The 144179-nt window shown below is 35.3% G+C and overlaps 1 long non-coding RNA gene across 3 annotated transcripts; it reads right to left on the reverse strand.

The window, feature by feature from the left end:
• Positions 1 to 43250: 43250 nt before the first annotated feature.
• On the reverse strand, positions 43251 to 100974 carry LOC144291531 (uncharacterized). 3 transcript variants are annotated; one of them, XR_013358856.1, is made up of 6 exons: positions 100879 to 100974; positions 100246 to 100399; positions 98584 to 98692; positions 46843 to 46997; positions 45116 to 45217; positions 43251 to 45001 (listed from the first exon to the last, which is right to left on the reverse strand). It is a non-coding gene; the product is annotated as an uncharacterized LOC144291531 (long non-coding RNA). The 3 variants fall into 3 exon arrangements; XR_013358857.1 differs by lacking the exon at positions 100246 to 100399 and having other exon boundaries at positions 100879 to 100958; XR_013358855.1 differs by lacking the exon at positions 100879 to 100974 and having other exon boundaries at positions 100246 to 100662.
• Positions 100975 to 144179: the final 43205 nt, after the last annotated feature.

The following is a 144179-nucleotide window of genomic DNA, read 5'->3' on the forward strand; positions in this document are numbered from 1 at the left end:
AAAAGAGAAAGGGAAAAAAAGTACTCTTAGAAAATGTTCTCATCCTTCATAGGTACCCAGAGGGAAACAGTAGCTCCCTTCATCCCTAGTCCAAGTATAAAATCACCTTCTTTCAGCCAACTTTAAATTACAAGAGGTGCTTGCCTAGGCCAAATTCAAATACCAACATTTAAAAGAAGTTGCCTGCCAATCTGCCCACTTTCAACAGGTTTTTTTTTTTTTTTAATTTTTTTAAAATTTTATTTATTTGTGATAGTCATACAGAGAGAGAGAGAGAGAGAGAGGCAGAGACATAGGCAGAGGGAGAAGACCATGCACCGGGAGCCCGAGTGGGATTCGATCCCGGGTCTCCAGGATCGTGCCCTGGGCCAAAGGCAGGCGCCAAACCGCTGCGCCACCCAGGGATCCCTCAACAGGTTTATTCAAGGAAGACGTAAGTGCAACTTCCTGAAGCCTCAGGGTAGAAATAGAAAAGGCATTTCTCAGTAGTTTTATAGATATCACTTTGATGACCAACTCTTTATGTGTGCATGCAACACCAACTCTCTATGGAGAACATTCTAATTCACTTAGAGTTATTTGGTAGTTCACAAGGACTTACAAGCTGGATAATGAGGATATTTAAACATCTCTTTGCCACTGCCATTGACTTATTCTGTTATTTCACATAGTCAGAAGACCCTAATTTTAATTAGGCATTCAGTGACCAATGGTTTTTAACTCCTGCCGCACATTAGAACTTGGGGTTTCTTCAAAAAAATCTACATTAAAACACCATCTTCGGAGTTTATTTTGTCTGGGTTAGAAACCTGACACCAGTATTTTTATTTATTTATTTATTTTAATTTATGATAGTCACAGAGAGAGAGAGAGAGGCAAAGACACAGGCAGAGGGAGAAGCAGGCTCCATGCACCGGGAGCCCGACGTGGGATTCGATTCCGAGTCTCCAGGATCATGCCCTGGGCCAAAGGCAGGCGCCAAACCGCTGTGCCACCCAGGGATCCCGACACCAGTATTTTTAAAAACCTAGGGGATTCTAATTCTAATTCAGGGTCAAGAATTACAGAATTAAACAATTGTTATGATTCTCTACTATATACCATGGGGGGGGGGTGGCAAGACTCTAGAAGTAAAAAGGAAAAATAAAGTAGTATTATCTTATAAGAGTTGAGATGAAAGACAATGGGGAAATTGGAGGCAACAGTAAATATGTAGAAAGGTTCCTGAAAATACCAACTGGACAAGGTTGGGCTATTGGATGGTTTAATTTAGGACTAAGCATTTTTAGTAGTAATTTTCTCCCAGTTGTAAGAAGCAGTCCAAGCAGAGAATAGAAGCTAACTGTGAAATCAGCAAGTATCAGGTAATTTGCCAAAGTCATAAGTTTAACAGAGAAAAAATGTCTCCATATTTTTGTTTCCCTGAATATTGAGGGTCTTGTGAAAAAGATTTTTAAGATTTGTAAATGGAATTCAGTGTTGGTGAGCAAGAAGGATGGTAAAAGAGGGCTTAAAAACAGGAGAAAATGGGACGCCTGGGTGGTTCAGCAGTTGAGCATCTGCCTTCAGCTGGGAGCCTGATCCCAGGATCCAGGATCAAGTCCCACATGCGCTCCCTGCAAGGAGCCTGCTTCTCCCTCTGCCTATGTCTCTGCCCCTCTCCCTCTGTATCTCTCAAGAAGAAATAAATAAATAAATAAGGAAAAAAAAAAAACAGGAGAAAATGGAAGCATTATAAAATGGAAAGCTTAATTAGATACACAAAATAGGAATAAAAGAAAGGATGGCATTAAAATATCAGAAAGAAATATGGGAGTATTTAAATTTCAGAATTAATGTATGAGATATTTCCACATGATAAAATGTTATCAAATAGCTATGGGTACAAGTTAGTAAATTAGAAAATCCATAATATTTATTAGAGTCCTTGAAGTCCAGAAATATAAAAACCAATGGTGTATGGAAAGTCCACAAGAATACTATTTCCTGAAAAGAAAAATAAGTACTTCAGATAGTTGCAAAATTTTCAGTTACCATGGCAAAGTGATCTGGAAATTTACGAATATCCATAATGGGCAGATGCTGAGGATATAAAGGATTGTTAGAATAAATTTCAAAAGAGTTCTGGTTGTAAACAATTTTTCAATGAATGCTTTTAAATCCCCATCACTCTCCTACACCCTTAAGTTTACCCTTGAATGCTAGGATGACAGTGTAATGAGTAGAGTCTGGAAAAGCCACCAAGTAACAGAATATTCAGGACAAAGAATTGTGTCATCTATCCTAGCATAACGAGACGATAACCAAATACATTAAGAGATAAAGTTAATCTAAAAATATCTTAAAGATACTCTAACAACTATGTATATAGATCAGATGAGATTAGAAAGAATGGAACTGGGGAAAATTAGAAAGTTATTTCAGGCATCCAGGAAGAGAGGTAAAGTTTAGAATAAAATGACAATGAACAAGGTAAGAAGTACAGATGAAAAGTTCTTTATAGGTAGGGCAGCCAGGCTTTGGAGATGACATGGATGTCTATATAAAGAGAGACCAGTGACAAGGATTATTCGTAGGCTTTTGGCTTATGCACCTAGGTACACAGAGAAACCATATGCTGAGATAAGGAAAACATTGGATCAGGGATAGGTAGTATGATACAAAGTGCAGTTTTTAACATGTTAAGTGAAAGAGACAAGTGGAGATATCAAGCAGGCTATTGAATATATCAGCATGAAGCTCAGAGGAAAAGTCTTCCAGTATCTTTCCAGCTTAAGAACAAATACCTTTTTGAAAGCAAACTTTGAAGAAGTTGAAACATGTTTATATTTTCTTTGGTATTTAGGCAACAAACCTACCTATTTCTCCAGTAGTTATCAGAAACTGAGATTTAATTATCATGCGAATGTTCCAAGTTGCATCTTTGAAGAAAATCAAGCTGAATATAACTGCAGTTAGTACAGTATATTAAACAGCCATGATCTTCTAGCTAACAATAAGCCAATAACCAGTTTGGCACTTCTTCCAAATCCTTCAGTCTGCCAGATGGGAAGGTACATATTTACTCTCTTTTGTGTACTTTCTTTTGAAACTTATCCCAAGATCTGGCCACCTGGTCTGTCATATTGGATATTAATTGACTATAGCCTGCCAATTAATGATAAGATTTGTCTGTCTGTAGCAGAAGTCATTCTGACTTCCAAAATCAATCTCCATTCTTCCTAATTAAGGAAAACAAAACTATTGATCTCACCAAACATTTTTTTAAACATGCACATTACTTGCCACACAGTTCTACAAGTAGTAACATAGTAAAAAATTAGAATAAACTCAAAGAGGAATTTTTGAGGAAAAAGCGAAAATACTTTTTTCTTTCTTCATATTTAATACCTCAGCATTAAACAAAACAAAATAAAACAAGGAGGGCTAGAGATTTGTAGAACTTTATATATATCATGTAACACTTCCTTCATCATCATCTTGGCACTATCCTGTTCATTAATAAAGGCATTTCTAATACTTTCGATAACTAAATATCTTGGGACAAAAATCTGAAATCCATACTATACCAAATTCTAAGCTTAAAAAAAAAGAGGTACAGGGCAGCCCGGGTGGCTTAGCGGTTTAGCACTGCCTTCAGCCCTGGGCGTGATCCTGGAGACACAGGATCGAGTCCCACATCGGGCTCCCTGCATGGAGCCTGCTTCTCCCTCTGCTTGTGTCTCTGTCTCTGTCTCTCTCTATCTCTCTCACTCTCTCTCTCTCTCCCTCAGTCTGTGTCTCCCATGAATAAATAAAGAAATAAAATCTTAAAAAAAAAAGAGGTACATCGGTGTTTGCTGACGTTTATAGAACAGATAAAACTCTGAACACATGGAATTACTTTCTTTTCTATAAATATGCTCTCACTTAAAAAAAAAAATCTGCTCTATCCTCTAGCCTCTTGCCTTTCCTACTCAAGGTGACAAAATCTCACTCACCTTCAATGCCAAGTTTCCCTGATCTTCTGAGATAAACCTCTCCCTCTCTCATGGAATTGTGTTAAGTACCTAAACTATAATGTTAATAAATAAATAAATAAATAAATAAATAAATAAATAAATAACTATAATGTTTGTGTATTTCTCTGAGTTGGACTGAGAAATCTTAAGGTTGTAGTAATACTTCTTGAATCAGAGAATATTTGCTGATAAGGGGAAAAATTAAGTTACTCAAGGAAAAATGTATGTTGATTGTATGTTATAGAGGAATCTCATAGAAACAAGCCTAGATTATAGAATCAGGATTCATAAAAATTAGAGATTGGTTATTAGTCACTCTCTTCTTCACTCTTTCCTCATGGTATCCATGGTCTCTTGTCTTTGTCCCTTTCAATTCAGTTCTATCAGCAGTCATGATTTCTCTGCACAATTGTATTCTTGCATATTCTGTTTCCTATTCTGGGAGAAAGAATTTAATTGGTTCACTTTGTTGGACTTGTTTCAATTCTCTGTTCCTGAAAAAGTACTCTTATTTTTCTGGCAAGGTAAGCCTGATCCCCAAAAGAAAAAAAAAAAAAAAAGTTTTAAGAGGCCAGGATCAGTTAATATTTTTGGCTACCCAATCTAGGAGCTATGGATACAAATTTTCTCCTTAGAAAGAGAGGATTTAATGGAAAGAGATCCTTATAGTTTCCTTTTACCTAAGTGAAATCCGTGACATTAAACCAGAGTTTCCTGGAGCCAAACTTTTTGTGCCTTTCTATACTCCTGGTGCCTCCCTGCGTAATGCTCTTGGTTAACCTTGAGCATTTGATTTCCCCTTTCTTCATAGTAATAAAGTTGTAGCTTTGCACATGGCCACATTGCTAAAGAAAAAATTCAATCTTTCTTGTGGCTAGTAATGTGAATATACTCTGGCCAATAGGGTGTGCTCAAAAGAAATATGTACTACTTTTAGTATTGCCCTTGAAACAATCGCTTGTGTACATTGTTGTTTCTTACCCCTTTCCCAATGGCTGGAAGTTGGTGAGAACCGGTGAAGCTGCCTTTAACCTATCAATTGAAGTGCTTTGTTGAGGATGGTAGAGATGACTAGCCACCATGGATCAACTGCCTATGTATGAGCCTCTGTGTAAGAGGGAAGTAAATAATCTGTCTCCCTCCCTGCCACGTCTCTTTCACTCTCACACTTTTTAAAATGTCATTGTGTATATTGTCTAATTAAAGATTTGTGAAATGATGATTCTGAAGTAATATAGAGGTAAACAGGTACAATTGGTTTAGCAGACAAGCAGCAGGTGCTGAGAATACAAAAACTGCTGATTGGAAATTCAATTATTATATTATGGCCATTAACCAAATTTGTTAAAAGTGTTACACTGAGTAATTCAGAAAGAAAATCAAATGTTAGTAGAATCCATACTTCATTAACCAAATTTGTTAAAAGTGTTACACTGAGTAATTCAGAAAGAAAATCAAATGTTAGTAGAATCCATACTTCAGTGAATGCATCAGAAAAATTCAGAATATTGGTGTATATTGCTGATGGTTTGTAGCTTTTAGACAAGTAAGAGGAAAGAAATAGAGAAACTCTGATGAGAGTAGTTTTAAGCAAAAATGGTAGAAAATAGGTTCTTTTATAAGGGACACTTTGCAGCCTGTAATCTAAACAAACTGTGCGGGAGGCAAGCAATTTTGACCCTCACGGTGTTGGAAAGCCAAGTTCCCTAAACCCTAAACATAGTAAGATTGAGGCCTGAGTCTTTTTAGAGGGCTCTGACTCAAGTGATCCTGGCCAGACAATGGAACCCAATTGAGAATCAGATTAGATTGAAGGTGTTGCTTTCCAATCCCTATTGTTTCAGATAGCCTCAAGGTAGTTGCTATTAAATAGAGGAAAAGAGATGGGCCAGCTCCAGAGGCCAGTGACTAAAAAGGATTTAGGCAAGTTTAAGGTCTATGACTAGATAAGATCCTTGGCTATAGTTATTTCACACAAAACTGACTGCAAGCAAATAGACTAGCTTTGTGTTACTTGTATTAACAAAGATATTGCAAGTTTATATCATAAAAGTATGTAGTTGCTCTATTCCTAAAAAATATCTGAGCTTCTAAACTACAAAAGGAGATTGTGCAGCCTCCAAGCATGCATTCTCTCCAGTGCAATCTTTAGATGTGGTCAGAGACAACAAACAAGCAAGAGTCCCCAGCTCTCATGGGGAAAAATGAACAAAGGAGTTCTTCCCTGAGAGTAGAAACAAGTACTAATCAAACAAGTTTATTCTACTGGTTTGACAGAGAATCTTCACAACTGCTGCTTCTCAGGAACTCATTATTGTTATAATTATGCTTTCCTCTATTTTTTCCCCTTTTTTAAAAAATAGGAATTTGTAGCTATCTTATTTCATATCCACTGACATTATGACTGGAGCCAAAACCAAAAGTCACATACTTAACTGACTGAGCCACCCAGGTACCCCTGAAAAAAAATTCTCCAATCAGAATATTAATTAATTTCATATAAAAATAATTGCATGGAACAGACTGAATTTTTTAAAAGCATATTTAGGTCCTCAAAGTAATAAATGAAGGAATTTATTCCATCCTTAATATCTCATAAAAAATAAGACATTGTGAAAAATTAAGGCAGAAATAAAGCAAAAAAAAATCAATGTAAAATCTTAATATTGAACACAATCATTGAAATAAATGCATACACATAAAATGAGGAATATACTCTATGTAGCTCATAACAGAGGAAAAAAACTAGTAAATGTCTGAGGACAATGAGGAAACCACCCAAAACAAAACATGAAGAAATGTAAAGATATAAAAATCATTGGTCATGATCAGGGAAGGTAGATTGAGAAGATAAATTAATTGACATTTCAGAAAAAAGGAAGTAGGGAAAGACAAAGAAAGGACAATATTTTAAATGTATCCAGAATTAAAAGTATGACTACTAAAAATAAAAACATATTCTGATTACTAAGTAAAATGAAAAATACAGACACATCATAATAAATCTGAAAATCATTGAAAACAAAAGGAAATGTTTTAAAAGCTAACAGAGAGAAAAGACAGGCCACTTTTAAAGTAACTGATTAGACCAACAACAAGCAGTATTACTATAAGGGGTAATATACATGCCAGAAGAAAATGGAGAAATATATTTAAAGTGCTAAGGGAATATAACTATTGTTTAGGAATTGTAGATCAAATTACCATTAAAGAATGAAGGCAAAATTAAGACATTTTAGGGTATATAAAGACTGAAAATTTGTAACCCATAGATTACTTAAAAATATCTCCAAAAAGAAGTACTCCAACTAAGAATAGGGAACCCAGAACACAGAGTAGAATACAACAATTACAACCAAACAGTGAAAAATTTATTAGCAAACTTAATTTACCACTGACTATCAAAAATAATATTTGTGTGTGTGACTGTTAAAAAAAGTCAAATCTAACACATTAAGTAACAAAATGGGGACTAGTTAACTGATAAAGCACTGTAAGGTCTTTGTCATTTTCAAGAAAAGGATAAATATACTGAATTGTTGTAAGTTTTGTTAAATATATTTGTACTGAAATGTGTATAAATAAATTTATACTGAAATGTATACTGAAAATTAATGGTAATTATTAAAATAATACAAACATAGTCATAAGTTTCTGGTGGGAGACAAATTCTTACAAAAACAGAAAAGTTGGCAATATCCACTGAAGCTAAATCTATTCCTACCTTATGACACAGGATTTCAGCTTCTGGGTATACTCTTAATGAGTGTGGTATATCTGTCAAAAACATGAGAATTTTTATAATATAGCCACCCAAAGTTGAAAATACCATAAATGTCCATAAACAATAGAATAAATTATGATATATTCATAAAAAGGACCAACACACAGCAATAAAGAACAAGCAATTGCTACATATAACATGGATAACTTTCAAAACCATAATGATGAGCCACAGACACAAGACTCAAAAAACTATGTATAATATAGATACGGTTTAGATAAATTTCAGGAATAGTGACTTCTAGAATGTCAGAGTAAGGCATTCAAAGAGCCCACTATCATAAAAACAGTGAAAATACTGACTAAGCAATTAAACTCAAGCATTCTAGAACTCTTGAAATTCACTAAAGGAACAAAACAAACTGAAGTGTTTATTTACAAAAAATTACTGAATCTCAGTAAGAACAGAAGAGTCGGGCAGCCCGGGTGGCTGAGTGGTTTAGCACCTCCTTCAGCCCAGAATGTGATCCTGGAGACCTCGGATGGAGTCCCACATCGGGCTCCCTGTGTGGAGCCTGCTTCTCCCTCTGCCTGTGTCTCTGCCTCTCTCTCTCTCTCTCTCTCTCTCTCTCTCTGTGTCTCTCATGAATAAATAAATAAAATTAAATTAAAAAAAAAAAAAAAGAAGAAGAAGAAGAAGAACAGAATAGTCTGTAGTGTTTGAACAGGGGCTGTATCTAACCTTCTTTCCTTCTCAGTTAGGTGGCATGGTCATTGAAAAAAGCCATAGACTCATAGCCAAAAGTGAGACCTGACTTCTTTTAGTCTCTATTAATAGATGGATACCTAGAGTAGTCAATAGTTTGAACAAATTAGCAGTTTCCTGGAAATTTTCCATGCCCACAATTTTGTCACTATTTTATTTGACTCTTACTGTCAAAAACAAAACAAAACAAAACAACTTCCATCTTCAGGACATTACTGAAAAACTAAAAAGAACAACAGTATACTGGTAATATTGCAGCTACTCTGGCTGTGATTTTAGTTGAGACAAACAGGAACATGACAAAACACTTAAAAGAAAAACCTGAAGAAAGAGACAACCATACAGAACTTTAAAAAGCCATCACATATTTTGAAGATTTAAAAGTCTACATGTAGGTGAAGGATCTGTTCACCCAGGAGAGACTGGTCCAGGAAAAGACAAGGTCCTGTTACTCTGTCTAGTTGACAAGAGACCCTCTTTAGGCAGGAAGTGAAACCTAAAGCTGACTCATAAGCTGCCTGAAGTTTAAAGATATGACTTCTTCTACAGTTCTCCTTGGCAAAGAGTGGCTCATGCATTTAGGAATCTTCTCATTGATTATTGCTGACCGGTAAATTGTGCTGACCCAGGGATGACTTCTAGAAACCAGGTTTAAATATTAAATTAGAATTTAAACACACAAGAGAGCTAGCAGAGGAATGTTGACCTATAATAGAGGAAGAACTGAAATAAGACAAAAGTATTTATTAGGAGTTTCACATTGTAATTCAGGGAGCACAAATTCAGGTAGCAATCTGAACTGTGTCCTCCTGGGGAACAAGAAAGCAGAGATTTTTAGAAACAAAGGCAAGAATGCCTGTATACATTGCTTAAAAAAGAATTTTGATTGATGTTGATGGCAAAAAAATTAATCTTGGCTAAATGTAGTGGTTGCTAAGGCTATCACTAAGCAAAAGTATATTACTGTAACAAGTTGCAGATGTTGTTCCTATAGAGTCCTTGGAATATTCATCATTTGGTCCAGATCAAAGGTCCATGGTTCCACTTGGTGAAAACATGCAGAAGGCCCACCTCCTTTTTTTTTTTTTAAGATTTTATTTATTTATTCATGAGAGACACAGAGAGAGAGGCAGAGACACAGGCAGAGGGAGAACCAGGATTCCTGCAGGAAGCCCGACGTGGGACTTGATCCGGAGTCTCCAGGATCAGGCCCTGGGCTGAAGGCGGCACTAAACTGCTGAGCCACCCGGGCTGTCCAGGGCCCACCTCCTTAATGGCCTCCCATCTCCATTTTAAAAATCCTTGACACAAGTGACTCCATTTTATTTCACCTTTCACAGGGGTCATGGTAGTATACTTCAATGAGTAAATAATCTAAAGAATTAGAATAGGCAAGCCACTGAACACATAAATAACAATGAGAACAGTAACAACAAATAGCAACAAAAACAAACTCAGATACAGAGTTGTTATAATATCTTATATAAAATGTCCTGTTTTCAGTAAGAATTATGTGACATACAAAGAAATATGAAATTATAATGATATACAGAGGAAAAAGCAACCAACACAAAATATCTCTCAGGGGACCCAGATGTTGGACTTAGTAGGAAAGACATTAATTCAGTTCTTTAAAAACACATTCAGAGAACTAAAAAATTGGGCAGCCCTAGTGGCACAGTGGTTTAGCGCCACCTGAGCCCGGGGTGTGGTCCTGGAGGCCCGGGATTGAGTCCCACGTCGGGCTCCCTGCATGGAGCCTGCTTCTCCCTCTGCCTGTGTCTCTGCCTCTCTCTCTCTCTCCCTCTGAATAAATAAATAAATAAATAAATAAATAAATAAATAAATAAATCTTAAAAAAAAAGAACTAAAAAATTAAAGTATGACCATTATATCTCACTAAATAAAGAATATCAACAAAGATATAAAATTATAAAGAACAAAATAAAAATTCTGGAGTTAAAAATTACAATAACTGAAATGAAAAAATTACTGACAGGCTCAACCGCAGATTTGAATTGACAGAACAATTAACTTAAAGACAGATCAATTGAAATTATCTGGTTTTATGAAAAGAAAAAAATATAATGAAGAAAAATGAACATTGCTGCAGATGACATAATAATCTATGTATAAAATCCCGAAGAATTGACCAAAAATATTTCTGAAACTAATAAAGGTTATTATAGGTCACAGGGCAAAATTTGACATTTAAAAAACATACCATTTAAAATAACCCTATAAATTTATGCATAAATGTAACTATATATACATTATCTATATGTAAAAAACTACAAAATCTCTGACAAAAGAAACCAAAGATCAAAGCAAATGGAGAAATATGCCATGTTTGTAACTGGAAGACTTATTAAGATGTCACTTCTTATCTATTTGATCCTTAAATTCCACACAATCTCAATTAAAATCTCAGCAAGCTAGTCTTTATATGGAAAGGCAAAATACCAAAATAGTCACCATAATAATGAAGAAAAAGAACAAATTTGAAGGACTCACATTACCCGATTTCAAGACCTACTTAATGTAATCAAGGTGGTTCTTTGTAAGTGGCAAAATAATAGAAACATAAATAAATAGAACCGAGAGTTCATGAAAACACACACTCACAAATATAACAAAAAAGAGAGTTCATGAAAATACACACTCCTTTGACAAAGGAGCAAAGGCATTTCAGGAGAAATGATATTTTTCAACAAATAATAGGAAATCCCTATTCCAAAAAAAGAAAGAAAAAGAAAGAAAGAAAGAAAAAAGAACCCAAATACAGACCTTCCACAAACATTAACTCAAAATGAATTACAGACCTACATGTAAAATTTTAAAAGTTTAAAACTTCTAGAAGAAAGCAAAGGAGAAAATCTATATGGGTTTGGTGATGAGTTTTTAGATACAATCCAAAAGTGTGATCCACAAAAGAAAAATTAAATTGAATTTTATTAAAATAAAAAAGATGTCTGCTCTGCAAGACAGAATGAGACACTTCAGAGAGCAAAAAAACAAACTACCAACTGGGAAAATTTTTCAAACCACATATTTGACAAAGAACTTGGATCCAAAATATAGAAAAAGCACTTAAAATTCAATAAATAAACAAAGCAACCTGATTTAAAAATGAACAATGAATCACTAAAGATGATACACAGAGGGTATATGTGAAATGTGTAAAAAATGTGCAAATGTGTGAAATGTGTGAAAAAATGTGCAACATAATTAATCATTAAGGAATTGCAAATTAAAACTGCCATACACATATTAGAAAGGCTAATATTTTAAAAATGATTAAACCAAATACTGATTAATATATAAAACATCAGAACTTTCATTTATTGCTGGTGAATGTTTATAGCAGCTTTATCCATAATCACCAAAAAGTGTGAATAACCAAGATGGTCTTCAATAGATGAATGGATTAAAAAACCCTGATACATCCATGTGATGGAATATTAGTGATAAAAAAAATGAACTCTCAGGCCATAATTAGATATGAAGGAACCTTAAATATATATTGCTAAGTGAAAGAAGCAAGCCTGGAAAGGCTATATACTGTATCTCCAATTAAATGACATTCTTGAAAAATTAGAAACAATAGAGACAGTAAAAAGTTAGGGGTTGCCAGGAGTTTGGGAAGAGGGCTGAATAGGTGAAACACAGATGATATTTAGGGTGGTGAAATTATTCTGTATGATACCATAATAATGGATACATGACATTATACATTATCAAAGCCCGTGGATCTTTATAGTACAAAGAGTAAACCTTAGTGTATGCAAATGAAAATATCATTTAGTAGGTTTGGAGAGCCTGGGATGGAATCCAGACTGTGAAAAAATAATATAACTGTAATATAAATGAAACAATCTCACTGAAGGGAAAAGGGGGGGAGTTGATAAGTAACTCTGGATATTGATGAAGTCTATAAGGCTTAAGGCAAAAGGCCATGAACATAAACACTGTGCTCCAGTTGATAATGTTTTTTCTCATGGGGGTACAAGGTTAACAATACTGATATAAATACTGATATTGACATAAATGCATACTGTAAATGAACAATGAAGTGGCTCTTTATCTTGACCATACTATTCCTATCAGTCATTATCAGTGTCTTCAGTATTTAGTGTTCTGATACTCAAATGGAAAAATGAAGGAAGGAAGAAGAAGGGAAAAGAGAAGGACAGAGAGAAAAAGAAAAAGACAGACAAAAGAGTGAAAGAGAAGAAGGAGGGTGGGAAGAAAGGAGAAAGGAAAGAAGGAAACTCTTTGTGTATAATGTTTAAGGGGGAAAAAAGGTGCTGCATTCAACTATTTTTCATATTACTCTTTGCTATCTGGTTTTTATAAATTTGGACCATGCATGATAATGTGTTCAGCAGAGGTGAATTTTGGCTAGGTTTCATTTAAATAGAGACAAACTCTGTATTTTATTCCTGGATTCACCACTGAATCATTGAGTTTAATTGGATAGAATCACTTTAATTTTGGGGGCCTCAAATTTGACTTCAATAAAACGAGAAGGTATCTTTTTTCTAAAGTTGCTTCACCTTTTAAAGGGCTACATTGCATGCGGTTCTAACTCTATATAGATTCATGTTTCTTCTTTAGTGCATATTTATACAGCATAGAGATCAACTGATGGAAATAATTCTGGGGTTATAACTTTTTTTAACGTTCAGTCTTCATGAATTTGCAAGGAGTTACACAGTTCCTGTGGGTTCTAATTCCCCATTAATACAAGATATAGTAGTCAGCAGAGGGCAGTAGAACTCTAGCAATAAAAATAGTATTCCAGTATAAGCTATGCACAGGTTGCTTTTGTGTAATTATTACTGCATAGATTTTTTAACTTGTTTAGTTAATATTTTAATAACTCATGTATGAATAAATACATGCATGTGCATCCTCAGTGAGTAAATAGAAATGAACTATTATTATTATAACTCATTATAATTATAAATATTTTGTTACAGCATTTTTCAAAACAGCTAACTAAACACAAAATTTAAAAGAATATATAGCCATTGTGCTGTTGTAGAACTCAGTAAGAATAGAATTCCTGTCTAAAGAAGCCAAATTATTTCAATTACAGTGAGAATAATTAAATTGGTTGTTTCCATCAAATAAGCAGATGAGAATGTTCATATTAGTAAAATAGATAATAAATAACTACACAGACTTTAAAATTCAAAATAAGCATGCCTCCAGCTAGGAATTATTTTTAATAATAATTTTCCTTTCATTTCATATCATCTGTGAAGAATCAGAAATGAATGAACAAAAGAAGGAAAGCCCCATCTTGGGGCCATATCCCAGAAAACTTATTAATTCTAAAAGGTATTGTATGTAAATTTGGGGAAATAATTTATTTTTATTTCTATTTGATTATTCGTATTATAGCCTTATTGAGATATAATTTACATACAATAAAAACTATACATTTTAAAAGGATGTGGTCCAAAAAATGTATTCACCCAATTAAGGAATATATAAATAAAGTTGTAGAACATTTTATTGCCCCAAAATGTTCTTTTATGCCTCTTTAATAGATTTATAGTACTGGAATTTATATACATGAGATCATGCACTATGTACTTTTTTGCAACTGGTTTCTTTCACTATGCATAGTAGTTTTTTAGGACTTACACATGGAATAGTACGTAAAAGATTTAGATCAGGCTCCTATTTATGGCTCAGTAATATTCCTTTATATGAATATATCACAATTTGCTTATCCATCCATCTGTTGAACATTTGAGTTGGTTCACTTTTGGGCTATTATAAATCAAGCTTCCAAGATCATTTATGTACAACTCTTTGGTTGGATATATATTTTTATATCTTTTGAGTAAATACTTATAAGTATAATCTCTGGGTCCTATAGAAGGTGCTCATTAACTCTATTAGAAACTGACTGAGCAGTTGTTTTTCTAAGTATTTGTACTAGCTCTCATTCCCACAAGCGATGCATTCGAACTCCAGTTGCTCCACCTCCTCACAAACACTTAATATAATCAGTCATTTTAATTTCATTTTACATCGTGTGTAGGGGCATTTCATTGTATTTATAATTAGTTATTTCTTGATTAATGATATTAAATATCTTTAAATATTTTTTTGACCATTTTTAGCTTCTTTATGAAATGTCTAAATCATGTGGTTTCTTTTTTTTCCATTTGGGTTACTTGCCTTTGTGTTCAACTGTTAAGAGTTCTTTATATATTCTTTATACATATTCATACATAAGTATTATGCTTTTTAATGCTTTTTTATTCAATTTGTATTAAATAGGAAGTGGAATGATTTGACATTTTTGTCATTTGTAAACATCAGAAATATTTATAGCAATTTTTAAAAGCAGTTAATGTAAATCCCCCAACACTATTCATTTTCAAAATAGTTCTGGCTTTGTTAGGCTTATTATAGTCCCTTATAAATTTAAAATTGGCTTGTAAGTTTAAAAACAAAAAATCTGGAAGGATTTAAATTGAGATTTTCTAGATCACTTTCAGGGGAACTGACATCTTAATAGCTTTGGGTCTTCTAATCAATGAACGTGATGTATCTCTCTATATATAGACCTCTTTAACTCGACCAATGTATTTTAAGTTGCAATATACAAATATCACACATATAATACTAAATATTTTATTTTCTTTCATTAAAATATGCTTTTAAAGGGGCATATTTATTTTATTTTAAATTTCATTTATGAATAGTTAGATATTCATACTTAAAATACGATTGCTTTTTTGTATTGACCTTTTATCTTTGATGGTTTCAAATTCACTTCTTATTTCTAAAAGCTTTTAAATATATTTCTTAGGGTTTTCAATGTCTAAATGTCATGACAGGTTATTTTTTTCCTTTTCAATCTCTTTTTGTTTCTTATTCTTTTCTTATTCTTATTGAATCCTATTGCTTCTTATTCTTGTACACTACACTGGCTAGCACCTCTAGTTCAATAATAAATAGATGCAACAGTGAATGTCCTTGTCTTATTTTAAGAGAAAACATTCAATACTTCACAAAATATGATATCCACTGTAGAGTTTTTTTCTTAAGATTTTATTTATTTATCTGAGAAAGAGAGATAGAGATAGTAAGAGACAGCACGAGCAAGGAGGAGAGGGAGAAGCAGGCTCCTGTGAGCAGGAAGCCTAATGTGGGCCAATGCAGGGCTGGATCCCATGACTCTGGGATGCCTCATGACCTGAGGCAAAGGCAGATGCTTAAGCCACTGAGTCAGTAACCCAGGTGCCCCTCAGCCGTAGGTTTTCTGTAGATGACCCTTATTAGATCTAAGAAGCTTCCTTCAAGTTTGCTAAGAGTTTTTATTTTTGTTTTGTTTAATCATGAATGGTACTGAATGTTGGCAAATGCCTTTTTTCCATCTATTGAGATAATCATAGTTTTCTCCTCTATTTTGTTCATGTGATGAATTCTATTCATTCATTTTTGAACATTAAACCAAATATGCATCCTTAGGATAATCTTACTTCATCATGATATATTATCCTTTTTTATAGCACTTAATTAAATTTGCCAAAATGTTAAGGACTTTGTGTCATGTTCATAAGATCTTCAAAATTTTTTGTTTTCCTGTTATGTCTTGGTCTGTTTCTGGCATTGTGACAATGCTGGCCTCAAATCAGTTGGTAAGCATTTTTCCTTCTTTGTTTTTAAACAGGTTTGCATATGGATTAACACTATTTTTTCCTAAAGAATTCAACAGTGAAGCTCTTTCTTTGTAAGAAGATGCTTATTGTGAATTTGATTCCATACAAATACATGCACATACATGTATACACACAATTATTCAGAGTTTCTATTGCTTCTTTTGTTTTGATTATTTGAATCTTTCACCTATTTCAAGCTATAAAATTGCCATGAATTTGTTCATAATATTCTATAGTAAAAAGTCTGGCTCTATTTTTTGATGTTTGAGTGCTGACAGCTTTTAAACCTCAGCCCTCTGCCTTTTCCTTCTGCTTCATATCTGGGAAAGCCAGTAAGTGAGTCTGCATGTTCCTTCCTTTGATATCAATGGGAGTTTCAAACCATGCAAGTCCCTGCCAAACAAGGAAACCCTCATCTCAACCCCATCCCATCACCACAATTATTTTATTTTTTTTATTTTTTAATTTTTATTTATTTATGATAGTCACAGAGAGAGAGAGAGACAGAGGCAGAGACACAGGCAGAGGGAGAAGCAGGCTCCATGCACCGGGAGCCCGACGTGGGACTCCATCCCGGGTCTCCAGGATCGCGCCCTGGGCCAAAGGCAGGCGCCAAACCGCTGCGCCACCCAGGGATCCCCCATCACCACAATTAAAAATAAAAATAAAAACCCAAATCAATCTCTTTTCCTTGGTTTCTCAAATCATTTTCAAATAGCTTGGGTTCTTGCCCTGCTCTCCCCAAAGGCTTCATTATGCAAGTAATAAACATTTTCATATCTTGTTGGCATGCACAGGCATCATTAGTTTTGACATCTGAACCAAATTTTGTATAGTAATCTATACCGCTTCTGAAGAGTGATTTTAATATATTTGCTTACTGTTTTTTAAAGTTCTTTAGATTTGTAATGCTGTCACTTTTTCATTCCTCATAATCAGTCTACATAGAGGTAGGTATATCAATTTTGTTAATCTTTGTAAAGAACTACTTTTGGGTTTATTTTCTGTTTTTTAGTAAATTGCTACTCTTTATTACATTCTGCACTTCACTTATTCTGAGTTTAATTTACACTTCTTTTTTCGCATTATTTAAGTTCTAATCTTTAATTTTATGTTGTTTTCTTTATTCTAATAAAAGCAATTATCATAATAAAATTGTTTCATATATTTTGTTTCCTTTCTAATTATTTATGGCAGGAGGACAAGTACAGTACCTTTTACTCCATTATTAAAAAAAGAAGTATAAGTCCTTTCATTGCATTGGTTTTTTTTGCACTCATTTTTAATGAATCCAAAGAATTCTTTTCTATGCTTCATACTTCCCAAGTGGAACTTGTTTTAATTAATTCAGTGATCAAAAATACTAAGTTGTTCAATATTAAGACTATTGTGATGGATTGTCTCAAAGAAAATTTTTGCAGATGATCCTTTTAAGGTTTTCTAATGGCAGGCATTTTAGCTTTATCAGACATTTTTTTCTTATGTATTTTATATCTAATTGTTACCATTTTTTTTTTTCAGAATTGGAGACCAAGTTTGTTAACATAGGATTCTTGAATCTCCCCATGTACTTGTCTTTTTGTTTTATTAGAGAGGCTTTATATAAGGACCTTGATCACAGGAGGCTTTTTAGAGCAATGATCACTTAATCATGGATATTTCTTTCACTGTGTTTCTACCTTGATTATCAGTAATTTTGGTTAGCAAATCTCTCTTTGTCTCTGTCTCTCTGTCTCTGCCACTCTCTGTGTCACTTTTTTTCATACACTTCTAGAGTTATGAGTTAGTTCCTAAGTAAAACAACTCTTAAGTATTTATACATTTGTCCAACCTTTTGAAAGAATAAGTTATCATGCTCTAGAGAAGACTACAAATTTAGACATTTGAGACAATTTGATTTCTGATAGGATATTGGATGTTACAAGACAGTCTTGGAATAGTTATTGATTATTCTGCCTAATATTGTCCCTTTTTATTTAAAAAATAGGACCCATCAATAAACACTATTAAATCTGTTGTCATGGGATTGTCCAAAATATCCATTCTGTTCATGGATATTTCTTACACTTGAGAAACACAGTCCTGGGCTTCTCCTTTATTGGGTAAGACTAAGAGAGTTAATGTATAGAAAATGTTAATTTGATATTAAAATAAGGAGAAAATTAGGCTTCATAATAGGTAATAAGCTAATTTGGTGTTTTCATTTAGCAATAGCAAATGTACCCATGTGGAACCCTCATATTTAAAGGTAGTCTTCACTTAAAATCCGATAATGCTTTGAAGTTTAATTGAGGCTACAGATAGATATTCTGAAGCAAATGAAAATAAACTTTGGTTACTGGATCAAGATATAGTCTGCATTTAGTCTATAATAAGCATTTGTATTTAGTTTGTGCTAAGTTTTTTACTTGATAGTTCTAACTCATGCCTAACATGTTCATGTACATACAAAAAGAAAAGTTTAAGTTAATCAGGAAAGACTCATCTTAATTCCTACAGACTTGTTTCCACTTACTATATTTTGCCCTTGGATTACAGTCCCTTCTCTGGTTACTTCTTGAATTATGCATATTGATGTCCACATCAGCTATATTATGGAATTTCTAAAAATAATCCTTCTGTGGTAAATTTTTATCTGGTAGCCCTATTAGAAAATAGATTCCTATCTATTTATTAAATTGACAGGGGTCATGTAACAGAGAATGAAGTAATGTGCTTAAATTAATAATCTCAAAGTACAATTACAGGTTGGCACTAAAAAAAATTAGGATTGTAGAAATGTTCACTATTTAAATGGCTTTTATAAATAAAGGCAAAATATGTTCACTTCCCCTGAAGACTTGTACTACTGAATGTATACATTCAATGCTGCCTTCTATTATATTCTGGCTCCACTAGACATTTTTACTATAAGCAAGAATACCTTTTCCTCTCTTTCATTCTTACTACCATTCAATTTGCTTTATTTCATGATTTTTAGATAATTTGAAATTGTGCTCTGTGGGATCTGATGTTCTATGGTAGTGGGATTAATAAAATATATAATGACACAAGTATTTTTAAAAAGCTATTAGCAGCCATTTATATTCTTAGATAATTCTCCTTGCAATCTTATGGGGTATAGAGAGATTGGTTGGAATCAGTCTCTCTTGTGAGTGAAATTACAGGTCAGAATTTGGATAGCCATCCTTCTGCTTTTCTTTTTTTAAAGATTTTATTTATTTATTCATGAGAGACACAGAGAGAGAGGCAGAGACATAGGCAGAGGGAGAAGCAGGCACCATGCAGGGAGCCTGACATGGGGCTCGATCCTGGGTGTCCAGGATCAAGCCCTGGGCTGAAGGTGGCACTAAACCACTGAGCCACCTGGGCTGTTCTATCCTTCTGCTTCTTAACAAGTGTGCAAGGTTGTTTCTTCCAATGATCCTTCTGTTTGTAGTATCTGTGTCTCTCCATACGCTCTCAATTCTAAGAAACCAGAGGATTTCTTTTATTTTAAAGGCCTATAGTTTATCTGAGAGGACCATAAATGTTTTTAACTTTGGTTCATTTACTTTCTGAGGCTCACTGAAAAATGTCAGCCAAACTAAAGAGTATCTAGCAATTTCCTATTATAATTTGTGTCAGCTTAGTTATAAAATGAAAAATGTTCCATTTATTTTTTTTTGCATGTATCCATCATGGAATATTTTTTGAAAACTAATCTAATTTTAAAATCTCTTAGTGATTCACCTCTATTTTGTTTGTAAGATTGAATCTTTGTTTACCATAATAAAAAGGATTCTGAAATGGCCTTATGAAATGTGTTTCATATTTTTCCCTTGATATTTAAAGGATAATTTAAAAAGCATGCACAATTGGGTTGTTCAGATTTCCTTCTAGTTTTTCCCAAGTTTCTACTTCTAACTATGTTTCGTCATATTAAAGGCTGACAATTAAGTAAACTTGCTGTTACATATCTGGCAGTCCAGGATGATAAGTACCTAAGACAATTCTGAATTTTTCAGAAAACTTCTGCCTAAATTCCTGAGGTTAAAAAAAAAGAGAGAAAACTTTATTGATGTACCTCAAATTGGGTCTAGACCAGAGTTATCTTCTTCTGGAAATGAGCCTTCTGGTCCTGCAATTTTAAGGAAATATGGTACAACATGGAGGAAAAGGTAGCTCAACTAAGAGGTCAAAGCCAAGTGTAAAAGGATGTAAGTGGATTATGAAGGTCAAGTAGACAAAGATGCAAGAGAAGTAGGTTTCAGAAGACTTGGAAAGTTTTAACACAGTCTATTGTGAAGTAGTGTTTGGTTTTGAAGCTTCAGGTATGAATTAAAGAGGTGACTGTTGAATATTTGGTATTGGGATGTCTGGGTGGCTCATTGGTTGAGCGTCTGCCTTTGGCTCAGGGCGTGATCCCAGAGTCCTGGGATCAAGTCCCACATTGAGCTTCCTGCACAGAGCCTGCTTCTCCCTCTGCCTATGTCTTTGCCTCTCTCTGTGTGTGTCTTTCATGAATAAACAAATAAAATATTAAAAAAGAATATTTGATATTATTTTTAATTTTTGGCTTTCTTCAAAAGTATAATCATTGTGAAACATTAAAATTCCTCTTCTAGTATCCACTGCACATACTAATTCTGAAGACAGGAACTTAGGATAGAGGGATATTTATTCCTCTCCGTGTATATCTTTCTATTTGTCTATAAATTGAATGATTTCAATATTTCTGTAAATATTTATCTCTAATTATATATCATGCATGGATGTCTATACATATGTTTACATGTAGTTATATAGCTACATTTAGACAGAGAAGTTAATATTTCAAAGTTCAGATTAACTTCTATCTATAGATTCAAGCAGGTGACGTGGACCTTCTCATCAGGCATTTGCACTTACTTGTTCTACTTTTTGAAAAGTGTCTTCATCTCTGAGTTTGCTTTGTAAGTTTTCTTATCCTTTAGATGAGACTTCAAGCTATTTTTTTAACTTCTCTGACATTTCAACTCCTTTTATCTCAAGGCATTTTGTACTTCTTTTGCATTAGACTTGAACTGTGCTTATTTGATTAATATCACCCCAAAACTATGTAGCCATTATAGTGGCTTTGTAATCTGGGACATTAAGCTGGAACCACATTTCCCAGAATCCCCTTCCTTGAATGTGTCCAGATTAAAATTATGCAGAAGTCATTTTCTCTCTGAAAATTGGTATAGAGCAAAGCATAGTTGTAGCTCACTGAGGCTACATGTTGATATGGAGTAGTATTCAGGACTTCAGCTCCTTTAGTCTTTTAAGTCCTGAGTCAGGTACATGTGTATCTCCATGGTACCAGCATCTCCTTCAGGTCACCATGTAACCCAGTTTAGAAGCATGAGAAACACATAAGTATGGGGGTTTGTTAAGATTTTCATGTAAGGTCTAATCCTTAATATTAGTCTCTTATTCTATATCTCTCATAGTGGTTCTGCTTCTCTGATGGAGACATGATATGCCCATTCAAGACATGGATCCTTTCCCATTTTAATCTTGGTGATCATCCACCAGTGAACTTGCACAGTTTCCTGTAGGTCTAATAAATATTTCTGCTGGAATAAACAAATCCGTACCCACTCACTCTTAGTATTCTTAATAGGCACTAAGCAAATTAAATTTAATTGGCTCTATTTCAACCAAGATAATCTCATGCTCCTGAAACCTGATTATTCAAAGGCAATAGAACAGGATTAGAAGGGTTACTGGAGACAAGGGATGGTGTAGCCACAAGACCAATGTCTCCTTTCTTCTTGATTCAATTGCCTCCATTTCCATCTGCCTCTAATGACAGTGAAATTTTAGTTATCCTCTTAAAACTGATTTATGTTTAAATGTAAATCAACTATACTATACAATGACTATACAATGATATAATTGGGCATGCTGTTAAACAAGTTAAATTTGTTCATGAAATGTAACTTTGAAAATGAGATGTGTATTTTAATGAATGACAGAGCTGAGGATGAACTTTATACCAAATCTATAATGTGGATCTATGGTATTTTTCTTTTAGAGAAACATGGGAAGAACTTGGAAGAGTTATTTTCTTTGAAATTAATGCCATGGTGAATATTATCATTATTATCACCATAAACAGTTAAATCAAATTAGAAATGAGAAATAAACTTTACCCATTGTATTCCTAATTTAATTTAAAACACTGAAACTAGAAACATAGTTCGAAACACATAAATACAGGTATCAAGTGGAATGTCTGACCATTTCATTTTTGGTTGATATATGGATAGATTTTAGTATCTAAAAGAAGAAGAATAGCAAACATTTGCCAGATAATAATACTTTCCAGAAAAATATGGAATGAGTATTTTATGGGGCTCTTTGTGAAAATAAATTCCCTCTCAACAAATGTACTTAAAAAATTCCCTATGAAAATTAATAGCTAACCTGGTTAATCATCTACCCAGAATATTCTTGCTCATCACCTCCACAGTTTTGTTGAAGAGAATGATAGAAGGCAGATCTGATGGTATTTTAAAATTTCTTCTATGCTAACTTTTCCTTAAAAAAAAAAAAAAAAGAAGGGCTTGAGGTGCCAAGGTGACTCAGTCAGTTAAACATCTGCTTTCAAGTCAAGTCATAATCCCTGGGCTGTAGGATCCAGTCCCATATTTGGTTCAGTGGAGAGCCTGTTTCTCCCTCTCCCTCTGCCTCTACCCTCCACTCTTGCATGCACACTCTTTCATGCTCTCTCTCATTCACATACTCTCTATCTCAAATAAATAAAGTCTTAAAAATGAAAGAGAAGGGTTTGTCATTAAGCCTTCTGGGGTAGACAGAAATACAGGAGGAAAATGAATAATTCATATAAACCTTTATGTTTTGGAGGATATTAAATATTCTCTATTTTGAGGATACTCAGGCTAACATAGCAACAATAAATTGCTATAGTAACTGCAATTTTAGTGAAATATGTTTGATTCTTAATCTTAAATGACTACCCCCAAAATCCAGTTAAAATAAAATGATTTATTCATTGACATTTCAAAAGGAGTCCAGAAATGAAGAGATTATACAGATAAGAAGTGTATGAAAAGATGTTCAATATCATATGTCACTAGGGAATTACAAATAAAACAATGAGATACCAGTACACAATTAGAATGGCTAATATTTAAAATACGGACACCACCAAATTCTGGTGAGGATATGGAGCAGCAGAAACTTCCACTCTTTGTTGATAGGAATGCAAAATAGGACAAACAGTTGTTTTTTTTTTTTTTTTTTTTAAAAACTAAACATGCTTAACATATGATCCAGCAATCACACACCTCAATTTCTGCTCAAATGAATTGAAAACTTACATCTACACAAAAACCTTCATGTGTATAAACATGGATGTTTATAGCAGCTTTATTCATCACTGAAAAAATTTGGGGGCAACTAAGATGTCCTTCAGTGATGAGTGGATAAATAACCTGTGGTATATCCAGACAACAGAATATTATTCAGCACTAAAAAAGAAATGAGTTGTCAATGAAAAGGCATGGAGGAAACTTAAATGCATACTACTAAGTGAGAGAAGCCAACTTGAAAATCCTACATAGGGGCATCTGAGTGGCTCAGTGGTTGAGTATCTGCCTTGGTTCAGGTTGTGATCCCGGGGTCCTGGGATCGAGTCTTGCATCAGGCTGCCCACAGGGAGCCTGCTTCTCCCTCTGCCTATGTCTCTGCCTCCTCTCTCTGTGTGTCTCCCATGAATAAACAAATAAAATCTAAAAAAAAAGAGAAAAATCTACATATTGTATGATTAAGACTATATGACATTCTGGAAAAGGCAAAACTATGGGGATAATAAAAAGATTAATCAGTGCAGAGCACAGAGGACTTTTAGGGCAGTGAAACTATTCTGTATGATACTTCATTGATGGACACATGTCATTATACATTTGTCAAAACCCATAGAATCTACACCAAGAGTGAACCTTAATGTAGACTACAGACTTTGAGTGATAATAATGTGTCCATGTATGTTCATTGATTGTAACAAATATACCATTCCAGGGCAGGAGGTCCATAATGAGGGATGTTGTGTGTTTAGATGGGATGGAAAATAATAGGAACATTTTCTGTACTTGACTCTCATTTTTGCTGTGAACCTAAAACTTCTCTAAACAGTAGTTTTTTAATTAAAAAAGTGGTAAAGATTTGATAAGACACTAAAGTTAGCTTGTAAATCTATCTTGCTTTATTCAATATGTAAATATATTGCATTGAGGAACATTAATGAGTACATTCACAAATTACTAAAATGATCAAAACTCCATTGTAGGTATGCCAACTTCTACTAAAGAGATATTAAATGGTAGCAAATGCTACGGCTCAAAAGTCTTGAGTTCTAATGTAAATATCGTGCTTTATATTTTAAAATCAAGGATGATTTCTAAGTATTTTTCCCTAAATCTAAATTAACTTATAGTCAAAATCTAGACAAATGTTCCCATCTAGTATTTTATTTATTGGTCTTTAGTTTTTTTGGAGTTCCTCTGAAATTTTCTCAGGTCTTCAGATGTGAGAACAAGGCTTTTGACAGGGAAGATATTTCTTAACAATTGGGTTGTCTTGAATCTATTGTTCTTATAGTCATATTGCACCACATTTAAGTGAATTATTCCCTTTCATTTTTGTTATTCCTGCCTTCCTCCCTCTTAGCTACACACAATGCAAAGCATTTTCTCTTTACTTTCTGAAAATTGTTCTCTACTGTATTGGATAGTATAGTATATACAGTGCTTTCTCCTCATTCTCCCTCTTTTATGTGTCTTTCCTTCCTTGTGAGATTTCCCTCAAACTGCCTCTTAAAAGTTGTTCCTAATGGTTCTCTCACCAGATGCTAACTGTGCCAGAATTTTATTTTACTTAGTTTTATATTTTAAGATATATCTTCATTCAAATGTAGTAAAAACTTCAAAGGCAGCCAGTAAGCTCATTGGATAAATCCTGTTTCAAAAAAATATGACCGGAAAGCCCTTTGGTTACAGAAAAATACAGTAAAAATGTACTCATTGCCTTGGGGAGATATTTGACTTAAAAAGCAGTCCAAATACTCATATTTCAGTACCAATAAATAAATAGTCTTAGAGTAATATGAATGTGTGTTGGGATATGTGTTGGTATAGACCTGAGTTTTTTTTTCCTCATTTGTAAAGAAAACCAATCCTTTCTTTCCAGTATGGAAGACTACTCAGGGACATCTAAACTAGAGTTGAGTGTGGGAACAAAGTGGGCCAGAAAGACAGCTTCCAAGGGCAGCTAAATAATAAAACAGCTCAAGTGATCCTGAAGTCTAGAGTAATGTATGGCTGAAAGATGACCCATGGCCTTGGGACATTGAACTAACATGTGGAGCATGAAAACATTCACTGGGGATTCTAGAAATAATTAGGGAACAATGGGCATCAGCTGAGCTGTTATTGGGGCAGCAAATTTGGGGATAAGAGTTTCATTTTTGATTCTCTACTCCTCATATTTTTCATGTTCTTCTTGGACGATCTTATCTATTCTTATAATAATGATTACTGAATATGTATCCAAAGAAATCATTCTTCCTTGACTTCAAACTGACATATTTAACTTCCTGCTATTCTTGGATGTTCCAGAGGCACCCAGGTACTCAAGCCAGAAACACAGGATCATTCTAAACTTATCTTTTTCCTTCACCATCCTCTACATTTGATTGATTGTTCAATGCTGCATATTTTACATACTAAATATTTCTCAATCTTGTCATTTCATTTCCATAAAAACTATCTCAACTCTTATGGCACTAATTCAGGTAATGAATATGACTTTGTGCTACAAAAACGTCCTACCTAGAATGTGCTGTCAATGCCCTCCTTATATCTATAATCTACAGTATAGATGGTGAGCCCTGCTAAAATATTAATCTGACTATGTATGCTCTGCTTTAAAGGCTCAGCATTATTTAAAGAATAATATTCAGATGGCTTTACATACCATATGAGGCCCTCTAGCATCTGATCCCTAACTAGTTCTCCAGTTTTACCTTCTACTATTCCCTGTCCTATACTTCAGTATGTAATAACACCGTGCTGCTTCTAGTTTTGCTTACATACTATTGTATTTCAGCACTCTCTGTCCTTCCATGTGTGTCCATTTTCTTTTGCAATAGGATAGATTATGTGGCTAAGGGTGTGAGGCCCACCATTTCCTCAAATGTACACTGGATTTTGAAACTTGGTACTGCAAAGTTGAGTGGAGTGGTGCCTTTCCTTCCATAGACTTACTTCTGTTCATTTGCATAAGCTTGAAGAGTTCTGAAGAGAAATTCCTCACAAGCAAATAAAGACTACATCAGAGAGCCTCTGTCTTCACAGTTTTGTGGGCAATGACAGTTCTCATCAAGAGGTGGGTCTGAGGGCGGACTCCCATTCAAACATAGCACCTCACCAAAGTGGAATCAGTGCAGCTTAGGGAAAATGCTAGGCATTAGGCCAAGTAAAGCTGAAACCCTGGGGCTATGGGAGTAATAGGAACTAAGAATTAAGCTTGTTCTCTCTCTCTACCTCAGAATCATTTTTACCTTGTGGAAACCAATGTGATCTATACTGGACCAGAAGAAAGAACAAAGAACTAACTAGGAGCCAAAGAACATTACTGGCTCCACCACCAACAGTGAGTACTTGTACTTGGCATGGTGCACATAAACAAGCAAGGCTGTCAAGAGTGCTAATGGCAGGTCCTTCCTCTGTCATTGCTGGTATTCTACTTCTTATGTTAATGATCTTTGTAACCAGCACTTTCTGAATTCCAACAACAATCTTTAAAATTTACTTTTTCTTTACATTATATTCATCGGTTGTACTCTGAACTTCAACTATTTTAAAGTTTGTCATCTTCCATTAATGATTTATCTAAGGACTATTTTTTTTTCAAATGACATATTACTGCAAGTTCTAAACACACTAAACTCAGTTTTGTTTTGTTTTCCAAGTAGGTGATTATTTTCATTTAGGCTGTTTTTTCGTTTGTTTGTATTGTATCTTCTTTTTTGTATTATATCTTCTTTTGGCTTCAAAAGTGTATTAAAGATAATACACATCTAGAGATTGTATTGAAAATTCCAATAATTCTATACTCACTGAATTTCTGCCCTAAGTAAAGTTGTGAAGTATTTGCTTTGGACTCATCATTTTATTACTTCTTCACATCCAGGACTCTCAATCCGATATCTGGTTGCTCTGTCCTACCCTCCACTGCACAAATGATAGACTTCCTTGAGTCTGCCATATTTGGGCAGGTAGAAAAGAGGAAAAAAAAAATCATTCTTTTATTTTTCATATTAAACTCAAATGTGGTAAAATAAGTGGTTTTAGGTACATTTATTTATTTATTATTTTTTTGAAGATTTAATTTATTTGAGAGAGAGAAAGAACAGAGTGAGGTCGGAGGAGGAGGGGCATAAGAGAAGGAGATGCAGACTTCCCACTGAGCAGAGAGCCTGATGCAAGCCTCAATTCCAGGACCCTGGGATTATGACTTCAGCCCAAGGCAGGCGTTTAACTCGATGAGCCACCTAGGTGTTCCTATGGTACTATTTTTTATTTGCTTTTTTTGGAAAATGGAAAATATGAATAATAGAGAAATAATGTTGTTATTTTGTAGTAGTGCTGAATAATAGAGAAATAATGTTCCAAGACTTATTTAAAATGTTACTGAAGAAAAAACAACTTTGTCTACTGAAAACAGAAAACAGGAATTGCCTGAATGTTAGATCTGTTTTCTCAGGATCTCAGATGAGCCCTAGCTGCCTGCCTTTGCTGATTCTATGTTTTGAGTTCTTATACCTTGATATCCTACACTTATCTCCATGCAGCACCTAGTTTTCTGAAGTTGCTTGAAACTTAAGGTTCACATAAAGGCAGTTCTTTCCTCTAGATAGAGAGATTGGTAGTTACAATACAACAATATGGCTCAGGTGAGGAGTGCAAACCTTAGACTTATCAGCTAGTTAGACTTATCAGCTAGGTTCAAATCTCTGCTTTGCTACATATTTGCTTTGTAAATATGCATAAGTTACTAACTGCCACAGACATTTTATTGTCAACAAAATATAAAATGTAAAAAAAGTCAACTGTGAAGTTTGGAAATAGTATATATAAAACACCTGGGAAATTTATAATGGAAGAAAAGGGTTCTACTTCCCTTTACTGCTAGCCATATGCATTTTTCTTCCACATTTCTTTTGCTAGGCACAGAGTCACTTCTGGTCTCTTGGATCACTTCTCAGCTTGTCCCAAATTGAGCTATAATTCTCATTCAATGTAAGTCAGGTGTATAACCCCCTTTACCCATGTATATATTTATATGAGAATCTTGAGATATAAATATTTATTTAATGGATATCCTTAAATAAATTAATGTCATCTAAAATCTAAAACTACTGCATATAATACATATTTATATATTGATAAATTTTCCATTTCTAAAGTGATAGATTTAATCTTATACTTTAAAAGTATGATAAAAATCACTATACATAATGATCAATAGTATATGAGTTAACGTTGAATTACATAATTTTACTAGCCATGTGGCCTTGGGTAATTTACTTAAATTTTCTAGGCTTTAGAATCTTTATTTGTAAAACTGACAAACAGTAGCATCTGGCATATAAAGCTATTGTGACAATTAAATAATATAACACAAGCAAAGCACTTACCATGCTGCTTAACACAAAGCAAGCATGGTAACAAATATTAACACTGAAATCAAAGGTTCATAACATGATTAAGAGGGGACTGACATGTCAAGCTCCCTGCATGGAGCCTGCTTTTCCCTCTACCTGTGCCTGTGTCTCTGCCTCTCTCTCTCTGTGTCTCTCATGAATAAATAAATAAATAAAATATATATATTTTTAAAAGAGATGGAGAACTAGAGAAACTGTTTCTATTTTTCCCCAATAAACATATATCATGTAGTAACAATGACATACTAAAAATTAGAAATCAAAAGTAGATATTAATTTTGTTATCATTAGTTGTCTTAATTTTTCTTTGTTAATGAAGGGAATGACTATGATTCATGTTCTCCATGTGGCATCATTTTTTCCTCTAGGTCTGTGGAAGAAAGCTAATGATCTCTCTTTAATGCATTATCTAGTCATTATTCACCTTAACTAGTGAAGGGACTAAACAGATTCCACAGTGATAACCCTGATGGAAAGGCAATGCTTCTACATCTCTCTCTCTTATTATTATTTTTTGCTTTTAAGCATGAGAATTTGGATGCCAATATCTGAGAATACTGAGAGTCAATCAATTATATCAAAGATACATGTATGCTACAACTATGGCCATGAAGAAACAGCCCAGAGAACTTAGGGACATTTGTCCCAATAAACTTTGATACTGGGGGATCCCTGGGTGGCTCAGTGGTTCAGCGCCTGCCTTTGGTCAGGGGCATGATCCTGGAGTCCCGGGATCGAGTCCCATGTCGGGCTCCCGGCATGGAGCCTGCTTCTCCCTCTGCCTGTGTCTCTGCCTCTCTCTCTCTCTCTCTATCATGAATAAATAAATAAATAAAAATCTTAGAAAAAAACCCTTTGATACTGCATCTTTTAATTTATAAGAGAGCTACTAACAATTGACTGGAGCTTACATAATATATAGTCCCTGTTCATAAACCAGCAGAAATCCATGTTCAAGAAATCTTGTTTTTTTTTTTTTTTAATGGAAAGGATAAGAGGGGGAAGACCCTTGGTAAAGATCAAGTCCTTCTACAGCACATACATAAGCACACACATACACACACACACACACACAAACACACAGAGATTGCAGGCAAATTATTCTGACTCTTAATTCAACAATTCTTGTGATGGATATTTTAAAAATGTAATCCTTTTATTAATATAAACCAATAGCATTTGATGATGAAGCCAAAGAGCTGGAAAAATTTTAAAATATCTATTTATAGATAGACTCATTTCAAATTGTTTTCCAAATAGGTTCAGTTTGTAGAATACATAAAAATAATGTAGGGTTTATAGCAATGAAAGCTGTTCTATCAGTACCATGTGGACATTTTTAGCAGTTTGTAAGAAAAGTTGATAATATATTCTGTATTGTCACAGAGGATTTGTTATGCAATGCAGAATGTATATATATAAGTTTCCAGAGTTATAATTTTGCAACTTTTTAAACATCTAAGAACTCCAAATTTAAAATTGAGATGGTTTAATAAAAAGACCTTAGTATCGGAGCATGCAGTGTCTCAAGAAACCACTTTATCTCCTCCCATGAAAAAAAGACTCTGAAAATAAATTTTAAGTCACTTCTCTTTTTCTAATAAGTATATAGGATATGCAATCATGTCCTATTAGTACTAGAATATAAAAGATTCATAAGTAAAGACATTCTTTCTTTTTTTTTTTTTAAAGATTTATCTATTCATTCATGAGAGACACAAGGGAGAGAGAGGCAGAGACACAGGCAGAGGGAGAAGCAGGCCTCCCACAAGGATGCAGGACTCGATCCTGGATCCCAGGATCACACCCTGAGTTAAAGGCAGACGCTCAACTACTGAGCAACCAGGCACCCTCTTATTTTGTTTAATGCATACTTAGAACTTAGCAAAAGGATCCTAAAACTTCTGGATCTTTAGTAAATATCTATTGATCATGAGGATACTTGGCTGAGGCAATGAATCATATTACTGATAAAGAGTCAGAGATGCCAAGATGTTACACAATTTATACACACTTCAGGTCCATTTTCAACTATAATGTTAATAAACAGTTGTTTCTGATCACCAATGTTCATATATATCATCAATGTTCATCATCATCTGAAGTGAGATTATAAATGGTATTTGTCTCAAATGAAGGGGTAACATATTTGATTCTAACTATATGCCAACTATATCCATTATTTTTCAAAGAAAAGATACCATAATACACAGTACAAATTTAATTCAGATTAAAAAGGAAAAAGATAAATGTTCATTCACCTCTACAACCAAAAAAAAAAAAATACAAAGAATAAATTCTATGGGTTTGAATCACAAATGTAATCCCCAAGTTGTATTTCTAGGTGTCTTTTTAATGGGTATTTTGGGGTGGGGGTGACTGGAAGATCCAATATTTTGAACTAAAAGGCCACCAAACCAACACACACAACTATGCTCCTAGGATACTACTAGAGAATTACTCTCTAAAGAAATGGAACAAACTATTCAAAGAAGCCAGAGTGATTTCATGCATTATTCCTGTCTAGATTAAGGAGATGCTTATTCTGACATTTGTGAAGTAGGGTGACTTAGGCTGTCTGCATATTGTGTATTCACACCCAGGTGATGACTGTCAGTCTAAGTAACCTGAACATTCATGCCCATGTCATACAGTAAAATCTCAAGTCAGAGAGAAACTATAAGAAAACTATAATCAGCCTAGTCATAGGATCACTAGATATTTAAAGAACCAACAATACACACATGTACACAAAAAGGAAAGGATGAGGATTGAGAAAAAAACTGATGTTAGGGATCCCTGGGTGGCGCAGCAGTTTGGCGCCTGCCTTTGGCCCAGGGCGCGATCCTGGAGACCCGGGATCGAATCCCACGTCGGGCTCCCGGTGCATGGAGCCTGCTTCTCCCTCTGCCTGTGTCTCTGCCTCTCTCTCTCTCTCTCTCTCTCTCTCTCTCTGTGACTATCGTAAATAAATTAAAAAAAAAATTAAAAAAAAAAACTGATGTTAAGGCAAACAGGTATTTCATAAAACACAAAAATATCTTAAAATTCTATTTAGATAGAGAATGATTCTGAATACATAAAAGAGAACACTGTCTTAATAGATCTTAGTAAATATTAAAAATATGATAGCTAAAATAAAAGATTTAGTAGAATTGGCAAGAAAAGTCAAAGAAATTTTCTGAAAGAAGAGAGAAAAGAAAAAGAAAAAGTAAGGAAAAAAGATATGTATCACTGGTCAATTATTTCTTCAACTATTGTGTCTCCTTTTAGAACTCCAATTAACTACATATTGGTCAACTCATTTTTATCCTATTTATCTTAATTTGTCTTTCTCATTTTCAATTTCTATATGATGTGTTTGAGTCATCTCTTTAGACATCTATCTTCCAATTCTCTCTTCTGCTCTACTTTAATATCTATTGTGTTTTAATGACCATATTTTCCATTACTGTACATTTACTTTCTTTTGCAAACCCAACTATTCTTATTCCATAATGTCCTCCTTTGCCTTATGAAAAATCTGTAGACATTTACAAGTATTTCTTTCAGAATATCTCTATTATCTGCAATTCTCTGTGTATGAATTCTACCATTTTTGTATCTACTGTTCTCTTGGCTGTTTATAAACTGTTACTGAACTCATCTTCAGAGCATTTACAGCGGGATTTATAGATTCTCTGGAATAGGAAGGAACTCCTATGATGTGGTTTTACATCGCCTTTTTCAATTTCGAACATGTTTCACTTTGGGAAAAGTGGTATTTTTATGATTATTGATGTTAATTACTCAGTTTTAGGTTACTCTATTGAATGAATCGTCTGGGCTATGAGTCCAGTTTTTTTTCTGGATGAGTAATTCTTTCCAGATATGCCTCAAATACAAAGTAAGCTCTCTTCCTATTTCTTGTAGCATCTTGACACTATCAGGTAAAGATTTTCTGACTTCTATTTCATGGAAAATAGGCTCTTACCTTTATGTAGGGTACTTAGGTTTAGCTCCTATTCATAGATTGGGCAAAAGCCTTATATCTAGGCTGCATGTATATACATTCAATCTAAATCAGGACTATTATCTTCCACAACTCAAGAGCCAGAACTTACGTTTGTTCACACTAGGCATTACGGAAGCACTGCTCAAGACTGTACTTTGAATACCTGATTTCAATATACTGTGGGATATTTGGCTTTAAGTGTTTCTCATTGTTTGGTTTTTACTCTCCCTTTCCTTTCTGCAATCTAGGACTTTCATGTTCTTAACTTCTTTTTTTTTTTTTTAAAGATTTGATTTATTTATTCATGAGAGACACACAGAGAGACACGGGTAGAGGGAGAAGCAGGCTCCATGCAGGGAGCAGATGTGGGACTCGATCCCAGGACTCCAGGTTCACAAGCTATATGTAGCTTACATATAAATGCTGAAGGTGGCACTAAACCACTGAGCCACCCGGGCTGCCCCATGTTCTTAACTTCTAACTCAAGTGAGTACTTTTTAAAATTTGGTTATGTTTCATCTGACATTTCTTTATGTTTAGAATAGTAGGGCAGATTTCCCTAATCATGTCATAGTCTGCGGGATCATGTTACATGACACATTTTTAAATGGTAAAACAAAATACTTTCCCACATTTAATTTTTCTGTGATTTTTATCTTTGACATGCAGTAATAAAGTACTAAGGTTTCCTTCATGAATATTAAATCATTTTTCTTGTACTATAGTTTATTTTATAAGTAGAATTAAGAATAAATTTTACTTTGAATTAAGGGGGAAAGGTTAGACATGCTGTATTACACTTACCTGGCAAGGTGATAGTTTCTATTAGCTCACAGAATAGCCAAAACTACTCAGTCTCCTCATTGATCAAAATGTTTTATTCTCCCTATATCTAGTCAATATGGAATATGTAGGAAATTATAATCCTGAAGTAACTTAGAGACATATTTCAATTTTACCCTTAAAAATATTAGTCTTAAAAAAATATTAGTCTTGTCTAGAGCTGCATATAAATAAGTATAATAAACAAAAATAAAACAAAATAGCCATAGTTTTAAGTAAATAATCTTATTACTATAAAACAGTTTACTTATTAAATAGATTCTACTTCTATCAAATATGCAACCCAAGAAGATTTTCTTCAATTTTTAGTCACAATTCAATTATGTTCGGTGTCAAATTTATGCATATAAAATATAAGTGCCCATTTACTGTTATTATAATTTTGGAAAAGTTTCTATTGCTTTCTGTAAATATTTATTTGCTCCTGAAAGTGATACAAGCCTATTTATTAATTATTAACATTATTAATTCTGTTAAAATATAATAAAATGTACACTTTTAATCATGTGTTAATGTATTCGTAGTTACATAATGTTTAAAAGAGAACACATTTTATTCCTCAATATGTTAGATCTAAGTTTATTATTTCCTACCATGTTCCTAATAGTAGTAAATAATTATATGATTAGATTACAAATAGGAGCATTTATTCTTATCAAAGTACTTTGACACATTTTTGTGATTGTCATAAAACCCTGAAATGTATTTACCACTTTCCCAATTTTGCCCATGAGGACATAAAGAGCTTGGAAAGGTCAAGTTTCCTGCCCAAGATCACAATGCTAGCAAATTACAAAGTCAGGTCCCTAATGCACATCTTCTGTCTCCAATGCCCACACTCTTACAGTAGAGTGGAATTCCTCTCAAGTTCTCCAATTAAAAATATTATGGTTTGATGAAATCACATTTTATATTCTCTTGTCTTACATAAATTATAAGTCATAGTTGTAATTCAACTAATACAGTTATGCCACTGGTCACAAGAAACCAAAGTTACTTTGAGTAGTGGATGACATTTGTTAAAAGTGAGATTTTTTTTTTATTGTCATAATGTTTTCTGGCTATTGTTACAGGATGATAAATTATCAAGATTACATCTTGTATTTGGGAAAGAAAAACCAGCAATAAATTGAAAACTTGGAGTATGAGCCTACAGCTGTGCAGGGTGACTAAAGGAGATAAGGTCAAGTCAGTGGAAAACCTGCCTCATTCCCTCTAACAGATGCAAACTTATTGCAGTGATCTAGTAATAATGGGACGTTTCTCTGTGGACCAGATTTTTTTTTTTTGATAAGTGTAACCTACTGCTAAAAATTCTTCATATGCATATTTCCTTTCACTGGGAACTCAATGACACAATGAAATGCTTCAAAAATTATAAACTGAATTTTTACATTTTAGATGTATCATTATTTCTCTGTTGCCATAAGTGAATCACAAGACCTTATAGCTCACTTGGTCTTGCAGTACTAGATTCAAATGATTCTGAGGTTTTTGTTTGTTTGTTTGTTTGTTTTTAATGAGGTGCTAAACTTTTTGGGCTTTTAGAATCCTTCTCCATTATCACTCATCTTCTTAAACTCCAGACTAAAATACGATGTTCAAATTGAAATTGAACCAAAACAATCATGGTACCCAGGACTCACCTTCCTTTCCAGAATTTCATTCTAGAGGTATTTCAAGGGGAAAACACTTGCATTACATAGCACCTATATGCCAAGTGCTGACAAAAGTGTTTTACTTACTTTTATTTAATTACTCCAACAAACCAATAAGGGAGATAGACCACAGCAAAAGATACTGAGGCTCAGAAAGCTAATAAGCCATGCATGATCACAAAGGTAGTTAATGGAGGAAATGAATTCTAAAGCACAACAAAAATAATTCCATGTCTGCATTCTGCTAAGCTTCTACTATCTGTTTTCCAAATGTTAAACAGAGTTCACTACAATGTCTTGGACATCATCCAAAATAAACTCAATAGTGTGCTCTGATACTTTCCAGTGGTTATTCCCCTGAAATTTGCTTTCCTTTTGGAATAGACTTTGTCTTCTCTTTGGGAAGAGAAAGAGAGAGGCCCCTAAGTTGAAAAAATGTATTCTCCCACCCATAAGACGACCCAAGTCTACTCATGTCTCCTCGTCTCCTTGGACAACATTTCCCTTTGCCTTGTCACTCAGGCCAAGTCATCCGCTATTCTCTGGACACTTGAAGGCTTGCACTTGCTTCTACTCTATTAGTGCTTTCTCTTCATATCTCTCCTGTCATTAAAAACTAGCAAAACAAAAAAACTAAACCAATAAAACATAAAGATCTCGGAAAGGTCAAGTTTGCAAGAATAATAAAATTATTTGTTCTCATATACACCTTTAATTATTGCCTTCTCTTTTTACTTAGCTTCTTCTTTATTAAGAAATATATGTACTTCAGCTTGCTTTTCATCCATTCATCCTACTTAACGCTATTATTCCCTCTATTATTATCAGTGAAAACTATTCTCACTAAGGTTACCAATAGCCTTACTACTTACTACTATGAAGGGAAGGATTTGTCTTCCTCTTCTCATCTACAACACTTGATGTTGTCATTTAACTGTTCCTTCTTTGATTTTTTTTTTAAATTTTTATTTATTTATGATAGTCACAGAGAGAGAGAGAGAGAGAGGCAGAGACACAAGCAGAGGGAGAAGCAGGCTCCATGCACTGGGAGCCCAATGTGGGATTCGATCCCGGGTCTCCAGGATCGCGCCCTGGGCTAAAGGCAGGCGCCAAACCGCTGCACCACCCAGGGATCCCCCTTCTTTGATTTTTATTATAGTAGTACCCTCTGAACTTCCTACCAGTTATCTTGCTATTTATTCAGTCAAAAATACTTGAAACTTAATATTATAAATTAAATTACAGTAAATGAGACATAGAAAGTTTCTTGATGATATAATCTTCATGATTATAATTGAGTGCTATATTAAATGAAGTACCAGATATTATGGGAGCACAAAGAGGTATTCCTAATTCAGGCTTTCCCTGATGGCCATATGCATCTCCTTTAACTTTCACTGTTTCAAAGAATGATGATTTCCAGTCTTTTTCTTCAGCTCAGATCTATCTCTGGAGTACACACCTATATGCCCATTTGTCCACTAGACAGCTCCAGTTTTACATCCCACAGACACTTCAAATTCAACATGTCCCACCCAAATTGACTTCAACATATTCCCTGTCAAAACAAACTATTCCTTGATTAGTGGCATCTTTGATCTTCAGAATTTGCCAAATATAAAACCTACATTATCCTTGGTTCCTTTCTCTCACTTATATATCACATAAATAAATATCTCACATCAACTCATTTTGATCCAGCCACTTCTTTTGTGCCATTTCTTTTCATTCCCATGGCTACCACTATTGTTCTCTCATTTAGGTAAATTCAAGAATATCATAACTGCTGTCCCTTCCTTTAAACCAGGAGTTAACAAACTACAGCTTATGGGCAAACTGTCTATGTATTTGTGTAAACAAAGTTTTATTAAAATACAGTTACCCCCATCATTTACTTACTATACATGTCAGCTTTCATACTACAACAACAGAGTTTAGTAACTGTCAGGGACCATATGTCACATAAAACCAAAAAGATTTACCATCTGGCCCTCTATAGAAAAATTTTGTTGATCCTGATATAAATTGACCCTCTTTAATCTCTCTTCCATACTGGTGTTAAAACATTTTTCCTAAACAGCAAATATGATCATTATACTCCTCCCATTTAAGATTAGGAAAGTTCTCTCTATATCAGAGTGTTAGAAGTCTTCTTCCAATTTGGGATAATTATTGCTCTGGTTAGTCTAGGATTAACAGGAACCCTCCACTATTGCTGGATTCTTAGAAGTGGAATTTCTGGATCAAGTGGTAAAGGTATATGTAACTTTATTAAATATTTTCAAATGTTTTACCTCTTTTATTTTGTTTTATATCTTTTTATATCCTTACCTAAAATGTATGTCTTATTTTCTCACAGTCTTATCAACAGTATATGTGTTCACTATCAAGAATTTTTGCACTATCTAAGGGCACCTGGGTGACTCAGTTGGCGATAAAGCCCCATGTCAGACTCCAGATTGCTTAAGATTCTTTCTCTCTCTCTTTCCACCCTTCCCCTCTCTCTTTCTTTAAATAAATAAATAAATAAATAAATAAATAAATAAATAAATAAATAAATGATAAATAGATAAATAAATAAATAAAGTAAAATAAAATGGAATTTTTGCCCTATCTTGCCAATACTAATGCCATCAGCTCAAATAAAGTGATAAAAATGGGCCTTGGAGCCTTCTAACAGGTTGAAACTGGAGTTCTAATTTTTTTAAGTGCAATATAGGGATTTTTTATAGTAAAAGACTCATATAATACTACCTCACACAATACTTGCTCTCAAGTTGAGATATATAATGCTTTCTTCTCCAAGGAGGACATGATCCTGAAAGCAGTTTGTCTAGACCTGAAATAATAACACCATAAAATTCATCTTTTATTTAGCTTCCCTTTGTTCTTTCAGTAAGGGGATGGTGGAAGTAATAAGACACATGAAGAGCTGAAGTTTTATAAGTTTGGTCATATCATAATTTAAGATTTTGGACCCTATAGATATACATACACTAGCATAGTTGCATATCAGCTCTCACATCAAATTCATTAACTAGCATAGAATAAAATTTCAAGTCACTCTGTGGTTGATGAAGCTCCTACCTAATTTTCAGTTCAAATTTCTTATGTTTGTAATACATTTCTTCCTCTTCTTTACATGGCCAATTAATTCCTTCATATTCTTGAGAACTCTTTTGCAGCACTCCTCTATCCGTCACACCAAACCCGGGATAGAATGCATTCCCTTTGTACTATCAGAGTACTCTGCATATGCCTAGCATTTATTTCAAATCATTCTAAATGTGTGCATAATTCCTTGTAATACATTCTATATATTATATTATACACATTATAGGTTATAGACAATAAAAGGTGGGTCTACTCACCACAATTCCAGATCTGTTATTTACAGTAGTTACTCAATAAATATTAATTGAAAGAATAAATGTCTATGAAATTACTAGTATAAAAAACTGAGTCTGTGATTATGGGCACTTTAGCATCATGGCAATGTGAAAGTACTTTTGATGAAAACAGGTCACCAGTGTCAAAGTATAATCATATACTATTTATTAATTACTAATTTACTAATTCATGTGGAAAATACTTATTAAATGCCAATGATGTTCTAGATCAAAAAGATGCTGGGGATATACAGAACTAAGAAAAATCATACAAGACTACTGTTCTTCATTCATGGAGCTTATGACTGGGAGGTAGATAATTAAAAATTGGGTTTATAGTTAGAACTTGAGATGAGTTATATGAAGGGAAGGAACATTGTTTTATAAGAATGAATAAAAAAAAGGAGCCTGCTAGATCCTAGGGTCAAGGATGCTGCCTTGAAGTAGTAACTTTAAACTAAGTTCTTAATGATAAATAGCAGTTAATCAGGCAAAAGGGGGAGAGATGGAGAGCTTTCTAATCTGAACACTGGAGAGTGAAAATATGCCATTTTGAGGAACTGAAGAAGGAGTATGGTTGGAGCAGAGAATGAGCAGGCTCCTGGTGGCACCGAAGCTGGAAAATTAGTTAGGAGAAGAATGTACAACATCTTTTTTTTTTTTCATTTTAAGGATTAATTTCTTACCCCCTAGGAGTAATAGATAGATAACACTGAAGATAAGAGTTCCAGTACCAGAGGGGGCTATTCTCAGATTGGGACATATTTATCCTTTGGCCCAGAAATCTTATCTCTAAGAATCTTACTCCCAATGACACACTGGCAAGGACACAATGAGCTGAATACATAAAACTACTGATTTTTCATTATTTGAAATAGCTAAAGACTGGAAACAAATATGTCTATCAATGGGGAACTGGTTGGGTGAACTGTGGTTTTTCTACATAAGGAGTACTATGCACCTAAATAAACGAGAAGTGTATTAGACAGGGTTCTCCAGAAAACAGAACCAAAAGGAAATATATGTATATATACATATATATGAGAGGATATCTATTATAGGAATTGACCTATGGGATTATGGAGGCTGAGCAGCATCACGTTCTGCTGTCTAAAACGGAATAACCAGTGGTGCTTATCCAGTCCAACTCCAAAGGCCTGAGAACCAAGGGAAGCAGCTGTCTGAAGGCGGTCGGTCTATAGGTCTGAATGTTAAGCGCTTCCAGGAATACCCTCAAAGACAAACCCAGAAATAATGTTTTACCAGATAGCTGGGTATTCTTTAGCCTAGGCAAGTTGACATACGAAATTAAGGGATCACATCATAAGCATTATCTTCATATACTCTATTGAGTGATTTCCAATGTCTTATAGTAAGAGGAAGATTATATGTACACACACACACACTTATATACAAATACACACACATACACACACAGATACACCACTTAGTAAAGCAAGGAAAAAAACTGAGAAAATTAGAACATCACTGTTTCCAAGCCCTAATGAACTAATGGATCCAAACAGTGATTACAAATTACTGCTAACATCAATACAACAAAGACTCTCAAACATTATGTAACTCAAGTGCAAGTAAAAAGTAGTTTTGTCAAACCTGTATCTGATAAAGCCATTTAGAGCTTATTATCAATTCACAGGAAATAGTGGGAACAAAGAAATACCATGAAGAAGCAAAAAAATCCAGACTAAGGGACATCTCATCCAATTTCTTCAACAAATAATTGCAGGGCAGAGGGGGAGAGAGAAAAGGGAAAAGGTGATGGGGAGACTGAGGAAGGGAGAGAGGGAGAGAGATGGAGAAAGGAGAAACAGAGAGATGCTGAGGGGGGACCTATAGATTAAAAGATTAAAGACATATATAAACCAATAGTACAACAGTAAAATATGGAACTGATTTGGATCCAGTCTCAAACCAATCAACTTTTGAAAATAAATTATGAAACAACCAGGAGAATTTGAACACTAATAAGACACTTGGTGACATTAAGGAAATACTATTAATTTATTTAGGCTAATATCAATATTCTTGTGGTTGTGTTTTTTTAAGTCTTTGTATTTAGAGAAACAATTTGAAATATTTACGGATGAAATGATTTCTTGTTTGAGAGTACTTTTTCAAGGTAATATGGAGGAAAGATTGGCTATGAGTTGATTGTTGTGAAAGCTACATAACTGGGAATTCATTATATAATTGTTCTATTGCAGATATGGTTGAAATTTGCATAATAGACAATTACAAAACAAAAAGAATAAAATAATTTGATGTGCCTATTATAAGCCTATTTTTGGATCCAGTGTAATGAATGCATTGAAAAGAGGCTGGGTGAATGGGAAGAGTAGCAGAGGTGTGGGAGACTTAGTTGATAGACTATTGACTAATCAATACACATTATCCCCTGCTCACATTATGTCTTAGCACATGCATTTCACTTTTTCTCTAGATCTGTATAATGTAGCCATCAGGCATAAGGATTCTGGAGTTAAATAAGACTTGGGTTCACATTCTAGCTCTGAAACTTAATAGCTGTGTGGCAGCTGCCTCATGGCAGGAACTGAAGGTAATGCAGTTATGTGGTTATGTGGTTAAACCAATAAATAACTTTTACCCTAAGAGCCTAGACACAGTATATAACAGGAAACCAGAGTTTCCTTTTTAAAAAGAACCAGGTCCATTTCATTAAGATGAGTAATTTTAAATGCTGTATCCTGAACTTAAATATATACATATATAATATATACATACATACATTACTTAAACTTTTTTTCTAAAAGATACAGACTTGACATTTTAAGCTGTCAAGTGGTTTACAGAATTTTAGATATCACTAAAGACCTTCTACTTCACTTCTCATTATTTCAGAGCCAAGTGAGTACCCTAGGTGATGGTAATGGCCAAGAATATAACTTATTCCTTAGTTCTGATTACTACAGCAGCTCATTTTGCAATTCCATCTTCTGCCACTGATCCCAGATTTCTTCATTTGTTTTTAAAAAAGTAAATATCTGGAAAGTACAGGAGAGTAAGATTTTTTTCTTTATAAATTTGGCAAATAGAATATCAGGAAAGCCAAAGAAAAAAGTCTGTCAGAAATATTTTCTTCTCAATTTCATTGATGACATTTCTGTCAGGTTTTTGGAAAGGCCCTAACATGCAGATGTTAAATGCTTAGTCGGAATTGAAAACTCATGTCCATTTCTTGTGGTCAGGAGTGAATCAAGCAGTCTGTCTGCAGCTCTTGCCCCGATTTTTATGAAACTGACCATACTGAATTTTACATTAAGGAGATTGAGCTATAAATAAGGTTAGCATCACCAGTACTTTGCTGCAAAATAACTCCCAACATTGCTTTGTATAGCTCGACAAGAACCAGTTTTTAATGTCTGGTTCAGTTAGAGACTGATGTGGAAAAATAATCCATGGCTCTATAATGGGAAATAAAAATTACTGCTAATTGTATCAGACAGATTGCTGAAATCAGACAAGGACACTGTCTTAATATATTTCAAAAAGTGGCAAGTACACTGATTGCACATACGAAAACTCCTGAAAAAAGATCTAAAAAAGGAATAAATCACAGAATTCAAGGCTACACTTTAAGCAGTGCCATTCTTAATATCTACCTAGTGATTTCAACCAATATAGAGAGCAAAAAAAGTGCATGCCTCACTGTAGCGTTCTTTAGTCTGATGTAAAAGGCTCCAATGTTCTGCATGTGTTCAAACTTACTCTTATCCACTTTGAACATCCTTGGATGGAGAAGTTGATACTTTCCTTCTTTCCTGAACTTATTCACAATAAATGAATCCTTCAAGGGTAATTTTTCTATGATGATTCAGTCAGAACTCTCAACTTTTGCTTCTGTAACTATTTGTATAAAGTTAACCTCCATCAGGTCTAGTCAGAGACTGGCCATCTCAACATCTGCACTAGATATCATGGCAATTCATCCCATCTCTCTGGGCAACCTTGGGCTATGCTCTGCACCTTATCCTCACTCTTCAAGCATTCTGCTTCTTCAACACTGAGCGATCATTCTTTGGCTCTATCTGCCCTATCAGGCACCTAGGACTCTGTTAAAGGAAATTTTTTCAGAAATATCAGTTTTTTCTAGAAACTACCATGTATCAGAACTGTCCTGAATGTTCTCATTTTTCAATTTCCCACATAAAAATAAAATTTATACAAATGGTGCTACTACTAAGTTTAGTGGTGAAATAAAAAATAAATGATTAATTCTGCTTATATAGGTCAGGAAATTCTTCACTGAGAGAAAAGTGATCTTAATTTTGATGAGAAGATAATCCTGAGTCTTACATAGGAAAGAAAAAAGTCAAGAGAGAGGGAGAAAGTTGCTTTCTTTATGTATTATTATGTACCACTCCACAAAACTTCACTAACAGGTCTCAATTCATTGTCTTCTGGCATTTATCTGGACAAAATCACCTTAAGAAGAGATAACTGGAAGAAAGATCTTCCATAGATCTATGACAATGAGGGTAAAACATCATCTACCAGAAACACATTAAGTTGGCATTTCGAAAATGCAACAAGATAAACTGCGGGGTATATAATTTATTTAAATTCCAGAAAGTGTACAATCATCCAGTATTGCTGGTAGAAAGTTCTCTCCAAGAGTTGAAATATAAAAATCAGTGTGACATATATTAACTGATCATCATAAAGCTATGAGTAAAGAAGTAAAAATTTAATTCTAGACAGCCAACATTTTTATGGAGATAATAAGTACATACCTTGGATGCTTCAATAAAACATCTTTAAATTTTTTTTCAAATATGTTTTGATAAGGTAGATTTATGGACAACAATGTATAAAAGGTTTAATTCTAGAGTTGAAATGATAAGCATCGATATAATTATATTTTTTTCAATAAACATTTACAATCTAGTACTATAACTAATGAGGAATTAAAATTGATACTTGGCTCTTATGAATTTGAAATGAACATTTTAATGCAATCAATAAAAATATTTCATGGCTTGCATGTAGGAGGAGGAGAAAAAAATATATAATACATATATATATACACACAATATATACATTTCCATTAAATTCTTATAAATGGATCATTCTTCATATCTTAAAATACAGGTGAGTAGGAGACAAGAGTATAAAGATATTTCACTTGATGAATATTTCAAGTGAATTCATTTTCTTCAAGAAAATGAATGATAAAAAACCCCCAGATAATTATATAAATTCATTCAACCCACGCAACAAATATTATGGGTCAATTATCTTATATATTAGTTACGATTAAGTTTGGTTGTTAGAGAACTCCACCCTGCTCCCAGCATACAAAAGAGCAATATAACTTTTTTACTTCTCTTTATAGAAAAGTTTGTGTAGGCATTCAGGAGTTGTATAGCACTTTTATGGCATGTTCCTCCAGGCACTTCTTCTGTTCTCTATCTCACCTCATCTTGTACCAAAACATATATATTTCTTATATAAATAGGTAGCTCCCTGTCCTCCATTGTGATGCTCTTTCCTGTTAAGGGCACATCTCTGTAGTTATCACTTCACTGTGTTTTTATCCCTTTGACACAAAATAGTTCCTAGGCCACATCCAGTTGCAAGGAAGAGCGGGAAACATAGTCATTTTTTTTTTCTCATCTGCCATGTGCAGAGATACTCTTCCTCCCAGGTTAATCTGCCTCACCAGGCTATTTGTGCAAAACACAGCAATTGATACAATCTTAGTAGTCCCTTCTGTCATGGAATTTGTAGTCAGTAAGTTGGAAAACATTTATATTATTGAACTCATACGATGTATTAGCTTCCAGGGACTGCTATACAAGTCATTACAAATTAGTGGCTTGAAACAACAAAAATTTATTTTCTCAGTCTGGGGGCCAGAAGTTCAAAATCAAGGCATCAGCAGGCCCACACTCCATTTATAGACTCAGGGGAAAAATCTGATCTTTGCCTTTTTCAGCTTCTGCTAGCAGTTGGCATTCCTTGGCTTGTGGTGATGTCCCTCTGCTCTGCCTCAGTCCACATCGATTTCCCATGTCTGTGCCTTTTCTTTTTCTGTCTGTCATAAATCTCCTTCTGCTTTTCTGAGGACATTCAAGATTAAATTTAGGGCCCACCAGGATAATCTCAGCTCAAGGTGTTTAATTACACTGCAATGACACTTTTTCCTGGAATATTCAGAGGTTCCAGGGATTAGGATGTGCTCATATATTTAGGGGAAGTACTACATATGAAAACTTGGTACATATGAAAAAAAGCAATCACATTAAAAGTTTACTTACACTTCAAGCAAAAAGCTGCCCATTAAAATTCTTTTTCATGGGGAAATGTACACTTTTCCTGTGTCTCATGATATGCAGAAAGTAATTATATTGATGTTTCCCCTAAGATATATATATATATATATATATATATATGTTAATAAATGAAAAATCATGAAAAAGTACATTTAGAATTTTAAAATATTTTACCATTTAATTATATAGCTTCCTTTCAATTTTCTTCAATAACTTCAAACTATAGGGAGTTACAAAGGAAAGACCATGGTTCTACAGCTGGGTGTAGAATGTAATGTGTTTACTTCCTTGGTCTCCCTCAAATGTATTCTCTGATTTATTAAGCATTATTTTGGGGAAGCTTCTGGCTTGCTAAACCTAGATATATTAGATCCTAGCACATAACAGGAAGTAATACATAGAGTGCATTCAACCAATAATGCTGATTATTTTTAGTTGAGAAAGAAAAACCTTGAATCTACTCAGTAAAGCAAAATAAATTAAAGCTATTTGGTGTTGAGACTAGGGAAGAATGGAAGAGGGAGAAAAGAGATATATGAAGCAAAAAATCCTAATTTGTTTGGTGAGGATAAGATGAAATTAAGAAAACCATAAGAATCTAAACAAAAATTCTCATTTTATAAGCAAATGAGACAAATGATTCATATAACAGAATACTGACATGGTGTTTTATTTCAAATTGCCCTTCATGTGGTAGGTACTATTATATAATAGTATAGTAATCATATTATATGAGGGTAAAAGGGGAAAAAAAGAACAAATGCATTTTTAAATAATAATTCTATAATTTTATATAAATTACTTTGTTAGATTTAATATTATAAACTTTATATGATGTTATGTAAAGTATAAGAAATGCAGACCATTATATAAAAAATAAGAGCTATACTCAATTCAACTAATTATTAACATTTTTAAACTAAGGTTGAGAGTGAATTTCTTTAGATCTATATACCATAAATTTAACCTGCCATGACAGCAGATTCTGAAGTTAAATTATTCTTCATGGGAATGGTCAGGTTATGAGTTGGTGAACTCATCCTTGGACAGAAAAGAAATGACTGATAACATATTGGGGTAATTGTAATGGAGATTTGTAACAAATATAAGATTCTATGATTCTTAGAAAATAGATGTAAATGTATAAAGTATGCAGAATTTGCCTTGGACTAAAAATAATATATACATTTGAAATGAATTTTTTTTGAGAGAGAGCGAGAGCATGCAAGCAGGAAGGGCAAAGGGAGAGGGAACACCTTGCATTTTTTAAAGATTTATTTATTTATTTGAGAAAGAGAAAGAAAGATAGTATGCAGTAGGGAGGGACAGAGAGAAAGGAGAGACAGACCCAAGCAGACTCTGCACTGAACAGGGAGCCTGATGTGGGGCTCGGTCTTAGAACCCTGACATCATAATCTGAGTCGAAATCAAGAGTCAGAAGCTTAACAGACTGAGCCACCCAAGCACCCTTCAAAATGAGTAATTTAAACCAAAGGATAATGAAGAAAATCTTTGTGGAACACTAATACTTCTGTTATCTGCAGGTGTAGGATGCTGTAGGTTATTCCATCTGATACAACCCAAGAATTCTACACTATGTCTCCACTGTTGTATTCAGGGAATATTAGATACATTTAATGATCTAATTTAAAGTTAACTTGAAAGGTGCATATTCTGTATGAACTTATAGTAGGCTTATGAATGTTAAATACCTAGAAATATCCATTGTTTAAGAATATCAGCCACTTCATGACCTTCATAGGGTAATTAAGGTTTGACTGTAGTTTTATAACTCTTTATCTGTAAAAGGTTTTGCTTTTGACAGGTCCTTTAACAGTCATGTGGAATGCAGCTGTTGAATACATAACTGAAACAGAGATATGGGATATAAATAAAACTCAGAGTAACTTTCCAAAATGCAAATCACTGATATCCTACAGCTACCATGGAATAAAAATCCTAGCAAGAAAGTTGCACAGGAAGTTTCAGAAAGAAAATTTAAAAAACAGATTTGCTCTCTTTCTGTCTGTTTCTCTGTTAGTGATTTTCCAGATACAATGTAGAGGTTCTGGTTTGAAATAGCCTTAGGCACGACTTCAGAGAGGTTTTATTTCATAAAAAGCACACTATTTCTATTAAAATCCACACTGAAAGATAAAGAATATGTCATTCGTTCAAGGGAGCAACACTCATAAATCCTAGTAACATAAACAATTCTAAAATAAAATCAATTGAAATACAGAACCATTTGGGGGCTGCTTTTATATATATTTTTGAGAAGTCAAAGATTTCTTCTAAAATAGGACTGCATTTTCAGCCTACACAATATCTCACAGCAGTAACACCTGTTATTAATCTTTACTTTCTCAAAGTGATGTGTAAAGCATAAAGTCATCTGAATGACCCACTAAGGCACCCTCAGAAGTTTTGTGATAACATAAGTAGACCAATAAATGATTGTCCATGTGAAAGAGTAATGAACATCTCTTCATCAAGCTGCTTCATCTCTGTAATTTTTCAGACTCTGAAAATGGAATGTAATTTATAATTCTATGTATTTCATTGCTTCAGATTTTCATTTTTCTCTAATCACAGCTATGAAAGTAGAATTCTGAGGTTCCTTCTCAGTTTTTCTCTTAACCAAATAAATGAACGCATAAATAAACACTGCTAAAACTTTCGTATGTTTGGTGTCCCCAAAGAGCAAAATGGTTGGCTTGGAATTAAAGAGAAATGTAATGTTTTTTGATATGTTGAATGATAATTAAAAGATTGTATACAACAGTACACGGTGTGGTAAAACACACACACACACATACACACAAAGTAGCTATTTTCTTTCTTTCTTTCTTTCTTTCTTTCTTTCTTTCTTTCTTTCTTTTTTTTTTTGAAAGTAGTATTTTCAATATCGACATTTTCCCTTGGGTTTTGCATTTAGCAAAGAGAAATCCTTTGTGGATGTTTTGAAGGGTTTTTTAAAAGATTTTTTTAAAATTTATTTGAGAGACACAGAGTGTGAGAGAGATCACAAGCGGGATGAGGGGCAGAGGGAGAAGCAGACTCCTGCTGAGCAGGGAGCCTGATGCAGGATTCGATCCTGGAACTCCAGGATTATGGCCTGAGCCAAAGGCAGATGTTTAACTGACTGAGCCATCCAGGTGCCCTGGATGAGAGAGAAATATGTTTCTTCAGCCTCCAACTGGCATGTCTATTCATTCCTTACAAATAACACGAAGCCTAGAGATTGCTGTAGTCAATATATGAACTGGGAAACTTTCCAATGTTGGGGTTTCTTCATCAAGCAATCACCATCTTCTCCCTCTACTTTTTGCAGAATAAGTACCAACACTGCAGGAATTTAACAGAATTCCACAGCTGGAAATAAACAGAATGATTTGACAGTTGTGACTCGTATTTTTGGAAGGAAAAGATTTTATGGCTTTTCATTAGAAGGTAGACTAAAGTTTAAAGCTTAAAGAAACTGTAGTTACTTTGGTTGGGGCATTATTGACTGGACATATGACATGAGGCTTTGTTCTTCCTCACCCTGTGGCCATGCAGAGGGGTTGGGGGCTAACTGTAGGTAGCTAAATCCTTGAGTGGAAGTGGGAATTGTTTTCCTATCAGGTAGTCATTTGGCAAATATGCTGAAATTACTACAGTCCCTTACTTTAAAGGGACAATGTCACATCTTAAACTGAGTAACGAGTTTGATTTCCACTATCTAAAAAAGTATTTAAATAAATGTCTAATTTTTTGTAATATAACCATAAAATGTGGTTTATCTAATATTCATAAAATGATATTAAACACAATATCCCAAAAAATAACTTGCAAGTGTATCTTATATTTTAGTAAGAAGTGTGCACAAGTATATAACAGATAAAATGTACTTAAAAAACATAAAGGACAATAGAACATCTCTTTTTTAAAGATTTTATTGATTTATTCATGAGAGACACAGAGAGAGAGAGAGAGAGAGAGAGGCAGAGACACAGGAGGAGGGAGAAGCAGGCTCCATGCAGGAAGCCTGACGTGGGACTCGATCCCAGGACTCCAGGATCACGCCCTGGGCCGAAGGCAGTGCTAAACCGATGAGCCACCCGGGCTGCCCTAGAACATGTTTTAAAATTAAGATTTGAAGCAATATGTTACTAAGGCCCAAAATACTTGGGGAATGTACAAGTTTCTAAAATTATAAGTAGAAACTAACTTAATCTAAATATAGGAAACTCCAGTACACTTGCTTTGATCTAGCATCTCTGTCTTAGCTATGACTGAATAATCCTTTAATTGGTCCACTCTTTAGCTGACAAATATATACAATGACTGAATTATATTAAATGATCTTAAAGTTTCCTTCTATCTCTAAAATGTGAGTTTTAAGTCAATAAAAATAAAATATAATTTAAAATACAACTGTTCACTATTTGAGCAATTTATACAGCAAGCTAAATACATGAAAATTTTCACAGAGATTACAGAAACATCTCAATACCACCACAGATTGTCATCATCAGTCCAATTATTTATTTATTCTGCCCAGACACTTGGTAATATAGGAGGAATCCTATAATTCAATCAGTAGACATCTTATAAATAATTATAAGCAGTGTAGAATGGTTACACTATACAGTGATACAGTAGAGGCAGTTTAGTGATTAAGAACACAGACTCTGGATTCTTTCAGTCCCTGTATCTGTTAGCTACTGAGTATGATTTTGATCAAGTTACTGTACTTCTCCAAACCTCTGTTTCCCTAAAGAAAGACAATAATGAAGATTAACGGAGATATTGCATTATATTGTTCTTAGTAAAACTCAGTGTCTACTGAGCTCAATCACGCTCTTAGATGTGCTACTGGAACACAGAAGTAAAAAAGTTAATTCATGTCTGGTTAACTCCAGGAAGTGTAGGTCAAAGGAAATGTGATATTTGCTCCTGGTTTGAAAGAAATAGAGTTGAGGGATCCCTGGGTGGCGCAGCGGTTTAGCGCCTGCCTTTGGCCCAGGGCGTGATCCTGGAGACCCGGGATCGAATCCCACGTCGGGCTCCCGGTGCATGGAGCCTGCTTCTCCCTCTGCCTGTGTCTCTGCCTTTCTCTCTCTCTCTGTGTGACTGTAATAAATAAATTAAAAAAAAAAAAAAGAAAGAAATAGAGTTGTAAAGACTGGAGGCAAGGGAAACACATTCTAGAGAGAAGAAAAAATATGCACAGTCATTGAGTTGATAAGAAGTATGGCAAATTAAAGGAATGCAAATAGTTTCCTGGCTGAAGAAGTATGTGAGTGTATGTGTGTACTCATGCACATACAAATGCACACATGTGTACAAGTGTCCATGTATGCTGATATAAGGAGAGATTGGGAATTGAGTAGAGCTAATGCTTAAACAATACATGTGAAATGCCATGAGATGGATTGTGTGCATAGGATTTGGAGCTTAGTCCTTCAGTGAAATACCCAAGGGTTTTTTTTCCCCCCCCCCAAGGGTCTTAAGTAATAAGATAGTATAAATAGACTTACTGATGTAGAAAGGTCATGTTCAAAGAAGTATGGCAAATCAATGGATGAAATGAGACTGATAACAGTGAGGCACCAGTTAGGGTCATCCCAGGCAAGAGTTGATAAAAACAAAAAATAAGGAGAAACTGAAAATGGAAGGAAGAGATACAGATTTGAGAGAAAGATCTAGGCAGAAAGGTACATGTATTAGTGCAGGTTCTACAGAGAAACAGAACTGATAGGATGTGTGTGCATCCTAATATACCTAATATATATACCATATATATATAAAGTTATTTTAAGGGCTCTAATATACTATATATATATATATATATATATATATATATATATATATATAAGGGAATTGGTTCATGTGGTTATGGAGTCTGAAAAGTCTAAAATCTGCAGGGTGGACCAGTGGGCTGGAGAAACAAAAAGCCTACGCTGCAGTACAAGTCCAAAAGCTACCTGCCGACAAAATTATCCCTTGCTTGTGGAGGTCAGATATTTGTTCTGTTCAGGCCTTCAACTAATTGGATGAGGTTCATCCATATTATAGAAGGTAATCTGTTTAGTCAAAGTCCACCAATTTAAATATTAATCTCTTCCAAAAACACTGTCACAGAAACACCCAGAATAACATTTGACCACATACCTGGCACCATGACTTACCTAAAATTAACTACCACAGGTATGTAATGAAGAATGAGGAAAGCAAGAAGCTGAGGATAAATAAGTTTTTCCCCTTGGTGCAGAAGGTAGCATTATCAGAAGTAAGAGAAAAAAAAGAGGAGATAGACTGTGAATGGAAGAGATAGAGCTGAATAATTTTTTTAAGGATTTTATTAATCACACACACACACACACACACACAGAGGCAGAGACAGATGCAGAGGCAGAGGGAGAAGCAGGTTCCCCATGGGGAGCCTGATGTGTGACTTGATCCCGGGACCGCAGGATCACACGCTGAGCTGAAGGCAGATGCTGAGCCACCCAGGCCTTCCTGAGCTGATTAATTTTTGATAAGTAGGTAGAATTTGAAGTAACTGGGTAATTAACGTGAAGATGTTTCTTAAAAGATATGAAAAAAAAGAAAAAAAAGAAAAAAAAAAGAAGATATGAAGTATGAGTCTGAAGCTCAGGATCAGAATACTCAGAAATCACTGGCCTATCTGACTAGATAATACATGAAGGCAGGGATTTTCAAACCTAAAGTTCATGAAGAATCATCTGTGAAGTAATTTAAAAAATAGATGTTGGTCTCCACCCCAAAAATACATGGACTCAGAAGCTTCAGAACTGGATAGGGGAACCCGCAAAAATATACATCAGTAAGTCGGAAAGGAGTAAAGCTGTAAAAGCCAAAGAAAAATAATTTTAAGGAGAATTGGATCAACAGTGTCAAACGGAACAATGATGTTAGTAAAGATAAGGAATGCAAAAATAAAAGATATTCAACTTAGTTTTCCTCAATTAAAACCTATGTGATCTACTGATAGCAAAAGGAATGTTCAAGTTTTAGAAGTAGTAAGCTCCATTTGTAGTGCTCAGTCCCACTTACAGGGTTCCAGAGCCAAAAGCAGCTGTTTCATTAGATGGCAGCTTGCCAGGACATTTTTTCTTCCACTGGGCTAGGATGCAAGACAGGCACAAAACAAGATACAAATTCAAAGAAAAAGACTAAATAAAATAAATGATATCATAGACATTGGCTGGACCTTGATGTTTTGAAACCAGCAGGATGACATGCAAAAGTCACTATATATATATCTTCCAGCTGGAAAACATTTCTAACTAAAGAAGAGGCCAGAGAATTTTCAAAAAGAATTGTTGAGACTATGAATTGTAAAAGGAATATAACAAATCCTACCTCAATGTCACTACAACAAATGTCAAGTTTTATCTCAAAAAAGCCCTGTGTTCATCTTAACTCATACTGAAGTTTGCATGAGCGCCAAGTTCTAAAAGAAGATGCTATAGAACCACAGCTAGAATCAAAACGTCTTTTAAAGCTTATGTCCATGTAACTAAACCTCTCAAAACAGCTAACTCAGAAAACAGACCTTTGTTCACCCCCCCCCCCCACCGCAGACCCCATAGGGGAACAATCATTCATAACATTTTGTAATCATCCAGGTAGGCCAGTAGTGAAGTGCTTCAGTTGGGAAATGAGTGAGAATTCCCTGGAACTGAACACAAATTTGGGCCCTAATATACCAGGTTCTAACTCACTGAGGTAACCAATACATTCAAAAATTACTGACAGTAAACTATTCAAACTATAGTGTGTGTGTATGTGTGTGTGTGTGTGTGTGTGTGTAAAATACTATTATTAAAATTTAGAAAATTTTTAATTTGCTAACTTCAGTACATATATTATCACAGGTGTATATATTGAGAAATATCTTGCTTGAAAAATGAGCGAGGATAACCAATCCTATTTCCATCTTTTGTAATAATTCATTATACTCAAAACATTTGTTGGTTTGGAAGATCAACTGAAACAAAATGTAATAATTAATAATAGATTAAGGACAAAACTTAGCTGTTTTTAATACCTAAGATTACCATAACTGCCAATATTTTCCATTGTATTAGTCAAATTCAATAGTCTTGGAAAGCATTATTAGCCTACCATTTCAGTATTTCCCTCAGCCCAAAGTCTATTTTTTTTCCAATTCAATTCTTCTACTAAATGCTAGAGGTCTTACTGCTAAATTGTACACCAGGAGTTTAATCAAACAAGCAACATTCAGGTTTCCATTTGAAAACCAAAATCTTGTCTCACATCCTGAGTCTCGTCCTCCCAGTACCACAATTATGCCATTCACATTCTATATTCTCATAAAATCACTAAGAATAAGACCCATACCAATGGGTACACCCCAACACAGTCTGTCTGTATTACTCCCTGCTGATTCTCATAATTACAACCCACCAGATTGCTACTGCAGATTAAAACTGAAAGCAAAGGGGCTTGAGTGTCTAATTCAAATTTTCTTAATTCACAGAGGCAGAATTGGAGAACTGGAGAAAGAAGTAACTTAACCAACATCCTACAATCAGTGAAAGATAGAATCAGGACTTGAACTCAGATATGCTCCTTTTTTATTATGTCAGGATACTTAGAATAGTTTTCAAAGCAATTTATTTTTTTAATTATTTATTTATTCATGAGAGAGAGAGAGAGAGAGAGAGGCAGAGACACAGGCAGAGGAAGAAGCAGGATCCCTGCAAGGAGCCCTATGTGGAACTTGATCCTGGATCCTGGGATCAGGCCTTGAGCCAAAGGCAGACGCTCAACCGCGAGCCACCCAGGCATCCCTCAAAGCAATTTATAAGTTGAGAGCTCCTCCATGTCTGACAAGTCCACATTGCCGCAACTAGTCTATATTTTTTTCCTTCCTGTGCCTTTCCTTAGCATCTGCCTTTTCATTTGGTCCCTCTGGCAGATCCGTTCTCCATCTTTTCATTGTGATTTATTTGTTCCTTGGTATGTCTGAACATGTTTACATTTCTATACTGAACTTCAACCCTGAAGTTGTCAAGAAAAAGTGTTTTGGCTGGCTCTTCTCCCAAGGGCAGATCAGATCTATAAGGGTCTGAACTTAGTTATACTCTGGAGTAACCCTAGTCTCTAGGAAAAGCATATATCCTATCATAGTCTTTGGGATATGAAAATCTTAGTGGTATAATGGAAAGATCTGAGAAAATTGAGAATTTATAATAGATTTTATATATTTCACCTTATTCCAAACAGGAGAACCATGTTATATTTAAAGTGTTACTATATAAAATAGTTGTTCATTTCTTTATATTAATGTATATTACATATTAGCAGTTATTTGTGTTGCTCTGACAGATGTTCTTCTGATCCTAAAACTTTAAGAAAGTGAATATGAGATAAGCAGTTGCTCATTTCATAAATCCCAGAAAAAAATTTATGTACAGGACAGAGTTCTGTTGAGGTGCAAGAGACAACAGAAACACATACATGGGGGTGCCTGCATGGCTCAGTTGGATAAGTATCTGCCTTTGGCTTAGGTCACGACCTCAGGGGCCTGGGATTGAACCCCATGTCAGTATCCCTGCTCACTGGGGAATCTGCTTCTCCCTCTTCCTCTGCTACTCCCCCTGCCTATGTTCTCTCTCTCTCTCTCTCAAATAAATAAATAAAATCTTAAACACACACACACACACACACACATTATGATTCTTCCCGATACAAAAAATAAGAAATAACATACCTTTATGTGATTCAATCATAAAGGCCTTTGTGTTAATTTTATATCAACCAGCCAGAAATAGCCAAAGTATTTTCACTAAATTCCTAATTTTAATTATTGAATAATTAAAACTTTGTAAACTGAGGTTCATGTCTTTACACTATTTTATTCCTGTATCTATTTAGGAAATAATAAGTGACAGACTACTGAATGTCCGAGAACCCTACATTACCTACAGCTGACCAAAGATAGGAAATCTGTTAAGGTGGTCTACTAGATCAAGATTGCTGAGATTAAAATAAATATTTTTTTAAGAGGGTAGGTCTTTACATTCAATAAAATCCCACTTATAAAATTTTATTCATTCAAGATTCTCATGGGATCGTTTCATGTGTAAATCCATCACACTTTCACTAGATACCTGATGAGAGGAGAAAAACTGTACCAGCAAAAAGAGGCCATTGTACAACCTGGAAAGCTGTTTTTCACTGGCTTTGATTGATGGTGACAGTTCAAATCTACCTCAGTCTCTCTCATCACATTCTTAATGCTAAAGAACTGCTTACTATGTTCCTTCAACCCAGCTATACTGAATTTATCGGTATGGACACAGGGCAAGCAGGAAAAAGAAAAGACTAGCAGTCTTGGAAAAATGTAAAGAGTACAATTGCATACACAGCTTTAACAAGCACAGAAAAATATTTCTATTTATCTGACAGGTGGAAGCCCACACTGAGCAAGATAGACATACAGATAAAGAAGACTAACCACAACAGGGCTGTGTGGGAAATGCACTTAGGGTGGTCATCCAATGGTCTTCCATGGTCAAATATAAAAGTAAGCCCAATACATGATCAGTGGTGGCCTTGATCCCTGACTTTCTCTAGTGAGACGTTCCCTGAGACCTTAGTCTACTGGCATTCAAAACTTTGCTTTTGAAAGTAAATTACCACTTAAATGAAAACATCAAAGAAGCATTAGTATGACAGAGGGAAAAGACCCATTATGTCATCCAGTTCACTTCCTTGCCAGTAATGAATTCTGCCCTCAATTCTCTTTTCTAAGAGTTAGTCTAGCCCTATTTTTAAAGACTCAAAGATGGGCATCCATCCTCTCCCTAAGAGAATATTTGTTCCACATTTTAATAGATTTCACAATTAGGAAACTTTCCCTGAAAGTCTGTCCAATTTTTCTTTGCTTAATTTCTTTCCTTGGCATTTAGTAATGGCTAAGAGTTCTGAAAATCATTCAAAGGCAGTTGATCTGGAAAAGTGTAGCTGCAAATATTCATGATGCCTGTCAAATAGTGAGAGCTTTAGAAATTGGTGGAAGTATGCCTATCATAGACATCTGAATCACTTTGATTTCCTCTATGAATTCCATTTATATGTTTGCTTTATGACATATGATTTATATTACCATGAATTTAAGTCAGCAGAAATCATCCGAAACCTTCAATGGCATATTTTTTTAGCTTAACAGAAATCAACACAGGTCACAGAATACCACTAGAGAAAAGATCAGTTACTTGTAGAGAACTTCACCAAGGCTGTGGTCCTGATTTTTTCCAATATGGTAGGCCAAGCCTGGTTAAGAGCATCAAAGGCATAAGTTTCTCAAAGGAATAATTTCCTCCTCAAAAAAGCTCCAAATGCCCAATTCAAGGAAATCAAATTTGGTCATCCAATGAGAAAAAAATACATATATTTTGAAGAAGCAGCTAACTTATCTCTATTTTCTTAGATTTTATCTCCTCAAGCCTTTAATTTCTCATACCTTGCAACAAACTAAAGACAATAATAACAGCGAAAACTGAAAACAAATAAACAAAAAGACATAGTTTAAACAAGCATTTCTGGTAATTTCTAAAACTATACAATTCATAGAATATAAATTGCAGATCAAGTTTTATATTTTACATTGCTTTAGTTTATTTTTTGACAAATACTCATCTAGTAATAGGAAACATATCCAATACATTAAGCTATGTAGTATCTTTATCTAGAGAGCATATGCTTACTTTCCAAATTAGGATTTTTTCTAAACAGTGTGATTTGATATAAAATATGTTTTAACCAAAACTCAAGTTCTTAATTTAAATATTCCTTTGGATTCATGTACATAAAACAAGTTTTAATGCAACTTTGAGTAGTTCCCTTGTAAAACATCTAAAACATAATGGAACTTTCATTAACAGCAATATCAGGATCTGTAGTTTTCTCTTCCAAATATATGATGAAGTCTATTCATAATGACTTCAGATACCAAGAATTTTTCTTTATCCTTTGGTGGCCTTTATTATCACCTTTCTGCTGTTTGTCAATAGCTTTTTCTAGTCTCATAGAATCCCTACAAATAAGAGATTAATACCGGTGAAATATTTCATGCTCTTAAGAATGCTAATATGCAAACAGTATCGAGTTATACTGTTGTTGTTGCTAGAGATGGCAGGTCACTGTGCAAACTAGAAAGAGATTCTTTCCTGTGGCACAAATGGGAAACATTGCAAAGAGTTGCCCCCTCTGAGCATGTCAATTAGGGAAAGTATATTTTCTTTTCTTCGGACCTAAGGCAGTTTCCCAGACTGGATAGAGGCGGGACACAGAGCGTGGCAAGGAGAATGCTCCCTGGGTTTTAGCAATCATGCTTGTCTGGCTAAGTGCCCCTATGTAAAACACAGGAGAAACTACTATATTCAGTGACTCTGGATTCTGCATGTCATTACCTGGGCTACCAGTCAATATGATGATAGACAATAAGGAAATGCCTACCAAAGACCTCCAGTTCCCATATTACTTGGACCCTGTTTTCTAAAATAAGATCTAGTTTCATTCACTGTGACTTGAAAAATGTGATATTTAAACTAAAATAAGCAGAAACAACCCCTTCTTGGAGAGGCTTTCATCAGCATGAAATACTAAAGAAAAAAAATTAGAGAGTTAGGCAGATCTAGAATCATGTTTTAGTATCTACTGGTGGTATCACTAGTCAAATTATTTAAACTCTCAAACTTCCCTGATCCATATAATGGAGGTAATAATGGCTGACGGGAAGACTAAATGAAATAACCATGAAATGCTTATTAAATAGTCTATAGAAAATAGTTGCATACAGTATCTGGCTTTAATTCTACATGGAAAGAAGACAGGGATATATAATAATCTGGCACAGTAAGTTGGCTGTTCCTTTCATTAAAGCTTGATTCTGTGTATGAGTTAGTGTGTGGTTGCTATGGAAATCGCCGAATAGTAAAGGTGATTACTTTAACAAATTCTTCTGTAGCATATTCACTGCAAAATACTTCTGTTTCTGAGTAGCCTGAGGTATGTGGTTTCTTTTGGAACATTCTCTAAGAAGTTTGTCCTTAAGTATTTGAATTCTTTCTCCCTTCTCCTCAATCCCCATATGGGATATGATATTTATGAGTAAAAAAATAAATAAGATACCCTTAGAAATTTACTGAAAAGACTAAACAAACTTTGTCGTTTTATATGCATGTTTAATTCTGGACAAACTGCCTATTACCTTGATCCTGTTTCTTACATATTTTGCAACAGTTTAACATTCTATGACTTCTTAGCCAACTCTGTACAGAGAACTTTAAGTGGAGGGGGTTGAAATGGGTAAACACCCTAGGATAACTATTTTCTGGAGGAAACTGGTCTAGCTGAATACACAATACTAGATAGGCATTTCTGTCTTCCTTTTATGATTTAGTTTTATTGCTACCTTTCAAATAAGACACTTGTTCTTTAAAATGGAAATTATGATATTGTTATTGTATAAACATTTATACAATTGAACAGCATTTAAAGGGCTTCATGGGAAAATAACTATATTAACCTAATATCATATATTTAACAAATATGTCTGTTTAAATGCTTCATATATCCTTACATTAAATAGTTTAATTATTTAAAAAAATCTAATAGAGGAAAACCCTATGGTAAGGCTGGCCTTGGGGTTAGATTAGCAATAGGAGGATCCTGAGAAAGCTATAAGGAAAGAGAAGCATTTTATTACCTAAATTTCTTGTCCTGTAACAATCGGTTCTGCTATATGGCAGTCATTATGTTCTAAGCATTATAAATGATCATATCTAAAGTTAGCATTCATGAAGACTCACTTTTCCTAATGCTTTACTTTAAAATTACAAGAAAATCTAGATATTATTGTTATTCTCTAGGAGCCTTTCAAATTATGTCAATGTAATTAGACTATGGAACTTTAGTAGACAATTATAGTACATGTTTAATAGTCTCATCCAAGATCCATTATCCTCAGGATCCTAAAAGAAATTGTATAATTCCCAGATAAAAAAGAATAATGAAACTTGGGTTAATTTCATTCACTCACTCGACAATATTTATGGAGTGTCTACTCACATTGCACTGTGACATAGTGCTGGAGGTACATGTTAAGCAAAATAATCATGCTGAGTTCTTGTTCTTATGGAGCTTTTGATCAATCAGGGAGATGTTCATTAATTACATGATCACACAGAAATGTAAAATTGCAACTGTGTGAAATACTCTGAGGGAATGCTATGCTATAGAGCCCAATGAGTCTGCACAAAGGGGTTTTAGCATAGTGTGGTCAAAAAAGGGCTTGGTAAAAAAAATTAACACTGGACTAATATCTGAAGTAACCAGAAGAAGGAAAGGAAATTAGGGCTCTCCTGTCCAAAAGCCTTGAGGAGAGAAAAGTATAAGGAACTCAAAAAAACACAGTGCGACAAATCCTAGAGAGCAGAGCTTTAGAAAAAAGGTTAAGGTTTTGGTATTCAACCTGAAAGAGATAGAAAGACACTGGGATTTTTAAAGCAGCAGAAACATTATTAGATTTGTGTTTGAAAAAGTAATTCTGACTGCAAAGTGGAGAATGGATTAGAGATAGAGAAAGTAGAGGCTAATGCAGCAATGCAGAGGAGAGACAACCAAGCTTTAGTCTGCACACATCTCCATAAGAACTCTTTTTAAGGTCATGGGTGACCCCACATTGACTAATCACATACTCAAGTATCACTAACTTTATCTAACTGCCTAGCAGCATTTGATATTGATAACTCCCTTCTTTTTAAAATATTTTTCTGCCAATGCTTTATTTTCCTCCTCCTCAGTCTCCTTGACTGGTTCTTCCTAGCCCCCTAGCAAGCTGCAATACTCCTGAGCTTTTTCCATGGACTACTCTCTCTATACTTCCTTCCTAGGTGATCACATCTAATCCCATGACTTTAAATATATCTACATGGTGACAACCTGTAAACTTATACCTTCATTTCTAACCTTATGTACTGAATTTTTATTATCTGTCAACATGCCTTTAATCTGGCCTCCACTGCTGACACCCTGTTTTAGACCATCACAAATAACTTTTTTACATTGTCTCTTGGCCCTTACCCAAGCCTCCTAAAATATAAACCAAATAATGCCACTCTTGCTCAATCCCTCTGAAGTCTTTCAGTCTTAAGAGTAAAATCCAAAATTTTTCTCATGATCTACAAAGTCCTAAATGATCTGAAATCTACTGTCCTTCTACCCTTTCTTTTCTTCCACCCTTTCTATTCTCTTTCTTGCAGACTTCATTCCAGCTGGCTTCCTTGCTGGTCCTAAAAATGCACTGAAAGCTCAGGGATCAATCCTTTACTATTTGCCCTACTTAGAAAGCACTCTCTGCCCAATATTAGAAGGCCAACTCCCAGAGTTCTCTCAGGTCTTTCCTCAAATATGTTTACAGGTAAACATTTTTGTCACCCTCTATAAAATAATACCCAATTTGAATCACTCCTTTTTACTCCTACTGGCTTTGTTTTTCTTCATGAAATTTATCACATAATTTCTCTACATAGAATTTATACCTCACATTTATATGTACCTATTAGTTTATTGTAAGCCAACCTCTCCAAAGACTTTGAGTTCTGTGAGACCTGGAAGTTTGTTCTGGTTATTACTTTATGAGACAATGTACATGGTAGGGATCCAATAAACACCTGTTGAATAATAAATAAATTCATAAAATTAGATTAAAAGTAAATTAGATGCTGAGAATTTGAACTAAAGTGACTTACATACAGTGGACATTCAAAAATCACGGTTATCAATAATTATTCACATATATTATTATATTTATCCTCAGAAATCCCCAAGAGGTAAAAACTGTTAGTCGTATTAGGCAGATAAGAATATTGAGGGTCAAAAAAAAATCGGAATTTTGCCCAAGATTCCACAGTCAGTACATGTTTGAATAAGAAGTCTAATCTAAGTCTTGTAATTCCTTTTCACTGTCTCCTATAAACAACCTGGGTATTGCAAACACAGTTTATCTTTGTATATTCAGGTAGTTACTTGAAAGAAAAAAGAAAGAAGAAAGAAAAGAAAGAAAGAAAGAAAGAAAGAAAGAAAGAAAGAAAGAAAGAAAGAAAGAAAGAAAGAAAGAAAGAAAGAAAGAAAGAAAGAAAGAAAGAAAGAAAGAAAGAAAGAAAAGGAAGGAAGGAAGGAAGGAAGGAAGGAAGGAAGGAAGGAAGAAAGAAAGAAAGAAAGAAAGAAAGAAAGAAAGAAAGAAAGAAAGAAAAGGAAGGAAGGAAGGAAGGAAGGAAGGAAGGAAGAAAGAAAGAAAGAAAGAAAGAAAGAAAGAAAGAAAGAAAGAAAGAAAGAAAGAAAAAGAAAGAAAGAAAGAAAGAAAGAAGAAAGAAAGAAAGAAAGAAAGAAAGAAAGAAAGAAAGAAGAAAGAAAAAGAAGAAGAAGAAGAAAGAAAGAAAGAAAGAAAGAAAGAAAGAAAGAAAGAAAGAAAAGAAAAGAAAGAAAGAAAGAAACCTTGGCACAAAAATAAGGTAACAGCTTGTGGAATACGATAGGGAAAAAGAGTCAGAAAAAAGTACATGTCAAACTCTGGCTCAGGCAATAACCCAGGTTATGACCTTAAACACACTCTTCACCTCTCAACTTTAATATTTGCCTCCATAAACTGATAATCTTAAAACTTGCATAGTACACAGTGGGATACCAATGATTAATAGTTACTGCCTGCAAAGAATTATCTAAGTGCTAAATAATATTATCATTACTAACAGACTTGGAATTTTGGTTCAGAACATTTGGCTGCTTATTCAAACCTTATCTAAACTATCTTAAAGTCTTAAGTCTTTAAAACTGGTCTTGCTAAAGCTTTCTCACTGCTTACCGTCTAAAGTGATTTATTTAGAAAAGTTTATCCTGTGAATCTTGTGAAATTTTAAAATTTCTGCTTTTAAATTTATTCCTCAAAAGGAAGTAAAGAAATATCTATTAGGAAAGCAAAAACAACCTGCTAGAGAAGCGATTCCTTTTGAACTTGCCATTTGGTCTCAGCATCCTGCAGTGGATGCTGCTAATTTTCTGAATCTGTGAGCCAAATTTCACAATGGGAATGGAATTCTTGAACACTTCCTGCCCAAAGTGATATAAAATCCAGGTACAACAAGCAAGAGGAGAACCACTAACTGGAAAATGGGTCATTAAAAAAAAAAAATCAGTGTAGCCATTCAGTAACTTTCCTTGATAAAAATTTTAGATAATTCAGGGATGCCTGGGTGCCTCAGTGGTTGAACATCTGCCTTTGGCTCAGGGCATGATCCTGGAGTTCTGGGATCCAGTCCTGCATCGGGCTCCCTGCAGGGAGGCTACTTCTCCCTCTGCCTCTGTTTCTGCTTCTGTGTTTCTCATGAATAAATAAAATCTTAAAAAAAAAAAAAAGAATTTTAGATAATTCAAAGTAGTACCAGTTTAAGTGTTATTTTTCACAATGCGTAAGCATTATTTTGACAATCTTATATCACATTTTCCATATATGTTGTTTACTTAGATATTTATTGATTATTTAATGGATAATAAAGTTTTTATTAGAACTGGAAATGTAGAAATATAGTCACAGCCACTAACATTAGAAAAAATGCTAATGAAAATGAACACAGGAGATTTTATGAAAGGCTCTAATTTAAAGTTAGGATATATAGCACCTATGGCTTTTAAGCAACATAGTATAGTGGTTAAAGCAGTAGACTCAAGCCAAATTCCTGGTTACATTCCAACTCTGCTTCTTATTAGCTGTGTGACTTTGGGAAAGTTATTGAATTTCTATGTACCTTGTTTCTCCATTGTGAAATGGAGATATTAATGGAAGCTACCTCATAGAACTACTGTGAAGATTAAATTAGTTAATATATTTCCCGTAAGATGAACACAGTTATTGTAAGAAACAATCAATTAAAAACAAACCTTTTATCAAATCTATAGTGGAATATATATATATATATATATATATATATATATATATATATACCAGGTGACAGCTAATGAATAGTATGATCTTTTTTGGAGTGTGTTGGACAAGCTCTTTTGGGTAGACATCAGTCTTTTGAATTTATATAGCACCTACTGACTAGCCTGAAGCCCTTTACAAGCTGTGACAGGGGATGATTTAAAGCAGTAACAAGGAAAAGAAAAACAAAATAAGGAGCGGAAGGAAAGAGCATGCTACTTTGCAGAATTTCACAATCTGGACAATGGCCTACTTAAATCTTAAGAGCTATACTTGAAGCTGCTGAGTCTTGTTTAAACAGTTAACTCTAAGTCCCAAAGAAGTTAGAGAATCAATGTCTATCAATATAACTTTTTACCATAACTTATATGAATCTTTTATAATGACCAGCAAATATGTTTGGGGGAGATCATTTTGATTATGTACGTACTGGCAAGGTGTAACAAAAGCCCTTCATCTTCTCACAAATGGAGTTATTTTCATGTAAAGCTTAGGAGGTTAAAAAATCATCACTTCCGACATTGCTGTGTGTAAAAACCATGGTTCTGTCTATAGTCCCATCCACCCAACTCTCCCATTTTTTCTAAACTTTTAAATTATTCTTAACATCCTCCTCAGCCCCCAACATACACTGGCCTACCTCCCACTCATTTCTAAGAGGAAATGGTATTTCAATGTCTGTACACACTGAATATATTCAGAGAAGATTTCACCCTTGTTAAGGCCAGGATGATAGGAAATTTCCTACTGTTACAGCAGATAAACCAGCCTTTATTTACTCAGCATGCTTGATGACAGACTTCTCATGCTGGAATGGACATTCTGGGGGTGGCCTGGCTCAGAATCTAAGGCAGAATAGTTTCTGTGGGGCCGCACAAATCCTGCAAAATTGTGTGTGGTTTCCTCTTAAAAATTGTTTATTAAAAGCGTTACCAATAGTTAGGAGTATCCCAGAGATGTTGGCAAGGAAATTCCACTTGTACAAATCATGTAAATATGTGTTTTTAGGTTTTTTTTAAAATAATAAACTAAACCTGGTTTATATTTTGGTTGCATTTACACTTACTAAAAAATAAGGTAATCAAGTCCTCCTTATTTTTACACAGTCAACAAAAGTTTTGACCAAACTGGTTTTGAATCAGACAATATGGGAATTGCATATATCCCTATGTCTAAGATAAGCCTCTAAAAATTCATGAGTATAGAAGCAACTAATCCTTGATCTGCTTCTCTTGTCTCTTTGGATTGTGACTGCTTGGATGAAAACAGAACAGCAGTTATAGAGTCTGCCTCCAGTTTAAGAAAACTGTGGGAGTTAACACAAAAATAGTAATATATAGATATATAGAAACACACACACAAACATATATATATATGTGTGTGTATATAAGTATGTATATTAATATAATATATACACATATACTTTCCTGATTCTTCAGTTTCTACAAACTCCTAATTTGAAGTAAACCACCACCAAAAACAACAATAACAAAAAACAGGTAACTCTGTACTCCTGGCTAAATATTTTTGTCTACTCACAAGATCATTTTATTAGTGGTAACCCACATATTCCTGCTTGATAAAATAATATATTCCAGACAGCCCCTGGGTGACTTAATGAAATCAGTTAGAAATAACCTAGTAGATGTGTGCAAAAATATTCAAGATAATGTTTAAAGGCAAACAGTGTTTCTTAGTAATAGAAAAGTGGCTTTGAAAAAGAGATGGAACATATTACTTTGGAAAATGTAGCTTTAAAATACTAAATTCAAGCTACTCTTATGGAAGATATACAGTTTAAAAGATTAAGGCTCACATCAAGCAACGCAAAAACTGCCCTGCTAATAAACAGCTGCATATAAAGTGAACTTTCAGAATTTGAATATTTAAATGTATGGTATCTAAAGAATTGTATGGGACTCTTCTTTAAACGAAGAGCTTTCTTGCTGTCTTTGTTTTGTCATTTTCTGTGATAATTTTCTGACAATAGATTTTTTAAAGATCTTATTTGTCTGACAGAGAGAAAGCAAGCACAAGTAAGGGGAACGGCAGAGGGAGAGAGAGAGAAGCAGGCTCTGGATCTAGCAGGGAGCCTGATGCCAGGCTCCATACCAGGGTCCTGGGATCATGACCGGAGCTGCCTACCGACTAGGCCGCCCAACCACCATTTTTTTTAAGAGAAAGAGAGAATAGGCATGTGTGAGCAGGGAGGAGAGGGGCAGGGGTTGGGGGGGGGCGGTAGATAATCCCAAGCAGGCTCCACACCCAGCATGGAGCCCATGTGGGGCTTGATCTCAAGACCCTGAGATCATGACAGGAACCAAAATAAAAAATCAGACACTTAAACAACTGAGCCACCCAGGCAACCCTGACAGAATTTTTTTAAAGCAAAGCACACTTATTTTCAAACATGAAAAACAGGGAAATCCATGTTGTGACAATTGTAACCGATCAATTAAGTGATTATTAACAGAGCTATCTAAAATTGAAAATGGCTGGAAAAAATTTCTTTGAACTTCTATCTCATAGAAATCTCCATTTTATTTCACAGCCATTTTCAAGTTGATGTACTTTTGCTATCTACAGGCAGCTCCCACTTCTGATTGTCCTCAAACTGCTTTCTTCCTAATGACAGACCTAATGGAAGGGCCTCAGAAAATGATTGCTGAAACCACTAATGTTGAATCTCCCAAAATAAGGGACATAACAGTTATTCTCACCTGCTTGCAAAGAGATATTAATCTAAAGTATTAGATTAATAGTATTAATCTTGAATAAAGACCCAGTACAATTGCATTTAAAATAAACCAGTCTCATGGGGAGTATATGGAAAAACACATTTTTCAACACTGGCGATGTTATTGTTACTTAGATCTTTTTTTCAAAAAGAGACAGAATGTACCTTTCTTCCAAGAAGGGATCATAAAAGTGAAATAGGAACAAAGAAAGGAGAAACACTGCACCTTTCTCAGGGTGCAGCTTTTATAAGGTTCTGTACACTAGGTTATTTAACCACTTTGTCTAGAGCAGTACTTCCCTTCCTCCCAGCAATTTGGACCAGAAAGACTGTAGCAGCAATTGGAATATGAGTCACAGGATGCACTTTAGGTCAAGATAGCACTTAAGGAAGACCAAGTCAATACTTTTTTTAAATTGTGGAAGTTTGGGGATTTTTCTTCTCTCTTTCTCTCTCTCTCTTCATTTGTTTGCTTTCTTCCTTTTTTTTTTTTTTCTTTTTTAAAGTATTGATTTTATGTTTTGGCCTAGAAGAACTTTAGGAGCTAGAAATGGAGCTAACTTTAAAATGAAATGGAGCTAACTTTAAAAAAAAAAATCAGAATTTTTTTGATGGTATTACTGCAGTTACTTTTAAATAATTTTAGGGAATTCTGTTCTATGTGGATAGATTAGATTGCCTAGTCTTTCCTGATCAAAAGTCCCAATCTAAAGTTATCCTGATCTGAAGTTCAAGATAAAAAATATTTCCAATGAAAGCACATTTAAGTTACTGTGGCTGTAGCATATTTCATGGAATAAAACATATTCAGCAGTTTCATGTTACTTAAATTATATTTCTAGAGATTCTTTTATTGAAACCTTACTTTGAAAGTCAGAATTCCTGGGATCAGGAAGCTTTTTTTTTTTTTTAACTCACTGGACTGACTGATGAATGTGCAAGGAGCATTCATGGTAACTGTCAGGACGTGTATTAAGCTTAGAGACAAGTGTTGATAAGATATATTGTTGGCACCACAAGTGATCCGTGGGGGCGGGGAAGGAAGAAGGAGAAAACACTGCATCTGGCAACAGTCTCTTAATTTCCAAGACACCTATCACTATGATGATGAGATCTGTAAACAGACATACTAACTTAAAATCAGTACATAATGTGCTAAATTCTTTATACTCTGTTGTAGGAGGCAGGGGCAGGGAAGGAAAGAAAGGAGACTATGTCATAGATTTAGTATGATTTCAAGGAAGTATGATTAAGAGTAAACACTTTCCTCAGGCCTTGGCAGTACCATGAGGACACGTTTTCCCTAAACAACTTGGTTTTGTTTTTTGGAAGACATTGGGTCTGGGCAGTGGGATAGAGATGTAATCAGAACACATACGGACTGGGGAATTCTCCTAAGTGCACTTAGTAAATTTTATTGCTATTGGGGTAGATAGCATATTTGTTTTTCAACAGTTCACTTATGATGGAACTGGGTAAACTGGAATGCACAGAATATTAAGTAAATTTCAATAGATGACAACACAGTTGATTTAATTCTCTAAAATTTAATTTTTAGGGATCCCTGGGTGGCGCAGCGGTTTGGCGCCTGCCTTTGGCCCAGGGCGCGATCCTGGAGACCCTGGATCGAATCCCACGTCAGGCTCCCGGTGCATGGAGCCTGCTTCTCCCTCTGCCTATGTCTCTGCCTCTCTCTCTCTCTCTATGTGACTATCATAAATAAATAAAATTAAAAAAAAATTTAAAAAAAAAAAAATAAAATAAAATAAAATTTAATTTTTAGAGAAAAATGAGCCACTTCCACGTGGTGTTCAGTAGAAATCTAGGGTATGTTATAAAATCCGTATCATATAATATGGATTAGAGAGTAATAATGCATAATGGCCCCTATCTTAAAGAGCTCTGGTTAGTAGTTCATCAATGAAATTTTATGGTGGACAAAATCAAGAGTTATATTTGAATAAATAATGATCTCAGACTATTGTTTTTCTTTCTTCATAAGGAAGAAAATAAAATTGGTCTGCTATTATCTGCTAATCATAATTGATTGCTAAATTGTATCCATTTTCATTCTTCATTATGTCTCAGGACACGTGAAAGGCATTGTACCTTGAAGGTTGCACTGTAAGGAAGAAATATTCTTTCAGAAATTAATTACCTAAAGTAAACCCATTGAATTTCTCCCCATCCTGACCCATAGAGAGGTATGGCTCCATCTTAGATTTTTCCTTATTGATATGGGGAACAAAGGTAAAAGGGAAATGTAGATAAAATTAAATTTCCTACAACCTGCAGCCTGTTGACAAATACTTGAGTCAGGCAGAGTATATAACATTTCTCCAGAATCTCCCAACTGTCTTACCCTTAATGCTTTGCTAGAGGGAAAAACCACCATAGCTTGATATCTAGGCCTCCAGGATCCTGTGAGTCTTCTTTAACATGTGAAAGTCCTTTAGGAAATTTCCCTTTGTCTTTAGCCCCCTCCCCAACTCCCAAGTATTTAATAACCATTCTGCACAACCCCAGTGCAGCTCTTTCCTGCCCATGGGTCCTGTCCCCAAGCCTTAATAAAAACACCATTTTGCACCAAAGACCACTCAAGAATTCCTTCTTGGCTGTTGGCTCTGAATCTCACCACTTCAAACCATATCACTTATTATCTTATTCTCAAAAATAAACTTTCTTAATTCCCATGAATCCAAAATATAATGAATACTGACCTTTGTTTCAAGTGGAACATGAATTTAAATGCTGCTTTTGGTTTTATTCAGCATTCCCAAAAGCAGGGAAAACTTTTCTGTATTCCTTACTGTGTTCATACCTCTCATTCATAGAAAGATGGGAATTGAGGAAATTCATTATCTTCCACAAAATTTATTCTCAAGTTAATAAGACACCTACTCAGGGACTTCTAAAAGCCTTAATTCACTGACTATAAACCTTCCCTGAGCGTCCCTCAGTTTCTTCGGTTCCACTTAAAACAAAAAGAACCTGCTCATAATATTGGCCTAACTAGAGTAATACTGGGAATTTACTCATTATTATGGAATATGCTGGGAATATTGCTCATTGTATTTCTATTTAATCTGCCTTTAAAAATTCTTCTCTAAAAAAAATCGTTTCCCTTATAAGACATAATGCAAACTTTCTATTTTAAAATTAATACAAATTCAAAATAAAAAATTGAGGAAAGAATAGTGGGAAAAAATGTGTAAACCAAACTACTCTACCTAGAGGCAAAGTTTCAATTTGTATATTTGGTGCATTTTTTTAAAGAGGAAAATAAAAATATTGGATTGATACAAAATGTGTGACAATTTTGCATCTTTCATCTTTTCAATTTTTTCTATGTTGTTAAATATTGTTAGAAAATATCATTTTTAAATGAAAATAAGACAACGTTGCTTAGATGCAGCACACTTTTAATAAAAGCTTGGATGATTCTATTTTTCCATTTTATTGTTAAATATATTTGAGATGTATTTTGTTTTATAGTGATGTGAGAATCTAACATGATCTTTAAAAAAAATAATTTCCTATCAGTTTTTCTTTTGAATAATATAGTCTTTCTCGCCAGTTTCATGTTTTCCTTAGTTTTGTGACTGATATCCTCAAGTCTGCTGTCATTCTCTTTTAATACATGATATAAACAGAGAGATCTTTTTTAAAACCTAAATCTGATTACTACATTGTCTGAACAACTCATGGGATGTTGGAAGACTGCAGGAGAGGTAGATTTTGAGTGAAAGTAAACCAGTATATCAGTTTCTAAAATTTGAGTTTACTCATTAGATATATGTATAAGATGTTGAGCTTGGAGTTTAGGGATGGACAACATGAATTTTTAGGGCATACTATTGGATTGAAATTAGTACAAAGAATTTCAAAGTTTGAGCTCTGAATCACTCCATTGTTTAGAGGTAAAGTAGTTCTTAGAAGTAAAGTAAGCCAGGAACTAAAATTCTCAAGAATTGAGGGAATAGTGTCAATCATCTGAACTGTGTCTTTTAAGAGGTTGTTGAAACTTCTTCTTTAGGTATGTTTGCAATTTTTTATTGGTTCCTGTCTCTTTCCTTAATTTCCATAAACTACCTTATCATTTCACATCTTTGTCACTTTTCAATTAATTCCATTAATTCCTAAGTTTCTTAGGTTTGTTCTCCATCCTGCCAAATTTCTGTAATGTCATGTAAGTTTTTTATGACCTCAAATGGAGATCTTCATTTTCTTCACATTGTCACTTCAATGGGTTCTCAAATTATACTTTCCTGTTCTTATTTTAAAGTCCAGGCCTTCTCATATCATATTGAAAATGCAGAACATCTTCCAAAATGTTATACTGGTTTTGTAGTAAATCTTTTCTTTTCTTTTCCCCAAGAGATATGCTTTGCCTTGGATCTTTGGATGATGATGTTTCTTTTCCTTTCTTCTCTAGGATTTCTTCAAAGGCTCTAAGTTTGTTTTTCGTTTTTGTTTTTCACCAGCCTGTCCTCACATAAAGACTTCAAGTCCAGTTTTGACAACAGGATAGTGAAAATTATCCTTGACTGTACTTGGTGGCTAAATGAATCTGTCTCATTGAATGTTATTTGAATCATCTTCTTATTAGCTTGATCAAAAGCTGTTATGTGTTGCTCCAACTGGCACTTTAAGGAAGTTTTCTTAGTAAGTACATGAAAAGGGATCCCTGGGTGGCGCAGCGGTTTGGCGCCTGCCTTTGGCCCAGGGCGCTATCCTGGAGACCCGGGATCGAATCCCACATCGGGCTCCCGGTGCATGGAGCCTGCTTCTCCCTCTGCCTGTGTCTCTGCCTCTCTCTCTCTGTAACTATCATAAATAAAAAAATATAAAATAAAATAAAAAAGTACATGAAAAAATGTTCAATGTCAATTAAGGAATGCAATTTTAAAAATGAGATATCACTTTACACTCAGCTGTATGCTATAATAAAATAGAGGGCCAATTAACAAGTGATGAGGATGTAGAGATCACACATCGATGGTGGGAAAGTAAAATGATGTAATCTCTCTGGCTTTTGATAATTTGACTATAATGTGTCTTAGTATGGATCTCTTTAAATGTATCCCACCTGGAGTTTTTTGTGCTTCTTGTATGTGTAGATTTACATATTTCTTCAAATAAATAATGTTTTGATCATTATTTTTTCAAACATTCATTCTGCTCCTTTCTTTCCTCTAGCACTGGGATTCCCATATGCACATGTTGATCCAACTGATAGTGTCCCATAGATCTCTTAGACTGTTCATTTTTCTTCAGCCTTTTCTGTTTTGGCTTCTCAGACTGGATAATCTAAATTTCTTTTTTCTGCTCAAATCTGCTGTTGCAATCCTCTACTGACTAACCTTTCATTTCAGTTATTGTATGTTTAGGCTCCAGTTGTTTATTTGGCTCTTTAAAAAGAAAAAATTCTACCTCTTTGTAGAGAACAAAATGGAGCTCTCAAGTCAAGCAGGAGACTATGTCACACAGGGGCCTGTGTCAAGCAGTGATGCAAGTAGTGAATGTACTGAAGCTAGGAGATATTGCTGGGACCAACAGCAGCTGACACCCCAGAACTGATAACAAGCAGAACCACAGGAGGTCTGCAAGGACCCAAAACCAATTAAATTCGTTTAAAAAGGGAAGGATGTTGGCAGCAAAGTATCAGACTCTTCAGACATGACCCCTCTATGTCAGACCACTTAAAAAAGGCAACTGTTTTCAAAGGCTCTGTCTGATTGATCTCCAAACAGAACTGAGATCCTTCACTGCTTGATCATAAGAAGCAGTAAGTGTTGAGAGCTGACCCACACCAGACCAAGGCCTTATCTCAACTGCGTGCCCACAAACTGACTGCGTTTGGTTTGTTCACTTCCTGCAACTGTTATCTTGTATATTGTGTGGTTTGTCTTCTGTCCTGCTTGGCATGCTAGCAAGACAAGGGCAACAGGGCAAGATTTTTTTTTTAAGATCTTATTTATTCATGAGAGACAGACAGAGAGAGAGAGAAAGAGAGAGAGAGAGAGGCAGAGACACAGGCAGAGGGAGAAGTAGGCTCCATGTAGCGAGCCCGACATGGGACTCAATCCCAGGTCTCCATGATCATACCCTGGGTTGAAGGTGGTGTTAAACCACTGAGCCACCTGGGCTGCCCCAAGGACAAGTTTAATCACATGGTGAAATACCATTGAGTTTAGAATCCTGCACCTGTTTTGTACTTGTGATTTAACTTTCCTGTATAATTGAATAAAGTTGACACTGTGGAAAGACACAACTCGTGTGTGTGCCTTCATAGTGTGGTCATGACACTCGATTAACATTTTCTGTTTGGTGAGACATTATTCTGGTTTCCTTTCATTCTATGTCCATAGTTTCACAGGACTCCTTGAGTATATTTAAAATGGTAAAAAAAAAAATAAATAAAAATAAAAAAAAAAATAAAATGGTGACTTAAAATTTTTGTCTAGTTAGTCCAATACCCAGGATATTCCAGGGACATTTTCTTTTAATGTCTCCTCCCACCTATGAATAGGTCATACTTTCTTTTTTCTTTGCATGTCTTCTAATTTTTTGTTGAAAACTGGGCATTTTGAATATTATTATGTAATAGCTCTAGAAATCAGATTCTCACTCCCCAGTGTTGTTGCTGTTTATTGTGAGTTGTTTTTTTTATTTGTTTAGTGACTTTTCTAAACTATTTTTGTAAAGTCTATATTCTTTGTTATGTATGAGCACTGAAATCTGTGTTCTGCTAACTTTGTGGTCAGCTAGTGTTTAATAGAGTTCCCTTCAACCTTTGGAACCAAAAAAAAAAAAAAGAGGGGAGGCGAGGAAGATGCCCTCTGTCTTTACACATTGTCTCTGTTTTGGGGCACTGTTCAACAACTTAACCAGACTATTTACAACTCTGCCTTGGCCCTTACTTGTGCTTGGTGTAAAGCCTGAAGATGAGCCAAAGATAACAGCTTAAGGTTCTCTTAGGCCTTTTCTGAGCATGTGTCCAGCCCTGAGCATGTACAAGGCCTCTTTGATTATTTGACACAAGCAGGAGCTTTTAAAAGCTCTCATTCCCTCACATATCTCCTTTCCCAGACTTTTTGATCTGTCCTTTGTCTTGACTATAAACCCTTGCCCCAGGCTGCTGTGGCCGGTACTTTTGCCTTTGTATATTTTCTACAAACACCTTCCCGGAAGCCACCCTAGCCCTGGGAATATTCCAAAGCAGGCAGAACAATGGCAAACCCTTGTGCTGGTCCTACAAGCAGCAGCCAAACAGGTTGAAATCCACAGCCACAATTATTTGAAAATAAGGTCTATATTGCTTTGGCACCAGCAACCTTTGGCACCAGCAACCATTTCAGGCTGCCATCCCCACAGCCACCACTGATGTAGGAGTGAGGACAATGAGCAAGAACTTAAAATGCTGGAGCACTCCTGCTGCAGTGCAGCAAGTTGCTTCTTCATTAAACTTTCCCGTTGGAGAAGTTTCCAGAGTTTTGAAAAAGTTAATTATGACCATTTTTGCTAGTTCATTAGTTGCTTTTGCAGAATTACAAAGTTTTGGAATTCTCTAATCTGCTTAATCAGTGATGTCACCATATTAGTATAGTCACTTTTTAAAAACAGTTTGAGTCGCCTCAAAAAACTTAACATGTTACTATATGACCCAGTAATTTCTATTCCAGGTATATACCTGAGAGAAATGAAAGCACAAGACCACAAAAACTTATACGTGAATGTTCACAGTAGCATTATCCAAAATAGTACCCTCTCTCAAATGGAAACAATCCAAATGTCCATCACTAATGAAATGGATAAGCAAAATGTGATATATCTACACAATAAATACTATTCAACCATAAAAAAGAATGCAGTACTGATACATGCTAAAGCATAAGTGAATACTGAAAACATGCTAAATGAAAGAAATCAGACAAAAAAAAGGACACATATTGCATGATTCCATTTCTATGAAATGTCTAGAAAAGTCAAATCCATAGAGACACAAAGCAGATTAGTGGGTGCCAGGGGTTTGGGAGAAGGAAGTATGGGGAGTGACTGCTAATATGTATGGAGTTCCATTTATGGGAGATGTAATGTTCTGGAAATGGGTAATAGCAATGTTTGTACAAGTTTGTGAATATACTAAAAGTCTCTGAATTGTATACTTTAAAATATTGAATTTTATGGTATATGAATTATATACCAATTTTTTTCTTATAAGTAGTAGTGTCTTATCCAAATTATTTCTTCTGGATATATTATAGAGCTCTTAGATACCATAAGTGGGATGGAGATAGATGATGATAGATAGATAGATAGATAGATAGATAGATAGATAGATAGATAATCTCCCAAGGTATTTCCTGAGTGATAGTGTTATTTATAAGGAATATATTCCAAGGATGTATTTTCAAGGTGAGACTAGTTCGTGTGCATTTTGTTTTCTTTTTCAGGAACCAACAATTTTTCTTATGCCCAAGTTAATATCCTAAAATATATTGCACCATTCAAACATATGGAATTAGATAATTTATAAATACAAAAAAATTGAATCTAATAACTAATCATCATATTTATATAAAACAAGCCAAAGAAGCTGTTCCTATGATAATAACATTGTATTTTTATACCTATGAGGTATTTTATTTGTTGATGGACTTGCTATAATATATTTTAACATTGGATTTTTTTATACCACATATTAACAAATCATCTTTATGTTTAACACTAAGAACATTGGAAACTTTCCCTCTCACATAAAATTAAATTATTTACCTTATGGTAAATAATATGGTAAATAGAAGTACTCAGTCCCAATATTTTTTCACATGCTAATTACACTGTGTACCAAACAGAGTGTGGACTTTACACCAGAATGTCTACCAAAAGTTTCAGCACCTTTTGTAACCTCTTTCATAAGAACTAAATAAATAGAAAATGAAGATAGGTCATTCTTGACTAACACCACATGGATTTTTTTGAGTCTAGAAATGAAACAAGGACTAAATTATAGAAAAGTATACTTTTTAGAGTGAAATCTTTGATTCTAGTACTACAGTAAGTGAATCATTTGCCCTAAAACACTACTAACAAATACTACTATGAGTATTTGTAACAAAGATTTAGAGAGAAAACAAACAACATTTACTGTAAAGAAAAATAATGGCTCTTATACAAGAAATATGAAAGAAATAAGAAAAATGCTCTAACATTATGACTTTTTATTAAGCACCCTGAAGATTAGTATATTTTGGAAGCCTATTCTCATTGATAAATTATTTCTAATCTTTACATTCCTATCAAATATACATATATGTGCTGTCATGAATTGAATGTTTCTGCCCCCAAGATCTTATGTTGACAATTTAATGCCCAATGTGATGGAATTAAGAGATGGGGCCTTTGGGAGGTAATTAGAATTAGATAAGGTCATAGGCTGGAGCCATCATCATGGGATTAGTGCCCTTTTAAGAAGAGATAAAGAGAGAGTTTGCCTGATGTATTCCATGTAGACAGACAACTCTAGCAGGCATAAGCAGGTGGTATTTGTGACATCTAGTAGGATTAATTAAAGGAAAGATCAATTTACACATGAACTGAATAAAGCTTCTTACTAAACCTGCAAAATGCCTTATAACAATTTGACTAATATTTCTTTACAAGGCACCTATACCTAATGATGTACTTGTTACTGTGTCCATAGTTACTGTAGAAGACTCTGAATTCCTCTTAAAAGATGTCTTAGGAGACTCTTATTAGAGCAATTAATACTACTTATTGTATATCTCACAGTGTTTAAAATCATGTTGTAGTTACTTAGTGGTTTGAAATTGGTAAATTCAGGGTTAATTTTTAAACAAATACTCAGTGACAAAAAGAAAGCAGGTTTATTTTAGAGCAAGCATTCAAGTTTTTGATAATACAGTCTTTTGGTTCTGTCAGAGTTTGCCTGATGCATTCATTCCATGTAGACAGACAACTCTAGCAGGCATAAGCAGGTGGTATTTGTGACATCTAGTAGGATTAATTCTTTGTAGTTTAACAAGCACAAGCCATATTATGCATTAAATCCACTCAATGTCAGGCTCCTAAAGAATTATTTAGCTTATATAAGACATAATCTGTTGCTAACAGAGATAAAATAATAATTATTATTAGGCAGGAAAGTGTTGTAACCTTCTGACCAAGACCTTGTTGACATTTTAGCTTCTTACATGAATTGAACTTGTCAAGTTTATATAGTCAGTGTTTACACTGATTTCATTTCACATGTGTTATTGCAAAGCTTAGGTTGTATTTTTCCAACAAAGTGTAAAAAAGCCTGTCAAATAATATGGAAAATCCTGGAAGGACATGTTCTGGATACTCATGACAGACAGGTCAAAATAATAGTTTGTCTTGGTCTCATCTTAGTACTGCAAAATTTAGGACCAAAGGAAAGGCTTTTTATAATAGTATTTAAAACTACCTTTTGTCTAGCTTTGACTGATATTAAGGATTCAACATATTTGAGAAAGAAGCCACACAGTACATTCTGTAGCTTTACTGAGCCAGCAGTATACTCAGAATATTTCTCTTGTGTAAAAACATAGCAAATATAGATACTGATTGTGATTGAATTAAAGTCTGACAGACCTGCAGTCTTCAAGAACATGTGATTGACCACTACTTACCTTTGGTATATTACATACAGAATATGCTTCAAGTACTGTTTAAATGAAGAGAAATCTCCCAGTGTACAACGGTGTTATATTTAATACAAATCCTCTAGGGTAGAGGCTAAGCAATTGGATCACTATCAAGAACAGAATGTTTTTAGTTTTGATGAATGTTCTGACCAAGTGTAGGATCTCAAATGAAACCCAAGATATTGGATAGGACTGACCAGCAAAAAAAAATGAATTCTCTATCAAAACCAGGAATTAATTAAGTGAATGAATAAGAAATAGCTTTAAAGATTAAGGATTTCATTTAAAAAGACTTCTTACTAATAGGCACAATGCAATTGATAGTTTCCATACATTAATTATCCTTCTATGTAGTTATGCCAAATAACTAAATGGTCTTGTGATTTTGAAAATGCTACTGGTTATACTCTTGTCATAATCAGAAGCTATACTATTTTCCTATTAAATTCTATACACATTGTTTGTAACCATAATACTAAGTGTGTTTTCCAATTATTTAAGGATTTGTTCTTCACTTTGATTTACCATTGTGTCTCATCTTTTCTGTTGATTTACAGTTGTCAGAGTTGAACTACAAAGCAGCTAGGACATCATGATAAATGAGAATATGCATGCAATAAATAGCAGACTAAAATGATGCATCTGTTTTAGAGATCTACTCTACCACTTGGCTAGTTTCATTTCCTGAGTAAATAACTATAATTTTCTTATTATAAACCTTACTGAACTCATGTTCAGGCAGCTGTGAATTTCTAGAGTTGCTCCACTGAGGGATGGTTTATTAACCATTTAATATGCCTTCTGTACTAAATTTCTATGGCCATAGAAAAAGTTCTAACGACACAACTATTACTATAATGTTCAAGTTTTAAAACTCAATTCTGAAGGCAGTCACGTGAGTTTGCTGTTCTAAAATTGTTAACATTTGTCCTTAGCTTGATTTTGAATTATATAGGTTATCTTTAAATATTCACTAATTTTTCTGAATAATAAAATTTAAGGTTAATCTAGTTTGTATACAGTATTCTTATATACTCCCATCTGTAATGTGGAATTGATAGGTAAATGAAAACAGGATAGCATTTAAAAATGGTACATATGTGTTATACTCCTACTTATGAATGCTGCCCAAAAGATTGGAGTGGGTCTTCTTTTTTTTCTAACTTGTAATTTTTTTTCATGTAAGAAAATGTGTATGCAGATATTCATGTATGTGTTATATCTCAGGTGCTTGCATCCTATTAGAAAACTGAATTTGAATAAAATTATTAAGTACTTATTAAATATGTTTGCAATTATGACAAATTTCATGTACCATGCAGATAGTATGCAAGCCAAGAGCATCTTTATTATGAACACCAGAGGATTTTAGAAATAATTTATGCCTTCAATTAGTGACTTATGTGTGTTAATAGTTCAATTTCCTCTTCATACTAATTTCCATCAATTGTCACACTTATTCAAAGATTTAATCAGGAAGAGTCCAGTCATCCTAGTACTCTGCTTTTCCTCATGATGTATTTTAGTCATTCTCACAGATCAACACTAATGAACAATTATCGTTCTCTACAATCTGAAATACAGCAAAGTTGGCTGAAAATGAAACATCTGATATAGAACTATACATACCCATTTCAAAAGACCAAAATAGGTAGATGGCCTCATATTGCTTGAGCTACTAATTAAGTCAACTTACTTCAGAAACAATGTGGGATATCATACCAAAATTCAAAGTAACATGTTGTATGCGGATTACAAATGTTTAACTAGCAATCAAATTGATTTCAAAAGCTTTTAAATGTAATTTTATTTTATTAGAAATATATGCCTTCTAAAATTTTTACCTAATTTTTTATATCCTTTATTATTCTAGGAAAATAGGTATGTCATATTAAGTGATTGGTTTCACTGAAAATTAAAGATTATTTTAATCAACTTGAAATTCTTCTTTCTAAGGAGAGATCATTACCAACACCAAGGAAATACAAACAATTTTAAAAACATATTATGAACAGCTATATGCCAATAAATTAGGCAATCTAGAAGAAATGGATGCATTTCTAGAAAACCACAAACTGCCAAAACTGGAACTGGAAGATATAGAAAAACTGAACAGGCCAATAACCAGGAAGGAAATTGAAGCAGTCATCAAAAACCTTCCAAGACACAAAAGTCCAGGGCCAGATGGCTTCCCTGGGGAATTCTATCAAACATTTAAAGAAGAAACCATACCTATACTACTAAAGCTGTTTGGAAAGATAGAAAGAGATGGAGTACTTCCAAACTCGTTCTATGAGGCCAGCATCACCTTAATTCCAAAACCAGACAAAGACCCCACCAAAAAGGAGAATTATGCACCAATATCCCTGATGAACATGGATGCAAAAATTTTCAACAAGATACTAGCCAATAGGATACAACAGTACATTAAGAAGATTATTCACCATAATCAAGTAGGATTTATCCCCAGGATGCAAGGCTGGTTCAACACTTGTAAAACAATCAATGTGATTCATCATATCAGCAAGTGAAAAAACAAGAACCATATGATCCTTTCAATAGATGCAGAGAAAGCATTTGACAAAATACAGCATCCATTCCTGTTCAAAACTCTTCAGAGTGTAGGGATAGAGGGAACATTCCTCAGCATCTTAAAAGCCATCTACGAAAAGCCCACAGCAAATATCATTCTCAATGGGGAAGCACTGGGAACCTTTCCCCTAAGATCAGGAACAAAACAGGGATGTCCACTCTCACCACTGCTATTCAACATTGTACTAGAAGTCCTAGCCTCAGCAATCAGACAACAAAAAGATATAAAAGGTATTCAAATTGGCAAAGAAGAAGTCAAACTCTCCCTCTTTGCCGATGACATGATACTCTACATAGTAAACCCAAAAGACTCCACCCCATGATTGCTAGAACTCATACAGCAATTTGGCAGTGTGGCAGGATACAAAATCAATGCCCAGAAATCAGTGGCATTTCTATACACTAACAATGAGACTGGAGAAAGAGAAATTAAGGAGTCAATGCCATTTACGTTTGCACCCAGAAGCATAAGATACCTAGGAATAAACCTCACCAAAGAGGTAAAGGATCTATACCCTAAAAACTACAGAACGCTTCTGAAAGAAATTGAGGAAGACACAAAGAGATGGAAAAATATCCCATGCTCATGGATTGGAAGAATTAATATTGTGAAAATGTCAATGTTACCCAGGGCAATTTACACATTTAATGCAATCCCTATCAAAATACCATGGACTTTCTTCAGAGAGTTGAAACAAATTTTATTTTAAGATTTGTGTGGAATCAGAAAAGACCCCGAATAGCCAGGGGAATTTTAAAAAAGAAAACCATAGTTGGGGGCATCACAATGCTAGATTTCAGGTTGTACTACAAAGCTGTGATCATCAAGACAGTGTGGTACTGGCATAAAAACAGACACATAGATCAATGGAACAGAATAGAGAAACCAGAAGTGGACCCTCAAATTTATGGTTAACTAATATTCGACAAAGGAGGAAAGACTATCCACTGGAAGAAAGACAGTCTCTTCAATAAATGGTGCTGGGAAAATTGGAGAGCCACATGCAGAAGAATGAAACTAGACCACTCTCTTGCACCATACACAAAGAGAAACTCAAAATGGATGAAAGATCTAAATGTGAGACAGGAATCCATCAAAATCCTAGAGGAGAACACAGGCAACACCCTTTTTGAACTCGGCCACAGTAACTTCTTGCAAGATACATCCACGAAGGCAAAAGAAACAAAAGCAAAAATGAACTATTGGGACTTCATCAAGATAAGAAGCTTTTGCCCAGCAAAGGATACAGTCAACAAAACTCAAAGACAACCTACAGAATGGGAGAAGATATTTGCAAATGACGTATCAGATAAAGGGCTAGTTTCCAAGATCTATAAAGAACTTATTAAAGTCCACAGCAAAGAAACAAACAATCCAATCATGAAATGGGCAAAAGACATGAACAGAAATCTCACTGAGGAAGACATAGACATGGCCAACACGCACATGAGAAAATGCTCTGCATCACTCTCTGCAAATCAAAACCACAATGAGATACCACCTCACTCCAGTGAGAACGGGGAAAATTAACAAGGCAGGAAACCACAAATGTTGGAGAGGATGTGGAGAAAAGGGAACCCTCTTGCACTGTTGGTGGGAATGTGAACTGGTGCAGCCACTCTGGAAAACTGTGTGGAGGTTCCTCAAAGAGTTAAAAATAGACCTGCCCTACGACCCAGCAATTACACTGCTGGGGATTTACCCCAAAGATACAGATGCAGTGAAACGCTGGGACACCTGCACCCCAATGTTTATAGCAGCAATGGCCACGATAGCCAAACTGTGGAAGGAGCCTCGGTGTCCATAGAAAGATGAATGGATAAAGAAGATGTGGTTTATGTATACAATGGAATATCACTCAGCCATTAGAAACAACAAATACCCGCCATTTGCTTCGACATGGATGGAACTGGAGGGTATTATGCTGAGTGAAATAAATCAATCGGAGAAGGAAAAACATATGGTCTCATTCCTTTGGGGGAATATAAAAAATAGTGAAAGGGAGTAAAGGGGAAAGGAGAAAAAATAAGTAGGAAATATCAGAAAGGAAGACAGAACATGAAAGACTCCTAACTCTGGGAAACGAACTAGGGGTGGTGGAAGGGGAGGTGGGCGGGGGGTCGGGGTGACAGGGTGGCGGGCACTTGACGGGATGAGCACTGGGTGTTATTCTGTATGTTGACAAACTGAACACCAATAAAAATAAATTTATTTAAAAAAAGGAAATTCTTCTTTCTAAAAGCAATATACATATCGAAGCAACCTTCAGGGACATAATACACTATAAACAAATCCTATTCCACAGTTTACTGTGGAAAATTATTTCTTCTAGGCTAATTTTGTACACTAAATTTAGTTATTGTAAAAGTGCACAATTACATATTTATTGTACAATATATTGATAGATTTAAGTGAAAATAAGTATACATGTATACTTTAGAAACAATTGCATATCATAGCTAAATTAATTACTTATTTGATCTTTTGAATCATTTTAAAATAAACATCTCAAAACTCATTTACATAACATATCACAGTTCCTTATTTATTTTATTCTAAGTAATTAAAAAACATTTTATCTTTGAGGTTTTGAAAAATATGTTAGATTAATAGGTTAGAAAACATCTGAGATTTTTTTTTAAATAAAAGTAATTCAACTTGTTGGAATTCAGTTTTTCAAAAACACTTTTAAACATCTTTTAAAAAAAAAAAAAAAATCTTTTTTCCCCAGGGTCCCTGCACTTCAGTTTTCTATTTACGTAACTGGGCTGTTTACATCAATTGCACGAAATAAAAATAAATATGTTGTATCCTTTTTTTTAAATTTTTATTTATTTATGATAGTCACAGAGAGAGAGAGAGAGAGGCAGAGACACAGGCAGAGGGAGAAGCAGGCTCCTTGCACCGGGAGCCCGATGTGGGATTTGATCCCAGGTCTCCAGGATCGCGCCCTGGGCCAAAGGCAGGCGCCAAACCGCTGCGCCACCCAGGGATCCCAATATGTTGTATCCTAAAAACGAAACTAAACAATATGGAAGCCCCTTAACGTTTATCATAAGTTGAAAATATAAGAATAAATATACTCATAATCTGAATAATAACCTCTGGATGACTATGACTTCTAAGTGGTTTTCCTCCTATTTTTACCAATCATATTGAGGAACAATCATATCCTCCTAAGAAAGGGCTGATTGTCCTTTGCCATAGCAACAAGTGACTACCAGAACCAAGTTTTTAAATATTCCATCAAATAAATAAAAACTCATTCTGTCACCAAACCTCTGAAAAGCCAGCCAATCAGTGACAAGCAGCTGTTTCTAAAGTCAGCGAACTAGCAGCAGCCTCACCGAAGTGCATGTATTTACACAAGTCATTAGTGATAGTCTTATGCAAATAACCATTTTTGTAGCTTAAAAAAAAAAAAAGATCAACCAATCCCTAAATTCTACTCCTACTTCTGAAAGTCCATCAATCCTTGAACACCCAATTCCCAAACCCCTAGGCAAAATTAGGTCTCTGCTTTCTCAGAAAAACTGTGCCTTAAGAGTATTAACTCTGCCTGGGACAGTTGGGTGGCTCAGTCAGTTAAACAATCAACACTTGATTTTGTCTTAGGTCATGATCTCAGGGTTATGAGATCAAGTCCCATGTCAGACTCCTTGCTGGCTATGGAGACTATTTAGGATTTTCTCTCTGCCCCTCCCACCTTAAAAAAAAAAAAAAAAAAAGAGTTCAACTTTGCTTGATTTAGCAAGCAGTGAGTACATTTAGATTTTGTTAGATATTGAATGATTGTCTTTCTTACACCATAATTAAGATAGGTCAATGTGAAAAGCAGTAGCATTATCCTCTTTAGAGATGAATAAAAGCTTAAATAAGTAAAGGCATTTCTTTTTCTCAATTAACAAGGAGGAGGAACCAGTAGGGATCAACAAAGTAATCAAAGGCTCAGGTATCATTGCTCACATCTTAGGGGGAAAAACAAAAAGGAAAACAGATTTGGGTCAGGTGGCTAACAGTGACTACAACGATAGTATAGCAGTTAAGAGTTCCGTTTCTGTAATTACTTCCTCTGGGTTAGATTTTTTGTTCTGCAACTTATTAGTGGCATGATATTGGATAAATTATTTAACCTCCCCCTAAACCTTAGTTTTGTCTGTCTTTTCTCTGTCTCTACAGAGTACTGCAGTAGGAATAAAATTATATAATACCCACAAGGTAAAATAGTAACTGAGTAAAATATCAGTAACATTATTACTATATAAATGTACATATATGTTCACTGCAATTGGTTTTTCATGAAAAGTAGCATCACAGGTAATATTAACTTTGGTGAGTTTTCTACACAGAAAAGATAGAAGAGCAAACTAGGTATATTGTTGCCCTGCCAAAATTGACTTAACAATTTTTAAAAAGCAGAAAAAAATTGCACCAGATGATGTTGATAAAAAGTAAGAATAAGATTGTTTGCATTTTAATTTTAGCTGTCTTTGACTTTAAGCTGCATGTTTTCATTTTTAAAGAAATCTAGTCTAAACATGGTGAAAATTATTGACTAGTCTAACTTCCAACACACACACACACACACACACACACACACACACACACATTTGATGAAAGTTCATGAACCTTGGCAAAACTTTTGTTGAACCTCCCTGAGTTTCAGGTTTATTTGAAACTGGAACCAGGTGAGTCTCAGATTTTGTTATGAATGTTTCACAAAGTTCTAAAAAAACATGATTTACGCAACAAGTAGGATTTGATCCCTACCTATTGCTGTCTCCTTCAAAATTTCTCAGAGCTTAAAAAAAAAATTTCTCAGAGCTTATGTCTGACTTTTTATGCTTTATACAGTAATTTTCAGGCTAAATTCTCCTTTATATTTTTAAAGTTTATTGTCAGGAACAGAGATAATACATTCTTATTCAGTAAGAAAAATACCTTTCCATGGTAAGATTTTTCATTGATAACTCCCAGAAATTCACTCTTTCTTGGAGAAGGGTATAATTGCACAGGGATTTCTTCCTCATAAATAAACTTAGATGCAAGTATAGTTTTGCTTACTGCTTTTTCAGTTTTCCAATGTACACATATTAATCTCAAATTGGTGAGCTTCAGTTGAATAGTTACTTCTTACATATGTTCTATACATAATGATCTCAATGTTCTATACTGACGTGTCATTTCTTGTTTTAATACATACCAAAAAAATAGTAACAAAAATGACATGATATATATTCTAATTTGTTCAGTACTATTGTTATATATGACCCAAGCCAAAACATTTATTTATTTTTATACTAATTCGTCTTTTTATATCAGTGAAAACAAATCAGTGACAAAATTCCTGTGAATACAGATTTCATAATTATATCAAGTGGGCACTGAAATGTTAATGGGTTATAAAATTCCCCTTTTCTAGGTAATAGGGCATAGAGAAGACAGCATGCTAAGTAATTTGTCATTGATTCAATGGGTACTTCTACCATTGTAAAATGCATGGTGAATAAGACAGATCATGTAAAGGCCCTTGAAAGGCCTGCAGTGTAACATATATGTAAGAAAATAGATCAGTGAGGGCAAAATTGTATAATATAAATTCAATTAAATACTAAGAAAAAATCATCCAAAAGCAAGAAGAAACTTTTTTACTTGTTCTCTGTCTTATTACAAGTGTGTGCCTGTATTCATTTATTTATTTCTTAAATGATACTTTCTATAGCTTTGTACTGAAAGAAATAATGATAGAAAAATTATCAAAAACATGAAGCTCAATGAAGTCCCAGATGGTGAACATTCCCATGTAACAAGAAGTAAGATACAAATAGAATCCTATCAGTATGTTAAAATGTCTTGAGCTCCCTTCTAATCACTACCCATCCCACGTTTGAAGGGTAACAACTGATCTAATGAAACAGATTTGTTTTATGTGGTTTTTGAAATGTACATATGTAAAAATCATACAGCACAGACTCTTCTTGCATCTTACTTCTTTCACTTAACCATTACATTTTTAAAGTTCATTGATCTTTGAAATAGAAGTTATTTTCTTACTTTCACTGGTGTATAAAATTCCACAATTTCTTTATCTATCCTATTGTTCATACACATTTTGGCTATCTCTAATACAAATTCTTATGAATTTCTATTGTGTATGTATAGAGAGTAGAACTGCTGTGTCATAAGATATGCATATATTCAGCTTAGAGAATACTGCTGTACAATGGATTGATTAAAGTAGTTTTTACCAATTTACACTTCCACAATTTACACTAAGTGTAAATTTACCAATTTACACTTCCACTAACCTATTATTCTATGTTCTTTCTTTTCATCTAAGCTTGTCTTATAGGTACCTAGTAATAGCTTACCATTTTTAATTCGAGCCCCCTTTCATGTTTGTTGGGCAAAGACTGTGCCTTGTTTTATTAGATTGGTTGTCCTTTAAAATTATTTTAGGAGAACTTCACATATTCTGAATATGAGTCCTTTGCCAGAAATATGAATTGCCAATATCTCCTTATTCTATGTGATTTGCCACTTCACTCTCTTAATGTCATTTTCTGATAATTGAAAGTATTTGATTTTATTTTAAGGTAGTCTAAGTAATTATTTCCTTTTTTAGAAAACAGTATTTTTGGGATCCCTGGGTGGCGCAGTGGTTTGGCACCTGCCTTTGGCCCAGGGCGCGATCCTGGAGACCCGGGATCGAATCCCACATCGGGCTCCCGGTGCATGGAGCCTGCTTCTCCCTCTGCCTATGTCTCTGCCTCTCTCTCTGTGACTATCATAAATAAATAAAAAAATAAATAAATTAAAAAAAAAAAGAAAGAAAACAATATTTTCTCTTCTAGCAAGCTTTCTATATCCTATTTATTTGTTTTGCTTAGGTCAAACAATACACAATGCCCTGATATTTTAAGCATGTCAGCAGCTAGTTTGTGACTTCTAGGCAATTAACAAAAAGACTAAAGTGCATTTAGGAGAGAAATATAATTAACATTGTGTTTTACATATATCAGTGATACTGACTGAAATGGATTTAGGGGTGAGAGCCTTACTGCACGTAGATCACAATGAGAGACTATAATCACTCATGTGAGAGGTAATATGCTTACAAAAGACAGTAGCAGGGAAATGAGAAGTGAAATAATTCCAGAATTTAGACAATTAAATAGAACAACTTGGTGGTGACTAAGGAAAGAGAAAAGAGAAATCATGAATGTTGGCTATCTGCCTTGGGTGATTAGATAGCAATATCATTAACTAAGGATCAGAGACTATTATTTTGATGAGTACATTTGATGAAAATTAGTTTAACTTAAGCTATATTGAGTTTGAAGTGCTTATGGGATGTATATGAAATACAGATCTGGGTTAATTGTTTTTTCTTCTTTCTGTCCCTCTTCATTTTCTTTTTTTTTATAAATTTATTTTTTATTGGTGTTCAATTTGCCAACATACAGAATAACACCCAGTGCTCATCCCGTCAAGTGCCCACCTCAGTGCCTGTCACCCAGTCACCCCCACCCCCCGCCCACCTCCCCTTCCACCACCCCTAGTTCGTTTCCCAGAGTTAGGAGTCTTTCATGTTCCCTCTTCATTTTCTATTTTTTAAAGCATTAACACATAATAAATTGGTAACAAGACCAAAAAACAATAAAAATACATCTGTTTCATTCTTCTACCCATTCATATAATCAAATATGAAACTGAGTGACATCTCACTGACCCAGAATCCTACTGCTTAATTGTCATTCCTGGTGCCCATGTGGCCCACATTTACTTAAGTCTTCTTCATGGATAATCAGATTCAGGATCCTTGATCCAAAAATAAGTCCTGTTTCCACATAGTTTTTGAGGCTCAATAATCAGAAAATCTTGGTAACTTTCATCTACTGGACTGCCTATATCCTCATTCCTTTGTTTCTGGTCTATTCTGTTCCCAGGTCCATCTAGGTCTGTGGCCACTCCATGAATCTGTTCCCATACAGTTCACTGTCAGCCTTGTTCTCATTTTTCTTCTCTGGGGGAAGAGGCTTCTCTCTCTTATGTATAGACCTTTTTGAAGTCATAATTAAGTATTGGCTGATAAATAGATCCTTGAAATTGCCCCTGTCTACTGTTTACAAACCCCCACATTGAGCATTCAATGTCTTTTTTGTGTAACTCATTTCACTAACTTGTTACTTGTTTGGACCCTTTAGGCATTTTGGTTTGCTACGCCAACAAAATAAATGCTTTAAAAAAAAAGGAACACTGTAGCCTAGACTATAAGTTTAGAGAAAACTATCCAGCATAATTAGTATGTGAGTTATTCAGTAACTCCGTTGATGCTGATGCATTGAGCAAAAACTGCTTTCCCAATGAAGCCACACAGGAGGAGTCAGATTCAATTAGTTCTGAAAAAATAGTTATCCTCGAGAGAAACCCTAATTACTCACTGTAATAAAAATAAATATACTTCTTGAACTTGAAAAGGTTCTACAAAAGAGGAACAAAATAAGAGAACTGGAAGAATCTGAATATCCCTGTTTAGGGATATTTTGGTGAAAAGTGTTGAAGGAAATGATAAATAGTTGCTTGTAATTTAGCATTATGACACCTTGGCTAAGATGTTATATAGTAGGTCTTACCATCAAATCTTGGAAGGAAATCAGACCCTAGATTTTCCTATATTTCACATTTCACCTCATTCGACCCCCAACCATACAAAGAGCAAAACGATTTCCTGGGATGTCGGCATCACATATGTTACCACCCAGCTTGACTCGGGTGCTCACATATGGGGCTGCCACAGAACACTGTGCAGCTCATGCCTACCCCACTCTAGATGCACTACTTGCCACCATAAAAATGAGCAGTCAGCAGCCTTGCCAGTGTGAATTAACTCACACTTTTAAGAAACAAAATCAAACGGGCACCTGCATGACTCAGTGGTTGAGTGCCTGCCTTCAGCCCAGGGCATGATCCCGGGATCCTGGGATCGAGTCCCACATCAGTCTCCCTGCTTGGAGCCTGCTTCTCCCTCTGCCTGTGTCTTTGCCTCTCTCTGTGTGTGTCTCTCATGGATAAGTAAATAAAATATTTTTAAAAAATCAAACTCTGAAGAAACAAAATCAAACTCTGAAAATCTTCTACAGGGCTTTCATTTTTATGTCTGAGGATATAATCTGTCATTGGTTATAATATAATAAAGAGACACTTCAGATGAGAGTTTAGGCCACTTTAGCTAGTAATACTCCTTTCTTAATTTCCTACCCCCAGTTTGTACTTCCTTGACTTTAGCATTTTATTCATGTTTCAATTAACAGTCATGAGAACTTAGAAACAGAAAAGCTTATTGCCTCCTCCACTAACCCAAATGACAAGCTCTCATTTGCTTTCTCAAGAAACAGTTTCTCCTGATCTCTGGAAACACTCCCAGCCAATATTCCCTCTGTGTCTCATAACAAAGCCAGCATCGCAGCCCAGGCAGCTATGCTCTCAAAGGTTTTTCAGTAGGTTCAGTCTGGTTGGGAGGCAGTGCCTGCCATCTGACCTTTGTATTGCACATATACACAAGCTAGATGGAGAAACAAGGTGGGCAGAGCTGAGAACTGGGTCACGAGAAGGAAGAGAAAGAGACAAAAACAGAGTCTGGTTTCCAAAGAACCCCAACACTATTTAGTTTGGCTTTCAGACATGGCAACTTAGCAACAGGAAATGTCAGCTTATTAAAGACTTCACATGGCATCATCAGACGACAGCCATCAGACCCCTTGGCAAGGTTCCCAAGATCACACTGAGGGGAGAAAAACAATATGAATGTCTATATTTCCTTTCTGAGAGAGGAGTTTACTAGGCTGGTTCATTTGGCAAGCTGTTAACAGAACTAATTTGATTGCATTGGCAAGGATAAGGGGATGCGTAAGGAGATATCTCAGCTCTTATGCCAGCTTTGAATTCCAATGATTATCCTGTACTCTGTTGACCTGATGTCACTGATGAGATAGAGGTGGCTTGGGTTGGCGATTGCAAAAACATCACCAAAAGAAACCACTGCTGATTAAAGTTGGCCATATGCACGTGTAAAGAAAAAGTCTTTTCTGTCAGAAGCAGGCTAGAGCCAGAGCCACCCTCAGGCCTACTATTTTGGGGGTCAAATTTCAAAAAAGATGCATGCATCATGCTTGTCACAACTGAGAATATACCACTTGTGTTATCATTACACTGTACAACTTTGCTCTTAAAACTACTGGCTAAAGCCCTTCCTATCCTAGATCTTACTTACGTAAAGTTCAGAGACTGTTGAAGTATTTGTTGCATTAATAGAACTTTAGTTTCTTCTTGCCCAAAGGGAAAAGAAGGAGGACACTCACCTCTGGTACTGATTACATGGCACTAGTTATATGTGTTTCATCCCCTGGAAAGGAAGGGAACACTGAAGGAGAGACACACTGAAAGTTCCATGAACATCACTATTGACTCATCTGTGTGCTTTTGTTTCCCTTGGCATATTTAACAGCTTCACTAACCAGTATCTATAGCCTCTGAAGTTTTGTTGCTACTAAAACCCATAGCTAAACATAAAAGAGCAAATAGAAATCAATATACTCTGTCTTCACTAAGATTTTTAGGATATTCCCCAAACAGCTTCTTCACTCATTACAAAATATGCCACTGAAGCAACAGACATGGATTTATTCACAAATGAGGAAGTTGCCTTTGCCTTCAACACCCATGCTGGTATCCTTTATTCTTGGCATCTATCTATCCCTTCTAATCAAGCCATCCTTAAAATGCCAGGTCAGGCAGATTTAGTCACTGAGAAAGCCCAAAGGGATCTGCTAGAGATAGATAGAATAAAAGGGCATCTGTGGCTAAGCAGGGACTCATGACCTCAATTTCATCCCAGATGCTTGCAAAGCTTCTTCATACCTAGTGAACCACAATGAACGGTGGGACAATTGTCAATTTCTCAAAGAAGCTCAACTCTGCAGTCCTTGGTTATTGTTTCCAAAGATATCCTAGATTCTAGACCACACTTGAGAATATGGTCCTTTCCTCCAAGGAAAATATATTTTCTTTATTTTATATATGTTCACCTGTCTCAGGCTACCACCCAGTGCTATAATGATAACTACCACTCTAACTTTCCTCAAATACTCACTACTGCATTCTGTTAGTATAGAATAGGTGATAAGTTAAAGATCTAGGATATATTGAAATAGGTGATTCATTTAATGGCATGAGACACATTAATATTGCTCATTCAACCAACAGTACTTATATAACTCATGCTACATGTGCAAGTCACTATGCACAGCAAGGAAGAAGATAAGAAATGCATGAGTACGTTTCCAGGCATTATTTAAGGGAATACATATATTTTATTTTAACAAGCCAAACTACTTTACTGAAAGTTAAAACTGACACTTATTCTTCATGTGGTGCAATCCATACATGGGTATATAAATCAAGGCTTTTTTATAACTAACAGAAACAATTTCGTGATAATTTCAATCAGAAAAAGTAATTAAAGTACATTGTGTAGCTCACACAACTTCTAGGAAGGTCAGAGAACTAGGTTAAGAGGCTATTTGCATAATCAGAATTGACACCATAATGCAGAACTGTCCAGTAAAGCCATCACTGTTGCTATCACCAAATAGACCCTTGGGTTGTCTTTAGAACTTCAGCTACTATTGGCCCTGGAAACTAAAGAGTTTCCTCTTCCCATAGCAAAATGAATTTTACATGGCACCTATTTCTTTTAGTCATTGATCCTAAATCAAACTTTGGGGTGAGAGTATCTGATTGACAGATCCTAATTCATGTGCACACATCCTAACTGCACATGCAACAGTTCTGTCTTGAAGTTAGAAGAAGGATATTGCCAAAATTTAGAGATAGAGAAAGAATAATTATTTGATTTTTTGACAAATAATTAGTGGCTTTGTTCCAAACATCCAGAGCCCCTGCTGCTATTCTTTTATCAGGGTTTGCAACAAACTCCCTGGAGATCTTTATCACAAACTTATTAGTAACTATTCCTCAAGACATAAATAGCTTCAATTGCCAGAACCAGGTGGGAAAACTTCTCTTGTTCTGAACCTGATTGAAAGTTGGTAGATTTGATACCAATCTAGTAATGGAGCAATCCATCCAAAGGACTATATGTCCCCCCCCCAAAAAAAATCTAAAGATATCATAAAAACGTTATGCTTTTCTTAGTGATCTGAGAATAAGGTGCAGCAACCACACTGCTGTGAAAATCTCAGACTACTGGATCAATATTACTGATTTTTTCATCCTACCTCAGTTTCTAATATGAATGTATGAATCCTCCCTTTATTTAAAATATTTATATCTCATTCATCGTGGATTATCTGGCACTAATGATGTTTTTCTGATTATTGCATTAAAATATTTTCTATCTTGATTACTGAGTTTTTTAGTGCCCCCCCTCCCAAAGTGTACCCTCAAAGAATGCCTCACTAATGCTGGATCTGCTTTGAGCCCATTCTCAGGGATATTCAACTTTCTTTTTTTAATTTAATTTTTAATTTATTTATTTTATTGGAATTCAATTTGCCAACATATAGCATATCACCCAGTGCTCATCCCATCAAGTGCCCCCCTCAGTGCCCATCACCCAGTCACCTCATCCCCCGGCCCACCTCCCCTTCCTCCACCCCTTGTTCATTTCTCAGAGTTCGGAGTCTCTCATGGTCTGTCACCCTCACGGATATTTCCCACTCATTTTTTCTCCTTTCCCCTTTACTCCCTTTCACTATTTTTTGTATTCCCCAAATGAATGAGATCATATAATGTTTGCCCTTCTCCGAATGACTTACTTCACTCAGCATAATCCCCTCCAGTTCCATACACATCGAAGCAAATGGCGGGCATTTGTAGTTTCTAATGGCTGAGTAATATTCCATTGTATATATAGACCACATCTTCTTTATCCATTCATCTTTCAATGGACACCAAGGCTCCTTCCACAGTTTGGCTATTGTGGACATTGTTGCTATAAACATGGGGGTGCAGGTGTCCTGCTGTTTCACTGCATCTGTATCTTTGAGGTAAATCCCCAGCAGTGCAATTGCTGGGTCATAGGGCAGGTCTATTTTTAACTCTTTGAGGAACCTCCACACAGTTTTCCAGAGTGGCTGCACCAGTTCACATTCCCAACAACAGTGCAAGAGGGTCCCCCTTTCTCCACATCCTCTCCAGCATTTGCTGTTTTCTGTCTTGTTCATTTTCACCATTCTCACTGGTGTGAGGTGGTGTCTCATTGTGGTTTTGATTTGTATTTCCCTGATGGCAAGTGATGCGGAGCATTTCCTCATGTGCATGTTGGCCATGTCTGTGCCTTCCTCTGTGAAATTTCTGTTCATGTCTTTTGCCCATTTCATGATTGGATTGTTTGCTTCTTTGTTGTTGAGTTTAATAAGTTCTTTATAGATCTTGGATACTAGCCCTTTATCTGATACGTCATTTGCAAATATCTTCTCCCATTCTGTAGGTTGTCTTTTAGTTTTGTTGACTGTTTCTTTTGCTGTGCAAAAGCTTCTTATATTGATTAAGTACCAATAATTTATTTTTGCTTTTGTTTCCCTTGCCTTCATAGATATATCTTGCAAGAAGTTGCTGTGGCCAAGTTCAAAAAGGGTGTTGCCTGTGTTCTCCTCTAGGATTTTGATGGATTCCTGTCTCGCATTTAGATCTTTCATCCATTTTGAGTTTCTCTTTGTGTATGGTGCAAGAGAGTGGTCTAGTTTCATTCTTCTGCATGTGGCTCTCCAATTTTCCCAGCACCATTTATTGAAGAGACTGTCTTTCTTCCAGTGGATAGTCTTTCCTCCTTTGTCGAATATTAGTTAACCATAAATTTGAGGGTCCACTTCTGGTTTCTCTATTCTGTTCCATTGATCTATGTGTCTGTTTTTATGCCAGTACCACACTGTCTTGATGATCACAGCTTTGTAGTACAACCTGAAATCTAGCATTGTGATGCCCCCAACTATGGTTTTCTTTTTTAAAATTCCCCTGGCTATTCGGGGTCTTTTCTGATTCCACACAAATCTTAAAATAAAATTTGTTTCAACTCTCTGAAGAAAGTCCATGGTATTTTGATAGGGATTGCATTAAATGTGCAAATTGTCCTCAGTAGCATTGACATTTTCACAATATTAATTCTTCCAATCTATGAGCATGGAATATTTTTCCATCTCTTTGTGTCTTCCTCAATTTCTTTCAGAAGTGTTCTGTAGTTTTTAGGGTATAGATCCTTTACCTCTTTGGTGAGGTTTATTCCTAGGTATCTTATGCTTTTGGGTGCAAACGTAAATGGGATTGACTCCTTAATTTCTTTTTCTTCAGTCTCATTGTTAGTGTATAGAAATGCCACTGATTTCTGGGCATTGATTTTGTATCCTGCCACACTGCCGAATTGCTGTATGAGTTCTAACAATTGCTGTATGAGTTCTCCAATCTTGGAGTCTTTTGGGTTTTCTATGTACATTATCATGTCATCTGCAAAGAGGGCGAGTTTGACTTCTTCTTTGCCAATTGAATGCCTTTATTTTTTTCTTTTTGTTGCCTGATTGCTGAGGCTAGGACTTCTATTACTATGTTGAATAGCAGTGGTGAGAGTGGAAATTCCTGCTGTGTTCTAGATCTTAGGAGAAAGGCTCCCAGTGTTTCTCCATTAAGAATGATATTTACTGTGGGCTTTTCGTAGATGGCTTTTAAGATGCTGAGGAATGTGTCCTCTATCCCTACACTCTGAAGAGTTTTGATCAGGAATGGATGCTGTATTTTGTCAAATGCTTCCTCTGCATCTATGGAGAAGATCACATGGTTCTTGTTTTTTCTCTTGTTGATATGATCTATCACATTGATTGCTTTACGAGTGTTGAACCAGCCTTGCATCCCAGGGATAAATCCCACTTGGTCATGGTGAATAATCTTCTTAACGTACTGTTGGATCCTATTGGCTAGTATCTTGTTGAGAACTTTTGCATCTGTGTTCATTGGGGATATTAGTGTATAATTCTCCTTTTTGGTGGGGTTTTTGTCTGGTTTTGGAATTAAGGTGATGCTGGCCTCATAGTGAGTTTGGAAGTATTCTATCTCTATCTTTTGGAACAGCTTTAGTAGAATAAGTATTGTTTCTTCTTTAAATGTTTGATAGAATTCCCCAGGGAAGCCATCTGGCCCTGGACTTTTGTGTCTTGGGAGATTTTTGATGACTGCTTCAATTTCCTCCCTGGTTATTGGCCTGTTCAGGTTTTCTATTTCTTCCTGTTCCAGTTTTGGTAGTTTGTGGTTTTCCAGAAATGCGTCCATTTCTTTTAGATTGCCTAATTTATTGGCATATAGTTGCTCATAATATGTTTTTAAAATAATTTGTATTTCCTTGGTATTGGTGGTGATCTCTCCTTTTCAATTCATGATTTTATTAATTTGAGTCCTTTCTCTTTTGTTTTTAATAAGGCTGGCTAATGGTTTATCTATCTTATTAATTCTTTCAAAGAGCCAACTCCTGGTTTTGTTGATCTGTTCCACAGTTCTTCTGGTCTCTATTTCATTGAGTTCTGCTCGAATCTTTATTAACTCTCTTTTTTCTGCTTGGTGTCGGTTTTATTTGTTCTTTCTCCAGTTCCTTTAGGTGCTAGGTTAGCTTGTGTACTTGAGTTTTTTCCAGTTTTTTGAGGGATGCTTGCACTGGGATGTATTTCCCTCTCAAGACTGCTTTTGGTATATCCTAAAGAATTTTGAACGGTTGTATCTTCATTCTCATTAGTTTTCATGAATCTTTTTAATCCTTCTCTAATTTCCTGGTTGACCCTTTCATCTTTTAGCAGGATGGTCTTTAACCTCCATGTGTTTGAATTTCTTCCAAATTTTTTTCTTGTGATTTAGTTCTAGTTTCAAAGCATTATGGTCTGAAAATATGCAGGGGATAATCCCAATCTTTTGGTAGCGGTTAAGACCTGATTTGTGACCCAGTATGTGGTTTATTCTGGAGAACGTTCCACGTGCACTTGAGAAGAATGTGTATTCAGTTGCGTTTGGATGTAAAGTTCTGTAAATATCTGTGAAATCTATCTGGTCCAGTGTATAATTTAAAGCTCTTGTTTCTTTGGAGATGTTGTGCTTAGAAGATACATAATATACAGAAAGTGCCGTGTTGAAGTCTCCCAGTATAAGTATTATTATTATCTAAGTATGTCTTAACTTTGGTTATTAATTGATTGATATACTTGGCAGCTTATACATTAGGGGCATAAATATTCATGATCGTTAGGTCCTCTTGTTGGATAGATCCTTTAAGTATGATACAGTGTCCCTCTTCATCTCTTACTACAGTCTTTGGGATAAACTTTATCTGATATGAGGATGGCTACTCCAGCTTCCTTTTGAGGACCATTTGAATGGTAAATGGTTCTCCAACCTTTCATTTTCAGGCTGTAAGTATCCTTAGGTCTCAAATGAGTCTCTTATAGACAGCAATAAATGGGTCTTGCTTTTTTATCCAGTGGCCTTTTGATGGGATCAAGCCCATTCACATTCAGAGTTACTACTGAAAGATATGAATTTAGTGCCATCATAATACCTATTCAGTACCTGTTTTTGTGGATCGTTTCTTTGGACTTCCTCTTTCTTTTACAGAGTTCCCCTTAATATTTCTTGCAGATCTGGTTTGGTGGTAACATATTCTTTGTTTCTGCCTATCTTGGAAGCTCTTTATCTCTCCTTCTATTCTGAATGAGAGCCTTGCTGGATAGAGTATTCTTGGCTGCGTGTTCTTCTCTTTTAGGACCCTGAATATATCCTGCCAGCCCTTCCTGGCCTGCCAGGTCTCTGTGGAGAGGTCTGTTGTTAACCTAATACTTTTCCCCAAATAGGTTAGGGATCTCTTGTCTCTTACTGCTTTAAGGATCTTCTCTTTAGGGCAGCCCAGGTGGCTCAGCAGTTTAGCGCTGCCTTCAGCTCAGGACCTGATCCTGGAGACCCGGGATCGAGTCCCACATCGGGCTCCCTGCATGGAGCCTGCTTCTCCCTCTGTCTGTGTCGCTGCCTCTGTGTGTGTGTGTGTGTGTGTGTGTGTCTCATGAATAAATAAATAAATAAATAAATAAATAAAATATTTTTAAAAAATAAAAAGGATCTTCTCTTTATCTTTGGAATTTGCAAGTTTCACTATTAAATGTCGGGGTGTTGAACAGTTTTTATTGATTTTAGGGGTAGATCTCTCTATCTCCTGGATCTGAATGCCTGTTTCCCTCCCCAAGTTAGGGAAGTTCTCAGCTATGATTTCTTCAAATACACTTTCTGGTCCTCTGTCCCTTTCGGTGCCTTCTGGAACCCCAATTAAAAGTAGATTTTTTCTTCTGAGGCTGTCATTTATTTCCCTTAACCTTTCCTCATGGTCTTAATTATTTCTCTTTTCCTCAGCTTCCTTCCTTGCCATCAGCTTGTCTTCTATGTCACTCGTTCTTCTACCTCATTAACCCTCATCGTTAGGACCTCCAGTTTGGATTACATCTCATTTAATTGATTTTTAATTTCAGCCTGATTAGATCTAAATTCTGCAGTCATGAAGTCTCTTGAATCCTTTATGCTTTTTTCCAGAGCCACCAGTAGCTTTATAATTGTGCTTCTGAATTGGCTTTCTGATATTGAATTGTAATCCAAATTCTGTAACTCTGTAGGAGAGAGTGCTATTTCTGATTCTTTCTTTTGTGGTGAGTTCTTCTTTCTAGTCACTTTGCTCAGTGCAGAGTGGCTAAAAACAAGTTGTATGGAAAAAGGAAGGAAAAAAAAAGAGGAAAAAAGGAAAAAAACAAAAACAAAGAACAAAAAATGAAAACAAAAACAAAAACAAAAAAAGGAGGGGTATCCTCTGATTCTATATACTGTAAATCCCTCTACTTCCCCTGGGGCTTTCCAGCGCTGCTTGGTCAAGAATCTGCTCTTTCCCTGTCCTTCCAGCTGGTCTTCTGGGGAAGGAGCTGCTGTGCTGATTCTCAGGTGTGTGTACCTGGAGGAGCTGCCCTGCCCCCTGCGAGGTGCATGGCTCATTGGGAGTTTTTTATCCTGTTGGGCCGCTGTTCCCTGGCAGCCCGACCCTCCGAGGCACAGGGTGACACCAGGAGGAACAACAACAGTGGTAGCAGCCAGCCTTCCAGCCCTGGAGTCAGCTCCCACAGTAACTACCGCAGTCTCCCAGTCCGCACTGGCCTGGATGCTCCCAGGGTCTCGGGAGCGCTGATCTCCACAGCTCAAGGGTGCCCAGTGGCAGGAGCATCCTTGCTGTCCTGTGCCTTCCTGGCCTCCGCCTGTCCCAGGGGAACGCAGGATCCTGGGCTGTGTTCCCTGGTGCCCTGGGATCCGTGGCCTGCCTCAACTTTCCTGTTTCCAGGAGCTCCTTTTATATTAAGGGAGACAAATAGAACATGTAAAGCTCTGGGTAGGATGTGTATATGAAATAGGATAGCAGGGATGGTCTCAGAGAGTAGGTGACATTTGAGGAAAGATGAAAAAGGGAACAGAGACCTAGATTTGTGCATACACAGATCAGTTTGGATCTTAAAGGACTACTCATTGACATGGATTTACGGACCTTGGTGGTCAAGTAATCATTGCCAAATATCTCACAAGGTCACATATTTGGTTTATCATCCAAGTCATGTACCTATTAAGATAAGCTTTCTAGGGGTGCCTGGGTGGCTCAGTCAGTTAAGAAACTGTTCGTTTTGCCTCAGGTTATGATCCTCAGATCCTGGGATCTAGCCCTCACATGGAGCCCTGAGTGGGGCTCTGCCCTCAGCAGGGAGTCTGCTTGAGGATTCTCTTTCTCACCCCCTGGCCCTCCCTCCATTTGTGCTTTCTCTTTCTCTTTCTCTAAAATATTATTTTTTTAAGTTAAGCTTTCCCTTCTTGCCTCAGTAACTAAGGTCTCTGCCCCATTACCTGGTCTCTGACACTTGGTGATTCTGATCTCCCCACTGAAATCTGGTCCCCATTTAATACATTAACTCCCACCAGCACTCTGGCCAACACAAAACACTAAAGCTCATTCACACCTTTAACTACAGTCAATTTCCAGAATGACCTGAGGGTCAAATACAAAGTCAAATCTTAAAGGAGAGGGTTTATGAGCTTATATATCTATAAGCTATATATATATCTATATATGGAAAAGTAACTACCAGATTTTGGAATTAAATATGTATATTTATATATGTACTATTACTTTATCATTAAAGTATTACATTATTACATATATTGCACATGTAATTTTTATAAATATAAAAGTCTGAAGGTTGCATATAGAAAGGGATTATCAAGAAACTAGACCAAATACGGAAAAAGATAATTTTAGACTGAGCTGAGTTTATCAATACACACATGCATTAACCAGTGACTGAATTCAATGTGCAAGCTCAAGCAGCTGGGAGTGCTTCTAACTTGTTGGCCTGGCTGTTTTTGCTGAACCTGGACTCAACAGTGATCTGAACTACAAAAAAAAAAAAAAAAAAGATGTCAAAAATTCCTTAGAACAGTGTGAAGAAAGAATCTACACATTTAGGGAACTCTACCCATTAGACTATATTTATCACATGTAATTTATCCACCAACCCTTAGCCTTTCCCTTCAAGAAGCTTGGTTGTCAAGACACCAAGAAATAGCTTTGTGAGAAACATACTGTTATTTTATTAAATGTATATTTATTCATGTGGATATTTTCAACACATGCTGAAATAAAATTACTATTGCCTGAAGAACATCCTTGTTCCCAAAGTTATAACCAATTAATATCAGAAACTAGACATAAGTATCATACGGCAGGATTTGCCCCAGTTTATAACTGATGTGAAAAAATCAATATGGAAAATTAACTTTCTTGCTTTAAGGATTGGTGAAGTTTCTCCTAATAATATTTATGTATCTGAATGTTTTCACTATAAGACAAAAAGCTTATTTATTTTTATTTTGCAAAATATTATAAGTTGAACGATTCCCATTCCAATGAGTATGACTGTTTTTCCAAGACCTCAGAAGAAGGTAATAGCTAACTAAATAACCCACCTCCATCTCTAGGAAAACAATATCTGTTTTGCAGGACAAATACTTAAACACTAAAATAAATTCTAAATGAATATTTGAGAGCCATAATAAAATAAAGCCAAAAAAAAATGTGTTTCTGATAGATATAAGTTTCTTGACATGGTCTTAAAACATGTAAGGCTTTTCACTTCCACTCCATCTGCTTCAAGAGTTTACTACTGGAATGCCCAATTAACACATTAATACTCCAGAGGTCACCACTCCAAAAGCTGAGGCCAGACTCTCAGACTACATATGGGTTACCTGGATCTAAAGTCCTCATCATCTTCAAGGCTCCTCCCACAATTCTGAATTATATGCATACCAGATTAATGTTGGTTTTTACCTTTTCACTTTCTCTAATGCATTATCTCATTTCTCCTATTATTCACAATATTTTTATTTTTTTAATCTTTTTTTTAAATTTTTATTTATTGGGATCCCTGGGTGGCGCAGCGGTTTAGCGCCTGCCTTTGGCCCAGGGCGCGATCCTGGAGACCCGGGATCGAATCCCACGTCGGGCTCTCGGTGCATGGAGCCTGCTTCTCCCTCTGCCTATGTCTCTGCCTCTCTCTCTCACTGTGTGCCTATCATAAATAAATAAATTTTTATTTATTTATGATAGTCACAGAGAGAGAGAGAGAGAGGCGCAGAGGCAGAAGCAGGCTCCATGCACCGGGAGCCCGACGTGGGATTCGATCCCGAGTCTCCAGGATGGCGCCCTGGGCCAAAGGCAGGCGCTAAACCTCTGCGCCACCCAGGGATCCCTCACAACAATATTTTTAGATCAGTTTTTTGCTACTTCTTTCCACAGGCATAATCACTACTCAGTGTGGCATGATTTCCCTATCCCTTTGACTATTAAAGGAGATTTCTACAGAGTATGTTATGCTTATTCTTTTCCTCTTGTTCAGAATTATCTTTTCCAAATGTATTTCCCATCACCACGTCCCTGCAACTTACCTTGAAGTTAATAGTTACGTTTCATTGCTTGGCAATTACATTAAACCCCTCTGCCAATCTTTTAAGGAAATTCAAATAACGTATTCTCTTTCTTCTTTAATATGGCTTCTTGCTTTAAGGAAACGAGCCTCTCGGAGAAGGACTCCTGGCAGACCTGCCCAGAGAAGAAGCCCCAGTCTGCCAGGAGGGCACTTCCAGGTCCTAAAAACACCACCCCTGCCAGTCAGTCCTCGGAAGTCTCGGAGGGGCCTTGTCCCTAACTCTCCAGAAGGAAGAGGCCAGCGGCCTGTTCAATGGCCGAGTCGTTCCGAAGTAGCCTACACGGCTGGAATTTGACTTTAGATGATGCCACCGGCACAAAGAAATGGGGAAAAGACCCGGCCTCAGACCTCCGTCAAAGAGACTGAAGACGAGGCAGGGAAGCCCACCTCCATCCCCCCCCACTCCCCCCGTGTCCTCCCCCGCCCCAGCCGCGCCTCAGGCGGGCCTTCCAACCCCGACTAGGTCAACGCTAACCGGCGGGAGGTGGCACGGAGCCGCCTCCCCCTCCCTCGCCTCAGGTTGCTCTAGCCGGGCCGGCCAGGCCTGCGGGTCAAGCCCCGGGCACCGGGCCCGCTGCCACAAAGGACTCACCTCCCCGCCAGAGGACGGCAGCCTGCGGTGCGGGCGGCGCAGGCGCTGAAGGAGCCGCGGGTGACAAGGGAACCGCCGACTCCCGGCGCATGCGCTCCTGGCTCCCGGGCTCCCGCCGGCGCCCGGGTCCCCTCAGCCGGGCCTGCACCAGCCTCAGACCTGAGAGAGGAGGGAGGACTTCCGGGACCCCAGGTTCCGGGAACAGGGCCGACGTGCTTCATCTGAAGCAATGCAGGACTTCCTCTTTATTTATTTTTTTTAATCTTCTCTAATTCTTCATTTTCAGGATCACTGGAGTTACTATTTAATTTTTATCATAAGTAGCTGTAGTTTTTTTTTAAAATAATAAATTTATTTTTTATTGGTGTTCAATTTGCCAACATACAGAATAACACCCAGTGCTCATCCCGTCAAGTGCCCCCCTCAGTGCCCGTCACCCAGGCACCCCCACCCCCGCCCTCCTCCCCTTCCACCACCCCTAGTTCGTTTCCCAGAGTTAGGAGTCTTCATGTTCTGTCTCCCTTTCTGATATTTCCTACCCATTTCTTCTCCCTTCCCCTCTATTCCCTTTCACTATTATTTATATTCCCCAAATGAATGAGAACATACACTGTTTGTCCTTCTCGGATTGACTTACTTCACTCAGCATAATACCCTCCAGTTCCATCCACGTTGAAGCAAATGGTGGATGTTTCTCGTTTCTAATGCCTGAGGAATATTCCATTGTATACATAGACCACAGCTTCTTTATCCATTCATCTTTCAATGGACTTCATCTTTAAAAAGCCGGCCCTGGGCAGCCCCAGTGGCCCCGCCGTTTAGCGCCAGCCTGGGGTGTGATCCTGGAGTCCCGGGATCAAGTCCCATGTCGGGCTCCCTGCATGGAACCTGCTTCTCCCTCTGCCTGTGTCTCTGCCTCTCTCTCTCTCTCTCTCTCTCTCTCTCTCTCCTCTCTGTGTCTGTCATGAATAAATAAATAAAATCTTTAAAAATTAAAAAAAAATTAAAAGCCGGCCCTGAAGAAACATCCCACATACCTCAAGTCCAGCTGCTCCTGAAGGACTGCCCTCAGACACTGGTGGATGCCCCTGAGACAGTGTATGGGATGTGGATGCACCTGCCCCGAAGTCCAGGAGTCGGCCTGAGGCGAGGCTGGAGGAGGTTGGCCACCTGCGAGCCCCAGGGGTTTGCTGTGCTGCATCCACTTTGATGTGTTCTCGCCCGGGGACCTGCTGCTGCCCATGTGGCCCATGGTGGGCTCGTGGACATGCTGCAGCACACCAGGAGGACCGGGAGCCTGCCACACGAGGGACACAGAAGGAGAGCCTGTGCTGAACAGCAGGGTGACGGGTCTGTGTAAAGTGCCTGTGGATGGGAAAGATCATGGACGTGGACAGGTTTGGGGGGATTGTGTACCAGGCAAGGAAGGAGGCCCAGAGACAGAAGGAACTTGCCAAAACAGAGATCCAGAAGATGCTGAAAGAAAAGGACCAACTTACAGCAGACCTGAACTCCATGGAAAAATCTTTTTCCGACCTCTCAGAGGTGTTTGAACAACTAAAGGAGTTGATCAAAGGCTACTCAGTAATGAATGCTTCCTAACCAATGAAGGATTGCCAAAGTACACTGATTACATTGTAAGAATTGAAAAGGCAGGCCAGAGATACCAAGCACCTGAAAGTCCGTGCAGAAAAGGAAGACAAACCGGCAGATGAGAAGATCAGCCGCATCCAGAGCAAGGCCCAAATAGAGTCCTTGGCCTTCCAGGAGTGCCCAAGGAAGGAGCAGGTGTACATCCACTTGCTGGAGAAAGCCACTGAGCAGAAGACATTTTTTTTTTTGTTTTATTTATTTATTTGAAGGGGGTGTGGCAGAGGGAAAGAGACTCTGTAGCAGACTCCTCCCTGAGCAGGTGGGGTCTCTATCCCACGACCCTGAGATCATGACCTGAGTCAAAACCAAGAGTTGGGTGCTCAACCCTCTGGAGCCACTTCTGAGCAATATAAGAATGCAATGTAAGAAAATAATGAACTGACCAGAATCAGTTGATGACCTCATTTCCAAAATGGAGATGATCTGAGATAGAAGTTCCTGACCAGTTCCCATCCTCCCTTCAGTCTGTCTGATTCTGTTAGAAGTTTCCATGCTCTTCTCTCTTAAATTCAACTCATTTTAATACTATATTTTTTTTTTTAATTTGCACTTATTCTATGCAGAATTTACTCCCGGGCCATAAGTTTTTGTTTCTTCAGTTTCTTCTGGGATATCTTTTTCTTCTGTGCAACCTCCTCTTCTGGTTTAGGAACAATCTGCTCTTTTTCAGTAAGAATCATCTCGATGTAGCAGGGAGAGCTCATTTGTGGGTTAATCTGGCCATGAGCCCTGTTGGTTCTATGTCGCATCTCGGGGGCTTTGTTCACCTGGATGTGCTCAATGACCAGAGAATCTACATCTAAACCCTTAAGTTCAGCATTACTCTCTGCATTTTTAAGCATGTGCAGTAAAAATTCAGCACTCTTCTTGGGCCACGGACCCTGTGTCCAGCCCCAGTGTTTGGCCTGCACACACCTACCAACTCCACCATTGTAACGATGGGATGGTACACACTACTTCTGCAAGGTGACATCCTTCAGATACTTGGTGGCTTTTCGGATATGCCTACCCTTGATGGCCTGGGCAGTTTCATGCATGTTCTTAAAGTGAACACGAAGATTTGAACCTCTTGACTTGCATGATTTTGTAGTTTTCTGGGCTCAGAGAGTAGCGAACCATCTCCGGAGACCTCCAGAGTGACCCTTCAGGCCGCTCAGGGGAAGAGGAAGAGCCTATACTAGATTGGTTTTATTATTTTTCTTATTTTTTAGATTGTTTTTAAAAAGAAAACTAAATACAGCTTCCCTTAAGTGAAAGAAAGAAAGAAAGAAAGAAAGAAAGAAAGAAAGAAAGAAAGAAAGAAAGAGTGCCAGATGTTTCTTATAATACTACTGAAGTTTTGACTGTTCCCTTCCCTATGCTTCCTTACATCTACCTGAAATACAGTTTTTCTTTGACTTGAATCTTCACTCTTTCTGGATCCATGTCTCTATTCTCTGTGTTCTTCTATGTGCAAAGTGCCTTCAAGCCCATGAATGTAACAAACACATGGAAGCATCCCTAGGTCTTTTCCATAAGTGTGCACACCGTGTCTTCCACATGGCATCATTTCTTTCCTAAATACAGATGTCTCCTGTTTGTTTTTTAATACTCTCAAAACATGGGAATCAAATTACTGTATGCTACCCTAGAAATGATTAATTCTGGTATTTAACATAAGGCCCATGGATCCCAGAGAATTAATGAGTGGGTTTCAGAAAATCCATGAACCCCCTCCCTGCCACAGGATTGTGTTTTACAAAAAAAATGCCAAGAATCACTGATCTATTCTAGCACTCATAACTTTACAGCTGAAGAAACTGAAATTCAAGGTCAGAAAACTAAATTACTTGAAGGGAATAGACTTTTTGAATCCTGTTCCTTTCAACTTCTGAACTCAATTTCACATACTCTTGGGGGTATAAAATTCCATGAAATGTCTTCAAAATCCATTACCCTGCCTGCAGGCAGAAATTGTCATAAAGATCCCAGCAGATGCAACTCATGATACTGTTAAAGATCTCCTGGGAAAGGGATTTCATAATTTCCTTCAGTTTTCTTTCACAGAAACATAAAATCAGCCTCTTAGAGCAACCAATAGATTCTATTACTTCTCCTTCTTATATCCTGAAAACACACACACACACACACACACACACACACACACACACCCCTGAGGCTTTCATTTAGGAAATCAAGTAAAAGTATAATTTACCTCACGTATACTCTCTATCAAATATTATTTCAACTTGAGCTTTATTTGAATATGAAAATTAAACAAAGCAATATTAAATTAGTTTTTGTGTTTTTGTTACATAAAAGCTCAGGTTGATAAACTCAAGGTAATCCACAAATCCTTTAACCAAGGTAACAACTGTTTGTAGTGTTAACATGACATGTTTATTCTGTCTTTGTGAGATCATATTGAAAATGAAAATCCCTGCCCTCGCCTGTGCTCATGGAGTAACAACAACAGTAGGAAAGTTTCTGGACCAGCCATTGGATCCCTAAACCATCTCCAGGCTACAGAGGTTGGGTGGGAATAGAACATGATATTTCTTCCTCCTAAGTTTAAATGCCTTCGGCAGTGTCCAGGAATCCCTACCCTTCTCTCATACTCCTTCGGACAGTTTGTTGTTACTCTGCAACGAAGAGTAGGATTTTGAGTGACTTGCACTTCCTCAGTTCAAGTGAAACTATTTCAAACCATTTCCATTTCCATCTCCAAGTATCTATAGCACAGGAAAACAATAGAAAATATTGAACAAAAAAAAGAAAATATTAAACATAATGAATAGCAGTCAAACAATCTCTTGACAGCATGATCCATCAAAATAGTATTGTAGGTCTGTTTATGTACAGAATCAAAGGGGCCAAGTCTAAAAGTGGCAAACCATTTTTGCTTTTTCTCAGTCTAAATCAGTATTGATGTTATTGGGGGGAAAAATAAACTGACCAAGCGAGTGCAATCTTCAGTGCATGGAGCCATACAGAAAAAACAGACAATTCAGCAGTTGGAGAGAGAAGAGCTGAGGGAGATGGATCAAACAAATCCTAGCTACTGCTAGGAAACCATCCAGATGATTGTTTGGGATCAAAAAGGGAACTGAAGCTTGACCTGTAACAATTTGGGAAAGGATGTAGAGCAAGCTGACAGAATCATTGAAAAAGAGGATTGCTTGAATATGGATATGGGAATAAGAAGTTGAATAAGAGAGTTGGCATGGATAGATGTCTGGAAATAAAATCACATTCCCCTTCAGCACGTTTCACTAACAAGGAAAAAGGTGTGTAAGCAAAAGTAAATTGTGCTGTTCCTTTCCAAAGGGAGACTCGGAGATCTCTGCCTGTCTGCCTTCCTAAGGTCCTGACATACCTAAAGAGATTGTTCAAGGTGTGTATTGTTGCATTTTAGAAGATAGTCTAAACTCTAAAAACACCATGATTGAATACTGCTCAAGCACTGAAGAGTGGCTAGTCAAATGCTGCTATTTTCCCAGGATGCTTTCTCTGTAGGGAGTAAATAGCCATTTTCCTTTTTTCACTGGCACTATGGTAGAGTGAAGTGGTTGAGTGGATATTCATGACATAGGAACTCTACTGCTTTTGGTCAACTGCTATTCTTATCATTTGACAGTGTCTTTTGAATAAGATTTGGTCTGAAAGGGTACCTAGAGAAGTTTCATATAAAGAGGCAGTCTGTGTTTAGATGGTCCTTTCTAGTTCCTCTTGTGCATGGTGTGAGAAATGTCTTTCTGAAAGAAAGTCAAAAGGCATTGTTTCTTCCTCAAGCATCAGTTCCCTACCAAACTGCATAGAAAATTGATAGCAAAAGGGGGAGTGTTGGGGGCAGGAGGAAAAGAGAGAAAACATTCTTAGTGTATAAGCAAAGACACATATGCATCAAAACAGAAAGGCAATGTTGGTTTTTCACTATGAAAGTTAAGGGTAACTTTTTAACATTAAAGTGTGACTCGTTCTTGAAATTTCTCAGAATATTTTTGTAGTCTCAAGAATATATTTGTAGAGCTATAATTGAGTTACAACATTAAATTAGTTTTAGGTGTAAAATATAATGATTTGATATTTTCATATATTGCAAAGTGATTACCATAATAAATCTAGTTAACATCCTACTTAACATCCACTGTACATGGTTACAGATTTTTTTCTTGTGATAAGAACTTTTATGATTTACTTTTAGCAACTCCCAATAAGCAAAACAGTAATTTTAACTATAATTGCCATGCTGTATATTACATCCCGGTGACTTAGGTATTTTTTAAAAATTTTGCCTTTGATTCTCCTTAGCCATCCCCCCCCCCCCCCACACACACACATTTCTGTATCTGTGGGGTTATTTTTGTTTGTTTTGTTATTTTTTAGATTCTACATATAAGTAAGATCATATGGTATTTGAGTTTTTCTATTTGATTTATTTTACTTAGCATAATGCCCTATGTTGTTGCAAGTAGCAAGATTTCATTCTTTTTGATAGCTAAATAATATTCCATTATATAAGGATAGATAGAGAGATTGATTAATCACATTTCTTTATCCATTCATCCATTGATAGATACTTGTTTCCATGTCTTGGCTATTGTAAATAATGCTGTAATGAACAGGGGTGTGTATACATTTTCAAATTAGTGTCGTCATTTTCTTGGAACAAATGCCTGGAAGTGGAGTTGTTGGATTATATGATGGTTCTATTTTTAATTTTTTGAGGAACCTCCATACGTATCATTTTCCATAGTGGCTGTCCAATTTATACGGCCCTTGACAGTGCACAAGGGTTCCTTATATTCTACATACTCTCCAAACTTGCTATTTCTTGTCTTTTTAATTCCAGCCATTCTAACAGATGGGAGGTGATTATCTCATTTTGGTTTTGATTTGCATTTCCCTAATGATGAGTGATGTTGAGCATCTTTTTCATATACCTATTGACCATCTGTATATCTTCTTTGGAAAAAAGTCTACTCAAATCCTTTGCATATTTTTAAATTGGATTGTTTGGGGCTTTTCTTGCTGCTGAGTTGTATGAATTATTTAAATATTTTGGGTAATAACCTCTTATCAAACATATGTTTTGCAGATACTACCCCCATTTAGAAGGTTGCCTTTTATTTTGTTGATGGTTTCATTTCATAGTCTTTATTGTTCCATATACATCATTTCTCCCATTGTTAAATCCCTTAATACTTATAAAAACCTTAATATTTATAATACTTATACTGTATAATAAAATTGACTTCCATAAGCCATTTATAAACTCAGCAAAAAAGAAAATGATTTAAGAAGTTTTCACACACAGTTAAACTTCATTAAAACTCAGATGCTAATTTCAAAAATAAAATATATTTCTATCTAATATTTTAGTTTGCTTCTTATATATTAAGGGGAATTGGAATTGCTATATAATAAAAGATATTGTCAAATAAAGCTTTACTTTTACACTTCTAAATATACTTTGTTTTTTGCCTTTAAAAATAAATGGTTATGACTTTTTCAAAAAGGATAATGTTTATTATCCTAAAATTAAGTAAATTAAAGGAAAATGTAAACCTTTAATATGGAACAAAGGTCTGAAAGTGAAAATGAGAAAAATTGAAGAAGAGAATGATTTAGGAAATTCTTAAAAAACAAATGGTGGAAAGAAGAAAAAAGAAATGATGCCTTATTGACTTCTAAGCAAAATGCACAGTCATATCATCATAATTATAATATATAAAATTATAATATAAATACAGATTTATATTTTATATAAATATATATTTAAAAATATAATATATAACAAAATATATAATATATAATATAAAATATATAATATATAAATATATTTTTTAATATTTTATATTATAAAAGACTTGTTATAAGAAAATAATTAACAGGATAGATACAAAAAAATATGAAGTTAATAAATTACTCAGAAGTATTTGAGTAAAAACTTACAACTAAAGAGGCATAATAAGGCTCCTTTTATGACTTGAAAGATACAAGAAAATGATATATATGAAAAACTGCCTCTATCACATTGCTTTTTAAATGGTCTAGAGATGAGGAAATGTAATTTTTTTTAATTCATGAGAGACACAGAGAGAGAGAGAGGCAGAGACATAGGCAGAGGGAGCAGCAGGCTCCCTGGGGTGAGCTTGATGGAGGACTTGATCCCAGGACCTTGGGATCACGCCCTGAGTCAAAGGAGACGCTTAACCACTAAGCAACCCAGGCATCCCATTATTTTAAAAAATCCTGAATGAAAAGTTGATAAACCCAAAAGTCATTTTTTTTTTCCTGCATAGATTTTTACTACTAAATCAGTGTGGTGGAGAAAAATATATTTCAAGCTCCAAGAGTATTTTTCATGTCAGTGCCTAAGTGAAGAACTTGAAACAAAGAGACAAGTACTTCCGTTTGTAGTAGACTAATATCCCTAGGTAGGAAAGCTGTCACAAAGGATGTCAAGGATAACCACAGGTGGCTCCCACCAGACATCTTAATTTAAATTAATATTGGTGTGCCAAATGAAGTTTTAATTTAATCAGGTAGCTATTATACTCTCAGAATCCTAACTAGGAAATAATTTATTATCTAATTAACTCAAAAAGGTATAAGCTATAAATGTACACTTATTTTTTAGTTAACACATTAGATGTATCAGGAATCTCTGTGTATTTTATGTTACCATTTACTGAGATAACACATAGGAAATTATTTTCATGGATATGGAATAATAGCCTTTTCAACATGATCTTCAATGGAACCATTCAAATAAAAGCCAATGACTTAATCATCTCCAATATTTTTAAAGTATTTTTAAATTTAAATTAAAAATTACAATATTCCTTTTATGAGTAACTAAAGGTTATTTAGTCGTGGTTATGATTTTTTCTATAAGTACATACTTCTGGGATACCTGGGTGGCTCAGTGGTTGAGCATCTGTCTTTGGCTCAGGGCATGATCCCAGAGTCCCAAGATCAAGTCCCACATTGGCCTTCCTGCTTGAAGCCTGCTTCTCCCTCTGCCTGTGTCTCTGCCTCTCTCTCTCTCTCTGTCTCTCATGAATAAATAAAATCTTTTTTTAAAAAAAGTATATACTCCTACTTTATCTCTAAGATCTATAAAATGTGAGAATCTCTGTTCTAGAAAAGAGTCATTTCTTGTCAAATTATCAATTTTAATGAATGTCTTTTGAGTAATAGCTGTGTGCCCAAATCCAGATTAGTGCTTAGTGAAATGAAAGGCAGCATGACATGATCCCAACTAGAGGAGTTTAAAATTTATTTGAAAATATAAGCCTACTTATATGACAAGTTTTATGGTAAAAAGTAAAAAATCCATGAATGTTGGTAAAAATAGATTTCAAAATGTAAACAAAACAAAAAGCAAAAAGGGGAATAAATTTCATGGCTTTGTATAAACAGTATCTCAAGAAAGCTGAAAGAAATGAAATTGATGCTATTAAGAAGAAAAGGGAATGACATCTAAAAATACAGAAAAGCATACAGTCATATCATTCTGAAGGTTATAAAGGATTACAAAAGTGTCCTGATTAAGCCACCTACTCATGGTTGTGCTTAAAGGCTAAAAGGCAAAGTGTAAGTGCGTGTGTGTGTGTGCGAGAGAGAGAGAGAGACAGACAGACAGACAGAGAGAGAGAAAATGGGAGGGGAAGAGAGAAAATGTGAGCTAATGTTCAGTGAATTCTAATTTTATGTCAAAGACCCTTCCAAGTACTTTAAATTTGTTATTTTATTTAATCATTACACAACTGTATGATATTTTTAGTATTATTTTAATCTGATTTAATATGTACATTTTTAAACTGATTTTATGTTTGAAGAAACAATGTTCTGAGGGGTTAAATAGCTTTTCTAGGTTACATCATAAAAGTTTTAGTTAACATTTGAACCCCAGCAGCTTAATTCCAGATCTTACTCTTTCAAATAATATACTACAGGTATATAGCCTAAGAGCATGAGCTCTGGATCAAGGCTGCCTGGATCTGAATTTCTGCTCCAAATTTACTTCTTTGGGTTCTGGCACTAGTTACTCGAAAGCTCTGAGATTCAGTTTCTTTGTGTGCAAAATGGGAATAATAATGGTAGTTAATTCACTAGATTGCTAAACAAATTATAGATAAAATAACATAAAGGTACCTGGTCCATACTAAGTACCTTAAAAATGTTAATAGTGGTAGTAGTACTCTTATATTAAATCTTTGTAAAAATTTAAATGTCCCATGTAAGAAGAGATTGATTAATTGAAAACAGAGTTTTGTTCCTAAGCTAAGCAATATTTATGCAGCTTATTGTTTCCCCAGAACCTATGGTATTGATTCCAATGGCGAATATGTCTATCCCCATTTATAGAACAAACACCCACTAATCAGTTAAGTGAGGTCCACTGTCTTCATTGAGACCTGATGTCGGGCACAGTCCTCACAATCTTTAGTGATGCTCAGTTTGGTCCATTAGCACCAGATGACAGACACTGTTCTTGCAGGACCCTGTTTCATGTTTCTACCCAACAACAGCTAAGACTTCCATTTTCACTCTGTGGTGTAGAACTAATATAGAAATAATGTCAAACCATCATGCCAATATCAACGTGCCACTAGGGGGGCTTAGAAATTCCAGCAATAGCTACAATTCTAGCCTGAAACCCTGCTCATCTCTGTTGGTTACACCCAATCACTGTCATAAGCCAGGGCCCCTCTTTGTTCTGTTGTGTTTTGTTTTTTACTTGTTATGTGCTTATATTTTTCCCTACTGTGTCTTTCATATTTGTGAATCTAGATTGTATTTTTTCCTTTGTTGTTCCTATTAAACACACACACAGACAAAAGCACATGATAAGTTTCTTATCTTGATCAATTAATTTTCAAATGTTAATAAGTAAGAAGGTAATGGATATGGATGAGTAACCTGTCATATAAAAGTAGCTAACTCTGGGGGCACCTGGGTGGCTCAGTCACTTAAGCAGCTCTCTTCAGCACAGGTCCTGATCTTGAGGTCCTGGGATCAAGCCCCAAGTCCTGCTCAGCAGGGAGACTGTTTCTTGCTCTTCCTCTATGTTCTTTCTCACTCTCTCTCTCAAGTAAATAAATACAATCTTTTCTAAAAAGTAACTAATTCTGAATAAAGTATAGTGAAAAACCAATAGGTTTTCAAACATGATTCTATTTTTTTTAATGAAAATTTAAAAGCCAAACAAGAATAGAAACATCTTCCTCTAATTTCTTATATTTTGCCAATATTAAGTTTTTTTCAAAACAAAATGGACCAAAAGTTAGTGAAATAGTCATGCTAACAGAATATCTCTGTTAAGGCATTTAAATGTAAATGTCTTTTGAAAAAACTCATAGATTGCACAAAAAGTGTTATTTTTATTTTTTTTGTGTTTGCAATCAGAAAAAATGTTGAAAGCACAAAGGAAAAACAAAAAATTACTCCAATATGATTACTTATTATAATGAACATTTAAATGTTAGTATAAATTATCCTAGTCCTTTATCTATGGGTGTACAGAATCATATATGAATCATATATCATACATTTCATTATCAAGATGTACTGAATGCTTGTTCTTGGTCTCTCTTTGTCATGCCTCTATGTTACTTCTATTGATAAGATACAGGCTTACCAAGAGTCAGTTGATTTTTGTTCCCAAAAATGTAAGTGGGAACTGTAAAAAAAAAAATCACAGACTGAACGTGTACAGCCAACATAACTATAAACAATTGAGGTGGGGATGATAAAAATCTGGAAGTAATCTTTTTTCAAATCATTTTTCTACTGTTTTCAAGTTCTTGCTATAGTTAAAAAAATTAACATTGGTAGTATTTGTTAATCAATTGATTCATTCATTCACAATTTTGTTCATTCAACAATCACTTATAAGCATTTTGATTATGCCAAGGAATAATTTCTGGGAATCAACAACCAATAAAGCAATACAAATTCTTGTCCTCATAAAGCTTGAGTGGAAAAGAGAGGCAATGAACCTATAAATATGTTTGTGGACGGTGCAGCACTCTTTGAATGAATAAGAGGAAGTACCGTTTACAAAGGGTGCTCAGTGAAGATCTGTTAAAACAGCATGTGAGCTGGGGTACCAGGATGGTACAGTTGGTTGAGTGCCCGACTATTGGTTGAGGCTCAAGTCGTGATCTCAGGGTCATGAGATCCAGCCCTGTCTCGAGCTCCACGCCCAGTGCAACGTCAGCTTAAGACTCTCTCTCCCTCCCTTCCCTCAAATAAATAAATAAATAAATAAATAAATAAATAAATAAATAAATCTTTAAAAAAAATCAGGATGAAAGCAAACACCCAAAGGAAGAAGAGGAACAGCCATGTGGCTCTGTGAGAGCAGAGCTTCCCACACGGGAAGGAATAGAACCACAAAGGACTAGCTTAGGAACCCTAAAGAGGACATGTGACCAGGGGGCAGGGAGAGAGGGGAGAGTGTGAGTAGGTGAGGTCAGAGAGCCAGATGGAAAGGTAAATCAGCACAACTTGGCAGAAAGCGATAAGGAATGAAGATTTTTCTGTGTGAGGTGAAAACCATTGGAAAGTTTCAGCAGAGTGGCCAGCTCTGACTTCCTTTTAAAGAATCATATTGGGGATCCCTGGGTGGCGCAGCGGTTTGGCGCCTGCCTTTGGCCCAGGGCGCGATCCTGGAGACCCGGGATCGAGTCCCACGTCGGGCTCCCGGTGCGTGGAGCCTGCTTCTCCCTCTGCCTGTGTCTCTGCCTCTCTCTCTCTCTCTCTCTGTGACTATCATAAATAAATAAAAAAAAAAAATTTAAAGAATCATATTGGCTGCTGGGTAGAAAAGAAGGGGCAAAGGTGAAAGCTAGAAAGCTTTAGGAGGCTCATGCTGTTTGGAATAAAGTGGCAAAAATTAAGGGTTGAGAAGTGGTTTAATTTTGGATATATTTTAGTTTCGCTGAGGGACAAGATTTAACAATTCCAAGTTTTGGGGAAACTGGGAAAACTAGAATGCAGTTTGAAGGATGATGATGATGACGATGATGATGATGATTCAAGAAGAATGCCACAGAAGAAATCCCTGCTTGGGAAAAAAGAAAACTCTCCTGCACCGAAAAAAATGATGAATTATAATACATTTCTGCTTCCAGTGAAAATTAAAATTTTAAGACAAATATGTTTCCTTTTAGTGATTATTACTTGGCTAAATTTTCCTATGAATCCATCAATTATGAACCTAATCTCATCAGGTAAAGAGCTTTCTATGGTTTATTACTGTTAATTATAAAAACAACCCTAGGGACACATGGTACTTTGTGAAGTATGGTACTTTGTGAAGTAGATACTATGTGACTTCAAAATCCACTTTTTAAAGTAAGATTACTGCTTTTTTACTTACTCTTTCTGTCACCTTTTTTCTTCTTTCCTTCATGTAAGAAAAAAAAAATCATAATATGAACACACTTCGTTTTCTGTTCTGGATGCTGCCTCAGTCAGCTCCTGTTGAAAAGTTACAAGTTCCTTGTTATCATCACTCCTCAATCCCTTTTTACCCAGCTGGCACTCCAAAACACACTATAATCAATATAGATATGTGTTGTAAAATTTTATTTCCATAACAGAGTCAATTGACTTCCACCCAAGTTGAAAAAAACAAATGTCCAAGTGTTCAGAACCTTTTTTCTTCTATACAGAAGAAGTTGTTAATGCCTCATAAACACTGAGGAGTCTGCACAGTGGAAAGAAAGGGGAGGATTTAGTAGATAACTGGGCAACTGCTTGGACAGAGAGTAGAAAGGGTAGTTGTCAGCATGAGACCTCAATACCTTCAATAGTTCTCTGCAGATTCCTGAAGCTTTGGAGCACTCCAGACAGGATGTGAGAGCCGTACAAAGTCATCTGGAGAGCAGAACAGCATGGCTGCATCAGTCATAGAATTGAACTTCACATTTTACATTAAAATGTGTATTCCAGGATGACAGGAGGTTCCTTAATTACAGAAATCACTAGAAGTAAAGAGCAAGAAATGAGAATGACCTTCTGGGAGATAATGGTACATAACACTAACCCTCCCCACTTCTCTTACAGCATTATTTATTGTCAAGTAAGTTTCAGATATGCACTTATATCAAACCTAAGACTGAAGGAAATAAAATTTCTGTCATCACGGCATTATTTATGTCTGTGTGGACTATGACTGCAACACTGCCCTTTAGGATAAACTTGCTTCAACCACAGGGAGCAATATTGAAACTGATCCACTGAGAAACATATTCCTATATAAATTGTTTTTGTTGTATTCATTTCCACTCTAGCTGCCATGACTTAATAGCTGTAACAGACTCATGATATCATGTTGTTTCCAAGAATTGCTTCACTTGAAGGTCTGAAGCACACAACTAAAATATTGAGTGTGTGAGAGTCATGCATGAGCTATAAAAAGCAGAAGGGAATTAGCATCAACACCAATATCTTGGCTGAGTGTCTAAATGTTATCCTTTGACAGTGGCAGACTATTAAACAATTTTTAAATAAGACATTTTTTCCACCACAAGGAAAACATTCATTTATACTTTACAACTCAGGATTTAAGGCTTTAAAATAAAATACGCTGTCTGTACCATGAATTATCTAAAGGCATTGAAAAGACCTGCCAATACAATCGGCTTGAGATTGGAAGGTTTGAAACTGCTTTTAAATGAAAAAATGGTGTCTAACAAATGAGTCATAGACAAAAGGCCAAATCATCTCATTCTGAAGAAAGTGGGAAATGTCAAAAAACAAGTATTGCATAAGAAAATATGAATAAAGAGTGGCAAAAAGATTACTTTATACTTACTAACTTTTGCTATCTGTACCATGGTCTTAGACATTTCAGTTATAGTTTATTTAATAGCAAGCGTCACGTGTTTTACAAGCCAAGCTCATCTCCCGTGGCATTTCATTCATCTGTGGCACATACTTGCCAAGGTAATATGACAAGTAGTGTTGCCTATAGCCAGAGAACTTCACTGTGATTTCATTATCTAACTCAGAATTTCTCAGCAGAGGTGCTATTGACATTTGGGGATGGATAATTCTTTGTTGCAGGGCACTGTTCCTGTACGTGCAGGATAATTAGCAGCATCCCTGGCCACTGTGTACTAGGTACCAGTAATATCTCTCCAGTTGGACAATCCCAAATGTCTGTAGAAATTGTCAAATATCATCATGGGGTAAATTCACCCTCAGTTGGGAACCACTAATCTAAATCAAAAAGTTATGCAATTAAAAAACGATGCTATATGTTAAAAATTTTGCCATGTATTTAGATACATGTACACTTGTCCAATTATACCTTCTCCATGAATTCTTTAATACTCTATATAATGAAATTTACTTATATTGCCCTAAGAAATTAGAATTAAGTAAAATGTCTTAGGTGGATCATGCTTCTAAATAAAGGAGCTTGTGCTTTCTGAACAAGCAGAACTGTACATGTGGTCTCTAGTCCTTAAACGCAGATTGTGTGGGCTCACGAGTCTCCAAATGGCTGTCAAGATAATGAAAAAGGAAGAGGAAGTGAAGACAGAAATGAAAAATTAAATGGAATGAAAATCTTAGTGAGGAAAGAGTGATAGAACTGCGAAATCAATAGAGTTGATAGTAATCAGAGGGTATTGTGAGAAGGTTTTTCTTGGAGATGGAAAGCTGAAATAGTAGATTTAACACAATTTAGAAATATTGTCCAAGTCACAGATCACATATTTCTCTGAATATATTGTGATGACTAAAATAATACAAAAAAAAAGTCACCAGAAAGAGTTTCTACAAGAGAAATGGTGCTTATACAAGGGGCTTAAGACAAACTTCCAGGAAGGCTCTGGAGTTCGAGGATCTTTGTCCTCTCAAGAGAATTCTCAATAGATGAAATGTCTTGATATCATTTCAATATCAGAATAAATTGGATAGTACTTTGAGGAAGAATGTTAGAGGATAAATAAATTGTATGTAAAATGTGTTTCCTAGTCTGCCTGTTAGTCTTATTCCTTCAAAAATCAAGAATGTGAGAAACACATACAAAGGGAGACAGAGTGCCCAAGGAGAGCTCTGCTCAGAGCAAGAAGCAAACTGGGCTATCAGACTTCAAAAGTGATAGGGAGCTGTGGCAAGCTGTTTGTAACAGACACTGCTAATTCAGACCAAATATCCTCTTTAAGCAGAACTGCACCCCTTGGTTGAGATCTAATTATTAGAAATGCTCTACCCCACCTCCCACCCCCACCCATTAATCTTTGATTTGGCTAAACTAAACCAAATGGCATTCAAAAGAGATTCTATTTCTCAGATTCATAGACGGCTTTTACAAATGAATTTTGCGGCTGGATGCCAGATGGATGAATTTAGGAATAAAAGGCTTCTATCGACAGAGTAGATAACATCTATATTAAGTTTAGAAATAAAACATCAGACAAAAACATAGAAATGTGATTTTCTCACCACAGCAAAAAAAAAAAAAAAAAAAAAAAAGGAAAAACTGAGGGCATGAGAAGAGATGGTGGTTTACTTGAAAAGGACATCTCATGAACTGCCCACCTACTCATATTGGAGCTGCCAGTTAGGTTTCAAACAGGATACTTCAAGGTTTGCTCTAAATGTGGTGAGGGGAGGGGAGCAATTTGCCTGCAGACTCAAATAAAAACTCCAATTGCTTTCAGGGTCATCTTTCCAGGCTTCAGTTTTCTCATCTGGAAAATAAGGATGGTAGACTTAGATAATTATTTCCCGAAGCATGTTCCATGGAATATTATTCCTAACAGTCTTTATGAAAAACTATTCTTCATCCAATTGGCACACATTACATTTTTTATAATGCAGATACATACTGTGGATAATATTATGTACCAGCGTACTACAAGTGTTTTTCATCCACCTGATGTACCAGTATCATTAGGCTAATTTACATATAAGCAACTTGACCAAGATTACACTACATGTAAGTGAGAAGAAAATCCGGTATTGTTCCCTTCTTGCAGATTTAGAAAGCACATTGGAGTAGTACAGATTTAAAAAGCTTTTAGTAAAGAAATGTGTTTTATTTATGTGTACTAATATTTTCCAAATTACTTTGACCACAGAACCTTTTTTTTCTTACAACAAATATTTAGACTCTGCAAAACACTCTGAAAAACAAGTCTCAGTAAGTCTAACATCTTTTTAGGGTCTAGCATATTATAAATATAAGGTTAAAAAGAAGTTTATCAAGAGACAATCTTATATAATCTGTTCAGAGACAGCAAGTATGTCTTCCATTCTGTCCATGAGACTGTGGTTCTTCAATTTTGAAACTAGACACTGAGAGTGAAATGAGCATACTTCATGTCCAGTAGAATAATATTGAAAAGGGATCAGTGAAATAGTAATGCAGCATATGTCCAAGGAACTAACACAAAAGGCTATGTCTGCAGATCGCAGTAGTTATGTGACCAGAAGGAAAACCCTGATTCTGTGGTCTACAGCCTTTCTGGCTCTCTGCTTACCACTCTGATGTTGCAGGCTTTCCAACTGCATGGTTGGAAGGATGGAAGTTTTCCGGAGAACTAGACAAATTTTGCTTTTGCTAGTCTTTCTTGCACCTAACAACTATTTGGCTAAAAAATTATATGGCATATGTAAGCACACAATTCATGTTACATGTGCAAAGCACGTGCAATTATATAAATGATGTTATGCATGTAAAGCACTTCATGTAATGCTAATACATGGCAAGAACTAATAATGTATAATAGTGTGGGCAGTATTGTGTGCCAACACACTACAAGTTTTGTCATCTACCCAATGTAGTAATATCATTATTCTCACTTACATTATTCTCAAGTAAGCAACTTGAACAAGATCATACTATATGTGAGTGAGAAGGCAGCTGAGTACTATCCAAATACAAATTTATTTTTCTGAATCACTGCCTCCTGCAGGAAATATACCTGGTCAAATTTCAGTTCCAGCTCAGAAGCTAGTAGCTGCTCTTCCCACTGTATCAGGCAGCTTGAGGGTACAACAAAGCTGTCCACTCCCCCCATATTTAGGGTCTAAGTGATTGGCTATTGTTATTTCAGTTAACAGTTCTAAATGGAAAGACTAGGGTTTTTATTCTTCTCAAAGTCTATCCTTGCAGAGTCAGTTTTGTACACAAATAAGTTTTGAAATAAGTAGGGCCAAAAAATACTATTTCATATTTTTTAGCATGTTGCATTTTATAAAATGATTATATACCAGCTTTGTCTTTTTCAACTCTAAAAATACTATGATATAAATAGAGGAGAATTATATTTTTATAACTTTATATTTTATAATTTAATAGTTATACACAAATTATATTCAAGAACATGGATATACACCTTGAGTATTGTGTGTTGTAAAAATCTGTGTAGATCCACCATACAAGTAAACTTATATTTAAAACATCCAAAAATTAAGAAAATATACTTTGAATGATCACTTTTCAATTTTCCTTCCCATTGTTTAAAAAAAATAGATTTCCAAGGAAATACTAAGGGAATTGGTCAGAATTCAGTGTCTTACAGGTTGATAATTTTCACTATAATTGCCTTCTAGGTGAATGAATCTTTTACCAAAAAATAGGATGTTGAGAGCCCTGAGTTAGAAACTACAGTCATGAATAAAGACAAAATTTTCTAAGTATTCCACAATCTAAAGAAAGCCACAAAGAACTTCCTTCCTACAGGGCTACCAGTCATCCTACCAAGCTCCATTCCTCCTTTCTTCATTTATATGACCATCACCAGTAAGAAACCTTGGAAAAATGACACAAACTGTGGGGAAAATCACTAAAATAAACTGAAGAGTTACTCCAAAGTCTTCTTAAAATCTTGTTAAAATCTTATAATATTCCTTACACTTCTCTAAGAAAATAAATTTTAAAAAATTAGATGTATCTCAGGGTGGAGAAAGGAGGCAGAAACAGAATAACATGCATTTCCACCACTTGTTATGACAAAAGTACATGAATTTCCTGTGGATTAGGTGAATACTATAGAAGGTAGATGGAGGGACCCCTGGGTGGCTCAGTAGTTAAGCACCTGCCCCTGGCTCAGGGCGTGATCCACGGTCTCAGGATAGAGTCCCACATCGAGCTCCCTACCTAGAGCCTACTTCTCCCTCTGCCTATGTCTCTGCCTTTCTCTCTCTGTGTCTTTCATGAATAAATAAATAAGATATTTTTAAAAAAGTGGTAGATAGATTCTAGCCAGACCCTAAGAAGGATGCTAGTGTATCCTCTGCTAGGACAAAAGAAATTAAGAAGAAAGCACCAATGAATCTACCAGTAGGGTCAGATGCTTAGAGGAGTTGAAGGGGATCTTGCTAAAGGCTGATTTCCCTTGTTTGGGAATTGGTGTGCGTGTGTGTGTGTGTGTGTGTGTGTGTGTAAGAGGGAAATTCTTACTGGGTTCTCTGAACTCACACACCCTCCCCAGGAGAAATCCAGAAATTCAGCACAGCCACAGAATAGACATGAATCACATGCCCTCTTCTTGAACTCCTTCTCCCTGACCCTAGACAAGAGGAAACAAATTTAGCACATGGTAGACGGAGCCAAGTACCACATAATTAAGATGTGCTCGGCACACATACAACCATGCTCTAAGGTAAAGGATAGGAAGAGGAAGTAAAAGAACATGCTAGGCTTCTTTCCCACTTTAGAACTGGCCATTAAGAGGAGGGCAAAGAATGTCATCAGTTTATCAGTGACAAACTTTAGATTATGACATACTTAGAACTTTTGGTTTCTAAATTTTTTTTTATACTACGTGAGGTTTCATATACCTTCTTAAAGGGTCACATTCTATTCCCTGTATTTATCAGAATGAGGGCTCTGTTATGTTCCTGAAAATTCATTATTCTCTGTCTTCTCTCACCAGGGAAGTCATAAGGAAGCATAAAAAATGATATTTTTGTCAACACTTACTGATTTCTGTGTTTCTGTATATTTGGATTAAAATATTTAAAATAATCTTAGTGTAAATTCAGTGATTAAAATCGAAACAGAGAGTCATTAACAAGGGTGATATTTAACTTCTTTATTAGAGCTAATGGTGGAACTGGGTGAAGCAATTTAGGAAATCACAAATGTGATGTAAAATAAATGCATATCAGGGAAAGAGAGCAGGTGATGAAGAACACATATGCAAGACATATTTAAACATTTAGGTACCTGGAAATTTATGAATTGGGTTCTTTCTTGCCAAACCTGATTCAATTATAATTATTTAAGATTGAAATTTGTTACTGGGCAGAGCTGACATCTGTTACAGGCTGAATTATGTACCTCCCCATATGTCGAAGTCCTCATTCCCAAGACCTCAGATTGTGACTGTGACTGTATTTGGCAATAGTGTCTTGGTAGGAAGACAAAAACAAAAGCAAAAACAAAACAATTTTTTCCTCCTGAGTTTGGAAAACCCAATCCTTTCTCCTGTGTGTCTCCTCTACTCTCACACCACTACCTCAGACTCATGACACTTCTGACACTAGATGTGCATGGGTTCCCCTACCAGGGGATTTCTGTGACACCTGTTCAGTGTTCTACAATTTAACTCTACCAACTGGAGATGGTATCAGATTCCAGAGGGTAAAGGCTCAATTCCATGATATTGCCCTCCTCCTTCAGATGCCAATAGTAAGTAGTAGGTCCCCCAGTTACCCACAATTTCTGTCCAGTTTGGCTGCTAATCAGAGGTTCCCATGACCCCTTCCTAGGGTTCATTCACTAGAGTGACTCACAGAACTTGGGAAAACAGTTACATTTACCAGTTTATTAAAGGGTATGATAAGGAAACAGATAGATGAAGAGATACATAAGGTGAGGTTTGGAGAGTCCTGAGTGCTGGCATTTCTGTCCCCATGGAGTTGAGGTGCATTACCTTCTGGTACATGGATGTATTCATCACCTAGAAGTCCTCTAGGTCCTGTACTTTTGGAATTTTAAGGAGTCTTCATCATGTAGGCATGATTGATTATAAACTCCATTTCCAGCCCTTCTTCCTTCTTCTTCCTCAAGAGATTGAGAGAGGAGCTAAAAATTCCAGGCTTCTAATTATAACTTTCTTGGGACCAGCCCTCATCCAGAAGCCATTCAGAATTGCCTCGTTAGAATAAAGAACACTCTTATCACCCAGAAAGTTATGGTTTCAGGAGACATGTGTCAGGAACTAGGGGAGAATAGACCAATATATATATTTCCTATTAGATCACATATCTTTAAAAAGGTAACTAAGTTATAATGAGGTGATCAAAGTGGGTCTTAATTTGATATGACTGACATCCTTTTAAGATAAGGAAATTAGGACACAGACATGTATAGAAAGAAGAGCATATGAAGACACAGGAAGAAGATGACCATCTGTGAGCCAAAGAGAGGCCTCAGAAGAAACTAACCTTGGAGGTATTTTGATCTCAGACTTCAAGCCCCCAGAATTGTAAGAATATAAAATACTATTGTTTAAGTCACCCAGTCAGAGGTATTTTATTATGACAGTCCTAGAAAACTAATACAAGATCTATATCACAAGATTCTGAAGACAGTGGATTTGCAATTTTGACAAAACCAGATTATCTAAAAGGACAGGAACATATTACCCTGGGGATTAAATATATATCACACAAAGTGTTAATAAAAGGGAGTTTTCTAACACTTCTCCTGTTTGAAATACATTTCAAAATTTAGAAATAAATTTTCTTAGTGTTTCAGTATTATACTTTCTCCATGCAATTTTAGCTTTTATTGGTTTATTTTCCCAAGGATAGAACTCTTGAGACATAACTGATTTGCAAAAGCATTATTAATAGCCAACTCAAACAATTGCAAAATCATCAACACTTACATGCAATCTGTGGGAAAATGAATCCAATTTTTATAAGAACTTTTTTTCTTAAGAAAAATCAAACAGCTACATATGACAGGTTTATGAATCTAAGCTGAGATACAGAAAAATAGTTGCAATGAATGAATGAATAAAAATCCTCACACATACCAGGCAGTCATTATTATTTGTATTTAATAACAAAGCGACTCTGAAATTGGTTAATAACTTATTCTGATCCAAGATACAGCAAAGAATTACTCCCACATATTCAAGGAAATGCTGAGCTTGTTCTAGTGGTTTGATTTTTGGTCACCAGAATTCCTTCCCTGATATTACATGAAAAGCCCTTTTGGATAGATTTGGAAGACTTGGATTCATATTTTGATCCATAAATTAACATTAGCTGAGAACCTCTTTACATACTGGTTTCTTTATCCTCAGACTTTCTCTTGATTTTACCTCCACCTTGTAAGAGGCTTAGAGTTAAAGAATATCTCCCATTTCCAAGTGTGATACAGACTATAGGTTTTATTGCTCTCTGATGTCAAGGAAAGATATTAAATACATACATACATAGCACCTTTTACAAAGACAGAGAACTTGAATCTCTTAGCTGTCTATTAGGAAGTTCCATTCCAACATGGGGGCTTTTCTTGTCCTTGATCTATATCATAACTTTTCCTAAGACTATACATGGGACAAATAACTTTCTACTCTCCCATACCAATTTTAATCATATCTAATATGCAATTGTAACTTCATAGGTAATGGGAAAAAGAACCTGTGAATGTTTTTAAATGTGTTTGCCCATGGATCCCACATGTCTCATTGAATATGCTTTAGGAATATAATGTTGGAGATACTGTGAAAGAAGGATCAAGAGGATTCAAAAAACATCCTAACTGAGAGTAGAGAAGCACAATCCTCTTAGCCATGGAAAATCATAGCTTTATTTTTGTTAAGAAAAGTTATCTGAAAGTTGAAAAATATCTAAAACGTTAAAGAAGAAAAAGGAAGTGGTATGTCTTTTCAATGACAGATGAGGGTATCACAGTCCCAGCCAAAAATTACTTAAGTACTTTTGAGAATATTTTTTCCAACTCCCCGTTTATAACTGATTAAAGTCTCAGACTTGCTGAACTTACATGTTCACTTGGAGATTTTGTCTGGTAGATATGCAAATAATTTCTGTCTAAAATAAAAGATAACTCCAAAGATTTTTTTTGTCTCTTAAGAGATTCACTAACATTGTGTCTAACCTTGCAATCTTATTCAAACTGTCCTTCATTAAATTTTTTTAGTTACTCAGTTTTTTGAACCAGTCTCAGTATCTGACTGATTCTATTATTAATTCGTGAATTGAATATAATTGTTGATATGTGTTCATTTTATGTTTGCATAAAAGTCTTGTTTTACATTTTGGAAGTTACACTTTAACAAATTAAAAAATGGTGTCATTTCTAAGAGGGAACATTTCATAGAATAAAATTTCACCTTTAAATATTTTGCCTTTCAAATATTGGATATATTTTTATTTTGGACCAAAAGTCTTCATCATGACAGTTCTTTTTTGCTTGAAGCATGCTTAGCTACAAAATAAGAGACTTTAACATTGCAGCTAAATTTATTAAAGAAATTTAACAATTCATAACAAATTGTTATGACATATTTATAACGCTGCCTTTCCAATATCTTCCACATATGTTGAAACTTGTAATTCTATACTGGTCTAGAAACTTAAGTACTTCCACAGTAGAAGCCCCATAGCCTTCCAGATAAAGATGTCTGGGTCTTGCCTGCTATCTAAAAATGTATTCCAAAGTTCATTACCCAGTACACTTCTCACTATAAGATCTGATTGGAAACAAAATATGTCTCTCATGTTTCCACACTGAAAGAAATAAAAATACAAAAATAATAATGACCAGAAATTATTTCATGTTATTCTGCATATTAATTTTAGTGGTTGACACAGGCCCTGAGATAAGATTTGTAAAAATCTGGGGGGAGGGGGGCAAAGAATCTTGCACAGGCAAAAAGCAACAAGATGGTTTTCTAAAAGCAAGCCCTTGTTTTAAGAATTTGTTGGCTTAATAAATGAAATAACCTAAGGCTGAACACATGCCATAATGATTACATTTTGCCGGAAAAGTCAGTGCCTCTGGCTTTTTTGCTTTAGAGCCAAAAGTAATCCTCTTTCTGGTCTGTAGTTGCACCTCTGAGTCATTCCTTCTACCAGAGATAAGGAGTAGAGATCAGAAAATAACAGGCATATAAATATAACTAACTGAAACAACATGAAACTGACCTAGTCAAGTTATAGAAACAGTCTATGATTGACAAAACAGTCATTTTTTATAATATAGTGAAGATTGATAGTTTCTTATGCCTAAAGCTGTTGTTTAATTTAATAAAGCCAGTCATATTAATTTGGCCATACTCCTGGTCTGGATTGAGACTCAGTTATGAAAGTGTCTATGGATCCTTTCCAGATGCCCATGGTAATGGTGGTGATGTCCTCAATATCATACACATATGTCCTAAACATACATACACACGTATTAGCATTATGTGTGCTTACATGCATGCTAATTGATTAAACAAAACATTTATTTTAGGTGTTAAAATATAAGTGCATAAATCAAAAAATAAGCCAAACACATGCTGTCTGTTTTATTCTATGTTTATTTCTAACTCCCTTTGTTTAGTCAAAAAGTCTTAAGTATAACCAAAATTAGGGATCTAAATTAAAATTCTGCTTCTATTTTAAAGCAGTAAGAACAAAGCTAGGCAGTGAAATCCACGTCCAATCTGCAAATCATTTGACTTTCATGGCCAAGGATGACAGTCCTACTTCATAAGTATAGTACTTGAATATATCATTTATGCTGATACTTCTGCAAACTGCCAAATTAAATATATATCTTAAATTATGGTAAAAATTAGCATTAACATTTTTGAGTGCTTCTAATATGGTTATAACATAACTTGGTTAAACACTATATCAGTCTTTTATTTTACTATACTTATCTTACTGTTATTTTATTCTAGTTTATAAATAAAGATATTGAAGCTTAAGGAGATGAAATAAATTGCCTAAAGTCACACATCTATGGCAAACTCAGGGAATCAGAGTCCAAAAGTAGATCTCTAAGCACTAGTCTACATGAACTCCTTGGAATCCTGTGGTACCTTTGTAAATTAATCTTGGTTAAGAAATGCAATTAACATTTAGTTACCTTATGCCTGCATGATCTTTCACTGCAGGACTAGTGATAATTATAATTAACCATATCAACAGAAAATTACAGTTAGAGAAATCTAAACTCACAATAATTAATTTACAACTAGTCATTTCTTATGGCATGTTTCAATTTAGTGTTTTTGTTTCCACAAGTAAATAACATAAAGAAGCTCATAATTCATGATTTTTATCCACACCCTACTCATAGCATGCTCTATCCTCATAGGAAATTACTATTAGTATTTTTAATTAGTATTTTGTAATCAAAGAAAATATGTGTTTTAATTTCCAAGAATGTGCTGTTTTCAAATTCTCAGTTGTATTTTCATTCACCCATTACAAGTACCATTGTTCTATATTTTTAATGGAAGGCAGTTAAATTCCCAACTTTTTAAAAAATTATATATGCCCTCTTAAAAATACATTTCTTTAGATATCTATAAAACATATTAAAGATAATCAACATTTTGATAGGTTTCTACCTCAAGTGGCATGGAAACGCCCCATGATCTGAACCCTCTCAAAGCTTTTGTTGTAGCTTCTTTTTGAAGTTTTAAGAAGTTATGACTTCCTACACACCGGTGCATTGGCATAATACCCTCATGCCTGCAGGTCCCAGCACCATTGTTACCACGGTGTTTTGATGGGCTCCACATTCGCAGCTCTCCAAGGATCCGTGACTGAGTAGAATGAAACCTTTGCTACTTGGCAGGAGTAGCAAGAACACATAAAACCTGCCAGCTGTCAAGGATGTAAATGGTGATTTTGTTTCACTTTTTAATGAATTAAAGCAGGATTGAAATCTATCCAAAGACAGCATGTTTGGCCTTTTACAGGAAAAAAAAAATGAAAGAGAGGGATGTTTTCTTCTCTTCTGGCAATGGTGTGCAGTGAGGTGTTGATGATTAGTATGGGTAGTCAACACTCCAGGAAAGCCATCTAAAGGCTGTTTTTGTTGTTGGTTTCTTTTACCTCTAATCAAATGCACCCTACTGGCCTGAGGCAGACCCTCCCCATTCTTTCTTAGAAAAAAATTTTATACCTCTTACCTTTCCCAAAGGCAAAAAAAATGAGAATGTTTCCTTAAATGTTATTATCACTCAAATCATTCAGCAGAGTATGTGTGTTTGGGGAAGAATACCCTAAAAACTATGTATTTTTTTGCTTTCATTTTCCATAGCCAGCAATGAGTGAAATTTATTTATGCAACTTTGAGTCACTGAATCACAGCCAGTACTCATAGGAACTGCTAAAACACAATTGCACATCTTGCAAATGCACTCAGAATTGCATTATTTTGTTAATAATTATAAGGTATTTTGTACACAACCATTTAAGTTTTACCCAATTTTGTGTTCATCTATATAAGAAAATGTGCAGGAAAATGTACAGGTTTGCTCTTGTTGTTTGTGCCAAAGATCTTTAATTCTCCAAAAACTTTAGCTTTTGCTTTTTAATATGAAAACAGTCTTCTGGTGACAGTTTGGGGAAAAAAAAAAAAGAGAAAAGCAATTTTACTGTCATTCGACTTTTATTTGCATTTTTTCTCTATTATGTAATAATATGGATTCGGCACTCCCCCATCTTCTTCTGTGAAACAAATGTACTTTTTAAGTTCTCCTCTGTGTCTCTCGAGAATTATCGTCTGTCACTAGATTGAAGATGACAATGTCCCTTTGTCTCTACATTTGTATTCACTTTATGAATCATTAAGGTCAACTCAACTCTTATCACCAGTAGTTCATCACCTGACCACATGCTTTATTTGACAGAGAATGAATAAAACAGAATCAGGGAATTTTACTCTCTTTGATAAAGAACATTTCCACTTAGACTTGAGCCAATTTATTTAAACATAAAATAAAGTCTACAGGTGTAGAGATCAAGTAGTCAAAGTCTTTTAAGAAGGAACCAGTGCTACTGCTTCCCAGAAAACTGATCAAAATCAGAAAAAAAAATGTCTTTTTGAGGGCAAAACTGAGATTGTATCCATTCAATGCAACAATACACTCAAGGCTCAGTAATGGGCCAAACCAAGCTCTCTTGCATCCAACCACTTCTGAAGTGAAGCTAGCTAGGACTTACTTAAATAGTTTTGTCACTTTTGCTTACTTGTGAAAACTGATGGCATTTGTCTTTTACGCCTCACTATTGCCTTGGTTGGAGAGATTGTCTTCAAAAATCAATCTCCCCTTCTTCCCTTTTCAACATGGCAAAGATTGCCATAAGGGACTATGAATACTTAAGGAAATGTAGTAAGTTTATAGTCATCATCTCTTGAAGTACACACCAGATATTTGTAATTAGTATACACTATAGCACATACAAATTTTAGAAGTTTATTCATGCATTATAGCCAAAAATTGGACGTGCTTAAATTGATTTAAAAGAATGGCTTACAATCTCCCAATTTCAAAGCATTTAACTCTTCTCAATATTTGGAGGAATGAAGTCAAAAGATCAGAAATGTATGTTGAAATCCTTGATCTTAAGCTCCTATCCCTCATCTCTCATGTGTCAATGAAATTAATAGCATAACAGGATTGTTCTCCACCAGAAGACACCATATGTGTAATAGCATGTTTTAAACAGTCAAGTTTTCTATATACTTACTATATGAGCAAAGAGGTTTTTTTGGAAAAAATAATTTTTACCTGAAGGCATTATAAAATATCCTTATTTATGAATATCAAGTTAAATTTTTGTTTAATTTTTGGTCAGTTGATTATACAGACAGGTACTTCAGTTGTAGCAATGCATACAGAAAATTATTCCTGAATTTGTTTAACAGAATTCAGTTATTTTGCTATGAGTCTTTCATTTAAGAATCTAGCTGATTTTGTCATTGGCTGTAAAGTTTTAAAAATTTGCTACTAATAAATAGTTTACTAAGAACCAATCATATTTTAATCATATGTTCTTTATCCATAGGTAATCTCAAAACTCATAGTTGAAAATCTTTTATGTTTTCTGAAGCTAAACATAATTAGACAAATTGCCATTATAACTTTTATTTTTAAAGATTTTATTTATTTATTCATGAGAGACACAAAGCAGAGAGGCGTTTGTTATCTCACATCTTTTTTTTTTAAATAGGCAGAGGGAGAAGCAGGCTCCCTGCAGGAGCCTCCCAGGAACCCAGGATCACAACTTAAGCCAAAGGCAGATGCTCAACCACTGAGCCACCCAGGTGCCCCATTTATAAACTTAATATACTTTAAGGAAACATTTTTAAAGAAATATTTTTGCTCTTTTTTTATTTATATACATATCTTCCAAATCTCAAGTTAAAGTTAAAAACTGATGTAGGTATATAGTTGAGAAAAAATGTAATGGGTAACATTTCAAAACTATACTAAGTATATAATTTATTTAGGGTTGAATGACCATTGTTTTTAAAAGTACAGCATATATATTCCACTTGGCTTTATAAGAAAACGAAAGAAGGAAAGGAAAAAAGAAATGACTAAATGCTATACACATGGGAGACATTTGCAGTGGATAAGAACATAGAAAATCTACCCATGTGATTTCTACATCAATTTAAAAACTAATCTGAGCTTAAATGAGTCCTAATTATATATAAATCCTAATACATAAAGCAGAATTTAGTTTTCTGACATTTAAACATACCTGTGAGTACATGTGACTACATTACCATTTTGCTTGTACAATAAAATATTAGAGGGTGTAAATGTAATTAAAACAAATACATAATCATTAAATAATACCCAGTAAAATGGTATCTAAATGATTACTGTGTCAACATTTCTAAGTATTTTACACATACTGACTTTCTTAATCCTCACAAGAATCTCAGTAGAAAAATATTATTATCATTATCATTTTACAGATGACAAAGCTAAGACTGACTGAGATAAAGTAACTTGCCATGGGGTCACACAGCTAGTAATGGCAGTCTACATATGAGAATCAGCTGTTTTCTTAACCATTAGGCTACACCTACTCCTTAATATTGATTTATAATTGGACCTTAAAATACAAAAATGTTTATTGACTTTATGAATCACAATCTAGTGAAAACACACACAGACACATGCACACAAACTTATTTGTGTGTGTGTATATATATATATACATATATATATATACATATATATATATATATATAATCAGCTTTAGGGAAAGGCAAGATAATAAGACAATGTAATGGAAGTGTTTCCTAACCATTGTTACAATAGCAATAAGGCAATTAATTCATGTTGTCACAAGTGGAAAGATTTCATTCTTTTTTATGTCTAAATAATATTCCATCATGGTGTGTGTGTGTGTGTGTGTGTGTGTGTGTGTGTGTAGATAGAGAGAGAGAGAGAGAATAGCAATGCTGAGATGAACATGGGGAATGCCTGTATCTTTTTGAGATAGTGTTTTCATTTTCTTTGGGTAAATACCAGGAAGTGGAATTGCTGAATATATGGTAGTTCTATTTTTAATTTGAGGAAGCTCTATACTATTTTCTATCATGGCTGCACCAATTTACATCCCCACCAACATTGCGCAAGGGTTCACTTTTCTCCCTATCCTCACCAGTGTTTGTTATCTCACATCTTTTTTTAAAATAGCTATTCTAACAGGTGTGATGTGATACCTATTGTGGTTTTGATTTGCATGTCCTTGATGATTAGTAACGTTGAACATCTTTCCATATACCTGTTAGCTATCCATATGTCTTCTTTGCAAAAATGTCTATTCAGATTCTCTGTACATTTTTAAAACATAACATTGCTATTAAAATTTGCTATTGAGTTGTATGATATATATAATGAGATATATGATTTGCAAATATTTGAAAATATTTTCTCCATCCAGTAGATTGCCTTTTCATTTTGTTGATAGTTTTCTTTGTGATTTCTGTAAATTTTTGCAATAAGCTTACTCTCTCTTGAGTAGCTTAACTAGAAACGTTTTTACAAATAGTTGAAGAGAAGGGATTTTATAAGTCAATTCTGAATATAAAAAGGACTTTCTAGTCCCTAAATCAGATGGCTGCCATCTAATAGGTTTATCATCTGTGATGCATTCAGTATAATTAGAAGCAGAAAATAAGTAGGAAAAAATTATCATTGTTTTCCCTCTGCAATGAGAAATATTAAAAAAAAATATCTGTGAAGAGGCATAGAAGGAAGAGTGGGAAATCTAACTGCTTATTGGAGTTCTGAGGAGATGCTACAGTGATTAGGGAAATAAAGTATTCAGACCTAGTGTTTGACAATTTTCCAAAAATTATGAAAGACATATTTTCAAAGTCAAGAAGCACAATGAGGGATCCCTGGGTGGCGCAGCGGTTTAGCGCCTGCCTTTGGCCCAGGGCACGATCCTGAAGACCTGGGATCGAATCCCACGTCAGGCTCCCGGTGCGTGGAGCCTGCTTCTCCCTCTGCCTATGTCTCTGCCTCTCTCTCTCTCTGTGTGACTATCATAAATAAATAAAAAAAAATAAAAATAAACTGTTTAAAAAAAAAAAAAGAAGCACAATGATTCCAAACATAATAAATAAAATGCACCCAAGCATATCATAATTAAATATTAGAAGAAAATCAGAGAATAGGATTTAAAGGCAGCTAAGGCAAAAAAGAGATCAATTGTGAAGGAACATCTATTGGATTCATTACTGACTCTTCAACTAACAACGATACAACCTGTGTGGAACATTTTCAATGTACAAGACAGAATAACTGTGAAAATGGAATTCTGTGTACAGTGGAACTATTTATTAAAATGAAAGTGATATAAAGACATAATCAAAGAAACAAAAACTGTGCAAGTTTATTACCATCTACCTTCTCCAAAGGAACTTCTAGACTCTAGAATTTAGATAAGGTACGTGAAGTAGTAGAATAATCCCAGAAGACAAATATGAAAGAAAGCAATGGAGAGTAGATAAAAGGTTAATTATGTGGGTAAATCTAAACAAATATTAACAAAGATGTGTCTTAAATATACAATATACTACTCAGCCATAAAAAGGAATGAGATCTTGCCATTTGGAATGATATAGATAAATTATGGTAAGTGAAATAAATCAGACTGAAAAAGACAAATACCATATGATTTCACTTATGTGCAACTTAAGAAACAAAACAAATGGACAAAGAAAAAAGAGACGGACAACAGCAAAACCAGACTTTTTAAAAAAGATTTTATTTATTATTCATGAGAGACACAGAGAGAGACAGAGACACAGACAGAGGGAGAAACAGGCTCCCCAATGGGAGCCAGATTCAGGAGTCAATCCCCTATCATGCACTGAGCCTAAGGCAGACCTCAACCGCTCAACCACTGAGGCACCCAGACATCCCAAAAAACAAACTTTTAAATATAGAAAACAAAGTGGTGGTTGCCAGAGGGGAGGTGGTTGGGGGGATGGTACACTTCTCTTGATGGGCACTGTGCAATGTATAGAACTGTTGAATCATTATATTATACACCTGAATTAATTAACATTGTGTGTTAATTATACTTTAATCAAAATTATTATGAATTTTCAAAATATTAATTGTATAAAATAATCTTTTCTCTTCTGAGGAATAAAAACTGATAGAACTAAAGGAAAAGTAAAAAGTATATAAATCATTGTTTTTTGTATTATTTGAGAGGATGATAAAGATGTTGAGCAGTTTCCGATTTTGCTAAGAATAATTGTTAAAATTTATAAACTGATAGATTGCACTAAAATATACAGCAGTAACAAATTACAATAACAAAGGATTGCTTTGGGATGCCTGGGTGGCTCCGCAGTTGAGCCTCTGCCTTCGGCTCAGGGTGTGATCCCGGAGTCCTGGGATCAAGTCCCACATTGGGCTCCTTGCGTGGAGCCTGCTTCTCCCTTTGCCTATGTCTCTGCCTCTGTGTGTGTGTGTCTCTCATGAATAAATAAATAAAATCTTTAAGAAAAAAAAAGGATTACTTATCTCTCATTTATACCTTTCATGGGTTGTTTATGGCTCTGCTCTATATCCTCTTTCCAAGTCAAGGCTGAAGGGGCAACCTCCTACCTAGTATATCAGAAGGACCAAGAAAAAAAAAAAAAAAAAAAACGGCAGATACACAACTTGATCATTAAAGTTGAGTAAATCTACATCTTGAGGGAGACTTTCAAGAAGAAATTAACTGATCTCTCATCTAACTCAGAGGTTTTAACATAATCCTGTCAATATTTATAAGAAACCATTTCTTAAAAAAAAAAAAAAAAAAAAAAGGTTTGGCAAGGATCCTTTTTCTTTTTTTTCTAAAAACTATTGACCAATTTCCAGTCAATATTTACTGGGTAACCATATTCTCCCTAATAGTTTTTATCATACTGGAACTCCTTTTATGCATTTAGCTTTGCTTTAGTATTATCAATTCTTTTCCATTGGTTTGTCATATTATACTTTTTTGTAAATTTTAATTTTATAGTATTTCAATAAATCCCAGGGAATATGTCTTATTTCTTCTTTCTAAGGAAAAAAAGTGGTACTATTATCACCAGTTTCCAACTGTTGATATGTTTACAAAATTGACTCTTCTGTAACTATTTTATTTATTTTTAAAGTAAATATTAGTATGCCCATGCTATTTTTGTTTTTGGTTTATTTGGGTGTGTGTTTTTTTTTTTTAAGACACTCATGTTATGCTTCTCTTAAGCATCTACTAGGCAGCCTTTACCTATAGCTGCAGTTCTTGGAGCTTCTGGTAACCATTCCCTTTCCTCACCCCTTCAGGTGTAAAGATACTAATTGTTTCCAGCTGGTGCTGATTTCAGTTTTTTCACCCCCTTGCTGGTTTCTCTTTAACCCTACTCACAAGTCTATAAATAGTCCCTTCATTAAGCTCTTTTCCATAGACCCCACTGAATATGCCAACTTTTTCCTTCCAGGTCCCTCACTGGCATGGATATACAATATATTATTAGCCCTATTTCTTCTGGAGAAAGTGATGATCAAGGGTGAAGTCATTTTCCAAGCTTGCACAGCAAATGAGGGAAGTAAAACTCAGATTTGAACCTATGTTTTCAAATGCCAATTTTCATAGATGATACCATGTAGGTTGGTAGATAAAGACTGACCTATAGCTGATAGTTGGCTATTGAAAACTTACATATGATAAAATATATTTTTGCAATATTTTAGAAAAAGCAATGACTACTAGGAAAGTATTATATCAGTATTATGGGTTCTTAGCTGTCTGGCAACAGCGATATTTTTCTGAGAGCTAGCCATATCATAAGAAGATCAGGGACATTTTAAGGGTGAGATTTAGTACAGGAGACAGATATCGGCAAAGCAGATTTCAAAATGTGAACTTCTTTGGGAATAGATGTCCACAAAGAAAGCCTGAGAGTTTGCTGCTTGTTAGCCTTCTTTCCAATTCTCATAAATCCAAGGCAAAATTGCCAAAATCTCAATGTCACAATTGATGCAAAGGGGAACATGTGGTGGTGGAGGGAGAGAAGATGGGTATTCCCCCCTGTAATACTTGGCTAGTTTTCTGGAAAATAACAATAAATTTGCCAAACATAATCTGAACTTGCTTGGCTCTGCTGAGCCTTTCATCCATAATTAATGTGAAGTTTTCACCATCACTGTAAGGCTCACATGTCTTAATCCTGCTTTTTTTGTGGTTTGATGATAAAAACCACAGGCCTTCAGAAGTACACAGAAAATTCAATAGAGTTTTTTTTTTTTTTTAAGGATTCTGGCCTTCTTCTTCTTCTTTTTTATTTTTGCATATAGATTTTGCAGTCTGGAATAGGGAAAAACTGAAATTTCAGAGGAAGCTTAATGAGTTAAATCCATAAGAACACAAAATCACTGAATCAATTCAGTCAAGTTCATCCAACTTGAAACTGCCAGACACACAATTCTGGTCATGATCTTACCATTTACCTATACAGATATTGAAGATCATTTTTTTTAGCTTTATTGAGATATAAATGACACATAATATTATGTAAGTTGAAGATGTACAATGTGATGATTTGATACACATACATGTTGAAAAATGGTTATCATAATAAGGTTAGTTAACCTATCCATCACCATATGTGATTACTTTTTGTTGTGAGAACGTTTAAGATTTATTCTCTTAACAACTTTCAAGTGTACAATACAGTATTGATAACAGCTATAGCCACCATGCTGTTTATGAGATCCCCAGAATTTATTTATCTTAACTGAAAGTTTGTGCTCTTTGATCAACATCTCCTCTTTTCCTCACGCCCAGCCTCAGAAACCACCAATCAACTCTCCATATCTATGAGTGTGACTTTTTAAGATTTCACATGTGATATCATATAGTATTTGTCTTTCTCTCTCTGACTTATATCACTTAACATAATGCCCTCAACATTCATCACAAAAGTCACAAATGCCAGGATTTCCTTTACACCTGAATAATATTACACTTTTTATCCACTCATCCATTGATGGACACTTAAGTTTCCAATGTCTTGACTATTGTGAATAATGCTGCAATGGACATGAGAGGGAGGGCAGATAATCTCTTTGAGATAGTGATTTCATTTCCTTTGGATATATAAACAGAGGTGGGATTGCTGGATCATATGGCAGTTCTATTTGCAATCTTTTGAGGAACCTCCACACCATTTTCATGGTGGTTCCACCAATTTATAATCACACCAACAGTGAACAAGGATTCTCTTTTCTCCACATTTTTGCTACCACTTGTTATCTCTTATCTTTTTGCTATTCTAATAGGTGAGGTGATATCTCAAAGTAGTTTTGGTTTGCATTTCCCTGTGTTGAATATCTTTATTTAAAATAATATACAGCCAATTCAAAACTCTACATTATTAAAATAAATTAGTGTTTTAATAATATATATATGTTTTAACATAAATATCAACATGTATATAATTGAGTTTTCCTCATAAACAAATGCATTTTCAACATAGGTAAATTATTTTGTTAATTTTTTGGAAATAGTAAATACAGTCACATAATACAATGTTCAAAGGTTACCAAATAGTATAGAAATAAAAGTATATTTTCTTTCTACGCTCTTGCCTGCCATGGCTCTTCTCATTGGAGATAACCCCAATTACCAGTACTTGAGTACTAGAGATAGCCTAGGAATATGCAACAAGTTGTTTGTGTCTGTGGTTCTGTAGATATATACATATATTTATTTATTATTTTTATTTTACACAAATTATAACATGCTCTATAGTGCTTTGCATTTTGCTTCTTTTCTTCCACTTAAAATATATTTTGGATATCACTCCATAACAGTGATTCATTCGGTTTTAATGAATAAAGAAGTCAATTGTACTAATGTATCACAACTATAATACTAGCCAATACTTTTACCATTTAGTTTGACTCTGGCCCTGATCTAATGCTTTAACCAATTCAATTCTTTAAAAAAAACAATTTTTTTTTTTTAAGTAATCTCTATGCCCAATGTGTGGGGCTTGAACTCACAACCCTGAGATCAAGAGTTACATGCTCTACTGACTGAGCCAGCCAGGCATCTCAATTCATTTCTTAATTGTACTATTATTAAAATCATTCTACAGATGAGAAAACTGAGGAGCAGAGAGATTCATTAACTCACACAAGTACAAGGTAGCGGAGGTAGCAGAGGTGGAATAATTTCATTCTAGAATCTGAATTCAGTGCGAGGCAATTCTTCAAGGTTGCCTTGTATTGTTGCACATTTTGTGAACAGGGGAATTGGTTGCTTTTATCCCAGACTATCTTTTCAAGGGTGTTTGCATAGTAAACAGCTTTGGGAATATAAATTGTGAATTTTTATGAGGCAGAGAGAAAATTCAGTTATGGACCAGCTTAATAAAGGTAGCATCTCCCTCCATTTTTCTTGCAGCTAATTATAAAAGGTTTGAATCTGCTAAGCTTGAGATTTCTAAGCCATGATGCAAATCCACTGTGTGCAGTATCCATATTGACCCTTGTGCATTGCCTCCATTGAACTATTTGATTATATTCAGTAGGAGTTCACCTGGAGCTTGAGACATCCAAGATGGTCTCATTCTTATGTCTGTTGCTTCAGTTGGGGTGGCTAGAATGTCTGAGGATTGGCAGGGCAGTTCTCCCTTGCAAAGGAACTGGGCTTCTTACATGATTCTCAGAACACTGAAAGTATAGAAAACATAAGCTTCCAGACTCTTAAAGGCTAGGTCACAACTGTCATAGCTTCACTCTGCCCCAGTATAATGACCAAAGAAAGCCACAAGGCCAGGCCAGATTCAAAGAGAGGGGAAAGATATTCTGTCCTTGGCTAGGTGGTATATGCAAAATACAGGGATAGGGAGAATAATTAGCGGCCATCTTTGCTGACAATCTGCCACAGGTTAAAAAAAAATCACCTATGTTTTCTTAAGTAATTTTATGGCTTTATTATATATGTTTGTATGTTTGATCTCTAATTTACTTTGCCATAAGAAATGTGTTAGCGATAACCCTTTAATTTTAACCCATGAGCTCTTCTGGAACCAATTAAGTAATGAGTCTTTCCCCTAATAGTTTGGATGAGTCCTTCATAATGATTAGTTTCCATACATCCTTGTCTACTACTTAAATCTAGATTTAAATCTACTAAATATAGATTTATATTCTCTGTAATACACATACCAGCCCAAAGCCTGTTTTAATCACAATACATGTACTGGTACAAAACCTGTTTTCATTCAAAATCTTAAACTCCCCTCAGACAAGCTCCTGTCCCTAGACTTCCCTGTCTCAGTGCACATGATCAACCAAAGCGTAGGAGTTATCAGTGAATTATCTCCATAAGCACATACCCTAATCCAAGCCATTCATCATTTCTCACTACACTACTAAAATCGCCTCTCACAGGTCTCCTTTCTCCTACTCTCCACCCTTCAATAAATCTTCTATTTGGTAGACAAAGTAATCATTTAAAATTATATATTAGATCTTGTTACACACTTTTCTCAAAACATCTCAAGGCTTTCTATCTCACTCCAAATAAAAGGTAAACTTTCCATGGCTTATAAGATTCCCCCTTGGCCTTTTACCAGGGCCACTCCTCAATCTTGTTTTCTTCCACTCCCTTTTCTCACTCAGCACCAACCACACTGAGCTCCTTGTTTCTCAAGTGTGCCAACTTGCTTCTAATTTAGCACTTTTGAAATTCCCTTTCCTGTACTCTTATATTCTCTTCCATTAAACACTTGCATGGTTCCTTTCTTCATTTCATATGCACCTCTCCTGAAATATTCTTTCCTCAGACAGGCAGGCCTTGCCTATTTCATCAAAAATATCCTCTTCCAGCATTACTATCTCAGAGGCTTTTTCCTTTTGTAATAGCATTTATCATTACAGGATACTATAGTAAATGTGTGCTCTTCTTATTATCCATCTCTTCTACTAGAATATAAGTTCCATGAGAGAGAATCAATTCCTTCACTCCAAGGACTCAGAACATTAGCAAAAGCACAGTAGGGGTTCAAGTAATCCCTGTTGAAGAAATGGATAAATAAAACTGAGGTAAACTACTTTTTTTTAAAAGATTTTACTTATTCACGAGAAACACGGAGATAGAGGCAGAGATATAGGCAGAGGGAGAAGCAGGCTTCCTGTGGGGAGCCCTATGTGGGACTCATCCTGACTCTCCAGGCTTATGCCATGAGCTGAAGGCAGACGCTCAACCACTGAGCCACCCAGGTGCCCTGAAGTAAACTTCTTAAATAAGACCATTTCTCCAAGTCAGATTTGGGTGACTCTATCTCATTTATAAATAAAATGTATAAGAAATAATATTTTTATACTTTCAGACCCTTTTTACTTTGCAAAATACATGCCTTAAATATAGAGAAACCAGATTTACTTAAATCGAATGTTTTCTACTCCCAAAGTTCATTCTGTAACTCATATTCCCATTGCGTTTGCTTCTCTTATTTTTTCATGATTTAATATGTTAATTAGATTGAAGCCTTTTGAAGCAGTGCAGAAAAGAATCATCAGATAATGAGGATGCAATTTCTAAATATAATCTCTTCTAGGGGTGCCCGGGTGGCTCAGTTGGTTAAGTGCTGGCCTTCAGCTGAGGTCATGATCTCAGGGTCCTAGGATGAAGCCCCTCATCAGGCTCCCTGCTGAGCAGGAAATCTGCCCCTCCCTCTTCCTCTGCCTCTCCACCCCTACTCATATGCTGAAGCATGCTCTCTTTCTCTCTTAAAGAAAATAAATAAAATCTTTATATTTATTCTCTTCTTCAGACAATCAATACAGAAGAGAAAATAATGACATATGAATTACATGAAGAATGGGAATTTTTATACAGAATAGAACTAAAATCAAAGCAGATCATTTTAGTAATTCTGTGTTTTGAGTATATCCATATGGATTTCATATAAACATGAGAGCATAACTTTATTAAAAAATAAACCTCCCTCCCCAAAAAAGCTCAGATTATTTCTGACATAAAGGATTTGGTAGCTGTTACTCTTTGCTTGAAATTAGCTAGCCCTTGTATCTCTCCTTCCATGCCTACATCCAATTTATCTATGTTATCATTAAGTGAAAATTTTTACCAAACCAAAGATATTTAGCCTCTAATCTTGACAAACTTTTGACATCCATAAATCCATTCTGATTACTCAAATCCTATAGCACTCTCAAATGAATCTAGCAAGTCTTCCTTCTTCTGCTGTTGTAATAGCCTATTGTTGTGTCATATATACTTCTATTTGACATCTGCCGACTTTGTTGTTTCATACAAGGTATAGTTCAAAAGTAGAAGTCTGAAAAGTACCTGTGCATATAATTAGTGTGTCTGTGTATTGCATTCAAAATATCTCATAAGTAGTAATGCTAATGTATTCTTCTGTCTTATATCCAAAAAGCTTGGATGAAGTCAAGTTTTTCTGAAAATGAAATTTATCTCTTTTTTTTATCATCACATTATTTAAAATCTTTAGTGTTCCTTTCCTTTTTGTCAAAGAGGAAGCCTAAAGACAGAAAAAAATATGCTTCCATCATGTTTAGGTAAATTTAAATATTTTCATGAAAAGAAAGACTGAATGAGGGCTTAGAGATTTAAAGTAAAGGTAATTATGTGTATGTGAATATATACATTGTCTGGCATTTATGTCAAAGATAGTCAAGGAAGAAAAGACAGGGAGACATTGTTTTATTGAGCCACAAAACAATACTTTGAAGTGTTCTCTTTGAATCATTTTCCAAATTCATGAATGATTGTTAAGAGAGAGAAGAGCGTGGGAAGATAAATGAAGCAATAAAACAATATTAAGATAGTCAGGTGTTGTGGCATGAGTGTATATTTTTTAAATGTTTTAAAAAGAAAAGAATGACCTAGTGGCTACACAGAAGAGCAGGAGTCAATGTCCTCAGGCTGAATTCCCATCTGACTTATCAATGAACTTGGAAGGTGAGTTTAGTAAGTGGCATTTTTGCCTCTTCCACCCTAAACAAATAATGTGATGGAATCCATAGAACTAAGTCAGGAAAAAAAAGCTACATAAATATGTCTTTCAGCTACCACAGAAATAAATCAAAAAGGTATCTTGCCAAAAGTGGATAAGAAACATCCTCTATCTCAGTAGGCTATCTATAATAAAAATGCTTTTTTTGTTTTGCATGTCATATTAAAAAATTTCTAAAGATGAATTTGAACTGGGTTAATCAAATGTCTTATTAGAAAAATGCAGTCCATTATGCTATTATTGCTCTCATTCTTATTCTTTTTTTTTTTTCATTTTATTACATTGTCTTTATGTCATTTAAAGACTGAACTCTGTATGTATCTCCTACAATCTCAAACGGCTATGTCTTTAAAATTTACCAAGTTAATCTATTTTCTAAGACTTGGACTTAGAATTTCTTAGACTTCTGCTTAGACTTTTGGACACCCTTTTTGAAAATAATGTCACATATTTTATAAAAAATATGAAATACAGCTGAATATACTGAATATTTTATTAGCAGCTGCAAGTCCCACATATATATAGTCCTTCAGGAGCCATCAGGATATTTACTATGCAAATGCTTAGTCATATTGAAGTCTTCTTCAAGCAACCTAACATGGACACTCTGTGGAAGTCTGTGTCTCATTCTCTGAAATGTCCTTCAGAGGACCTCAGGTTGAAATAAACTCATGTGGACCATTTATCATCTTCCAGTTACCTGTCCCAGGAGGAAGATCAAAACCAGGATGTGTTTCCCAGCCATTTGGACTTTGAGGGGAATCTTCTGAATGAACTAAAAAGATATTTTCTTGCACTCTCATTTCTAGCACTAAAGTAACAATGGCTGCTTCAACTGTGAAGAACTGTTCCTGCAATAAGATTTGTGCTTCACTTTGGTCATTTTGCCCTGAGACCAAGTAAAACTTATGAAAAAAACAAAAATGAAATAAATAACAATAACAATAAAAATATTTAGCATATGTCAGGCACTTCGCTAGTTTGTATATATACATTATACATCTTTATTTTTAAATTATTGAAGCATTATTAATTATTAATTTAATTATTAAAACATTATCCAACAAGAAAACACTTAATTCAGAAAATAATTTTTGAGGACTTTTTCTGGGCCATTATAACCTGATGAGACAGTTACTATTATTTTTCCTTTTATGGAAGGAGACACTGAATTTTAAAGAGTCTAATATTTTGTATAAGGTCACATGCTAAATATAAAGTGGAACTTGACCTCAAGTGTTCTTGATGCCTGAGAACAAAGGTAAAGCTCTCATTGCCTCCCTTGATGCCATCTTTAGCTGCTGAGCATGTTTTTCCAACTTCACCTAGGTCTCAGATATACGTCTTGTATTTTTTTGGAAACAAGCCCAGCCAAACATTCACTGTGACAATGTAGAAAGGTCAAGGTTTGGGATGTATTTTTTTGCATACCACTTCTCTCAAGCCACTGTTTGCAAATTATTGCACAAGGTGCCATGATATTCCCTGACTGCACCAGAGGCAATTTCTTAATAGATCCTGTTCCTACAATAACAGCCATAGGTCAGAAAATGAGGGAGTTATGGAATGAGTGGTTTGGGGCCTGTGTTTTTTGGCCTGGCACTGGTGAGAGTGTATAATCTGGATAGATGTTAGCTTTCTAAACAAACATAACCTCTGGTTGCATTAAAGGAGGAAATAAAGTTTAAACTTGTTCTCTTCATTAAACAGTTTTGCAAAACTAGCATTTATTGAACTCAAAATGGGCATTAGCTCTGATAAGCAAAAATGACAATAGAAATGTTAGATCTACCAGAGCCATTTTAAGTCTTTACTTTTCTCAAATAATCAGATAGGATATTTCACCAAAAAGTGTGTTCAGAAAATTCATTGAAATATCAAAGAAAAAGTGGTAAATTCGGGTGTGTCTGTGAAAAAGTCCTAGACTAGAGCAGAGTTTTGACATAAAGGCTGTGTTTTATTGATATTCTTTTAGAAGACCTTTTTAGAACAGATACTACCATTGCATTGTGATGGTGGCATTTAGCATGCCTCAGCTCTTTAGATAAAACTTCAAAGATTTGTAGAGGAAAAAAAGAGAAATCACTGATATAAGAAAGAACTACCATTTTATTGATGAACAGCTGCCACCAAGAAATACTATGAGGCACAGTAGACCCAAATTGTGACTTTCTTAAAACATGTTCTGTAGGAAAAAAAACATGGGTGGAAGCACCTGGCTTAATTTTTATTCAGTGTAAGTCAGTCATATCGTGAAAGGACACAATAAAATAACTTACAGCATGAAGTTGCCTTTGATTTTCAAGTACGTAATACAATCTGTAACTAGGAAAAAATAGGTCTCCGAAATAAAATAGTTCATATATGAAAAGATTTTACACAAAACCTAATTGTGGCTCTATAATTTTAGTCCTACTTGCTTGAAAGACATTATTAATAAGTAAAATGAGGATGCAAATAAAGCATATTGCTTATTAATCATGTTAAAATACATAATTTTATGCACTTTAAAAATTTCTAAGTTTATACTATCTCTACAAAGGCAGTAGCCTAATCAAAAGAAAAGTGCAGAAAAATACACATGTAATTTCATCGCATTACCAAATGACTGTTGTATACTAATACGGAGTAAAGAAATCTAAAGTCTTACATGATCAGTATTGGGTATTTTCTTTGACTACTGTAACTGAAGGATATCTGATGTCCAGATACTGATAAAGACTTGATTTTCTCAGTGCATTTATGCAGCTAAAATATTTGTTAAAGCATGTCTGTGATTTTATAAAATATCTATTCATTAATAAATTGCTAATATAAAGCTAAAACTAAACATTGGTAAAGAACAACTTCTTAGTGCTGAAAGAAGGAAAACAAGTGTTAAAAGATCTCAGAACAGACCTTTCTGCTACAAACTCTTTGTACATTCCTGAAAAAAAAATTGCATCATACAAAATACTGCACTAAAATTAACAGGGTTATGGTGCACTAGGGGTAGAAGCAAGCCACTGGAATCTTTATAACTTGGTAATATGATCGTTAAACACCAACAGTCTCAGTAATTATACTAGCACAGCTATATCTCCTCAAGTATTTGCAGACAGAACCAAGTCCACAGGTGATTTTTGCCTTCTTAAACTCTGGGTTTGTGCTTTTTCCTATAGATGTGGATAATGGAGGGCTTTTACTGAGGCCAGTATTACTAAAAATTAAAAATCCAGGAGGTAGATTTCTACATCATTTGATTTTTTTAAACCTGGGGAATGACTTCACAGCCCTTTCCTTTATATAGCCAGCTTCCACAGATAGCTTCATTCCGAAAATGTGAGAGTTTTTGAAGCACGTTAAACAAACACATATTGGAACAGAACAGAGCAGTTCAGTATAATGTGTCAAGAGGGGAGATCGATTTCACACAGGCTGACCGAGGGGATGGAGGTAGTTTTTGTTTTATTTAAAATCAACTTTACTAATGTAACTTCAACATACAATAAGAGGCACACATTTTAAGCCAATGAGATTTAAATTCTGCATGTTTTGAGTCCTTTAATTTTTTGAAGGAGGTACTATTAGTTTCTGGCATTCTCTCTGGGCATGAGCTACTGGTTTTAATTTATTATCTTGGTGAGAGAAGAGGAACTGCTTCGGGGGGGGGGGTTCTACTTGGCCTCTCCTATTACAGCTCTTCCTACACAGGTCAAGGGAACAGTGGAAGGGTTCTGCTAAGGGCTTACTATGTTCATCCCAATTATGCATTCAGAAACTAAGGGAACACATAGCATGTGGGCCTGTGAGTCCAACAGTTCCAGTGTGAGATGGACCGGCATAACAATTTCATTTATCACCTGACCCTCATAGGTGCCTTCTCTAACAACGATGTTGCAATAGCACATTGGGGTGCCTAATATCATCAGCAACTCATCAGTTCTCGAAAGATTTAGGCTCTCCCTTGTCTGATGTGCATTTACTTGAGTAAATGACCATAGGTCTTTTTACAGAAGGCTGAGGTGATCACTACTGTACAGATATACCATGGTGTTACAGTCCTTCCTTATGAGTATCTGGCTCCTCTTCCAGTAGGTAAGTTTTGTGTCTAATATCTAGCTAAGGTCTGGAA

This window comes from Canis aureus, chromosome 20, assembly GCF_053574225.1.
Source record: "Canis aureus isolate CA01 chromosome 20, VMU_Caureus_v.1.0, whole genome shotgun sequence".
NCBI lineage: Eukaryota > Metazoa > Chordata > Mammalia > Carnivora > Canidae > Canis > Canis aureus.